This window comes from Phyllostomus discolor, chromosome 6 (genome assembly GCF_004126475.2).
Source record: "Phyllostomus discolor isolate MPI-MPIP mPhyDis1 chromosome 6, mPhyDis1.pri.v3, whole genome shotgun sequence".
In the NCBI taxonomy this organism is placed as follows: Eukaryota; Metazoa; Chordata; class Mammalia; order Chiroptera; family Phyllostomidae; genus Phyllostomus; species Phyllostomus discolor.
In genome coordinates this window covers 74228262-74352578 of record NC_040908.2, presented here as the reverse complement: position 1 = coordinate 74352578, position 124317 = coordinate 74228262, and the positions used below count along the sequence as shown (strand labels likewise).

Genomic DNA, 124317 nt, shown 5'->3' with positions numbered 1-124317 from the left:
CAGCCCTGTGCCAAGACACAAGTCTTGGGTAGTGGAGTAGGGATATTTTAAGCTTCTCCTTGTCCCCTGGGTTTTTATGCAGAACCTGAAGTACAAAACCTTGCTCTGGGCCAATTGAGCTAGGGACCCTCTAGGCAAAAATGAGAACCAATGAAAGGCAGTGGCAAGAGTTACCTGCCAAGATAAGAGACTGGGAAACAAGTTTGCACACTGGTTAAAAGATAGCAATAATGTAACTTTAACAGAGCTTCTGTCTGAGCCCTTTGCTGGTTGAAGTTGATACTTCTTATATATGCTTCCTGAACTATGATCTCAGTTGAAGTTCTCTTAGGTAATGGATTATTTGCTGGAAGACCAAGTGGTTGTTCCTGATAGACAAGAATTTCATTCTCATAAATTTGTTTTCTTACTGAGGGTTCAAATAGTGTTCTAGTCACATATGAATATAAAATCTTTATGTTTTCTCATCCCTGATGGAATGGGATGATTCATCTGAGTGATAAAGAAAAGCAGCTTCTGGACTCATTCACATGTAATGTGTCACATCCACTGTATAAATGTGACCCAGGTTTGGAGTGGCTAAAATTCATTGTCATCTGGCCACTGATTGGAGCCTGTGTGAAATGCTCTGAAGTTCTTTTTTTCACAGAGGAGCCCACATCATAAAAACCACTGTGGCTTTGGCACCAAGTAGCATCCTTGTTGGGAATACCAGTGATAAAGTTAAAGATGAGTTGAAGGGTATACATTATTCCTGCAGGAAGTTTCTTGTGGGAAGGCTCATTGTAGGGTCTCGGTGGGGAAAAACCCATACTGTCATTGTGACTTTGTGTTATGGGGAAGGCCAGAGTGCCTATTTTTCCTACCAAAAACTCTCTGGGATCTAAGACTCAGATACCTCTAATGGTTAGTCTATCTAGATTTATTTTATCCTAAAATAAATATTGGTCTAGAGTTCTGTTCTGAGCTTAACAGAAACCCAAACTGAGTCACTGGTTTGTATGTACAGACACACACAAAGAATTATCTTGGTCTAACATTACAGAATACACTCTTTCCAAGTTAGTAGGCACACTGAAGATGACAAATTCAGGACAAAGGTTTATTTACATTTTTTACATGTAAATGAATCAATACAAAGTGGACAACCAAAACAAATTTTCTTTATATAGAATGATGGTAATTAAACATTTAAATTCAGTGAATACAACGTGAAGGGAGTATTATTTTGCACAAGCCCTTCCAAATAGGTGGTGCTATTATCTGGTTCACACTTATTTTCCAAATATAATTTTCATAGACCAAGTGAATTTCTCACTCTGACAATGTGTTCTAGTTTGGATGATAGTCACCCTACTTCTAACACAGTAGAATACTCCTTACTGGCCCTGGATAATATTTCACAGAAAGCAGATATCACAGTTCTCTTGGTCTTTTCTGAGCTTTAATACCTATATTTACTATCTGTATTATTTTCAGGTCACAGTTGGAATAAGCATACACTACCTTAACTTTTCTACTCATTCTAGCTATAAAACCTAGAAAAATGCATAGAAAATCAGTGTGAGCATTATAAAAATAAGTAGAAGCAGGAAGATTGGAGAAGCCAAGAATTCAAAGTCACAGAGTTTTAATTTTCTCCAATACTCCCTGGTTTAGACTCAGTGCAGTCTGAAACCCAGAAATGAACATTAATGGTAATAGAAAGAGTTCCAGAAGTTCTCTAATTCTGCATTGAAGGACGGGGAAAAAAGTTTCTTACCACTCCCACATTTTTTCCTCTCTCTTTTGCTTGCCAGCCCCTGTGCAATTCTTGATGGTGGTAGTTGTACCAGCAAAAACTCAAGAGCCTAAATCTGTGAGGAAAGCAAATTGTCCACTGTGATAAAAGGACCTGTGGCCCCAAATGAGTGTTACAAATTTCTAATATTTTTTTTCCCTCTTTGTCTTCTTATGATTTGGCTGTGGAGATGGAAGAAGTTGTGGAAAGTGCACTTCATAGTGGGGTATATAAAACACCAATGTACTGGCCAGAATGGAAGTATAGGAAGCTTATGAGTCCAGAAAGTACCATGGAGATTGCAGGCAAAGGGGAGCCCAGGAAAGTAAACCAATAATGTTGTTTCCAAACTCCCAAGCTCATCCCTCTATTGCATATGCATGAATCTAACATTAAATAGAATACCATAAGCTTTGAGGATAACACAGACTACTTCTTAAGTTCCAGACTGACTAAAGTAAGGTACATATATGGAGCCAGTCTAAGTAGAATGGAAAGATAGTGAAACAAGACTGACTTTGAAACCACAGGGCTAGTGAGAACTTGGGGCTTGAATCAACTGGGTCAACTGCCTGCTAAAATTTTTTTAAAAATAGCATTGGTCATAGTATGTCAACAAGATCTAGCATTGCATAACCAAATATTTAAAGTATTCAGAATACAACCTATTGAAAGCAAAAATTATAACATTTTTGTGATAAGATTCTCAATGTAGGTAGATGTGATATTAGTCAACTACAATACAAAGGAAGGAGTGTAAGGATATATATACCACTTGAAGTAGTGAAACACTAATTCTAAGTAGAAAGTGAAAACATATAATTATATTTTAATCCCTTGTGCAACCATTAAAACAAATAAAATATATTAATATAACATGATAGATAAATTAAAATGGAATAATACAAATGGTCAAATATCCCAAAAGTAGGAGAGAATGAAAATAAGGGAACAAAAAACTGAGAAATAAACAGAAATCAAATAATAAAGTGGTAGATTTAAATCCAAACATATCAACAATTACAGTAAATGTAACATGTATTAGTATAGTATTCAGAACACCAAGAGTATTAGAATAGATTTTTAAAAACTGACCCACTCAATTAATCCCTCTACAGTAACCACATTTCAAATATGATGATATAGGTAGGTTAAAGGAAAAGTTTACTTACAAATATATTATGTGAACATGAATTTAAAGGAAAGTTAGAGTACCTATGTTAACATCAGCTTAACCAAACTTTAGGGTAAAGAAAATTACCAGGGATGAAGATGATATCACATGAAACAAACATTTGCCAAGAAGACATACAATCATAATTGTGTATGCACAAAACAACAGAGATTCAAACCACATAAAGAAAAAACTGACAGAACTAAATTAGAAATAGACAAGCCCACACTTGTAGATAGAAATGTTAATATTCTTCTCTCAGATACTGATAAAATTAGTAAACAGAAATTCAGCAATGATTTAAATGAACTGAAAAGTACTACTTAATTCTTAATCATTGCGTCTACCAGATGATATAGAACATACTACCCAACAACAGAAGAATACACACAGGAAATTATCTAAGAATTTTCTTACCAACATCCTAAGTCATAAAACAAACATTAACAAAATAAAATAATTATATGAAGTAGGTTCTCTATTTATAACATTTACAATAGAAATTAATACAAGAAAGATGACAAAAAAACCCTCAAAATACTTGAAAACTAAAGAGCATATTACTAAGTAATCCCTGAGTAAAAGAGGGAGTCTTAAGGGAAATTAAATAATATTTTGAACTTAAAAAAATACACCATATCAAAATTTGCAAGATGAGGTATATAGGAGACCATTCTGTGTGGCATGGGCCCAGCTCCCACATGGAAGGCCAGTGGAAAGCAAGGTCCAATGCACAGGACACATGCCCATGAGTAGGTTCTCCTGTGGGGAATCAGGCCTGCGTTGTACCTAGACTGCTATGAGACTTGCTTGTGCTAAAACTTCCTCACCCTGAATTGAGGCAGCAGGTGCTTACTATAACTTCCTAAAGTCTGTGCTAAACCTCCCCAGTATGGAGTGTAACTGATTCAACCACTTCTGCCCTTGGTCTTCAACATCCTTCTCTTCGAAGTAGTTAGCATCATTCTTTCCTTTGTTTTCTGTAAAAGGTAACCACCTAAAAGTGAACCTGTGCATAGTAAATGAGGACCCTTCTGAATGTAATGTGCCCAGAAAAACAATGAAAGCTTGTCAAGGGTAAGGGTCAGGGTGCTCTCCTCTTGAGAGAGTGACCACGCCATCCCTTTTCCTCTACAAGACCCTGTAGTCCCTTTTCCTCCACAGGACTCTGTACTCCCTTTTCCTCCACAGGACTCAGTAGTCCATGTGAATTTGTTATGTCTCATACCCAATGCCGTAGACACTGCTTGCCAGTGACTGCATCAGAAGTGAAAGTTATATGGGAAACTATATAATGTTAAGTGCTTATATTAGGAAATAAAAATATCTCAATAATCTAAACTCCCACGTTAGCAAGTAGAAATAAAAATTAATAAAGATAAGAGCAGAAACTGATTATGTTAAACACAGGAAAATGATAGAGAAAATTAACACCAAAAGTTAGTTTTTCTAAAAGCAATAAAATTGATAAATAGTATAGTAGTTCTCTTTAGCTATGCAGAAGCCTGTTATATTTGTTTCTTTATTTTTTGCTTAATGTATTCTTTCTTTTTTTTTATTACTGTTCCACTATAGTTGTCTCTGTTTTTGAACTACCAATCTGCCTTGCCCCACCTACCCCCACCTCCCACCCTCAAACCTTCCTTCCTTTGGCTTTGTCCATGGACCTTTTATACATGTTCCTTGACTTGATCCTCTCCCTTCTCCCCCATTATTCCCCACACAAATCCCCTCTGGTTATTATCAGTTTGTTCTTTGTTTCCATGTCTCTGCTTCTGTTTGGCTTGCTTGTTTGTTTTGTTGATTAGGATCCACTGATAGGTAAGATCATATGGTATTTGTCTTTCACCATCTGGCTAATTTCACTTAGCATAATGCTCTCCAGTTTCATCCACGCTCTCAAGAAGAGTAGATGCTCTTTCTTTCTTTCTGCTCCATAGTATTCCATTGTGTAAATATACGAGTGTTCTGATTCACTTATTTACTGATAGGCACCTAGGTTGCTTCTTGCACTTGGCTATTGTAAATTGTGCTGCTGTGAACATTGGGGTGCATAGGATCTTTTGAATTTGTGTTTCAGGGTTCTTAGGGTATAATTTTAGCAGTAGGCTCACTGGTCAAAAGGCAGGTCCATATTTAGTTTTTTGAGGAAATTTCATACCATTTTCCAGAGTGGCTGCTGTAGGCTGCATTCCCACCAACAGTGTACTTGGGTTCCCTTTCCTCCACAACTTCACCATCACTTATTGTTTGTTGACTTGTTTATGATGGCCATTATGACTGGTGTGTAGTGGTATCTCATTGTGGTTTTAATTTGCATTTCTCTGATGACTAGCGATGCTCACCATCCTTTCATTTGTCTCTGTATGTCTCTTTGAAGAAAGGTCTGTTCAGGCCCTGTGACCATTTTTAATTGGATTGTTTGTCTTCCTAGAGTGGAGATGTGTGATTTTTTAAATATATTTGGCAGATCAAGCACTTGTCTGAGGTATTATTTGCAAATACATTTTCCCACACAGTCGGTTCCCTTTTCATTATGCTATTTTCTTTAGCCCTGCAGGAGCTTTTTATTTTGATGAGATACCACTTGTTTCTTCTTTCCTTTATGTCCTTTGCTCTAGTGGACATATAGGCGAAAATATTGCTGCATGAAGTATCTGAGATTTTCCTGCCTATGTTCTCCTCTAGGAATTCTATGGTAGCATGGAATATATTTAAGTCTTTTAACTACCTTAATTTTATTGTTTTGTATGATGTAATTTGGTGGTCGAACTTCTTGTTTTTAATGTAGCTATCCAGATCTCCCAACACCATTTGCTGAAGATGCTATTTTTATTCCATTTTATGCTTCTGTCCCCTTTGTCCAATATTAATTGACCATAGAGACTGGGGTTAATTTCTGGGCTCTCTTTTCTGTTCCATTGATCTATGTGTGTCTTCTTATACCACTACCAGACTGTTTTGTTTACATGGCCTTGTAATCTAGTTTGAAGTCAGGTATGGTGATTCCCTCCTACTTTGTTCTTTTTTTCTTAAAATTGATGCAGCTGTTTGGGGTCATTGATGGTTCCATATAAATTTTGAAATGCTTATTCTATATCTGTGAAGTATGTCATAGGTATTTTAACAAGAATTGTGTTGAATCTAAAAATTGCTTTGGATAGTATGGACATTTTGATAATGTTAACTCTTTAATTCTATGAACATAGTATATGCTACCATTTATTTGTGTCTTCCTTAATTTCTTTCTTTAATGTTGTGCAGTTTTCTGAGTATAGGTCTTTTACCTCATTGGTTAAGGTTTATCCATGTACATTATTTTTCATGCTGCTATAGCTAATGGGATTTGTTTCTGATTTGTGTTTCTGATATTTTGTTGGTGTACAAAAATGCTTTCAATTTCTGAATATTGACTTTGTATCCTGTTCTTTTGCCAAATTCACTTATTAGGTTGAGCGGTTTTTGGTGGCATCTATAGGGTTTTCTATGTACACTATTATGTCATCTCCGAATAGTATCAGTTTTACTTCCACCTTTCCAATTTGGATGCCTTTTATTTCTTTTTCTTTTCTGACCACTGTGGCTAGGACTTCCAATACTATGTTGAATAGAAGTGATAGAAGGGGACATCCTTGTCTAATTCCTGTTCTTAGTGGGAAAGCTTTTAGTTTTTGCCCATTGAGTATGATGCTGGCTGTAGGTTTTTCATATATGGCCTTTATTATGTTGAGGTATGCTCCTTCTACTACCACTTTGCTGGTATTTTAGTCACAAATGGGTGCTGTACCTTGTTAAATGCTTTATTAGCATTTATTGAAATAATCATGTGCTTTTAGTCTTTTCCTTTTTTTTCTTTTTTGTCTTTTTTTTCCCCTGGACTCTTTATTCTGTTCCATTGATCTATGTGGCTTTTCTTACTAACCAAATGGGAAAATATATTTTCCGGTGATACCTTGGAGAAGGGTTTGATCTCCAAAATATATAAAGAACTTACATTACTCCAATTCAGGAAGACAAACAATCCAACTAAAAAGTGGACAAAGGACATAAGCTGACACTTCTCCTAGGAAGGCATACACACAAAAGTATGCTCAGGATCACTAGCCATCAGAGAGATACAAATTAAAACCATAATGATATGCCACTTTGCATTGGTCAGAATGGTCATCATAACCAAATCAACAAACAAGGAATGCTGTTGAGGTTGTGGAGAAAAGGGAACCCAAGTACACTGTTGGTGGGAACTCAGACTAATAAAGTCACTGTGGAAAACAGTATGGAATTTCCTCAAAAAACTAAATATGGACCTGCCTTTTGACCAGTGATTCCCCTGTTGAGATTATACCCTAAAAATCCTGAAACACAAATTCAAAAGATCCTATGCACCCCAATGTTCACAGCAGCACAATTTACAATAGCCAAGTGCAAGAAGCAACCTAGGTGCCTATCAGTAAATAAGTGAATCAGAACACTCGTATATTTACACAATGGAATACTATGGAGCAGAAAGAAAGAAAGAGCATCTACTCTTCTTGAGAGCATGGATGAAACTGGAGAGCATTATGCTAAGTGAAATTAGCCAGATGGTGAAAGACAAATACCATATGATCTTACCTATCAGTGGATCCTAATCAACAAAACAAACAAGCAAGCCAAACAGAAGCAGAGACATGGAAACAAAGAACAAACTGATAATAACCAGAGGGGATTTGTGTGGGGAATAATGGGGGAGAAGGGAGAGGATCAAGTCAAGGAACATGTATAAAAGGTCCATGGACAAAGCCAAAGGAAGGAAGGTTTGAGGGTGGGAGGTGGGGGTAGGTGGAGCAAGGGATAGTGGTGTGGGAAAAATAGAGACAAGTGTACTTGAACAATAAAAACATAAGAAAGAAAAAAATGGGTAAATTTCTAGCAAATCTCACTAAGAAAATAAGTGGGAAGACACAAATCACAAATATTAAGAATGAGAAAAATTGATAACACTACAGACCCTGCATTTCCTTAAAAAGATAATAAGGGAATGCTATGGATAACTGTATGAACACATATTTGGCAACTTAAGTAAAATAAACAAATTATCAAAAATCATAATGTATCAAAGCACACACAAAATAAAATAGATAATCTGAGTTGTGCATAACTAACAAAAAAGTTGAACTTATGGTTTAAAATTTTCAAAAACAATCTTTACACCCAGCTGTTTCTCTGGCTATTTCTACCAAACATTTAAATTTAAAAAAATTAACACTGATTCTACAAAAAAATTTTCAGAAATAGAAGATAAGGAAACATTTCCAAAGTTATTTAATGTGACCAGAAATTTTCTTATACCAAAATCAAAGTATAAGAAAAGAAAAATACAGACCAACGTTCTTTATAAACATTATAAAGACAAAAATATTAACAAATTGAACCCAACACTATTCAAATATAATAATACACTATAACCAAGTGGAATTTATCCTAGGTATGCGGGACTGGTTTAATAGTACATTCTTTTTCAGTGTAGTGCTCTATATTAACAGAGTGAGGAAGAAAAATCACATGATCTTATCAACCAACTCTAGAAATAACTGCCAATTTTTTTGACTTTTTTAAAATATATTTTATTGATTATGCTATTACAGTTGTCCCACTTCCCCCCTTCACTCCCCTTCATCCTGCACATCTTCTCCCACCCATATCCCCCCCTTTACTTCATGTCCATGTGTCATAAGTTCTTTAGTTTCTACATTTCCCATACTATTCTTGCCCCCCCCTTTGTCTATTTTCTACCTACCATCTATGTTACTTATTCTCTGTACATTTTCCCCCTCTCTCCTCTTCCCACACCCCTGTTGCTAACCTTCCATGTGATCTCCATTTCTATGATTCTGTTCCTGTTCTAGTTGTTTGCTTAGTTTGCTTTCTTTTTAGGTGTGATTGTTAATAACTGTGAGTTTGGTGTGTTTTTACTGCTCATATTTTTATCTTCTTTTTCTTATATGTGTCCCTTTGACATTTCATATAATAAGGGCTTGGTGATGATGAACTCCTTTAACTTGACCTTATCTGAGAAGCACTTTGTCTGCCCTTCCATTCTAAATGAAAGCTTTGCTGGATAGAGCAATCTTGGATGTAGGTCCTTGCTTTTCATGACTTGGAATACTTCTTTCCAGCCCCTTCTTGCCTGCAAGGTCCCTTTTGAGAAATCAGCTGACAGTCTTATGGGAACTCCTTTGTAGGTCACTGTATCCTTATCTCTTGCTGCTTCTAGAATTCTCTCCTTCATTTTAATCTTGGGCAATGTAATTATGATGTGCTTTGGTGTGTTTCTCCTTGCAACCAACTTCTTTGGGACTCTCTGAGCTTCCTGGACTTCCTGGAAGTCTATTTCCTTTATCAGCTTGGGGAAGTTCTCCTTTATTATTTGTTCACATAACTTTCCCGCTTGTTGCTCTTCCTCTTCTCCTTCTGGTACCCCTATAATTTGGATTTTGGAACGTTTAAAGATGTTCTGGAGGTTCCTAAGCCTCTCCTTATTTTTTTTGAGTTCTTGTTTCTTCATTCATTTCTGATTGTATGTTTTTTTCTTCCTTCTGGTCCACTCCATTGATGTGAGACCCAGTTTTCTTTCCATCACTATTGGTTCCCTTTGCATTTTTCTTCATTTCATTTAGTGTAGTCTTCATTTTTTCATCTTACTTGTGACCAAAATCATCCAATGCTGTGAGCATACTGATCACCAGCGCTTTGAACTGTGCATCTGACAGGTTCGCTATCTCTTGGTTGCTTAAAAGTATTGGCTCTGGAGCTTTGATATGCTCTTCCTTTGGGCCATTTTTTTTGTGGGGGGTCTAGTCGTGCCTGTTACATATGAGGGGCGTAGACTTAAGAGTTCACCAGGGTGGGGCAACTCGGTCGCTGGGTTGTGATGCTTATGTGGGGGTGGGGTCAGAGAGTGAATAATGGTGCTTGCTCCACTCTCTGTTGGATTTCAGTCCCCTCTGCTGCCCTCCACAAGCAAATTGGTCCTTTCTGATGCTGGTTCCCAGGTGTGTGGGCTTGTGTACATTCTAGGACCCTGTGGGTCTCTCCAGCGAACTCTCCTGTGAGGCTGGGAGTCTCTCCAGGCACCTCAACCTCCACAAGTGTTTTCAATCAGTGCTTTTAGGCTTTATTTCCGGGCACTGAGGCCCTGGGTTGTGCGGTCTTTCTCGCTGCCCATTGTCACCTGGTTTATCTGTGCATGACTGTGTGACTGAGGACAGCCAGCTTCCTTGTGCACCTCACTGGGTCTGCTCGTTGCCTCCCCATGACCGTGCCCGGGGTCTGCCACCCGGTTATGCTAGCCACCACCTGCACCCTGTGCGCCTGGGTCTGCTAGTCACCGCTTTTTCCTGCTGTGACCCCTCGCTGCTGGCCGCTGACTCCGCCCCTCTTACTGGTCTGGATGAATGTTTGTTGGGACTTCCATGCAGTTCAATTTTCTGTCTGTTCTGGTTGTTTTTTTGTTTCTAAACTTTTGTTGTCCTTAATTTTGGTTGTGAGAGGAGACACAGTGTGTCCACCTATGCCTCCATCTTGGCCAGAAGTCCCGTGTCCATTCATTTTTAGCATTCTCAGCAATCTAGGAACAGAAGGCAACTTACCACAACAAAGGGTTCTACTAAACAAACAAACAAAACTTACAGCTAAAATCACATTGATGGTGAAAAACTATACATTTCAAATAAGATTTGGAACAAAGCAAGAATGTTTGCTCTCACAATCCTATTCAAACTTGTACTAAAAGTCTTCACCAGTGCAATAAGGCAATAAAAATAAATTAAATGCATGCAACTTGGAAAGGAAGAAATAAAACATTCCTTCTTCCTGACATGATTTTCTAAATAGAAAACTTGAGAAAGCCATAAAAAAATTCCTAGGACTACTAAGTAACTTTAGCTAGATCTCAGAATATAAGATTAACATGCAAAAAACAAATATATCTATCTCTAGCAATTAGCAGCTGAAAGCCAAACATTGAAAAGCATTTCCAATAGCTGCAAAAAAGGAAAAAAAGTGTTACTGAGGTATAAGTCAACAGAACATAAGAATGTTTTATATGCTGAAGACTACAAAGTATCTATAAAATAAATCAAAGAACAATTAAATTAATGGAGAGGTATAGATATCCATTGACACAAGGTTCAATGTAATCTGAAATCTATAATTCTTAAAAAATTGATATAGAAGTTTAACATAATTCCAGTCAGTATTCCAGTATCCAAGAAGAATTTTTTGTAGAGATAGGCAAACCAATTCTAAAATATATATGAAAATGTAAGAGTCACAAGTGAAAAAATATATGTACACAAATATGACCTATTGATTATTAATAAACTTTCAAACACAACTCAATAAAGAAAGGATAAAATTATAAGCAAATATTGTTGGATATACATGGGTAATAACATGAACTTTATACCTTCTACAAACATTAACTCAAAATGGACCATAGATCTAAATGTAAAAATTCTAAACTTATAAAACTTTTGTAAGAAAACATGACCTAATATTGGGCAAAGAGTTCTTAGATATGACATCAAGAGCATGACATAATAAACAGATTGATAAATTGGACTTTATCAAAATTAAAAACTTTTATTCTGAGAAATATTATTAAAAATAAAATAAATCTGTAGAAAATATTTGCAAATCACATATACAACAAAAGTCTTGTATCTAGAAAATATAAAGATCTTTCTAAACTTGATAATAAAAAGCAAACTACCTGATTAAAAAAGGAGAAAAAGCTTGGATAATCCAGTGATTAGAATATATATAAATAAGCACATGACAAAATGTGAAACATTATTGTTCATAGAAAATGTAAATTAAAACCACAAACTGAAGTGATCAAAAAATCAAACAAAAACAAACAGAAAACAACAGAAGGAAAAGGAAACTGAAGAAAAGGAAACTGACAATACCAAATGCTGATGATGATATGGAGAAACTAGAATACTCATGCACTTCTAGTGGGAATGCAAATGGCACAGCAATCTGCAAAACAGCTGAAAAATTCATTATAAAATGAAATATTCACTTACAATATATATCCCAGTAATCCCATTTCTAGATACTTAACCCAGAGAAATGAAAACTTACATATGTACACACGCTTACAACTAGTATGTGCATACTTATACCAACTCTATTTATAATCATCAATATTTAAAAAATAACTCAATGACCTTCACCTGGTATATGTCAGTTTGGGTCCAGTCAGGAGTCAAAACCACTAATTTTAAAACTTTAATAGAGATAATTATTTGGCTATAAGAGAGTGACTATAAATATATGAATAGAACTTCAAAGAGTACATTCAGGCTGAAGGAGAGTATGAAGGGAAACGGTTTTCTCGTCAATCTGGGCTGCAGATGTTGGAGAATGTGTGGCGCGGCCCAATGAGTGGCAAGATCTGGTTGCCAAGGACAGAACTAGTCTCCAGCTGCTGGAAAGCAGCTTGCAAAGCTCCAGAACATGGCAAAACATGGCTGACGCATAGACTTGAAGCATGAACTAGGGGATGGCTGTGGAGAGGGCTCTGGAGGACAGGGCATCTACATCATGAGAGCTTCAGGACACAAAATTTTGGTGTGCAAGTGAGCTGCAGTTGATGTGGAGGTGTGTGGGGGCAGGTGGAGTGCCACTGTGGGTAGGAAGCTTGGAGTTCAGTGTCCATGTCAAGAGGTTGCGGTAAGGTGATAACCTGGCTCAAGCCAGGACTGCAAAAGTTGCTGAAAGTCTGCTTCCTTTAAGTACACAACTTGGGCAGGGCACCATGAGATATCTTCACACACCCATGTGGCTGATTGACAATGCCACAGGAATGAGAAAAAATAAAAAGGGAGCAGCAATTCCCTTACAGTTTCCTTTACTGATGAAGCTTAACATTACAGTCACTGTAAAGAATAACTGCTTCAAAAATCCAGTTCATTATTTGGAGCAGTTACTGGATAGTGAATTCTGGGCTTATAGGTAATAAAATAACTAGCAGAGGCTAAATCAATCAATAACATAGCTATACATAAAAAAATTAAACACGAGCCCTGTCTGGTATAGTTCAGTGGATTGAGCACTGGCTGCGAACCAAAGCATCGCAGGTTTGATTCCCAGTCAGTGCACATGCCTGGGTTTCGGGCCAGGTCTCCAGTGGGGCCAGGTAAGAGGCAACCACACACTGATGTTTCTCTCTTTCTCTCTTCCTTCCCCTCTCTAGAAATAAATAAATAAAATCTTTAAAAAAATTAAACACTTCTCAGTATTCAATAAAGAATACACTACTCACATACACAATGTGGATAAATCTTGATGAGTTATGCTGAGTAAAAAATAATCTCAAAGGGTTACATTTTTCTGCTTATATACATTTTTTTAGAGGCAAAACTGTGGCAGAGGAAAAATATGTGGTTTCTGTGGGTTATGAGGAGGGTGTGACAAATGGGCACACAAAGGGAGAACACTAACCTGATTGTCTTGGTGATTATGTGAACCAATAGTAGGCTTACAGTTGTTTGTATGGAAAATAATATAATAATTAATAAATAATAATACAAGAATAAACTTGGTATTTCACATACAACTGTAAATGTACTTTTGCCCCACTCTGTATATATGTGTTAAAATTTGTACAACCAGCTTTGACTGGTATGGCTTCATTGGCTGGGTGTCATCCTGCAAAGCAAAAGGTCTCCGGTTTAAGTTCTGATCAGGGCACATGCCTGTGTTACAGGTTAAGTCCCTGGACCGGGCGCAAAGTAGAGGCAACGACTTGATGTTTCTCACTCACTTCAGTGTGTCTCTCTCTGTGTCTTTCTCTCTCCCTTCTCCTCTCTCTAAAAACAAATAAATAACATCTTAAAAAATTCATACAGCCATGCACCAAAAAGGCCAATTTTATTATATGCTAATTAAAAAATAAACATTTAAAGTCAGTCCAATCTACTATCAAAACTTCAATCTCTAATTCAGTTGAAACTTCTCCCCTTACCCTAGTGGAGACCCATTGTGCAATTCTGCAGATCAGCAATGGAACAGGGGTATGTGGTTCACTTTTTTCTCCTGTCTGGCTCTGCCTTTTCTTTGTTGAGTTTAGAAGGAGGAGAGACTAGTGGAGAAGAAGGAAAGAGCTTTTAATTCAGATGGTGCTGTATGAAATGATCTGTCTCTTTTTTTTAATCTTGCCCCACGGACATGCTTACAAGTGGGAATGTCCCCTAAAAGAGTATTTATTAAAAATTGTGTATTTATTTTTTTATATTTAAACTTCAGTCACCTTCAAAGTACTCCCCATTTGATGCAATAAACCTATCAAGATGTTTTTCCAACTGCTCAAAGCAGTTTTTGCACTCATCAATTTTGGTGTCTTTTAGTGCTTCTGCCATTTTTGTTTGTTTCACTTCTTTCACATCGGCAAAACTTTTCCTTCTGAGGACTTTTTTCATCATGGAAACCAAAACAAAACAAAAGCTGCTTGGGGCAAGACTGGGCGAATAGGAAGGGTGGAGCACAAGGGTCATGAAATTTTTGTCAAAAACCTCAGTGCAGTGTGGGCAGGTGGGACTGTAAATCACCCATTATGAAATGGGCAAATGCATTTAAAGAGTCTTCAGAAAAATTCACTGAAGCTGGCCGCAGCTTCTTACCATAACATCAGCTAGTACACTGATACAGATGGGTTTCTAGAACACTCAGCTATCAGGGGAAGCTTGTACTACAAGGGGCCCACTCTCCAGATGATAATTCCAGTTTTTTGGTGGGTTTCCCCTGTATTGATTTCAGAGAGAGGAGAAGGGAGGGAGACAAAGAGGAAGAGAAACATTGATGTAAGAGAGAAATGTGGACTGGTAGCCTTTCATACATGGTAGAACCGGGAAATGAACCCACAACCCAGGCATGTGCCCTGACCGGGAATCAAATCTGTAACCTCTGGTTTTCAGGACAATGCCCAACCAATGGAGCCACACCAGGTAGGGCTGAAATGATCTCTTAATGGTGGAATGCTCTTTCTTCTACCTGACGTCAAACTGCTAGCACCTTCTGTTTGAAGCATTCTGGCTGGTTGTTTGGACAACTTCCCTCCCAATCCCTTTACTTCTGTTGCAGGTGATGCCTTCTCTGGATGCTTTCTTTGGATGTCTCTCATCTCTTGCACCATGCTGTAAAGCCATTATGGTCCATTCTTTCCATGTGACTCATCTGGCTCATGGGGAATCAGATGACCATTTCTCTACCACTTTGCCCATTGTTGTTTCTCTTTTGTCCTTGCTTTCCCATTGCAGTTCTTCTGGCTCTCTCCCACTGTCAGTGATATTAGGCTCCAGAATGATCTTTGAATCCTAAATGAAAAATGTCAAACTCTCCCAAGATTTTTTTTTAAATCTTTACATCCCAACTCTATGGGTACTGTGGGGGATGATAAATCTTCACCTCTGTAAACCTTCAGCCAGAGAATGAAACAGCTGTCTTCCACTGGGAGACAAACCCCATCGCTATGATTTATTCTTGGAGCTCTCTTACTGGTGATAATGGCTGGATTGCCTCCTATATAGGCTGTTAGGGGATGTGACGTGACAGTTTGGCTACCCTTAGCAAGTCCTGCAACGGTTTTGTCTAACATCTCTTTTTGGACTAAGAGAGCTTTTGTCACTCACAGTCTTTAAATTTGTGGCCTGCTAAAATTCAGAGTCAACTGGAAAAGCTCCATTTAACATCTTGTACCTACCCCCAGATGAGTTTTTGTGTCATTTTAAAAACCAACAACGTAAAGGCAAATATCTGGTGAGATTTTTGCATATTTAAATATAATATACAAGGATGGACCCCCCAAAAGACTAAATTATTGTTTGGAGAGCAGGCCCCTTGTAGTACAAGCTTCCCCCACTGGGTGAGTATTCTAGGAACCCATCTGTATCAGTGTACCAGCTGACTCTGTGATGAGGGGCTGTGGTTAGGCTTCAGTGAATTTTTTTGTGAGATCCTTTAAAAGTTTTTGCCCATTTCATGACCAGTTATTTAGAAGTATACCTACCACACCACACTGAGTATTCAACAGTTTTTGGCCAAAAATGGCATGACCCCTCTGCTCCATCCTCCCTATTTACCAAATTTTGCCCAGAGTGACTTTTTTTTTATTTTCCCAGATAAAAAAGCCCTCAGAGGGAAATGTTTTGCGAGTGTGGAAGAGGTGAAACAAAAAGAAATATGAAGAGGCATGAAAATCAAGTTCAAAAACTATTTTGAGCAGTGGAAAAATGTCTTGATAGGTTTACTGCATCTAATGGAGAGTTCTTTGAAGGTACCTAAAGTTTAAACATCTAAGAATAAATACACAATTTAGTATAAGTAAATTTTGCGGGTTTTTGAGCCACCCCCCGCCCCCCGCCACTAAACTGGCTATTTTTACCTTTCTAATCTGGCTAATTTCATGTCTAGGAGTTTTTCATAAACCTCTACAACTGTAACTGGATTATTGAACATGTTGAATTTACTGAGATATCTGCAGGAAATGTCTTTATTATTCTCCCACCATTGCCTCATCACATTTTCTATGGTTTCCTTTATATCTCCAGACCTGATCCCATAGAAAGATATTTAAAAATCAACCATTCAGCCCTGGCTGGTATAGCTCAGTGGACTGAGCATGAGCTGAGAAACAAAGGGTTGTTGGTTTGATTCCCAGTCAGAGCACATGCCTGGATTGCAGGCCAGGTCCCTGGTGGGGGCCGTGTGAGAAGCAACCACATATTGATGTTTCTCCCTCTCTTTCTCCATCCTTTCCCCCTCTCTAAAAATAAATAAATAAAATCTTTTAAAAAATCAACTATTCAACCAAGAATGGGTGACCACTCATGCAATTGTACCTGGAGTCTAATTAGAGCTTATTGCAGAGGTGTAGTAGAGAAAATACTATGGTTCACCAAAAATTATTTTATCTTTCTGAACTTTTTTTCCTAGCCTCCTTTGTAGCTAAATTGATTAGGATATGTGACAATTTTTTTTTTTCTAAAAGGTTAATGGAAGTGATACATGATTTCTAGAGTGAGGCAATTAAGTGCAAGTATAACATTTCTATTCTCTTCCCCTGCCATTGTGATCTTGGAGGCCACATGCTTGAGATGGCTTTGCTATGTGATAAAGTAGGGCTTCCTGACTAATAAAAGACAGACACCTTTTCTGTTCTTTTTAACATGCAGAGCACTCAGAGAGTTTTGCCACCTGAAATTGTCATGATTTTCAGAGTTAAGGTGAATTATATTCTGTTGTATTTTTTTGTGGGAAGAGATTTCTTTAAGTTAAGTCATATGGCTGGGACCCTAATTCAATAGGATTAGTGCCCTTCTAGGAGGAAACATTAGTGATATCACTCTCTTTCCTGTGTGTGTGCACAGAAGAAAGAATGTGTGAGGTCACAGCAAAGGCAGCCACCTAGAAGCCATAAAGAGAGTTCTCACTATAAATTTAATTATCTATCACCATGATCTTGGACTTCCCAGCCTCCAAATCTGTGGAATAATGTATTTCTGTTGTTTAATTGACCTGATCTGTGGCACTTAGTTATGGGAGTCCAAGCTGACTAATACAGTGTCCAAGCTCAGGTATTTAGTGTTGGAGATGATATGAAACAGGAAGAAATCTTGAAGGGGGTAAAGATTTACCTGGATTGAATCACAGAAAATGGAAGTTGGTTTACTGCCATGCAAGTGGTTTCCTTGACAATGAACTATTGAAAACAGATCACAGTTGTGCTTTCTTCACACCATCCATGTTCTTGAAGTCCAATTAGAAGGAAAAGTTGGAAATTTCCTCTGGCCCACAATATTTTTCTACACTTCACTATCGTATACCTGTCACTTACATTTAACTAAATTGCTTTAGTAGCTGCCAGCAATTCTCCTACACCGAAAGAAGCAACCTTCCCTGTGGCAACACATGTTCTCTACCCAGGGAAGTGAGAACCAGTGTTCCTCCAAATGCAATATCAAAATCGCCAGAAGGGAATAGGAATTTTGTTGATGAAGGAAAGAAAAGAAGAATTTCAGAGAGAGGAAATGGATAACAGGTCTACTAAGTATTCCTAGAACAAGTGATGGTAGTGAAAGGGGGACAAGAATGTCATTCCCTGGGAGGGACAGGAAAGAATATGGAAGTTACAATTGCTAACCCAATCACATAAGTCTGGGCTTGACTAGCCTTGTGACTCATTTTCAGAGTGGTGACTGGTGATAATATGAGTAAGTAGGATAAGATTATATATTTCATTTTAATTGGCTAATTATATTACTTCAGCCACCCAATTCATTAATGTAGGATGCATTACGGACAAGAACTTTCTTAGGCATTAGGTTAATTACAAAGGAATTCTACCTATATGAAGTTTATGATATTTTTGAAATAAAATGAATCTAACATTTGTCTAGTGTCTACTATGTATTAAGCATTTTCCTTTTTGTTACATATGGTGCCACTTAATCTTCTAACAATTTTTTATATAGACATCATCCTTATCATCATCATATTCATAATCTTGATAGATAAGGCAGCTAAGACTTGGAGTTGTTTAAGACATGCCCAAGATCACAGAACTTGAAGTTTATCCCCTATACAAAACTCTTATTTCCCTATGGAAGTTATCACATTAGACTTGTAAGATCATAACATTAAACATGATCTTGTTTGGAGATTTGTCCCACTCCAAAGCTCACATTCATGTCCATCATACCATCATGGTACTTATCTTCTCCTTCCTGCACTAGGCAATATCCCAGAGTTAATTATACCCTCCAGTAACCTCCTGTTTCTCTCTGAGAAGTAGAAGACTTTGGGAGCGAGAATGGAACTCAGCTTTTCTGTCCTGAAAAATAGGGTCAAAGCTCTTGATTTCACTCCAGCTTGGGATGCATGCTTTCAATTTAAGGGCATGATGTGCCAGAACTCAATCCAAGACCATCCAGCTTAATTGCTAGCTATGGGCTTGGAAAGCAAACCATGTTTCTGGACAGCACTGACCAATTCTCTCTCACTGTTTTCTTCTTTCTAAAAAAAGCATAGGAATTTGAGTCTCTACAAGGTAATGGAGTTCAGGTCAAGCAACAGATACTTGATTCCCAGAAGTGCTACTCAAACACTTTCTGATAAAGTCAATTATTGCCACATACTGTGAGAAGGAAGAAAATACGTGCTGATAATTTTGTTTAAAACTCTTGTGAGAGAGTTGACTTTCTAATTCATCGTGTGCAGGCACAGAAGAGCCAGCTTTGCTCTTGTTATCTGGAGCTTTCTAAGGCAAAAATTGCCTTTGAGAAACTGAAGGTAGGGAGGGAAGAAAACCAAACCCCCAAACTCTGCTTCCAACTGTGCACAGCTGAAGCCCCAGATGATGGGAGATCCCTCTACTGGGTGTACCCCCTTCAATTAGTCTCGTGAGGGTGGACTGGGTATGGTTCACTGGAAATTGTAAGGGATGCACTCAGCAGAGAATGTTGGTCCTTCCTTCCCATCACTGGACTCTATGAGTAGATGGGTTTCCAAGATCAGATGACAAGGATCACAGGATTTTGAGGATCTGACACCAAAAAGGGTCAGAACAAACCAGGCTTTATAGCCAATATAATTTCCTGGATAATTAGACCAAAGCTTCAGGTTAATCAGTAGTTTTACTACTGACCTAAAATTCACAGTAACTCCTTTAATTATCTGCTATGCAAGCAAAAATTGGCTTTTACTTTTCCTTAACATTGCAAATCTCTTTTTCTATGTTCAACTATAGACAGGTAAGTGTCCAGCATCTTTTGGTACCATCATGCCCCATCAATCATCTTCTCAAGGAATTAACTAACCAATAACTATAATTGGATCTTATTACAATGTAAGAGCATCAGGAAGAATTTGTTTTGATTAAACTATGAGGATCTAACTCCTCATATCAACTCTGTCTTATCAATTGCTCTAAATGTCTGCATCTTCTTGGTTCTAGTCAGGGAAACCTGCACAACCCAAAATACATCCTTGAAACATCATATTCTCTTCCTGGAACATCTTTTCCTTCCTGTTATGCCCAGAACATATGACACAAAAGTCTTCATGTTTGTTGAATGAATGAAGAAAGGCCCTCCTCTTCATCATTCTATCTTCTTCCCCATTTCTTAAACAAATTCTTACTTAGTGCTTATGTGCCAGAAACTGTTCTAAGTACTTTATACATATAAAGTCATTTAATATTCAAGACAATTTTATGTTTATTTTCCTTACATTATAGGTAAAGAAATAAAAGCATAGATAGTTAAGTACATTCCCAAGGTCACATAGCCAGTAAATAGTAGAGCTGGATTTAAACCCAGGCCTCCTGCCTCTAGAACCTGTGTTCTTAACCTTGTGGTATTGTCTCACCAAAAATCTTTCTCAAGATACAGCTTTTCCAACAGGACTTATGAGCTTGTCTTCCTTATTTTGACCTTTAGGAAAAAATGGGTTTCCTGTGAGACTTTGAAAAAGGAATTAATGTCCTCATTGAGAAATCAAATTGTGGAAAAACTGAAGCTGGTGGTAAAACTTTTCATTTCAACATCTATAAATCCAGGACAACCACTTTGTGCCAGGCACTGTGCTGGTCACAGCAAACTCAAAAATGGTCATGACCACCCCTGCTTTGATATCTGGTGGGAGGAGACAGTTTACATAAGTCCAAGGAGAAATCCTCTTCCAAGTAGAAGAAAATGAAATGTTTCTTTCCTGAGTCCCAAAGAACCAGGATGCATACTCAGATCAAGGGCAAGTGGTAGATAGAATTGAGCTATTCCAATCAAAGGGAGCTGCATTTACAATTATTCAGGTTTGAAAGAGAGAGAAAGGCTTCTCCTAGGAAATGTAAGTGGTTTTGAATAAGTGGAGCTGGAGATATAATAAGTGGTTAGAACCTATAGGCCACTTGAATTGTGCTGATGAATCAAAAAGAGAGGCAGTTTTTTGTTTTTTGCTTTTTCTTTTTCTAGAACTGGTTTGTGTCCATCACCTCTCTTGGCCCCAGGGTTCACATGGCTTCATCTGCATGGGCTTTGACCACATGCTCTGGCTACTATAACCTTGCTTTTCCCACATCAGATTGGTCTTCTTAGGCAGATGTTCAGGAGGCAGTTTATAAATATCTATTGTTGGAACACGGCTTCTCCTCCAGGAGACGGACAACAGTTCTAGGAAGCTAGAATGCTCAGGACTTCTCCATGTGCATGATGCGTGATCACCGGCTGGCAGTAATCACTCAATGCCGCGGATGGCTTGTTGAAACACGAGAAATGAATATACACAGAAACAGGTAATTTCTGTGGAGAAGTAGGGACTGAGTGGCCCACTCTCCCAAATGGAAAGTGCCCCACCTCCCTGCACAAGCAGGGTTTTATTCTTGAATACCAATACAGTTTGCAAATTACAAGTAGTTAGCTTTTGAAAGGTACTGGCAGATTTCCTACTGGGATCCCAAGCCAGAGATTTTGGAGTTTTATCATTTAAAAAGACTACAGGACTTAAAGCTTAGTTCTGTTTCCTGCCTGTGACTTCATATTCTAATTAAAGAGCATCCTCCAGCAAGCAGATTTCACAGGGTCTTTCATATTCTATGCCTTAGGCCTGATTACCGTGGGAGTCCCCTGTTTCTGGTCTGGACTGTACCACCCCTGTTACTTCCAATGGGCCTGAGTTGGGCAGAGGAGACAAAGGCAGCTGGGAGACTTGGATTTCTCAAGGACTCAGGCATTGGCAAAGCTGAGGGGGCAGGGGATGATGTTGATCACCCCATTATTTCCACAGCCCTGCGAGTTGTGTCCCTGTCATTCCTTCGTGAACACATCTGTCTTAGATTCATTCTCTATCCAAGAGAATTGTTACCCATCATTGACTGCCATTCAAGCATGGAAAAGAATGAGGCATATGAACAGGCAGCGTTCATGCCAGGGAAATAAGTTTTGTCTCTGTAGTGTCTCCTGGTTCAGAGGCCTCTTACTCAGCCATAGTTATAAGCAGTTACAGGTTCCTGAGACCAGGCAGGGTGGTCCCCAACATGTGCACTAAGGTCATTTTTCATACAAAGCCTATAGCTCATTCTCCACTTCTGGCCCTATGGGCTATAGTGTACTAGGAAGCTGCCAAATTAAACCATCATTTTCCCCTACATCTCTAGCTCTGGCTTTTAAACAATTATTTCATGATGAATTGTAGTTTCTCTATTGTCTTCTGATCTAGCATTATCAATGGCTCTTGCAGGCTGCTGGACCTCAAAAGGCTGTGGCTCTTCTTTCTACTTCCAGGCCATTATGAAGCTCTGCAGTACAAGGTGTGAGATCTGGTTTCCCAGGAGGTATCTTGTTAATATATCTGGAAGTATAAGGGAGTCAGTATCCTGTGAGGCAAATGTGGATGGACCAACAAGAGATAGGAGAGGGGAAGAACGCTTTCTCTTTCTTCTCATCAACCTTCTAAAGCATGGTGATTCCACATGGTTTTCTGGAAGATATCCTATGTAACAAACAAACAACCAATTGTATTTTCTTGTGAAGATATGGTTAGTCATAACCAATTTGTTCCCTGCCCTGACTACACTTCTTAATTTTTTAAAATAATTAATTTATTTTTAGACAGAGAGGTAGGGAGGGAGAAAGAGAGGGATAGAAACATCAATGTTGTAGTTGTTTCTTGAGCACCCCCTACTGGGGACCTGTTCTACAGCCCAGGCATGTGCCCTGACTGGAAATCGAATCAGCGAACTTTTTGTTCACAGGTGGGCACTCATCTGCTGAGTCACACGAGCCGGGGCTCCACATCTTAGTTTTTAAACAGCTTTATTAACATATGATGCCATATGATTCACCCATTTAAATACCATATAATTCGCCCATTTAAGGTGCAAAATCAGTGGTTTTTGCTATGCTCACAGAACCATGCAATCATAACCATGAATTTAGAATAGTTCATCACCCGGATCTAAGATGTCATCAGAGTAGGAAGGAGCAGATTCAGCTTCCCTCTGCTCAGGGGAGAACATCCTGACTTATCTATGGAGTATAGAAGCAAGCAACCAACATACTTCAGCATATGTGAAAATAAGGGACCAAGGAAGGTGGCGGAACCGAAAAAAAAACGGACACTAAGAAGAGTGCTGCAACAAGGTAGGGTCCCGGGGACCAAGCGTGTGGTCCAGGGGCTGCAGTCCCAGGCCCAGTGCCCGCTGTTGGGTTTGCCACAGAGTCCTTGGGAGAGAGCCAGGACAACTGCCCCCTCCCCAGCCAAACAGGGTTCTGAGTGGCACTGGGAGGAATCCAGGTGCTAGCTAACCACACAAGGGCTGTGAGCACTTTGGAGGCTGTGGACATCGGAGGGTCTGGGTCGCTCAGCAGGTCCTGATCCCCACAGTCACTGGTCCGGCTGGAGAGTTTGGTGGCGGGAAGAGCCAGGCCACTGTGTGGAGCAGCAGGCTTGAATGGGAGGAATCTCTCAAGAGGAAGGAGTGAATAGACAGGCACTGTTTGGGGAATTCTCCTAAAGTGATCAATCACTCCAGTCTCCCCTGACACCGAGCCAAGGGCACACAGGCATGGGTGCATGAGGAGAGCAAGCCCCACACCCGCACCCCAATCCACAGCAGTAACCCTGGGGAAAGGCCTGGTTTCCACACCCAGGGCGCAGGGCTGAGAAGCCATGTTAGCTTTCCAGGCAGTGCGCACTGCTGACCCAGGAAGAAAAGCCATACCAATCACCCTCAGTCTGCCTCAGCCAGCAAGAGCAGAAAAACAGGTTTGGCCACTTTGAAACCAAGAGACTTTTTAAATTGATTCTATTTTTTAAAACAATTCTTAATTTTTTAATTTTTATTATATTTATTCTCTTTTGATTTGTTTTTTCCTCTCTTTCCTGCTTCTTGTTTTATTCCTTCCTCCTTTTTTTTCCTCCAATTTTATCTCTTCTTCCTTCCTTTGTCTGCCTTTTTTATTTTTTATTTTTTTAAATACCTACAAGTGAGACAAAATCTCTGAATCTGTGAAAAGACCAAAGTTGAACCCAAAGAAGGGGCATTACAACAGCTGGGACACTGAGACAAATTTCACTCTGCTATTACAGAGAACCTGCAAGTTATTGCAATTGTATTATGATATTATTTTTCCAGTATTCTTACATCTTTTTTAATAGTATTTTTTGTATCCCCCTTCTTTTTGTATAGTCTGCTTTGACAGGCTGGTTATTTTGTATGACTTGACAGCTTTCCCCTGATATCACTTTCATAGTGTATTGCTAATCTACTGTCCTTTAACTCACCTGTGTCCCATTAGCACCCTACTTGAGGTTCTGTACTCTCTATTCTTGTCACCTAGATCTCATAGATTCTGTCATATGATTGTTGACCTAATATTATTGTAAATAATTGCTGTTCCATGCAATTGTAATTACCTCACAACACCCCTCCCAGAACTTAGCCCATTTCTAAGTCTCCTGAACTCTAATGCTGTAGTGGTTAACTATATTCTCTCACACACTACACCTATTTACTATCTTTTACTCTCACCTTACCTTAGAATCTGACCTCCCACAACCTCACTGCTTTATAGATCCAACTCACAATCCTTCCTTCCCCAACAAGAGACTTATCTTCTTTCCATCCTTTCTAAAAATCAGCTAGCTGGGTGGAAGATCACGGTTAACACTATATATAGTCAAAGGATCTCCTATCTCTTCTCTACTGGCTGCTACTGTAGATATCACAGAATACTGTCTTGCTGTCTTAAACCATTTTGCCTCCCTCTCCAACTGATCACAAAAAGGAGTAGGTGGAAGTGGTGAACACCAGGATAACCCACTGGAAGAGGAAACCCAAAAACAAAGGAACCATTACAGATAACAGAAGAAGGTGGAGGAGGGAGTGGAACCACACAAACCTCAATCCAGGGACCATATCTGGAAATACAACTAAACAGTAGAGACAGTACCCAATACAAACAACGAACTAGAGCAAGAGAGAATCCTTAAAACCTTTTACACACAGAAGAACCAGCTTCAACCCTACCTGTCCTCACCAGAACAACAAAACACAAGAGATGTTGAACAGAGTGACCCTCATTTAACTAGCTGGTGGGAAGGAACCACCAAAGAAAGACCCAACAACAACAACAAAAAACCCAAAGGCAAACGCAAAGCCCACTTAAATGACAGCCCAAGACCAGTGAGCTTGGGAGATTAAGGAAACTGTACCACTGAAACTCATTGCTATTCTACTAAAGAAGTTCACACCAAAAACCCAGGGAGCCAGAACAGATCAAGTTAAGAAGCTGAGGCTAAGAAGAAGAGTCTCACAAACAGTGGGAAGACAAAGAAACAATCCCCTAATGAAAGGAAAGGAGAAAGCCTCAGAAAGAATGCTAAATGAAATAGAGGAAATTCAACTATCAGATATTGAATTCAAAGCAATGACCGTCAGGCAGATCAATGAACTCTCAATGAGCTACCAGAAACTACAGGAAAGCTACAATGAACTCACTGAAAACTACATCAACATGAAAAAGGAAATAGAAACTCTCAACAAGGCCAAGAGGAATGAAGAATACAATTTCTGAACTGACAAACACAGTAGAGGAATGAAATGCAGGATCAATGAAGCAGAAGATCGGATCAGTGAACTAGAGGACAAAGTAGAGAAAACACCCAGAAAGAGCAAGAAAAGGAAAAGGGGCTCAGAAAGAATGAAGAGGGATTAATAGAAATGCAACACAATATGAAACGTAATAATATCCGTATAATAGGGATGGATACTAGAAGGAGAAGAAGAAGAGCAAGGGGTAGAAAACCTATTTGAAAAAGTAATGATGGAAAACTTCCCTAATCTGATGAGAGAAAAAGTCACGCAGATCCAGGAAACACAGAGAGTCCCAAACAAGAGGAACCCAAAGAGGCCCACCTCAAGACACATCATAATTAAAATGGCAAAATTTCAAGATAGAGAGAGAATCTTAAAGGCAGCAAGGGAGAAACAGGAAGTAACATACAAGGGAGCCCCAGTAAGGCTAACAGCTGACTTCACTCAACGCCAGAAGAGACTTGCAAGAAATATTCCAAGTAATGAGAACCAGAGGTCTGCAACCAAGGCTACTTTACCCAGCCAGACTCTCAATCAAGATAGAAGGCCAAATAAGAAGCTTCTCAGACAAAAGAATTCTAAAAGAATACACCTCCAACAAAACCAGCTCTGCAAGAGATACTAAAGGGACTGCTTTAAGGAAGGAAAGGAAAAGAGAGAGAGAGAGAAAGGAACACACATACATAAAAGGCAAAGAATAATTACCTATCAATAATAACCTTAAATGTAAACAGGTTAAATGCTCCAATCAAAAGACATAGAATAGCTGAATGGATAAGAAAACATGACCCACACATATGCTGCCTACAACAGACCCACCTCAGGATAAAAGACCTGAACAGGCTGAAAGTGAAGGGTTGGAAACAAATCTTCCAAGCAAATGTACAGGAAAAAAAAAGCTGGGGTAACAATACTCATATCAGACAAAATAGACTTCCAAAAAGGTCCATAAGAGAGACCCAGAAGGACATTTCTAATACTCAAGGAAAGAATCCACCAAAAAGAATAAATATTGTAAATATATGTGCACCCAACATAGGAGCACCAAAATACATAAAGAAAATCCTACAGGACTTCAACAAAGATACTGACAGCAACACAATTATTGTAGGGGATTTTAATACCCCACTATCAAAAATAGGACAGATCTTCTAACAAAATATCATCAAAGATATTGTGGCATTGAACAATACCCCTAGATGAAATGGGCTTTACTGATATATAAAGAGCCCTCCATCCAAAGAAGCTAAATACACATTCTTTCAAATGTACATGGAATATATTCAAAGATAGGCCACATGACAGGACACAAAACAAGCCTCAGAATTTCAAAGCAATTGAAATCATACCAAGCATTTTCTCAGATCACAAGGGACTGAAGCTAGAAACCAACCCCAAGGAAAAAAAACCCCAAACACTCAAAATCATGGAGATTAAATAACAATCTATTAAACAAAGAATGGGTCAAGAATGATATTAGGGAAGTAATCAAAATGTTTCTGGAAACAAATGAAAACGAACTCACAACAACTCAAAACTTATGGGACACAGCCAAGGCAGTCCTGAGAGGGAAGTTCATAGTGATACAGGCCCACCTAAAAAACTTAGAAACACTCCAAACAAACAACCTAACCCTACATCTACAAGAACTTGAGGAACAGCAAAGGCAGCCCAGAGCAAGCAGGCATGGAAGGAAATACCAAGATCAGAGCAGAATTAAATGACATAGAGACTAAAAGCACATTCTTAAGGATCATGAATCCAAGAGCTGGTCTTTGAAAAGATAAACAAAATCGACAAGCCTTAAGCAGACTGATCAAGAAAAAAAAGAGAGAAAACACAATAAACACAATCAGAAATGAAAGAGGAGAGATTACAATAGATACCACAGAAATACAAAGCATTGTAAGAAATTACTACGAAGAACTGTATGCCAAGAAATGTGAAAACCTAGATGAAATGGACAAATTTCTAGAAAAATATAATCTTCCAAAACTCAATGGAAAAGAAGCAGAAAGCTTGAACAAACCAATAACAGCAAAAGAAATTGAAGCAGTAATCAAAAAACTCCCAACACACAAAGGCCCTGGACCAGATGGTTTAACAGAATTTTACAACCATTTAAAGAAGAGCTAACTCTTATCCTTCCCAGACTATTCCAAAAATCCAAGAAGATGGGCGACTCCCAAACTCTTTTTATGAGGCCAACATCATCCTAAATCCAAAACCAGGTAAAGACAGAACAAAGAAAGAAAACTTCAGGCCAATATCACTGATGAAAATTGATTGCTAAAATCCTCAACAAAATACTGGGCCAAACCACATCCAACAATACTTAAAAAGATCATACACCATGACCAAGTGGGATCATTCAAGGGATGCGAGGATGGTACAATATTCGCAAACCAGTAAACGTAATACATCACATAAACAACAGCAAAGACAAAAACCACATGATCATATCAATAAATGCAGAAAAAGCATTTGATAAGGTACAGCACCCATTTATGATAAAAACACTCAGCAAAGTGGGAATAGAGGGAGCATTCCTCAACATAATAAAGGCCATATATGAGAGACCTACAGCCAACATCATGTTCAATGGGCAAAAATTAAAATCTTTTCCAGTAAGATCAGGAACAAGACAAGGCTGTCCAATTTCACCACTTCTATTCAATATAGTACTGGAAGTTTTAGCCACAGCGATCAGACAAGAAAAAGAAATAAAAGGCATTCAAATTGGAAAGGAGGAAACAAAACTGTCACTTTTTGCAGATGACATGATAGTGTACGTAGAAAATCCTCTAGACTCCACCAAAAAACTGCTTGACCAAAAAATGAATTTGGCAAAACAGTGGGATACAAAGTCAATATCCAGAAATCAAAGGCATTTCTGTACACCAACAATGAAACAGTAGAAGCAGAAATCAAGGAAAAAATCCCATTTGAAATAGCAAAAAGAAAAATAAAATACCTAGGAATAAACCTAACCAAAGAGGTAAAAGACCTGTATTCAGAAAACTACATAACACTCAGGAAAGAAATCAAGGAAGATACAAATAAATGGAAACATATACTGTGTTCATGGATTGGAAGAATTAATATCATCAAAATGTCCATACTACCCAAAGCAATTTATGCATTCAGTGCAATACCTATTAAAGTACCAATGGCTTATTTCACAGACATAGAACTAACACTTCAACAATTTATATGGAACCATGAATGACCCTGAATAGCTGCTGCAATTTTGAGAAAGAAGAGTAAAGTAGGAGGGATCACAATACCTGACACTAAACTACACTACAAGGCCACTGTAATCAAAACAGCCTGGTACAGCATAAAAAAAGGCACATGGACCAATGGAACAGAACAGAGAGCCCAGAAATAAACCCAAGCCTCTACGGTCAATTAATATTTGACAAAGGAAGCAGCAACATAAAATGGAATAAAAATAGCCTCTTCAAGAATTGGTGTTGGGAGAAGTGGAAAGCTACATGGAAAAAAATGAAACTCGAGCACCAACTTACACCTTATACAAAAATGAATTCAAGGTGGATAAAAGACTTAAATATAAACCATGACACCATTAAAGTCCTAGAAGAGAAGGTAGGTAGGAAAATCTCAGATATTTCATGCAGAAACTTTTTTACTGACATGTCTCCTAGAGCAAGGGACATAAAGGAAAGAATAAACAAATGGGACCTCATCAAAATAAAAAGCTTTTGCAGAGCTAAAGAAAACAGTATCAAAATAAAAAGAGAACCAACTGTATGGGAAAACATATTTGCCAAGGATACCTCAGACAAGGGTTTACTGTCCAAAATATATAAAGAACTTACACGACTTCACTCTAAAAAGACAAGTAACCCAATTAAAAAGTGGGCAAAGGACTTGAACAGACACTTCTCCAAGGAGGACATACAGAGGACCTGGAGAAACATGAAAAGATGCTCAGTATTGCTAGCTATCAGAGAGATGGAAATTAAAACCACAATGAGATACTACTTCACACCTGTGAGAATGGCCATCATAAACAAAGCAACACACAGCAAGTATTGGAGAGTTTGTGGAGAAAGGAGAACCCTAGTGCCCTGTTGGTGGGATTGCAGACTGGTGCTATGATTATGGAAAATGGTATGGAATTGCCTCACAAAACCAAAATGTCCTTGCCTTTGACCTAGCAATTCCATTGCTGGGACTATATCCTAAGAACCCTGAAACACCAATCCAAAGAACCTATGCACCCTGATGTCATAGCAGCACAGTTTACAATAGCTAAGCACTGGAAGCAACCTAGATGCCCATCAGTAAATGAGTGGATCAAAGAAGTATGGGTCATTTACACAATGGAATTCTATGCAGTAGAAAGAAGGAAGGAGCTCTTGCCCTTTGCAACAGTTGGATGGAGCTGGAAAGCATTATGATAAGCAAAATAAGCTAGGCAGTGAAAGACAAATACCATATGATCTCATCTTTAACAGGAACCTAAACAACAAAACAAGGAAAAAGCAAAATATAAACAAAGTCAGTGAAATACAGGACAGACTGACAGTGACCAGAGGGGAGAGAAGAGGGAATTCAGGGGAGAATGGGTAGGGTTTACAGGAACAAATTTAAAGGACACATCTACAAAAACTAGGGGGAGGGTGGTAATGGGAGGGAAGTGGGGAGGGTTGGGTGGATGGGCTGGAATGGCAGTAAAAGGGAGAAAACTGTACTTGAACAAAGATTAAAATAAATAAATAAATAAAAAATAATGCAACTGAAATGCAAAGAAAGATTGTGCAGTGTGTGGAGAAGGTGCTGTGACTGATCGAAGGTGTCAAAGTGGTTTGCAAAGTTTTCGTGCTGGAGATTTCTCACTGACGATGCTCCCTTGTTGGTTAGACCAGCTGAAGTTGACAGCAATCAAATCCAGACATTAGCTGATAACAGTCAACGTTATTCCACTTGGGACAGATAGCTGGCATACTCAAAATATCCAAATCAATAAAGTTATTGGTAAAAATGAAAAAAATAATGCTTACTTGATGAACAGAAATTTTTAATTTTAATGGAGTCTAATTTATCTTATGTGGTTAGCATTTTTTTACAATCAAGTATAAGACCTCCTTTGCTATCCTAAATCATGGAACTATCCTCTCTAAGTTTGTTGTTTATCTGTCACATTTAGAAAATGATTCTGCTCAAATAAATTTTGTGTTTCATGTCAGGGAGGAAAAAAAAAAGAATAGTTCATCAACCGAAAGAAAACCTCATAGTTATAGTGACTCTCTACCTCCTCCCCTCACTTTCCTCATCCTCCAGATCTAGACAACTTATCTACTTTCTGTTGTTACAGATTTGATATTCTGAACATGTAATATAAGTTGAGTCTTATAATATGTGGTCTTTTGTGACTTCTTTCACTGAGCATAACGCACCATGGTTTTTCAAGTACATTCACATTGTGGCACATGTCAGCACTTCCTTTCATGTATGGCTATTTCATGTTCTATTTGTTCAATGAAAAAGTGATGGACATTTGGATTGTTTTTACTTTTTTGGCTACTAGGAATGATTCTGCTAAAAATATTCATGTACAAGTTTCTGAGTGAAGTTCTTTTCATTTCTCTTGGGTGCGTATATATCTAGGAGTGGAATTGCTGGTTTGTGTGTAATTCTTTGTTTAATATTTGGAGAAACAGCCAAACTGTTCCATTTTAGATTTTCACTAACATTTTAGAACCACACTATATTCTTGCCATTATTTTTAAGTATTTTGATTGATTATGCTATTACAATTGTCCCATTTTTTCTCCCTTTTCTCCCCCTCTACCCTGCAACCCCTCTCTCCAACATAACCCCCTTAGTTCACGTCCATGGGTCATTCATAGAAGTTCTTTGGCTTCTCCATTTCCTATACTATTCTTAACTCCCCCCTGCCTATTTTGTGCCTACCAATTATGCTTCTTATTGCTGATACCTTTTTTCCCCATTTGCCTCCAAACCCTCCCCACTGATAATCCTCCACGTAATTGCCATTTCTATGATTCTGTTCCTTTTCTAGTTATTTGCTTAGCTTGTTTTTTTTTTTTTAGGTTCAGTTGTTGCTAGTTGTGAGTTTGTTGTCATTTTACTGTTCATAGTTTTGATATTTTCTTTTTCTTAGATAAGTTCCTTTAACATTTAATATAATAAGGGTGTGGTGATAATGAATTGCTTTACCTTGACCTTATCTGGGAAGCACTTTATCTGCCCTTCCATTTTAAATGATAGCTTTGCTGGATAGAGTAATCTAAATTGTAAGTCCTGGCTTTTCATGACTTTAAATACTTCTTTCCAACCCCTTCTTGCCTGTAAGTTTTCTTTTGAGAAGTCAGCTGATAGTTTTATGGGAACTCTTTTGTAGATAAGTGTCTCCTTTTCTCTTGCTGCTCTCAAGATTCTCCCCTTATTTTTAATCTTAGGTAATTTAATTATGAAGTGTCTTGGTGTGTTTCTCCTTGGATCTGACTTCTATGGGATTCTCTGAGCTTGCTGGACTTGCGTGTCTAGTTCATTCACCAGACTGGAGAAGTTTTCCTTCATTGTTTTTCAAATAAGTATTCAATTTCTTGTTCTCCCTCTTCTCCTTCTGGCACTCTTATGATTTGGATGTTGGAACATTTAAAGTTGTCCCAGAGGTTCCTGAGCCTCTCCTCATTTTTTGAATTCTAGTTTCTTCATTCTGTTCTGGTTGAATGTTTATTTCTTCCTTCTGCTCCAAACTATTGATTTGAACCCTGGTTTCTTTCCATTGCTGTTGATTTCCTGTATATTATTCTTCATTTCATCTGCATAGCCATCACTTCTTCCTCTGTTTTGGGACCATACTCAATCATTTCTATGAACACCCTGATTACCAGTGTTTTGAACTCTGCATCTGAGATGTTGGTCATCTCCTCATCACTTAGTTCTTTTTCTGGAGTTTTGATCCATTCTTTCATTTGAGCCATATTGCTTTGTCTCAGCAGACCTGTTACATTGTAAGGGGCAGAGCCAGGGGTGGGAAGAAATCCACCTAGGTGTTCGCCAGGGGTGAGGGGGGGCAACCCACTTTGTTGGATTGTGGCACTGTATGTGGGGGAGGGGTCAGAGAAGGAACAATGCTGCTTTGCTGGGCTCTTGCCCCACTTTTCAGTCACTTGCCCCTGCTCCCCACAAAGTGGGCTATGTCTTTTCAGGTGCTGATTCCCAGATGGGTGGATTTGTGTAGGTTCTAAGATCCCATGGGTCTCTTCAACAGGCTCTCCTGTGAGACTGGGAGTTTCTCCTGCTGCTGCAACCCCCACTAGTTTTTACAGAGGTTTTGAGGTTTTAGTTTCCCTTGCTGGAACACTGGGTTGCAAAGTCTGTCTTGCTCCCCAGTTGTTCCTCCCAGCTTATCCGCATGAAAATGTGTGATATCCTAATCTTCCAGCCACTGTCTTGTCACATGTACTGGCTTCCTCATCTTCCCCTCTCTGCCCCTCCTACTAATCTGAATGAATGTTTCTTTAACTCCTTGGTTTTCAGACTTCCATACAGTTTGATTTTCTGGCAGTTATGGTTGTTTTTTGTTTTTAAATTAGTTGTTATCCTTCTTTTAGCTGTGTGAGGATTTGAAACATATCTACCTACACCTCCATCTTGGCTGGAAGCCTTGGATTATATTCTGCCATTATTGATAATATTTCTTATTACCTGTATTTTTGTTTGTTTTGTTTGCTGCTTTAGCATTTTTGTGAGAGTGATGTGATAACTCACTATCGTTTTGATTTGCATTTCTCTAATGACTAATGATGGTTTTTTTGTGTATTTTTTTGAGAAATGTCTTTTTAGATGTTTTGCCCATTTTTAATTGGGCTATTTATCTTTTGATTATTGAGTAGTAAGAGTTCTTTATATATCCAATAAGTAAATCCCTTATTAGATATATGATTTACAAATATTTTTTCCATTCTGTGGGTTTTTTTCTTTTTTTTTACTTCCTTAATAAGATAGTTTGGATCAAAAAGTTTTTAATTTTAATAACGTCCAACTAATTGATTTTTCCTTTTATTGGTTGTGGTTTTGGTGCATATGAGAGGAGGTTTTGCCTAATTCATATATGAGCTTTAATTTGATTATCTTGCTAAGAAATTGCAGATAGATGCTAGCCCTCCCTAACTCTTCCTGCCTCAACTCTCTAATGATCTTTGTCAAATTTGTTGAAGTGGAATTATTTACACTCACTAATATTGACAGAAAAATTTACAAATCTTCCTGCAGTTTGACATGAAGTGATGCTGAGAGTGAATGTGAATAATAATTCTCATTTTCTATTGAGCACTATTTGTCATTGCAATAGAGCTTTTATTTCTCATACAGAATAAGAAATGTGATTAAAATAATACAAATTAATATTTAGTAAGTGCCAAATAGTACACGTGTTTCGCTGATACTCCTAGTCACTCGATGAGGTAGCCATTATCTTCCCCCTTTTCATGTAAGGCCACTTTGAAAAGTAAGTGATAGGCCAAGTTCATCTGGCTAGATGTATACCTAGGAGTAGAACCACAGGATCCATCTCAATATGCTTTCATAAGCTGTTTTGTACTGCTTCTTTGGAACAAATAGACCTTAATAACAAAATCTTTTAAACACAAAATTTTGGATGTGCCATGGAGCTTTTCAAAACTGGGTTTTTACATGTATTTATGGAGCTTGTTCTGTTTATTAGTTTTTAATACTGTGTAAAGTTTACAAATAACTGGAACTTCATTCTGTCTTTGAATTATTGCTCAAGGAGTCCAGTCAGGTGTTATATTTCCTCCTTCTCCTCTTCCTCCACCTTCCTCATTAATAGAAACTATGTGACATAGTGTACCTGGAAATTCCTGGTATATACCAGTGGTCTGTCATATATTGTTTGCTTTACTTTACTCTCAAAAATGCCCTGGTTTTATATGATGAGACATAATCGTTTGTTATTGAACATGCCAAGTTGTCCTATTGTGGGCTGCCCACTAGGTGTCAGCAGTGTAACCCACCCAGAGAACACCAGGGAAAGTCAAATCAGAGCGAATAATTAAGTGTAGTTCAAGAGTTACCTGCAGCCTTGGCCATTCAGAACCAGTGAGAGAGCAGGGGGAGGGAAAGAAAGGAGAAGGTGCAAGACAGGTAGTGCTTTCCCAGGATCTGGTAGAGAGGTGAGGATTCCCTTCCTGCTAAAAGGACTCCAATGATACCTGAAATGAGCACCGTGGTGGTGGTGTAATTTTCACTCACAAGACCAAACCAGTGTGCACTGAAATGAGAGACAACTTTGAATGAAGAGATATTTTTCTCCTTCATAAACTGCTCTTCAAATCACAACCAGGTAAAGGCCCACAGATAGCTCCCTGGACTTTAACAAATCTACCGAATGACTGCATTTAAGCCAGAAGCTGAATTGCCCGAATATGAATCTTTTAAAGAATATTTGAAAACGTCTACACTCACAACTCAGTGACACACTCAAACTCTTATTGGGATGACCCACGGACTGTACGTGTATTACTTTTGAGCAAGTGGAGGTTGCTGCTCTCCAGAACCTACTCACTTCAGAGGTATGGCACACAAGGCAGAAGATCCCTCAGCATGGTTTTCAGGTGTTTGTGCCTTTTTGCCATTGGAATTGTTGCTGTTGCTAGTGGTCCTCAAGAGTTCTGAAGCAACTTCTGATCTGAACAAATCCACAAATTCTACTGAATATTCAGTTTGCTGCTGCCAGCACAGAGCTAGATGAGAAGATAAGTGTTTTTACATTGGATTATGACTACGTGCAAATTCCTTATGAGGTCACCCTCTGGATACTTCTAGCATCCTCGCAAAAATAGGTAAGTCCTCAAACACTGGCTTGCGCAAGTTGTTTTCCATCTGAGATATTGTATGTAAAAATGCCTTGTAGATGGGGAGCTAAGTGGATTGTAACTGTTCACTGCTATTACATCAAAAATTATGTTCCCTGACACAAGGAAAAGTCTTACAGCTTTTATAATCCATTTATGCTTAAGAATTGTGTTTTGAAAATTTAAATCATACTTTTTGCATCCTGGTTTTTTTTTAATGTATTATTTCAGGATGACAACCATGTGACATTATTTGACATGCAAAAATCTCAAGATTGCATGCTTTAAAAAATCCTACAGGGTAAGGCATGTAGACCTCAGAATAATGGCCATTGGGAATTTTAGGAACCACACAATGATTCTTCTGGAATATTCTTCGTTTATTCTTGGCCATGCCAGCCAGGGCTTCATCAATGGCTCCCATTGTTGATTCTTTAACAGTGGCGTGTGCTCCTTGCAAATTGAGAGAAAGCAAGAAACAAGACATCACAGGAGACTCTATATCCCTCAGTGATGGGAGATGGGGCATAGGAAATGATATGTGTCAGTAATATATTGAGTTACAACTGAGCCAAGTGAATCCAGTGGGCACCTATTCCTTTTCTTTGTAAAATAAAATGAAGTCAGCTTAATGGATTAAATTCTAATCAAGGTTCTTTGTGCCAAAAACCAATGTGATGGTTTACACTCTGTGACTATCTAATTCCTAAGTCTACCCCCTTGTCTCCTTAAAACCAGCTTATTTGAATGTGAAAAATTGATATAATTGTCTCAATTATCAGGTATAACATATCATTTGCCCCAGTTGTAAATTTGATAGTTGAGTAAATAAAGTGCTTTACTATAAATCCATGGTACTCATTTCTACTTTACCTCTAGGATGGTGCGAAGTGTGATGAGACCTGGCAGTTAATTGCTTGGCATCAGTACTGGGGGCTCTGCCTATTCATCTGACACCCCATGAATGTTGGAGTACTGACTCCTTCATAACTGCTATTCATTTTGACCTAGTAAGGTATAATGATTAAATTGAAATTGTTAGCTTGAAGAACTCTTGTGCGATTTGTCAAATGATTAAATTATGCAAAAGACCTCATATTATTTCTAAGAAGTGATCAAGTATAAATGGCTTTCTCAAGGGTTTATATTCTTAGTTCAGAGCTAAGGGTCTAACACTTTTCAGCCAACCACATGGACTCTGAAACCATTCAAGGTGATCTTGTAAATAATGTTAGAGATTCCCCCTACCCTGACCTCCCTTTCCTCTTCACAGTAATGGGTACAGCTGTCCTGGGGGTCAGGAACTGGATCTGCCACTGCCTAGCTAGTCACTTTGTCTTTCTAAGTCTTAGTTTTTTCATCAGTGAAATTATTTTTAAGACTTCTCTTTGGTGCAAATATGGATTTTCTAATTGAAAAGAGGCTTATGTTCGGTGTCAATAAACATCTCAATGCAGAAAAGGTATATTTTACCTTGGTTTTATATTAGCATAAAACATAGATTGTTCTTTAGAGGTATCATATATGCCCAGACTCACTATGTCTAGAAGTTTAGCATGTTGTAATGGTTTAAATGTTCTTGATTTTCATGTTGATATAATTCAACATTCTTTAGAAAAAGAAAATAAGTAGATTATCAGATGGATCATGTGTACTCAAGTACAATTTTATTTTTGCTAGTCTTTAGGAATTAAGATGATTTTTACATTGCACATGAAAAGAAGGCCATATTTATTGAATGTATACTAGGTGCCAGGTACTAACCTTGTAGTTTTACATATGGTGGCTCATTCACCTGGGGGTGGGGGAAGACATAAAAACTTTAAGACAAGAAATGTATATAGATTTTTTTAGATACTATATTATGAAACTTGAGTCAAAAGGTGATTAATACTCATTATTATTATTCATTCTTGTATTCAGCCATTCTATCAAGCCACATTTACTGAGCACCTATACAACGTGTGGAAATGACCATGGTCCCTGGCCTCAAGGGACTTAGTTTAATGGGGAAGACAGGTGAATCTAGCACTGCCTATTAGGCACTCTGACAGAAAAACATCACAACTCTCTATAATCATTTTAAAACACCCAACTATGCATGTTGTAAAAGAATAATATTTGAGAACAAAGACAGTACAAAGTCACATCAGGCTTTTTTGTTTATCTTTTATTTTGGTTCCATTCTTTGTACCTTTATAGAAAGATGTTCCTGAATTATTAGGCAGAATGAAAAGGAAGGCTGTCTTTGACTTATAGGTAGGACTTTGCTATTTGTGGCTATTTAAGTTTCAGGCATTGGAACTATAATGTCTCAAAGTGACTGGATTCTGTTGGCCACCATAAAAGGGGAGAATAATTGTGAAATATGAAGCACAGGTATCATTGTTCTTTACTGTGCTTGCTCTATTTGTAAGTAGGCATGAGGCCTCTATCTCTATTACTGTGTTAAAGTTGCACCTTAAGTTAATACTCATTATTAACTATACTCATTAAATTAAGGTGCAACTTAGCTTAAGGCAAGGACATGTTGGATTCATTTCAGGAAACTAGATTCTGGGGAGCAGGACCTAGATTATGGGAAGACACAGGGCCTGATAAAATTACACTATATTATCTTCCACTTCTTTTACATTTTGAAAAGTTCAGTGTGGTTAAAATAAGCACCACAAGATGAAGATGAAAAGGAGGGAGAGGGAAGGAAGAAAAGGAGAAAGTTCTTATGTAAATAGAGAGTGCAGGAGTCTAGAAGGAGGTTTAAACTGATCTTGAAGCCTGTGGTCTAGGTGTACAGTCTGCAATAATGTCTCTTGATACTAGCAATATGCCATTGTATTAACCTGCCTACTATAGTGCATGGAGAAATTAAAAGCTGTAGTAGGGAAACCCATATGTTCTATGGATGGCTGAACCTAGAAAATTTCTAAGGAGACATTCAATGGCTCTCCATGGTCTATGGGAGAAAACCTATACTTCTTGCATTTGAATCCAAGGCTTTACTGTTTGGCTTAAAAATCATCTTCTAACTCTCCTCCCAATACTCTTCCAATTCAAAATTCACTCCAGCCAGGTGGATCTCCTCAATGAATATCAAACATATCCATGTGGACCATTCTTGTCTCTATTTTTCTCTGGAGTTCTCCCTACCTAAAATGTCTCACATTCTGTTGTCTAACCACATAAGTCATAACCATTCTCCAACAACCAGTTCCACTTCTACTTCCCATGTAAAATCTATGATGAATATTTAGCCTGTTTATTCATTCATTTATACACTTATACACTCTTCCAGCAAATAAAGTGCCTGTTATGCTTTGGGAGATATAAAGATATCTATCATTCTGCTTGAGCTCGAGAAGTTTAAGATTTAGTGGGGAACAAATTCATGCACAAAAAATGGTAGGGAAAGATCATTATCATTACACAGGTACAGATAAAATGTTATAATAATTCAAAGGAAGACATATTATGTCCTTTTGGGAAAGATCAGGAAAAGTTTAACTTCAAAGATTGAGCAGGACCAAAAGAGTTTGAACAAAAGAACAGTTCAGGCATCAGTAATAGCATATGAAGATAAGAAAGGGTGTCTTCAGGGTGAAAAAGTGTGTGGTTGGCTATAATGTAGGATTTATAAAGATAAAGCAGGTGGGGGATGTTGACTTGGAGAGAGCTCTATGGAGACCTGTTACATTCTGACTGCTTTTCATATTTGCTGGTATATTCAATATGCATTTTATTGTATACTTATACATTGTATTATTATTGTTTTCTTATTTGTTAATACCATGTTTATAAAATTTCATCAATGGTTGGAATTGTAGAAAACATGTTTGGCCCTCCACCTCACAGTACTTCCCAGCAGGTTGATTAGCAGGGATGCTTAAGAAATACTCTCAGTTTAAAATCCACAAGAAGCACTGTGTACCTTCACAGTCAAAGGTGGGAAATTAGACCATCAGATATATGTTGTGTAAGAAAGTCATCTGGCAGCAAGAATTGGTGTGAACTGGAAGGGTTGAGGGTGAGACAGGAGATCAAGAAGACAATGTAGTAATTAGGAGAAGAAATGAGGGGTCCTAAGTAAAGGTAGTACCTATAGAATTGGAGAGGAGGGGATGGACTTTAGGGGCAGCAAGTGAGAAATATTACTGATGAAATGGAAAGCTGATTGCATAAAGGGACAAAGGTGATAAAAGAGGGTTCATGAGAATGTGACTTTATTTCTCTCTTAAGTGATTGTCTGGATGGCAATCTTGTTGATTAACTAAGGGAAACAAAATAAAGGACTTTTTATTTTTGTTTATTTGTTTGGTGGAGATGGAAGTGAGGTAAGGTAAGTTTGGAACAAGCTGAGGTTCAGGTAGATATGGAAACGCTGTATGAGCTTTAAATGTGAGTTTTGCGTGAAAGCAGGCAGTCCCACCCTCTTGTCTCAAGTGCCTCAGATACTGTAAAATGGGGACAGCAGGAAGGAGGAAGAGGGCAAGGACTGCTGGCTGGGAACACTGATTCTGTGGCATGTGCTGGAGCTGACATGTTAAGTACTTGTTCTTGGGTAAAGCCCTTATAACACTTCCAGTTCTTGCTACACATAGGAGCTGATGCTCAGAGAGGACAGCCAGCTTGCCCAAGGTTCTATCTGTTTGACTTTAAAAAAATTCTTGTGCATCCCTCTTCTGGTATCTTAGTGGCCAGAAGGGTATTATTAGCAGACAGCTAAATGTGGTTTTCTTCTCTACTCAGGATTCCACCTTTACCACAGACTGCCAGGCCTCATGCCAGAAAGCTGCCTTCTCATCATTGTTGGGGCTCTGGTGGGTGCCATCATTTTTGGCACCAACCACAGATCACCTCCAGTCATGGATTCGAGCATCTACTTCTTGTATCTCCTTCCACCCATTGTCCTGGAAGGCGGTTACTTCCTGCCCACCCGGCCCTTCTTTGAGAACATTGGCTCCATTCTCTGGTGGGCAGGCCTGGGTGCCCTGATCAATGCCTTTGGCATTGGCCTCTCCCTCTACCTCATCTGCCAGATCAAGGTTTTCGGCCTCAGTGACATCAACCTGCTTCAGAACCTGCTGTTTGGCAGCCTGATCTCAGCCGTGGACCCAGTGGCTGTGCTGGCTGTGTTTGAGGAGGCACGAGTGAATGAGGCACTATACATGATGATCTTCGGGGAGGCTCTTCTCAATGACGGCATTAGTGTGGTGAGATGTCAATGACACATCCCCAGGGACCTGAGAGGCCTAATTAGGCTGGAATCAGTAGCTGAGACAGTAGGCTGTTTTCAAGGCTAATGGAGAAGGCTGAGCAAGACTGAGCCACAGCAGGACAGAGATTGGCTTCAGTCAATGCAGTATGGCCCAAGTGTAGGTGATTTCCCTTGAGACAATTGTTCCCAGCACAGCTTGTAATTCAATACTCAACTAGCTTCTTTAAAGTGTGAGAAAGCAGAGAGCAAATCATTCCATAGTTATATTCAGTTTTTCACTTAGCAAACAGGAAATGTCTCTAAAGGTTCTTCTGGGTTTGCACACTGAAACAAGAAATGGCTTATGTGTTTATTATCTCTCCTTCACAGGACCTCACCCTCATTCCCTTTGTATGTTTATTAATTTTTTAAAAGATTTTATTTATTTATTTTTTAGAGAGGGAAGGGGGGAAGGGAGAGAGAGAGAGAGAAACATCAATGTGCTGTTGCTGGGGGTCATGGCCTGCAACCCAGGCATATACCCTGACTGGGAATCGGACCTGCGACACTTTGGTTTGCAGCCCACACTCAATCCACTGAGCTATGCCAGCCAGGGCTTGTTTATTAATTTTTAAAAAGATTTTATTTATTTATTTTTAGAGAAAGGGGGAGGAAAGAGAAAGACAGGGAGAGAAACACCAATGTGTGATTGCCTCTTGCATGCACCCTACTGGGTACCTGGCTCACGTGCGACCCAGGCATGTGCCCTTACTGGGAATTGAACCCATGACCCTTTGCTTCACAGGCCCATGCTCAATCCACTTAGCTACACCAACCAGGGCTTATTAATCTTTTTTAACATGATGCATTAGATCATGATGTTAAATCAAAGATAGGGTTAGGGAGAGAGATGGCAGAGGATTTGTAAAAGTGTGTTAGCTATATACCAGTTTTGTTTGCATGACTCATATGGAAAATATGAAAGAGGACTTTTTTCTTAGAAGTCCTTCTGAAGAGGAGCTGAGAAGGACTTAAAGGCTAACTCACATAGCATTAGGGCCCAGAAGATGTCTGTGGATAGGGGTGCTAAAATATTCTAGATTAGCTGTCCCATTGCTCAGGTTCATTATGTTACTACAAACCTTCACCAGTTAGTCTGCATTTATATATATATATATATATATATATATATATATATATATTGATATATTTTTCTTATTTTAAAATTTATGTCACATTACATAAGTAGAACTAGAATGCATTTTCAGTGTAAAAGACTCAAACTGTGCAAAATTATACAACAAAAGACTACAAAAGCCTCCACCTGTCCCCTCTCTTCTCACCCTCTATGAAAGAGACAACACAATATGTATTTAGATATGTTATCATACATAAATTGGGTGGGATTATATTACATATATTGGTTAGAGGTAACGAGTCTTGGAATTCTCTTTAAGCCTTTTAACTGCTGTATAGTATTCTATAGTTTGTTTAGCTATAATTTATTTAACCATTTCCCTATAGATAAATATTCAGGCAGTTGTCAACTTTTTGCTTTTAAAAACAATGTCACAATGTATATTTCTGTTTCTACAGTTTCTAGGAAATGAAATTTCTCGGTTAAAAAGCAGGCACATTTAAAATTGGAAAGGTGCTGATATTTTAATCGCTACTTTTTCATCCAAGTGATGAGGGAGGAATCTCTACTCCAGAATTAGGGAGTGACATGTGATACTGGACAGTTGAGATTAATGACAGTTTGTCAGTCAAAGCCTGGGGGAAGAGGACATTCCACACTATGCAAGGCCACATGGGGGTGCACTCAGGAACTGAGTGAGTAATTAGGGGTATGAAAAGCAGGCTGCCTAATATTGAGAAGATGGGGTACCTCCTGGTTCCCACAGGATAATGAGTTCAGTTTGTTTGAATAAGCTCACGGGCTGGCAGGGGTCTGAAACTCACTACACAGGGATGACCAAGAACTGTGCCTGGTCGCCTTGATAAGGAGGTTGTTTGGCTAGGGGACTTTATCCATGGGGTCAGATTGGGGAAAGGACTTGCAGTTAGTCCACTCAAGACTCTCCTCATTTTACCAAATATCAAGGTAGAACATAATATTGGACCTTAATTTAAGATTTCACACCATGGCTGCAAATATTTTCTAGGAAGTCTCTGTGAGCTTGCATTCCCACAGATAGTGTATTGAGTGCATATTTCTTGGTATTGCTTCAATGAAGGCTGTTGTTTTCTTAATGTTTTCCAATTTAATGAGCAAAGAAGGATTAATTTGTTTTAATTTGTTTTAATTTGTATGGGGATATCAAACATCTTTTCAATGATCATGGATCATTAATGCTTTTTTGTGCTGTAAATGGAAAGTTTGTATCCTTTTAGGGTTACCAGGCTTAAAAATATACAGGACACACAGTTAAATTTGAATTTCATCTAAACTACATATACTTTTTTATAAGTATGTCCCAGTTATTTCAGGCAAATATTCAGTCTCATAAATTTTTCTTAGGAATGACTTATTTTTATTTTTAATTGGTTTGTAGGAACTCATTCAATTATTCACATTTTAAACTTCTAAATATTGGATAAAAATCAAATATTTTCTTCTACTATGTCACATATTTTTTTAGATTGTGGTATCTATTATTCTATATGTTTTAAATTTTTATGAAGTCAAACCTAACTCAAGCACTCTTTTATTGCCTCTAGTTTTCTTACTTTGCTTTTGGAGATTGTTCCTAGCCAAAAGATATGCAACCATTATGTTTTCTATTTTTCCCCTTTTACAATTAATAATATAAATTCACCAGGGACATAATATTCTATGGTCAGGACTTTATGCAAAAATAAATAGTGTAGAGGGAATAAGAGCTTTTGAAAAATAATCTGAGATTCCTGGGGTATATTCACCAAGTGAAGGAGGCTGGTATATGAACTAAGTCAATTTATTTTTGCATAGTAAGAATCTTTTGCAGAGTAAGAATCCTCATGGACAAGATGCTAGAGTCACCAGACCTGCACTCACTTTCCCTCTGGGTGAAAGTCACCAAAAGTCAAATTGTCAGAAAGTTCTCAGGGAAGCATGGACTTCAGACTGCCAGAGGATTCATATATTTAGTTTTTCAGAGTGTGTCTCTTGAGCCCTGTGCCTCAACAGGGCCCTGGTAGGCCTGATGACTCCTCAGATGTTCAGGCCCATCTGAGACCTACTGACCCAGATTCTGTAGGAGAGAAGCTTGAGGATCTATGTTTCTAACCAGCACCTAAAATGATTGCTAGTCTTTGAGAAATACTCTTTTTGTTTTGTTTTGCATTTAGGTTGAGAGAAGTCAGTGCATCTTGATCTAAAATGAAGATATATCTACAACAAGGGCTGTACATCTCTCCTCAGACTGGGCTAGATTAGTCTCTGAGGTCCCTTTTCCCCTGCTCATTGTTTCCTTAGATATTTTCAAATTTTTGACCTTGTTACAATGGAGTAAGTGTTCTTGGCTGGGAATCTATTCTACCTCCTACAATGGCTTCTCTGAGCTATGAAGTATTTACTTCATAATCTCCCAGACATAATCTTATTTCACTTATATTTGAGTTCTCTGGGAGGACTTGTTTACTGAAACCCCTACAACTGGCAATGCCACTGAGAGTGATCATCCGTGATAATAAGCCACCTCTTGGCTGCTCATTTTCAGATAATTACTCAAACTTTCTTTTGTAAATTATTAGAGAAGTCTAGAAATGACTGTCTTAATACTAACTCTTTAGTTTTCACAGAACACAGTATTTCTTTTATTTTAATTAAATCTTCACCTGAGGGTACATTTATTGATTTGAGAGAGCAAGAAAGATCAATTGGTTGCTTCCCATATGTGCCCCAACTGGGGATCAAATCTGCAACCTATGTATGTGCCCTGACCAGGGATCAAACCTGCAACCTTTTGGTGTACAGGATGATGCTCCAACCAACTGAGTCACCTGGCCAGGGTGACACACTATTTCTTCATTGAGAACTCTATGATATGAAAATTTTTGCAGAGAAATAGTCTTTATTAATTACCAATGAAAACATTTGACTCTGCTGCTTCTTTGATGCTGCCCTGAACTTGAGAAACTAACCTCACCCTGGACTTTTATTTAGATTTTACATGTAAAACCAGTTGCAGATTGGCTGGGTTTTTTGTTTATTTGTTTGTTTTGTTTGTTTGCTAGCAACATTTGTCTGACTTTCCCAAAGTTTAATTGCTACCACTTGGACAATTTTTAAAATGATAATTTCAAAATAAAATTATAATTATCAAATGACCAAAGTATCTGCTGAGGGCACTACTCTGACCTCCAGTGGGCGGGGCTCCAGCAGGGTTGCCCACATGTCACTCTTTAGCCACTCTGTGGTTTCCCGTAGCACAGTGAGCATTAAGCGTGCTGGGGGACTTCTGCATTCCTATGTGAAACCAGAGAAGCCCCAGGGCCAGATTTAGAAAGTAGTTTGAAAGCAACTGGTATTTAATGCAGTCCAATTGTATTTTGAGCTAAAGGCCTTGAACTCACCCTTTCATTGAAGAAGGAACTTCTCAAGGGCAGCAGTCATAAGCATGCTCTTTCAGTAGAAAGTCTGAGTCATTTAGAAAGTAACCTGTGATTTGTGGGTCACATGTGACAACTCCACAGATGGTTATGGACTAAAGAGTTGCCTTCCCACTAAGGACAAGGAACTCCTCCAGTACTGTCACAATATTAATATATCTGATTCTCCAGGCTTCTTGTCTTATTTCCTTCTCTTTCTTGCTTAATAATTTAAGTCATGACTCTTATCACCAGAACATATTCTTAATGGTTGGCAAAGGGAGTAGAGAGAAAACCCAATAGCTTTAAAATGATTACTAGTATCTCCAGGTGAATCTTATGACCAAAATCACAGTGGGAAGAAAGGTGCTACTACTATTCCTGGCCTTCTGTAGGGTCACCTTTACATTTATTATTTTATTAAATCCTTACATCTCACTATGAGGAATGAATTAATATCCATATTTCACAGAGAAAATAAAGCAAAGGAAGTTCAAATACTGGAAACTGAATGAGGACATACTTCCTAGCTGATGATAGACTGAGCATGGGTACTTTGGTCTGTCTTGTTCCAATCTCTTTCCCTTTTGAATTGCAACTTATGGAGCTGGGAAGGATGGCAAAGAACCCAAATTGCTGATACGAAGACTAGGCTCATTTCCAGTTAGTAGTGAAATCAGTGTTCTTTCTATAAATCAAAACTGACTGGCTTGGAGAGATTCTGATCGTCTCTGTGCCTCATTTCTGTAAAATCAAAATAATTATATTGTCACAGGTGGGCACAGGTAACCAGGTTCTTGGTGACTGCGTACAAAGAATTGAAGTGAACACACAGAGAGTTTATAGCAGAAAGAGAGAGAGCAGATTTATTAAATGATAGCACACTCCACAGAACATGGGAGTGGGCCAACTTTGAGCAGAGATGACCTCAGAGGCTGGAGGGATTCTATTCTTATTGGGTGGATATTTCCTGGCTAGTTTTGGAGGGTTTTTATTATGCATGTACAAGTGGTAACATTACTTTAAAGCTACTGTGCACGTGGTCTTCCATGATTTACCTTGATTGGACGTTGAGGAAGGGAGTCCCACAATTTATTATAATGCTATTATAATGAAGCAGGGATCATGTAACATCTTCTGTGCAGGTGCATTCATGATTCACCATGATTCAGCGCTTTCCCAGAAAGCAAGAATAACCAGTCTTAGAACAGGTTCTCTGTCCTGTCTCAGTGACCTTTATTTTAGCCCTGGGGCACCTCTCAAGTTTCCTCCTTCCTAACTATCTCCTGCTTCAAAATTACTTAGCTCATAGTGTCACTGGAAAGTTCATTTTAAGCACTTAGTATAGTGAGATAGTGGGTGCCCAGAATGTAGTGTGTATTCTATGTAAGATGGCTATTATCTTTCTGTCACATCAGCTCATAGATATGGCATGGTGGTTGGCTTTCTCTTAATAGGCATTTGCTGTTAAATATGGAACTGTGTCCTTTATTGTGGGTAAGTTGTTTTAATATTCCTTCTTGGTTTTTCTGGATCACTTTGCTGACTAAACAACAAGGCAATGCCAACAAACTTTCTATGACCCCAATCCCTCCTCACTCCCCCTCCTCCCACTCATCTGAGAGGTCCAAGAGACCAGGATGGGCCAGGGCTGAGATTTAAACCCTGGCATCCTGGCTCCAGTGACTCTCTGCTTCTATCTTCTACCCTCTATTGTCACCTCTCCCTCTCCCTTTGCCAACTTCTTTTTCTCTGGTTTTCTCTCCCTCCCTAATATTCTCATTTGGCATCTTGCTGCTTCTGCTGCAGCCTATTCTTTAGGAATGGAGTGAATGAGAGAGTTATGGAGGGGTGCAAACTAAAATTTTGGAGCACATACCTTGGGCAATCACATGGATGGGTGTTTTTTATGTATGTTTCCTATTTGAGCCTCCTAATGACCTATTGTGCTTGGGATTTTTATCCTCATTTTGTGAAGAAACAGTAAGTAATGGTTAAGAGCAGAGATCCTCTGGATCCAGCCATCAGGGTTCACATTTCTATACTGGCCCATTTTGGTCCTTGGGACCCCTCAGGTGCATTATCAACTCTCTACATGCTTAAGTTTCCTCACTCTTGTTTTTATTAAAAAGAAACAGACTGTTAAAGAAGTTACTTATTTATAGAATGTAATTTTCCCATGTAGTTCAATATCCTAGAGATATACAGAAGAACTGTCTTCTAACTGCTTTTCCCAGCCAGCAATCGATAGCAACAGTTTCCTAGCAGAGACTTCACCTTTCATTTGACTTACCTTTCTATGATGTATTCTTGTTGCTGGCATTAGATCAAATCCTAAATTTCCCAATCCTTTATGCTATAATTTTTCCCTCTTCTCATCTTTCCATCCCTTTATTAGCCTAACTTTGCTACCTAGTTGCCTATTAAGCCTTGTGATTTCTCTCTTAGCAGCTCCTGCCATCACCATAGGGCCCAGTGTGTAGCACTGGGCATTGCAAGAGGTGCTAAGTAATCACTATAGTGTGGCAATGAATGCTACATAAAGAGTGAACAAATGAATGAAACACAAAGTAATAGAAACTGGCAGAGGCTCCCACTTTCCTTCATCCATACCCTCAAGAGTGACACTCCATTTGAATCTGAATTTGTCAGAGAAACTGTGAGAAACTGGGATATTTTCCTTCTGAGAAAGTGTCACCACCGAACACAGAGTTGTTCCTTGAGCCTAATGCCAGGGGTGGGATGAAAGCAGGAGCAGGCATAGGGAGACAGAAGAGTGTGGTGCCCTTTCTTCTCACTCCCCTGTGGAGCACATGTCCACACTGGTGCTGTCCTGGCACATAGGCCATCACTGGATGGAGAGATAGTCATGGACCCTCCCACTGCTGGTTGTGAGGACAAGATGACAAGTTCAAACTAAGCTGGGACAATAGGGAGCAACTTTCCAAGAAAGCTGCCTTTGAAAGCTGCAAAAATTATTAAGTAAGTTCATTTAAAGATGAATTTTTATTCAAAATTTTCTGTGGTTTATTTTTTCCTGCTTTAAAGGGTCCTAGCTCCAGTAGCTTCCCATTCAAGAGGCAGTGAGGTATGTCTAAGAGCATAGGCAGAGCAGCTTCAGTTCATATTCTGGCTCCACAACTCAAAAGCTGTGTGACTTTAGGGAATTTACTTAACTCCTCTGTGCCTCAGTTTCCTTTCTGTGGAATGGATATTTGGTTGTATGAGGGTTGAAGTGAGTTTCTATACATAAAGCATTTAAAATAGCACCTGGCACAGAATGGGCACAGATTTAAGTGTCTGGTATTATTAATTTAAGTCTACCATAATTGAAGTCCATCTACTGTGAGCCCTTCTGAGCCACAGAGCTCTAAGTCCTAAGTGATGTTACATTCTCTTATCTATCTGCCTGGACTTCGTAGTCTCAGCTTTTTCTGGAGAAGAGCTATATACAAACTTTACCAGACTCTTGAAGGAAGAATGGTAGGCAACTTTTTCTTGTCTTCTTTTTATCTTATTTCTTTTCATTTTATTCAGGCTCCTGGGGTAGAAGGTTAGAGGCTCCAGAATCCTTCATAAGTGAACAGTTTCTTCTGGCCAAGAATGTAGGGAGCTCAGAGTATAAGGGGGTCTTGTACCTATAAGCTGTGTGATCTTGAGGAAGAACCTTTTGTGCTTCAGTTTCTAATGGTTAATCTAACCTCAAAGAGTGGTTTTGAAGAAGGTATGAAATAAGACACATCGGTGCTTGGCACAGAGCAGGTTGCTCTTCTTGTGTGTGAGAGGAAATTCCACAGAAGAAAGCAATCTAGTTGGTGTCCGTCTAAGAAGAAATGGGGATAAGGCCAATAACTCAGACAAACAGGGACATGCAGCCTTGCTGGGTTAGCTGCAGGTAAAGGACCCACAAGAGCACCTGAGATATAGGACATCTCCCCTGGGCTGCTTCTGACTCACTGTGAGGTCAGGCGGGTATCTGGTGCCCACCTAGCCCAGGACCCAGACATTTTCCTTTAGACATGTACTCAGACAAAACTTTTGGAGGTTTATCTAGTGACTTTTCTGCTCACAACTGCCATTGACAGTGAGATATGGTGGTGGCTACACAGGTCTGTGGCTGGGAGGGGGAGTGTAATGAGTGGATGGATATGAGTGTGTATATGTGTGTGTATGAGATACAGCACACAAATAGCTTGTGATGATGTTGAACCAGTTTGGGAAGGTGGGAGGAGTTGGGAGAAGAGAGGGCCAGAGGGCAGCCAGTGCCAATAGGTCCCTACAAGCAAGGGTGTTGGAGGTGATGGAGGCTCACCTTCCTAGAGGATGCTGCATTTAACTCCTAAACTTCTTCAGCTGAATGACACATTTACCTTCTGCATTGTCTAGGGTATGAGCTGTAGAATCCTACTAACCAGTAGCCCTATAGATCCATTGCTCAGGTGAATGTTAATAACTCAGAGGCATGGTGAGACAATGAGAGTCAGAGAGGGACACATCAACCATTATTACTTGGAATTCCTCAAATTTGATTCATAAACATGTGTTTGGTTCATATTCTTCTGGTTGATGAAACAGAATGACCAAAGTTTGAATTATACAGATCAGTTTTCAACCAGCCTATGCTGTGAGGCACTTTGTGATGATGAAAGTTTGCAGGTGTCAGAAAAAAGGACAACGTCTTGCTGGTATCCAGTCATCCCTTATTCAGGAAGTAGGGGTGAGCAGCTATGGAAATGGATTTGAAAAAACAGAACTTAAGGAGAAAAGCAAACCCTCCTAAAGCTTTAGGGAATAATCAAACTGAACACAGCCATGCAGAGGTAAGTAGACATCATTCCCGTCTTTGAGGAGCTACACCTTAGAACACTTGTCTCTTTCCATCTTTATATTCTTTGTATCCTACAACCACAGAAGAACTCATTCTTCATATCCTACACCCACAGAAGAACCTATTCTTCCATATTTTCATTTAGCCCTTTCAAGCCATAGAAATTTCCTAGGAGATTATATAATACATTAATAGAAATTATCGATGTGGAAGAAAAACTAAGAACTACAAACACAGCCAAGTGCTTCCTAGTTCAGTGGTCTTCAACAGCTCCCCCACCACCAACCACATGTGTGCATACATTCCCAAGGTGTGGTGGGCCTTGCTATGGGAAAAATATGCTCAAAATTATGTGGAAAACCCCATAATCTGGATATTTGGGAAGAGCTGGTTGACAAATAGTTTCCCTATAGTTTCCTCAATGATGATGTAAAATGAACAGTATCCAGTAGAACCTGTTATACAGGCTCCCTCTGCAACATCACATCTAGGTTATGTGTCAGAGACAAAGCCATTCATTCTGGCTCCAGGCTGTAGTTATCTATACATCACTCCTTACCATCCAAGATCAGTTTTGGTCATTAGTGAGTATTAAACTAACAGCATGGGAGGAAACAGAGAGATCATGAAATCTCTTTTTTTGATAAAAATAAAGTTTAGTTCAGTTTGATTGATCCTGAGCCAAAGTCATTCATTTATTTATTCTTCATTTATTCATTTATAAAAAATATTACTGTGAACTACTTTCTATTGGAAACTGCTCTTTTCTCTGTGCCAGAGTTACCATCTCAAAAGAACCAAATCGCCAAGCTAGTCTTCAGTGAAATTGAGTCTACTGGTGACAAATGATCTATGCTTTTATAACTTAAAAAGTGTCAAGATTAAATAGCCTCTCCTGTTCATAGATGTTCTAACACCAATAATGAAAGAGAGTCCTCTGGGCATTTGCTCCAGGTTGGTGTGAAGGGGAAAGACTCAACATCTGGTAAAGAACCAGTGTTGGGGTGTAGGCAATTATTGTTAGGCTAGTTTTAAGCTGACAAATTTGAAATCTACAGGCCATTGAAGAGAATTTTCCAATAGTTTTAGAAATATGAGCCTAGAGCCTGGGGGAAAGATAGAATAGAGGTGCATATTTGGCAGTCATTGACAAGTAGGTGGTAATTACTACAACTATGAAATAGGGCATTCATCCACCCTACCATTCACAAGCTGAGAAAAATTTTCCAACCTTTTAAATTGAAAATGAGTTCTTAAAAGGAATGCCTTTGCCTTTCTCTTAAGTCAATAAAATTCAGCCACTGACACATTGTATCTTTATTAAATTTTCTGATGTCTGTTTAGTTCATCTTCCTAGACTCTGTTCTTTGAGGTTCTAATCAACAAATGTTCAGGGGACAGTTGAAAAATCCCATGTGTAATCAACCTTTTGTCCTAGGTTGCAGATATTCTGTTTCCTTCCTTTAAAAGCTTTATCCCCTTCTCTGCTTTTACATCATTTTGCAATGCCTGTAGGGTATTTGCTGGTATCTAAGGTGATTTTCTTTAATGGTCAGAGCAAATAGTTGTCAAGGATCTGCTCTACAACTGCATTTAATGTGCCAGTGCCCCTTCATACAAAATAGAGAATTAACTGGATTCATTATTTAATTTCCTGTGCAATATTGATAAATACAGTCCTTAATGGTATTCTCTATATCTTTATAGTATCTGACATACAGTGAAGATTATTTTACTATACTCTGTTGTAACTCTGATCTTCCAATGCTTTGTACATGTGTGTAGACTCAATATTTACTTATTTTTTTAAACTGAGTTCATGGCAAGCTCAAGTAATGAGCACTAATTAAAAGATACACAAGGCAATCAGGAAGATATAGATCCATTGTTAGTCTACTAGGGCTGCCATTTAAAATGCCACATACTGGGAGACTTCAATAACAGCAGTGTATTTCTCACAGTTCTGGATGCTGACAGTTTAAAATCAAGGCGCCACTAGGGTTGGTTTCTGGTGAGATCTCTCCTCCTGGCTTTCACCTGGCTGCCTTCTAGCTGGGTGAATTCTTGGTGTCTCTTCCTTTGCTTATAAGGACACAGTCCTATTGGATTAGGGTCCCACCATTATGATCTAATTTTAACTTAATTACCTCTTTACACTATCTCCAAATCCACTCACATTCTGCAGTACTGGAGGCTAAGACTTCAACATATGAATTTTGGGAGCACACAATTCACCCCATAAAAGACCACTCAAGAGCCCAGGAATAGGAAATGTTTTACAAAGAAGCCTCACAAAGGCTGTAACTAGAAACAAGTTAGTTTTAAGGATTTCAGAAGCAAGACTTTATAGATCTTTTTGATAGTCTGGATGAACCAAGCAGTACAGGGTTAATAAACATTCCTCAAAACTAAAACAACAAAGGGGTATTTTTTTTTGTTTTAAACCGCTTATTTTTTGCTGGCTATCAGGGTGCTGTATTCACCATGGTTACTCAGGATCCTGGGCTCATAGTGCTCAGACTGAGCACTGGTGGTCTCTGTGCCTGAGGGAAAGAGAAGTTTGGTGGACTCTCATCTTGGCAAGCAAGTCCCCATCCCACAACTTACATACACCACTCTGCTCAGAACTCATTGAGACTCAAATCTTGGCCAGATGTACTCACCTGGTAGAGGCTGGAGATACAGTCCTACCAGTTGCTAAGAAAAAAAAATGGGTAAACAGTGCTAATATCTATTACATCATCACTGCAGAGCTCATTATAGATGAGACTTAGTCAGTTGTTCAGAATCTGCTTCTTTTTATAGATCTTTACATGTCTCTTCCTCTTCCAATTAACTTCCACATAATTTATGCAATTTTCTTTCCCCTACTCCTCAGTTTTTATTATTCACAGTTTTAGTGTCATAATAACTCATAATTCCATGTGGCTCCTCATCATCTCTACATCTGTCTCATAGCATTTCCCTATTCATCCACACATAATAAATTCTCTGTACTTCTCAGAAAACATAGTTACTATAGCTCACAACTAGGCAGAAGGTTTTACCTCAGGATACTTCATAGTCCCCAGTCTATAGACAGGCTTCTTTAGGGTACATCTACTTTTGTTCTTCAATGGGAGATCTCATGTTGAAAGTAATGGAGCCACACGATGCTAACTCTTCCTCAGATGCTATCCCATAGAAGTTACTCTTGCAAGAATCCCTGAGCAGGGTAGGGAGTATGGTTATGTGTATAGGAGGGATGGTAGTCACAGAATATGCAGTAAATTAATACTAAGGTCTGAGTTACTAATGTCAAAGAATCTAGGAAATTTAATATTTTGAAGACAACTAGCTTTCTCCCTTTGTCTCTTAAGGATGATCAAAATCAGTACATTTAATGGACCTACCTGGTTATATAGGGGTTCAGAACAGGCCTCCTCAAAAAGTATCACTTTAGTATTTAAATTTTTTTAAAGATTTTATTTATGTATTTTTAGAGAGGGAAGGGAGGGAGATAGAGAGAGAGAGAAACATCAATGTGCAGTTGCTGGGGGTCATGGCCTGCAACTCAGGCATGTACCCTGACTGGGAATAGAACCTGCGACACCTTGGTTCACAGCCCACGCTCAATCCACTGAGCTATGCCAGCCAGGAGCATTTAAATTTTTTGAGCTGAATGCAATCAAGCCCTGAAGGCATGAGAAATTTTCACTTCTCCTTTAAAGAATTTAAATTAAGCGCTTTGCCCATAATAAGAGTTAGCACTAGAAATAACTTCTTGTACCCTGTCTTGTAGTGTAGGTCAGCATTTAAATTACTGAATATCTCTCTGTTCTTCTTACTGTCCTGCAATGAACTTCTTCCCTTCTAAAGCCCCAAGGTGATCCTTACCTCAGAATGTCATAAATAACCTCATTTTTCCTTTCTGTCCCTGAAACGTTTTTAAGTATGTGGGTTCTCTGACTTTCCCATACTTGGGGTTCCCATACATATATATGCAATTAAATTTGGTTACCTTCCCTTACCTATATATTTTATGTTTATTTAATTATTAGACCAGCCAAAAGATCCTTAAGAGTAGACAAAAGTTTCTTTCAACTCCACAGTTATAAAGTTTCTTTACTTTATGTAAAGTGGTATGTTTACCCAAAGTATTCTGTAAAAAGTTCAAAATGTTATATTGTAAAATACTAGTGAACAGTATGCAAAAAGGTAGTACAGGAAACATATAATTCTAAAATGTATTCAAATAATCAAAATGAATTTAAGAAACAAAAAACAGAAATAAAAAACAAGTAAGAAATAGTAGATCTAAATCCAATTATAACAATAATTATATTGAATGTTAATAGACTAAGTGCTCCAATTAAAAGCCAGAGATTCCCAGCACTGATATAAAACAAGACCCAAATATATTCTGTATACAAGAAACACATCAATGGATAAAAGACTTAAATATAAATCATGACATCATAAATGTTAGAGGAAAACATAGGCAAGAAAATTTCAGATATTACATGCAGCAATATTTTCACAGATATATACCCTAGAGCAAGGGATATAAAAGAAAGAAAAAACAAATGGGACTACATCAAATTAAAAGGCTTCTGCATGGCTAAAGAAAACAGCAAAATGAAAAGGGAACCAACCATGTGGGAAAACATATTTGCCAATGATACCTCAGACAAGGGTTTGATTTCCAAAATATATAAAACACTCACATTAAATCCATACCAGTAAGACAAACAACACAATTCAAAAAATGGGTAAAAGACCTGAACAGACACTTCTCCAAGGACATACGGAGGGCCCACAGATATATGAATGAATGCTCAACATCACTAGCCATCAGAAAGATGGAAATTAAAAGTGCAGTGAGATACCACTTCGTACCAGTCAGAATGACCATCATTAACAAATCAACAAACAAGTGCTGGTGACTTTGTGGAGAAAAGGGAACCCTAGTGCACTGTTAGTGGGATTGCAGACTGGTGACTGGTGCAGCCGCTGTTGAAAACAGTATGGAATTTCCTCAAAAACTAAAGATGGAACTGCCTTTTTATCCAGTGATTCCATTGCTGGAATTATATCCTAAGAATCCTGAAATATCAATTCAAAAGAACAGTATACCCCAATGTTCATAGCAGTGTTATTTACAATAGCCAAGTGCTGGAAGGAGCCTAAGTGACCACCAGTAAAGGAGTGTATCAATACTTGTGGTACATTTACACAATGGAATACTATGGAGCAGAAAGAAAGAACTCCTACCCTTCATGACAGCGTGGATGGAATTGGAGAGTACTATGCTAAATGAAACAAGCCAGGTGGTTAAAGACAAATACTACATGATTTCACTTATAAGTGGAACCTAATCAACAAAACAAAGAAGCGAGCAAAACAGAACCAGAGGTATGAGAATAAAAAACAAACTGACAGTGACCAGAGGGGTTGGCATTGGGGATAACGGGGGATAGAAGGGAAAGGGTCAAGCCAAGGAATAAGTATGAAGGACCCATTGACAAGAACAAATGGGGGAGGTGGAGAATTGAATGTAGGAGAGGGGGCTGGGTGGGCAGAGGAGAGTAATGGAGGAAAATGAGGACAACTATAATTGAACAACAATAAAATTTTTTTAAAAAAGAAACACAACAATTGTGAAGATGCAGGTAAGTTGAAAGTAAATAGATACAAAAATATCCACCAAGCAAACAGTACGTATAAGAATGCTGGTGTAATTATATTAATATCAGTTAAAATAGATATAAAGATAGAAGTGTTACAGAAATAAAGAGAGGTGTTTCATAATGACAAAAAAGTCAGTTCATTAAGGATACCTAACAATTATGCATGTGTATATACCTAAGGATAGAGCCACTAAATATATGAAAGAAAAACTGACAAATTTAAAGAAAGAAAATGACAATTCCACAATCAGAAGGGTTTTAATAGCCTAATCTTAGGAAATGATAAAGTAAGTAGGCAAAATATTAGCAAGACGTTAAGGATCTGAACACTCTCAAATACCACTCTGTCCTAATTGACATTTATAGAATACTGTGTCCAACAACTGTCAAATATGCATTCCTTTCAAGTGCATATTGGTATGTTCATCATCAAAAATGACCACATATTTTACCATAAAAAACCTCAATAAATTTAGAAGCCTGGTGACAAAATTATGTTCTTTGACCACACAAAATTAAATTAAAATAAATCACATTAAGATATCTAAGAAAATTCCAATATTTGGAAAATAAACAGCACAATGCTAAATACTTCATGAATCAAACAAGACATTACAAAAGAAATTAGAAAATATTTTCTTTTTCATTAAATATTTTATTGTTGTTCTATTACAGTTGTCCCAATTTTCTCCCTTTGCTCTTCTCTGCCCAGCCCACCACCCTGCTCCCACACCATGGTCCATGTCCATGGGTCATTTTTACATGCTCTTTAACTAATCCCTTCCCCTTCTTTCCACTATTTTCCCCTTTCACCCTCCGTATTGGTTGCTGTCTGTTCCTTTTTTCCATACCCCTGGTTCTATGTTGCCTGTTTGTTTTGTTTATTAGGTTCCTCTTACAGGCGAGATCATATGGTATTTGTCTTGATTGTGCTTTTAATTAGCATCTTTCTGATGGCTAGTGATATTGAGCATTCTCTCAAATGCTTATGGACCACCTGTATGTCCTCTGTGGAGAAGTGTCTATTGAGGTCCTTTGCCTATTTTTTAACTGGGTTTTTTGTCTTCCTGGTGTTGAGTCATGTGAGTGAGTTCTTTATATATTTTGGAGATCAAACCCTTGTGTGAGGCATCATTGAAAACTATGTTTTCCCATATGGTCAGTTCTGTTTTCATTTTGATGATGGTTTCTGTAACCATGCAGAAGCTTTTTGGTTTGATGTAGTCCCATTTGTTTATTCTTTGCTGTCTTTCCTTTGCCCTAGTACATATATTGGCAAAAATGTTGCTGCATGGGATATCTGAAATTTTCCTGCTTATGTTTTCCTCTAGGACTTTTATGGTGTCATGACTTATATTTAGGTCTTTTATCTATCTTGAATTAATTCTAGTGTGTGGTATAAGTTGGTGTTCTTGTTTCACTTTTTTGCATATACCTGTACAGATCTCCTAACACCATTTATTATTATTAACAAAGATAATAAATAATTACTACATAAGGTACATCTTAGGAGCACAAGTTTCTTTAACATTGAAAAATCTATGAATGTAATTCACAATGTAAATAAAATAATTGATTGTATCAATAGATGCAGAAAACCATTTGACAATATTCAATACCCATTTATGATAAAAAATTCCAGCAAAATAGGAAGAGTAAATAACTTCTTTAACCTGATAAAAGATATTTATGAAAAATTTACAGCAAACCTTGGAGAAGGCAAAAGACAGAAAAAGCATAAGCATTGAAAGATAAAAGGTACTATACTGGATTTTAAAAATAGAAAAAAAAAAGCCTTTCAAAATACACTATTTTTAAAATATTTTATTTGTTATTAGAAAAAGGGTAAGGGAAAGAGAAAAAGAGGGAAGAAACATAGATGTTCAAGAGAAACACTAGTCAGTTGCCTCTTCTATACCCTCAACCAGGGTCCTGGCCCACAACCCAGGCATATGTCCTGACTGGGAATTTAACTGGCAACCTTTTCATCTGTGGAACAATGCCCAACTCATTGAGCTACACTATCCAGGGCCAAAATACACTATTAAATAACTAAAGTAACAAACAAACAAAGCCAGCCAAAATGGGAGAAAGTAGTCACTATGTGTATATCTTACAAAATATGTACATCCAAGATATAAAAAAATTATAACTCAATAATAAAAACACAAACAACTCAAAAATGGGTAAAATATTTGAACATAAAAGATGGTATACAAGAGATCAATAATCACATAAATATATGCTCAACATCTAGTAATCAGGGAAATGCAGGTTGAAATTACAATGAAATATCCCCACACACTTTTTAGAGTGACTAGAATGAAAAAGACTGACAACATAAAGTGTTGACAAGGATAAGGTACAACTTAAAGTCTTATGCATTTTTGGTGGGAATGGAAAATGATCCAACAACTTTGGAAAACAATCTGGCAGTTAGTATGGACTGACTATTTGTGTTCCCCAAAATTCATGTATTGACACTTAACCCCCAACCTGATAGTATTTGGGAGTGGGGCCTTTGGAAGGTGATTAGATTGTATGAGTGGAGCCATCATGGATGGATTAGTGCTCTTATAAAAGAGACCACAGAGAGCTCCCTTGCTCATTCAGCCATGTGAGGATGCAGTGAGAAGGCAGCTGTCTAAGAAGCAGGAAATGGGCTTTTAACAGTACACTGAATCTATGGGTGACTTGATCTTGGACTCATCAACTTTTAGAATTGTGAGAAATAAATTTCTGTTGTTTATAGCCAACCTAGTTAATGATATTCTACTATAGCCATCTGAATGTACTAAGAGAGCAGCTTCTTAAAATTTTAGCTTGTATCTGTCATATTCCTTAGCAATTCTACTCAAAGGTATATATCAAAGAGAAATGAGAACATGAGTCAGCATAAAATACTTATGAATGTTTATAGCAGCAATATCTCAATAGCAGAAACTGGATGGTGGAAGGAAGCAGGGAACAAATGTCCTTCAAAATGTTAATAGGTAAACAATACTATAGCCATATAATGGAATATTACTCAGTGATAAAAAGCATGAATCACTAATATCTGTCACAATATGGATAAGTCCCCAAAACATTATACTCAGTTAAAGAAGCCAGACACAAAAGAGCACATACTTTATTACTCAATTATATAAAATACAAATTGATCTATAGTAACAATAATAGATCAATGGCTTTCTGATGTCAGGGTTTAAGAAAGGAATAGAAGAACTTTTCAGGGTTCATAAAATTGTTCTAGATCATAACTGTGATCCTGATTTTAAAGGTAGGTACAACGGTCAGTATTCTTCATTTTAGATGCAGCTTATCATATGTAAATTATTCCTCAATAAAGTTGATCAAGAAAAAATATCACATTTAAATCAACTCTGCTAAGTCTTGGTTGGTGGGCTGGCATCCTTAGTCATTATACTTGTTGAAAAGGCTTTGCAAACTTCTACAGTGTTATCTGTTAAAGGGTTGCCATTATTATTATTACCTTGGGAGACTTGATGTACTCATTAAAGGTAACACAAAAGGACAATTTCCTGAGAGATGTCCCTCTGAACTGTGTTTTGTTTACAATACCATTTCTGACACCAAATGTGTGGGTGTTTTCCCCTATAACAACCAATTCTCCATAAACCAATTTGATGTCCTCCAATTCAATTCATTTCTGAAAATAACTACCTGGAAGTAGCATAGACATTGCAAATTAAAATTTCAGTCGCACAAGACTGCCTCCACTTCAGACACAAATCAAACATCCATGCCACCCATACTTCTAACTGACCGGCCATAAAACCAGGGGTTCCCACAGCACCCTCCTCTTGCTGATAATTTGCTAGAATAGCTAGCAGAACTCAGGAATACAGTTCACCTCCCATTACTGTTTTTTTTTTAAAGATTTTATTTATTTATTTTTAGAGAGGGAAGGGAAGGAGAAAGAGAGAGAGAGAGAAACATCAATGTGTGGTTGCTGGGGGCCATGGCCTGCAACCCAAGCATGTGCCCTGACTGGGAACTGAACTGCGATACTTTTGGTTCACAGCCCGTGCTCAACCTATTACTGTTTTTTATAAAGGTTTCAACTCAGGAACAGCCTGAGATGCACAGGGCAAGGTATGAGGGGAAAGGGTATAAGAAGTGAATTGTTCTTCTGTCTGTGTCAGGAAACAAAGACAAACAATATAGAGAGGGTGTGGCAAAAGTAGGTTTACAGTTGTACTAACTTTTCTCTACCCTGTATATATATTTACACACACACACACACACACACACATACCTTATATCATAATATCACACTTCCACATTGAATGAAGAGGGTAAATCTAAGTTGGTTTTCCATTAGTGCTATGGACTTGTTTGAGATGTAGCATTGAAAATACATGCACATTATTGTGATTTAAAATAAGTCCAAAGAAAAACTTTTACAACTATAATGACATGCACAGCCTGGTAATTTGAAAGATAAGAATTGTTTTCTATGTAGTCAATATGAATTGTGCCTATAAATGTGGTCTTTTTAATTAGATACACTGTTTGAGCTTCTTAAACTGCTATGGCATCTTCCAGGCAGGGCACCTGGGCACCTAGCATCAGGACTTTCCTGAATGACTTTCCCAGGCCCTTGGAACAAGCTGGATAACTACTTATAATCTGGAGAGCTATGCAAAGAGATTTTGTTTGTGGAAACATGAAAATCTCTGAGTCTCAATGGAATTCCCTGAGTTTTCTCTGAGTTTGAGAGTCAAATAAACTCCCAGGTCCCATCTGAATGCATTCAAACTGCCTTTTCAGGCTCTTGAGGAAGTGTCTGGCTCCTCATCTTGGCTTAACTTATTGGAACGGCTTCTGAGACCCATGAATGGGTTGCTGTGAGGTCAGGCCAAAGGTGAAATTGTACTAAAAAAGCTCATTGACTTGGGATACAGCCACTGAGTTTCTTTTGGATTCATTTTGAATCCAGAGATCACAATTTTCTATTATGCAGCCAAGATTTTTCTTAAAACATGGCTTCATTTTACTTAAGTAAGAGATTAGTGTTATACCAGTTTTGTAAAAGATGGCTGATACATAAACAGAAAAATCATTGACCCTATATCTTTGAGCTTTAGCTTCTGTTCATCTGATTTTTTTTTTCATTTCTCTTAACATAGGGAACAAAGGCTAATAAGTGTTTGATTTTCCAGGACTCTTTAAGGACTATTATTCTCAAAGGTCTTCATTTTCTGCAGAGATCTCTCTGCACCTCTTTAATGTGTCTCATTACCTGTTACTTTGCAGAAGTTCAGTTGAAGTTCTGAGCTTGCCAAATGACATGAATTAGTAATAAGCAGATCACTGCAATTTCATAGAAATGTTTAAATAAATAGAGAAATAGTAGTAACATTAGAAGTGTGCATCACAAGGACTACAGTTTTTGGGGGGGTTGGTCATTGAGATGATGTATGTGGAAAGCACAGCCAGTGGGGTCCAATCCAGAAAGAGAAACCACAAGTAGGTTAAACAGTGGTTCCTTTTTCCTGATTGGAACCCACCAGCACATGTGGAATCTAATGAACAAAATAAACTAATAAACAAAATAAAAAGACTCACAGATACAGAGAATAGACTGACAGCTGTGAGAAGTGAGGAGGGTTAAGAAGCTGGGTAAAAAAAGTGAAGGGTTAAGAAAAGAAAAACCAACAACCTTCATAGACACAGACAACAGTACGGTGATTACCAGAGAGAAAGGAAGAGGGTGGTGGTGGACAGAGGTAGAAGAGGGTAAAGATGAGATAAATGGTGATGGAAAGAGACTTGACTTTGGGTGGTGAACACACAATATAATATATAAATGACATATTATAGAATTGGTACACTTGAAAACTATATAATTTTATTAACCAATGTCACACCAATAAGTTCAATGAAAATTTAAAAAATATTAACTATAATAAAGAAACAGCTATAAGATATAAGGAATTCTCTATGGTAACCGAGGGCTGAGGGATGGCCTGCAAAAAGGACAAACTTAGAAGGAGTTTAGATATCACTGGAGAAGGTGTGGATGGCCACTGTACAGGAGCTGGTTTGGAGTTACTGGGCAAACAACAGACCACCCTCCATTAGGCAAGCAGGGAGCAGTCAGTGGGGCACTAGAGGGGCAGTGGGATCCTGGTCTCAGGAGTGGGCAAAGGGGAGCAGTTTGCAAACTGTAAGCAGTTTCTACCAGTTACAGAAGGTGGGCTGTTCAGGTAGACCCCTGGGCTATAGGCATGTTGCACATGGACTATGCTGGGGACTTTTCCCCCATGTATCACCAGGCTAAAGATGGACAGTTGCAGAGAGAAAATGTTTAGGGCCTATGGTCCTGGCAAGATCTGTAGGAAGTCCTCAGTCCCACATGGCTGACTTCTCCCAGGCCATGCCGAAGTTTCAGGAAGCCTGTTTCTCCTACAATGTCCCTCTGCTGAGAGAGCTTAGCATGGAGCTCACAGTAAAGGAAAAATATGTATAGGAATTTCATTATTATAGAGTCCATATTGAATGGTGAATGTGGGGCTGAGAGGAAACAAGTTGATAATGACAGAGAGTTTAGCGAGAGATGAGCACACAGTAGGTGCTCAGTGATTGAAAGCTGTGAATATAATACTTATTTAGAAAAACTTAATAAATTTAAATTAGTTGGAAAATTAGGCAGCTGTGTTAATTTTAATTATAATGTAATTTATTGTATATTATTTAAGTAGATGCAAAGTTATGAATCTGTGTATAAAATATTTCTCCTTTCTAATTAATGTTTCTGTGTTTTTTTTTTGTCCAGGTCTTATACAATATATTAATTGCCTTCACAAAGATGCATAAGTTTGAAAACATAGAAACTGTTGACATTTTGGCTGGATGTGCCCGATTCATTATTGTGGGGGTTGGGGGTGTACTTTTTGGCATTATTTTTGGATTCATTTCTGCATTTATCACACGTTTCACTCAGAATATCTCTGCAATTGAACCACTCATTGTCTTCATGTTCAGCTATTTGTCTTATTTAGCTGCTGAGACCCTCTATCTCTCCGGCATTCTGGCGTGAGTACAAACCAAGGACCAACTCTAGTAGCAATAAAAGAGAATTTAGGACCACATCTTATGGACGAGTATCTGGAAAAATCTTGACTATTGATGCTAATTCTCAAATGTATTGCAGGGTTCAGGTTTCTTAAACATTTGTAAAATCTGATTCAGGCCCTTTGCCAAACAAATGCTCTTTCCACCATTTGTGTTTATTCTCTTTTCCTGATTTGCCTGTGGAGAGCATAGCAAGTATAAGATCATTTTAGAATGACCAGAAATGCTACTGTGGAGAAAAATCTAGGGGAAGTTCAAGGTTAAAGTCTAATGTCAGTAATTTTTTCTTTCTTTGAAAAATTCATTATCTTGAAGTTGAGGAGAAGCATGCCATGAAAACCTGCCTCTGCTATTTCCTTCAGACTTCATTGCAGCGTAGCATTCTGCAGGGAGAATGAAACTAGAATAGATGGGATAAGACTAGAAATCCAGGTTTCTTTTTTTCTTAATTAAAATGGTTTTCAATGTTTATTTTTGTATAGATCTTGGAATGAGTCTTCTCACTTGGCTTATTCTATCAGGTTATGTTATTTTCTCTGACATTATTCTCACACTCAGCTACTCAGGTAGAAATAGTTAATTTTATTGTACAGTGATAACTGTTTTAATTAATTATAATAATATAAAATCTAGACACATTATTTTTTCCACCTTAAAAATGACCAAAGCTACCAATACAAGGCAAAGTTCTTTCTCTACCCACCCACTTCCTAAATCAGTATAGACCAAAAATATTTTAAATGAAAAATTGCTTACTAAATTATTGCAAGAAATATTGCTGAGGTAAAGAAAATGAGGGACCTTACTGAATTATTCCTAGGTACTACAATGGATTTATTTTGCTTTAAAAGGCAGAGTGATGTAGAGAGTGAGAAGGAGATCAACAAAGCTCTTGATTAGGGAGGGCAAGATAGAAACAGTTGAGCTACCAATTTGTGCATGAACTACCTGCTGTTTTATTGTGGGAAAGGCTTAGTGTCCTCCTTCCCCATCATACTCAACTTCCCCACCACACTCACTCACCTTGCACAAACCCCTTGGGGAGGGAGAAGAGGAAGAAACAAAATCTGTAGGAAAGCTGCAGCCAAAGAATGAATGGAGAAGATGTTCTCTCTGGATTAAAACAGGATTTTGTATCTGTGGCATCACCAGTAGGGTGGCTTTTGTGGGAGAGGCAAAATCATACGTTTCTTTCTGAGACTCAACTTCTTTTGCAGAATCACGGCCTGTGCAGTGACGATGAAAAAGTATGTAGAGGAAAATGTGACCCAGACATCCTACACGACTATCAAGTATTTTATGAAGATGCTAAGCAGTGTCAGTGAGACACTGATATTCATCTTCATGGGCGTGTCCACTGTTGGGAAGAACCATGAGTGGAACTGGGCCTTTGTCTGCTTCACTCTGGCCTTTTGCCAGATCTGGAGAGCCATCAGTAAGGACAGCAGGGCCCCCAAGAGTTCTTGCATACTGCTTTTTGAATTTTGTCTTACTCCTTCCTGCTGTGTACAAGTATAAGCAGTGAGGTTATAATAAATGGTTTTACTGGTTAGGGGAGTATGGGCACCTTCTAGTGAAGAGGAATGTTCTGTTTAATCTTTCAATTAGTTCACAGTCATTAGTGACTGATCAGGTTCTATTCCTGAGAAAGTGTTATTTTTTTTTTAATTGAAGAGAGAACTTTCACATCTACATGTTTAGATATAACCAAACTTCTTTCTTGCTCTTCACCTCTGGTGACAGCTTGTCCCCTTTTTGCACCTGAAATCAGATATAGATTATAAACTGTGGGCATTTACACTTTTGTTACAGGAAAAGTGAGATGTCACAAATTCTATTCTATATAAGGCAATTACTTTAGAAAACATTTTCCTGAATATATTATTCAGTTGAGGATTGAATGTGATGTGTAGAAATCAAGGACCAGAAAGTGAATTTCTACTTTTAAGAAGTGTTTAGCATTATTTAGTAAAGCTGACTCTGTAATATAACTGGCATCACCCCTATAAAATATGCCTAATTTAAAAACTGAGATGTCTTGACTAATGCCTGATGATTTATCCTATTTTATATTTCTAGAGCTAAAAGAAAACATTAAGTACTGAACTACAATATATATGTTGCCTTTTTACTAGAAACAATTATATTTTTAAATGATTTGACTAATATTTGAAGCATTTTAAATGACTTTGATTAATATTGGCAAGGCAATTATTCAAGGAGAAATTATGAAAAGTGGCAGAGAATTTACTGAGTATATCAATTTAAAGTTAATTTAGGGTGGATTTTAGGATCTAGAAAAGAATAAGAAATATTAAAATATTCATAAAACTTACTCTGAATATGGCTGTTGGGTCTCAAGGGGAAAAAAGACTTAAGAAAACTGTGATAGAAATTTATAATCTCACATCAAATCTTGGCACTATTACTAACTAGTTATTCAACCTTGGACAGATATTTAACTACTCAAAATATTTGTCTTCAACCACAAAATGGTGGGTGTGGACAAATTTCTAAGATCGTTTTCAGTTCTAACACTGTAGGAATCCACAGAGTGAGTAAAGCTAATGTCAGAGCTTCAGCCCAGCCAACAAGAATAGATGCTATCTAGGAAAAGATTAATATTGTGGCTCCTTCCACACTGTTGAGTCTTGGTGACTATGCAGTCTATCTTCATCGTCTTCTGCTTGAGGGACCTGAGGGAACAGTTACCAAAAGCATGGCTGACTGGTCCACATCACAGTGAGAGACAGAGCTCAGTGTCAGAATCCAGTTCTCCCACTCCCAACCTGTTCTCATTCTAACCTGACTCATTATAGGTAATAATAATTCACACCCATAAACTCATGTAACATATAAGGGCCTGCTTTATAATTATTTGTAGCTATGAAATTAACGTCAACCTTATATTGACCTTCTGATGGAAATACTATCATTACTTCTATTAAGCAGATGAGGACTTTGGGTACATGACAAACATTTTTTTAAGGATTTTATTTATTTCTTTTAAGAAAGAGGGAAAGGGAAGGAGAAAGAGAAGGAGAGAAACATCAATGTGTGGTTGTCTCTCACATGTCCCATGCTAGGGACCTGGCCTGCAATCTAGGCATGTGCCCTGACTGGGAACTGAGCCAGTGACCCTTTGGTTCCCAGGCCAGCACTCAATACACTAAGCCACACCAGTCAGGCATGACAAAATTTAAAGCCTTGCCTGAGGTCAAGTCACATGACTAGTAAGTATGTAGAGAACCCAGGACAAACAACACAAAATTAAAAATATTTAAATGTAACTGTGTCTTGTGCTGTCAATATGCCTGTCATCAAAGGCTGCTTTCTGTGAAGCCTGTGTGATTAGAAGTCACATGGTGCTGCTGAAAGATTTGTTATTCTGCAGTGAAACCTCTTGTTTGTCCAGAGTTTTAGTGAAGGGACATTCCCCACTAGGAACCACTACAGGATGGTAGTAGGTCATGTGTGCCAGTTGGGGATGGAAAAGTACTATAGAAGAGTGTATCTCTGTATTTTAAACAAGCTCTCTCACCCTTTACCCTCCACTTACTGACAGCAAGAAGGCCTCCTCTTGAATTCTTGCCAACATCCTTTTTTGTTTGCATTGACTCTCAAGAAGAACCTGATCAACCACACCATATTTGTTCACCCCACAGATACCACAGTCCCCAAGAGGGCCCCTTTTATGTTGAAAATTACACACCTTCTTTGGTTACTGAATGAGAACATGAGTGATAAAAATGTTTTTATTCTTCAGGCAATATTGTTGCTTTACTGTGTTTTAAAAGGCAGAGCAAAAATTATGAGTTAGATTAGAAAATATTAAAAAAATATATTTTTTATATTTCTCATATAAAAAAAGTATCAAGATTTTATTACTTTAAATACACACACACACACAGAGGACTCTAGAAAGCTACCAATCTGAAGCACTACTATCTGGATGGGAGATAATGGATGTGATGAAATTCAAGTGCCAAGTTTTCAAGGCACATGTGCACAACCTGGGTTCATTAGCATTGTATCTCTACTAGTTCATGACCCTTTCCTCTAATATATATCTCCCTCTTTCTAGGTGTGTTTGCTCTCTTCTATGTCAGTAACCAGTTTCGGACTTTCCCCTTCTCCATCAAGGACCAGTGTATAGTTTTCTACAGTGGTGTTCGAGGAGCTGGAAGTTTTTCACTTGCATTTTTGCTTCCTCTGTCTCTTTTTCCTAGGAAAAAAATGTTTATCACAGCTACTCTAGTAGTTATATATTTTACTGTATTTATTCAGGTTGGTAGCTTTCTTTCATATTTGGAAGAAGTATATTAATTAAAAATTATGTATTAAACTACTATAATAACAAAAAGTACACTTTATTTGATTTCCAGATATGATTTTCTATTTTTATATCCTCTATTTATTATTTTGAAGAATTAGATAATATACTCAAACTAAATTCTCAAATATTTCCAGATAATGTTTGTGGTCATTCCTCAAACTCTAAAATATGTTGGCTTTTAATCAGTAAAATATATTAATCAAAATATTCCTGATTAACAGTTGAATTAAAGCTACTCTACTGTGTATTGCTAAAAATAAGATTCCAATTAGTACTGAGTAGCACAAATTTTTATTTTAGCTCAAGCTACCTTTTAACAAACTGATGAGGGGTTATTTTAAGGGGTGAAATGAAACTCTTGCTTTAAAATATAGACAAAATGTCTATTTTTATTGCAAAATTTAGAAGAATTAAAAAGAACTAAAGTAAACACTGAAGCATTTATCTAGTAAAAGCTAGTACAAAACAAAGACATAAAAATTGGAACTTGTAATAATTTTGTTAATAGATTTGTTCTCTGTAATGACAATCTTAAATACAACAAAGCCCTTTGTTTTGTTATTTATAATCTAGGGAATCACAATTGGCCCTCTGGTCAGGTACCTGGATGTTAAAAAAACCAATAAAAAAGAATCCATAAATGAAGAGCTTCACATTCGTGTAAGTTATCTCTTTTTCATAATTTGATAAATTAATAAAAAGTTTTCCATTTGCCACCTATGGGAGTCATTTAGGCTTTGATGAAGCTATATCCCTAGACATAGCCTCTTCCCAGCTCCACCAGGAATGATTGTACTAGTTCCCTATTGCTGCTGTAGGAAGTTACTACAAACTTGGTGGTTTAAAAAAAAAAGCAAGTTATTACCCTATATTTCTGGAAGTCATAACTTTAAAATGTGTCTCTCTGGACTAAAATTAAGATGTTGTAGGGCTGTTTTACTTTCTGGAGGTTTTAAGAAGGAATCTATTTCCTTGCCTCTTCCAGCTTTTGGAAACTTCTGGCATTCCTTGGCTCTTGGACACCTTCCATCCGCATAGCTAACACTGGCTGGTCAGTTCTTTCTTGTGCTGCATCACTTTGATACTGATTCTTCTGCCTTCCTCTTCCATTTTAAAGACCTGTATGATTATATTGGGCCCAATTTAAGATAAGTATCTGAAAGTCAGCTGATTAGCAACCCTAAGCCCATCAGCTATCTTAATTCATCTTTGCATATAAATGAACATGTTTACAGGTTCTGGTGATTGGGGCATGGACATCTCTGTAGACCATTATTCTGCCTCTACCTCAGTCTTCCCTCTGCCCCTCAAAGATACATGTCTGTTCCACATAACTCTATGTTAATGTATTTTGAAATTGAAAGTGTCTACTGAAAGTGTCTACTCATTATAGTATCAATTCAAAGACCAAAAATCTCATCTAAACCATATCTGTTCAAAAGGTCCAAATATCACCATCTCAGTGATCTAAATCAGTCATGGATGAAGCCCTGGGTATAATCCATTCTGAGACAAAAATCCTCTTCAGTTCTGAACACGTGACACTCAAGAAATAATTTATCAGTTCCCAAAATATACTGGTAGGCAGTCATGAGATAACAGCTATAGATACTCGTTTTTAAGAGGGAGGGGGAAATGGAAGGAAAAAATAAGTCATCTATCCCAAACAAATTTCTCAGTTCACCTGGGAAAACTATTTGGTTTCAAGGCCTACGAATAATCTTCTGTGGTTCTTTTCACCAACTTCTTGGTTCTAAACTCCCTGCTCTGAGTCATACTTCCTTATTCATGAAAGGTGGCATGTTTGAAGTTCATTAATGTGATCAGCTTTTTCTTGCTTGTAGAATTTTAAGGATCTAAAGAATTTTGAGGATGTGGGCCTTATTTTATTACGTCTTCTTCTCTTCCTTTTGGTCTAAACTGGCAGTATTTCTGAGAAAGAAAGCAAAATCAGTAGGAAATATGTACTAATAGCTTTGTTGCAAGAAATTGGCTTACCTGTTAAGGGAACTGGCTAGGCAAGTCCACAATCTGGAGACTAATTCATTAAGAAGGTGGACTGAGACTCTTAGGCATGAGCTACAGCCTCTGTGCACATGTGGAGACCTCAGCTCCACTCTTTAGACCTTTCAATTGATCAAATCAGGCCCACCAAAATTATCTGGAATAGTCTCCTTTACTTAAAGTAACCGATTCTGAACTTTATTCATATCTAAAAAATGCCTTTACTGCAATAGCTAGACTACTATGAATAATAACTGAAGACTAGCTTAGATAATTTGACACCTCAAGAAACTATGACTGTACATTGAGAATTTTTCTACTAGATTCTAAAATCAGAGTTCAAATATAACATGGGATCCTCTGCTCTTTCTGAACTTTTAATTAGAAAGGGGTAAAGACTTCTGCTACTTCTACAGACAAGATCTAGCAGTAGTTTTCAGTGAAAATATGCAAGCCTGACAAAGATGAGAATGAAACTGAGCATGGTTTCTACCTGTTTGTTTTGTTTAAGTTCAATACATTCAATACAATATTGAGGGAAGTCATTCTGTATGGCTCCAGGGAATAGAATGAGAACTAATATATGGAAGATATAGGGAGACAGACTTCAGCTCAGTTAATGAAGAACATTCTGACTTGTTTTTTCTATAGCATATCCAAAGCTGAAATGGATGTGGGCAAGCAATGATTGGGAACACTTGGCATAGGTATAGAAGATTGAAGATTTGGGAGGATGTTTGACTCACAATTTTTAGGTTTCTTCATCCCTGGGAATTCAGGGTTCTAAAGCTAGAGAAACTGCTAAAATCATTCAAAATGAGCACTGAATTTCATGGCCAAAATTACCTGAGAAAATAAATTAAGTAAATTCCAGGACACCCAAACCAAAATTTTTCTTTTTTTAATCTATATCTCACCTTTTCAGAGATGAATCTCTGTTCATCTTTTTAAAAAATTATTTTTATTGTTGTGTGAACAGAGTTGTCTCCATTTTCCCACCACCACCTTATCCTGCCAAACCAACCCTCAATCTTCCCCTCTTTGGCTTTGTCCATGGGTCCTTTATACATGTTCCTTGATGACCCTTTCCCTTCTTTCCCCTTTATCTCCTTCCTTCCCCTATAGTTGCTGTCAGTTTTTTCTTTATTTCAATGTTTCTGATTATTTTTTTTTTTTTGCTTGCTTGGATGTTTTCTTGATTAGGTTCCACTTATAGATCAGACCATGTGGTTGGTATTCGTCTTTCACCACCTGACTTACTTCACTTAGCATAATGCTCTCCAGTTCCATCCTTGCTGTCATGAAAGACAGGAGCTCCTTCTTTTTCCTGCTTCATAGTATTCCATTGTGTAAGTGTACCACAGCTTTTTGATCCACTAATTTACTGATGGGCATCTAGGTTGCTTCCAGTACTTGAGCATCGTAAATTGTGCTGCTATGAACATTGGGGTATGTAGGTTCTTTTGAATTAGGGTTTCAGGATTCTTAGGATAGAATCCTAGCAGTGGAATTGCTGGGTCAAAAGGCACTTTCATTTGTAGTACTTTGAGGAAATTCCATACTGTTTTCTACAGTGGCTGCACCATACTGCATTCCCACCAACAATTTACTAGGGTTCCCTTTTCTCCATACCCTCCCCAGCATTTATTGTTTGTTTATTCATTTATGATGGCCATTCTGACCACTGTGAAGTGGTATCACATTGTGGTTTTAATGTGCGTCTCTCTGATGGCTAGTGATGTTAAAAATAGTTTCATAATGTCTGTGGGCCCTCTGTATGTCCTTCTTGGAGAAGTGTCTGTTCAGGTCCTTTCCCCATTTTTCAATTGGATTGTTTGTCTTCCTTGAGTGGAGTTATGTGAGATCTTCATACATTTTGGAAATCAAATCCTTGTCCAAGATATCATTGACAAATATATTTTCCTATACGGTTGGCTCCCTGTTCATTTTGCTGATGTTTTCTTTATCCATGCAGAAGCTTTGTATTTTGATGACGTCCCATTTGTTTATTCTTTCCTTTATGTCCCTTGCTCTAGGGGACATATTGGTGAAAATATTGCTGCATGGAATATCTGAGATTTTCCTGCCTATGTTCTCCTCTAGGGCTTTTATGGTATCATGAATTATGTTTAAGTCTTTAATCCATCTTAGGTTTATTTTTGTGTATGTTGTAAGTTGGTGGTCAAGTTACATTTTTTGCATGTAGCTGTCCAGATCTTCTAACGCCATTTGTTGAAGGGGCTACTTTTACTCCATGTTATGCTTTTTCTCCCTTTGTCAAATATTAATTGACCGTAGAGACTTGAATTTACTTCTGGGTTCTGTATTTTGTTCCATTGATCTATATGTCTATTCTGATGCCAGTACCAGACTGTTTTGATTACCATGGTGCCTTGTTATATAATTTGAAGTCAGGTATGGTGATCCCTCCTACTTTGTTCTTTCTCAGAATTGCTTTTTTCTTTCTCAGAATTCAGGGTCATTTATGGTTTGATATAAATTTTCAAAATGTTTATTCTCTGTGGAATATATCGTTGGTATTTTGATAGGGATTGCATTGAATCTATAAATTTCTCTGGATAGTATGGACATTTTGATGATGTTGATTTTTCTTATCCGTGAACATGGTATATGCTTCCATTTATTTGTGTCTTTCCTAATTTCTTCTTCAGTATTGTGTAGTTTTCTGAGTACAGATCTTTTACTTCCTTGGTTAAGTTTATTCCTAGGTATGTTTTGTGTTGTTATAGCAAACGGGATTTTTTTCCTTGATTTCTTTTTCTGATATTTCATTGTTGGTGTACAAAAATGCCTTTGATTTCTGAATATTGACTTGGTATCTGGCTGTTTTGCCAAATTCACATATTAGGTCGAATAGTTTTGGGGTGGAGTCTGTAGAGATTTCTATGTACACTATCATGTCATCTGCAAATAATGACAGTTTTACTTCCTCCTTCCCAATTTGGATGCCTGTTATTTCTTCTTCTCTGATTGCTGTGGCTAAGACTTCCAATATCATGTTGAATAGAAGTGGGGAGAGTAGACATCCTTGTCTTGTCCCTGATCTTAAGGGGAAAACTTTTAGTTTTTGCCCATTGAGTATGATGTTGGCTGTAGGTATCTCATATATGGCCACTATTATGTTGAGGTATGCTCCCTCAACTCTCACTTTGCTGAGTGTTTTTGTCATTAATGGGTGCTGTATCTTATGAAATGTTTTTTTCTGCATCTATTGATATGATCATGTGATTTTTGCCTTTTCTTTTGTTTGTATGATGTATTACATTTATTGATTTGTGAATATTTTACCATCTTGCATCCCTGGGATAACTTGCACATAATCTGGGTGTATGACCTTTTTGATGTATTGGCAGATTGCCAATATTTTGTTGAGGATTTTGCATCTACATTCACCAGTGATACTGAACTGTAGCTTTTCTCTTTTTTGTGTCTTTTTCTGGTTTTGGGATTAGGATGATGCTGGACTCATTAAAAGAGTTTGGTACTTTTCCCTCTTCTTGGAGTTTTTGGAATAGTCTGAGACAGATGGGGGTTAACTCCACCTTAAATATTCTGTAAATTATTCTGTGAAACTGTTCAGTCCAGGGGTTTTGTATGATGGGAGTTTTTTCATTACTTCTTCAATTTCACCAACTGTTATTGGTCTGTAATTGGACTCTTATTGAACTTGTTCATAATAATTTGTTACAATCCTTTTTATTTCTGTGGTATCAGTTCTAATTTCTCATCTTTCATTTCTGATTTTATTTATCTGAGTCCTCTTTTTTTCCTGATGAGTCTATTTGAAGATCCGTCACTTTTGTTTATCTTTACAAAGAACCAGTTCCTGGATTTATTAATCCTTTGAATTGTTCTTTTATCTTCTATGTCATTTAATTCCACACTGATCTTGATTATTTCTTTCCTTTTACTCACTCTGGGTTTTGTTTGTTGTTGTTCTTCCAGTTCTTGTAGATGTAGAGTTAGGTTGTTTATTGGAAATGTTTCTATCTTTTTTAGGTGGGCCTGTATTGCTATGAACTTCCCTCTCCAGACTGCCTTCATTGTGTCCCATAAGTTTTGGATTGTTGTGTGTTCTTTTTAATTTATTTCCAGAAACATTTTATTTCTTCCTTGATCTCATTTTTAACCCATTCATTGTTTAACAGCATGTTATTCAATCTCCATTAATTTGAGTATTTTTGAATTTTTCCCATGAGGTTCATTTTTAGTTTCAAGCTTTTGTGGTTGGAGAAAATGCTTGATATGTTTTCAATTTTCTTGAATTTGTTGAAGCTTGTTTTGTGTTCTCTCATGTGGTCTATATTTGAAAATGTTTCATGTGCATTTGAAAAGAATGTATATTTTGCTTTTTGGGGATTAAAGGTTCTTTCTGTATATATCCATTAAGTCTATTTGATTTAATGTGTCATTCAGTTCCACAATATCATTTCTGATATTTTTTTGGAAGATGTATCCATTGATAACAGTGGTGTGTTAAAGTTCCCAACTATAAGTGTGATGCTGCCAATACCTTTCTTGAAGTGCTCCAAGATTTTCCTAATATTTTTGGCTGCATATATGTTTACAATATTTATTCTCCTTGATTGATTCTTCCCTTGAGTATTATGAAGTGTCCTATTTTCCTCCATGTAAATATTTCTACCAGACTTCAGGGCAAGGTAGAGGCATAAGTAGACACACTGTGCCTCCTCACACAACAAGAAGAAGGACAACAAATTTAAAAGCAACCAAAACTTATGGAAAATTAAAATGTATGGAAGTCTGACAACCAAGGAGTTAAAGAAGAAACACTCATCCAGACCAGTAGGAAGTATGGAGATGGGCAGCTGGCTGGAGAGAACTCACAGTAAGATGGAAGCTTGGGGACTGGGCAGTCCCACATTCACATGCAAATAAACTGGGGGGAACAGCTGGAGAGTGAAATAAACAAAGCAGCCTAGGGTTCCAGTACAGAGAAATAAAACCTCAAAACCTTGACTGAAAAATCTGTGGGTGTTGTGGCAGCAGAAGAAACTCCCAGCCTCACAGGAGAGTTCATTGGAGAGACCCACAGGGTTCTAGAACATACAGAAACCCACCCACACAGGTATCAGAAGGGACTAAATTGATTGTGGGTAGTGGGGGAAGTGACTGAAAATCAGCAGAGAGCTGAGCAAGCAGCATTGTTCCCTTTCAGACCCCTCACCCACATACAGAGTCACAACTGTGATCTGTGTTGCCCCACCCTAGTGAAAACTTAAGGTTCTACCCCTTACTTAATAACAGGCATGCTGAGACAAAAAAATATGGCCCAAATGAAAGAACAGATCAAAGCTCCAGAAAAAATACAACTGAGCAACAAAGAGATTGACAGCCTATCAGATGCACAGTTCAAAACATTGGTAATCAAGATGCTCATGGAATTGTTTGAACATGGTTACAAATTAGAGATAAAAATGAAGTCTATGCTAAGTGAAATAAAGGAAAATGTACAGGGAACCAACAGTGACAGGAAGGAAACTGGGACTCAAATCAATGGATTGGACCAGAAAGAAGAAGGAAATATTTAACCAGAAAATAATGAAGAAACAAGAATCCAAAAAAATGAGGAGAGGCTTAGGAACCTCTGGGACAACTTGAAACATTCCAACATCCAAATCATAGAGGTGGCAGAAGGAGAGGAGGAAAAGAAAGAAATTGAAAACCTATTTGAACAAATAATGAAGGAAAACTTCCCTAATCTGGCAAAAGAAATAGACTTCCAGGAATCCAGGAAGCTCAGAGAGTCCCAAAGAAGTTGGACCCATAGAGGAACATACTAGGGCACATCATAATTACATTAGCCAAGATTAAAGATAAGGAGAGTATCTTAAAAGCAGCAAGAGAAAATGAGGCAGTTTCCTACAGAGGACTGCCCATAAGATTGTAAACTGATTTCTCAAAAGAATCCTTGCAGGCGAGAAGGGCTGAAAAGTATTCCAAGTCATGAAAGGCAAGGACCTACATTGAAGATTGCTCAATCCAGCAAAGCTATCATTTAGAATAGAAGGGCAGATAAAGTGCTTCCCAGATAAGGTCAAGTTAAAGGAGTTCATCATCACCAATCCCTTATTATATAAAATGTTAAAGGACTTATCTAAGAAAAAGAAGATAAAAAAATATGAACACTAAAATGACAATAAACTCACAGCTTTTAACTGAACCTAAAAAAACAAAAACAAACTAAACAAACAACTAGAACAGGAACAGAATCACAGAAATGGAGATCATATGGTGGGTTGTCAGTGGGGGAGTGGGATGGGGAGACAGGGAGAAAAGGTACAGAGAATAAGTAGCATAAATGGTAGATAGAAAATAGACAGAGGAAGTTTAAGAATAGTACAGGAAATGTAGAAGTCAAAGAACTTATATGTACAACCCATGGACATGAAGTAAAGCAGGGGAATGCGGGTGGGAGGGAGTGTGCAGCGTGGAAGGGAATAAAGGGGGGAAATGGGACAACTGTAATAGCATAATCAATAAAATATATTTAAAAAGTATTGCTACCCCAGCTTTTTTTCCCCCCTGAATGTTTGCTTGGAATATTTTTTTCCAACCCTTCACTTTTAGCCTGTGGAGGTCTTTTGTTTTGAGATCGTCTCTTGTAGGTAGCATATGTGTGGGTCATGTTTTCTTATCCATTCAGCTACCCTATGTCTTTTCATTGGAGTATTTAATCCATTTATATTTCAGGGTATTATTGATTGGTACTTATTTACTTCCATTTTACTCGCTTTGTACCTGTGTTCCTATCTCTCTCTCTCTCTCACTGTTTTTCTTCCTCTTCTTGAAGCAGTTTTTTTAGCATATCTTTCAATGCTGGTTTGGTGGAATTGTATTCTTTTAGCTTCTTTTGTTTGGGAAGTTCTTTATTTCACCTTCCACTTTAATTGAGAGCCTTACTAAATAGAGTAGTCTTGTTTGCAGGCCTTTGCTTTTCATTACTTGGAATATTTCTTGCCATTCCCTTCTGGCTTGTAATGTTTCTGTTGAGAGGTCAGCTGCTAGCCTTATTGGGACTCCTTGTATGTTACTTCCTGTTTCTTTCTTGCTGCCTTTAAGATTCTCTCTTTGTCTTTGAATTTTTCCATTTTAATTATGATGTATCTTGGAGTGGGTCTTTTTGAGTCACTCTTGATTGGGACTCTGTATGCTCCCTGGGCTTGCGTGGCTTTTTCTCTCATCAAGTTAGGGAAGTTTTCCATCATTACTCTTTCAAACAGCTTTTCTCTTCCTTGCTCCTCTTCTTCTCCTTCTGGTATCCCTATTATATAGATATTATTCCATTTCATGTTGTCATGTATTTCCCTGAACCCCTCTTCATTCTTCTTGATTATTTTTCCCTTTTCTTGCTCTTTTTTGGGAATTTTTTTCTACCTTGTCCTCCAGCTCACTGATTCAATTCTCTGTTTCATCTAGCCTTCTTTGGATTCCTTATACTGTGTTATTCAATTTAGAAATTGTATTCTTCATTTCCTCTTTGACTATGTTGATTGTTTCTATGTCCTTTTTTATACTGATATAGTTTGCAGTAAGTTCCTCATAGTTTCCCTCTTGTTTTTGGTAATTCTCAGGGAGCTCATTGAGCTTTTTTTACAACCATTTCTTTTTTGAACCCAGTATCTGTTAGTTGACTTGTCTCTATTTTATTTAGTGCTCTCTGAGGATTCCTCCTTTCCTTTCAATTGAGAGTTGTCTCTTTGTCTTCCCAGTATTTGTGAAACTCTTTTTGTTTTGTTTTTGCTTCTTATATTGATCTGTTTTGACTTCCTGACTTTTTGATGTGACCTTCTATGGTGGGAGGCCTGTCAGATTCAGTGGTACAGTTCCCTTGATCACCTGAACTAGATGCTCTTGGGATGCTTTTTATGCTACCAAACCAAAATCGTTCAAAGTCATTTGTAAATATTCCACATACAAGGACAGGGAGTAAGTGCTTTAAAATAAGTAATGTTTAACCTAGCTAAAAATTTAGCTTCTATAACCTCTGCTCATTATTTTCAGAAATAAGAAATTACATATCTAAAATAATAAAAATTGGTTATTTACTTCTTTCCTATTTTTTAAAAAGTTATAATTATTGGTAAAATGCATACCAGTTAGTTACTTTAGAAATTTAGTATTTTAATATATTCTGCAAAAAATTTAGAAGCTATTATAAACTTTAGTGATTATAAATTTAAATAGTATGAATACTAATTCATAAATTTTGTGCCTTTTCCTAAGCTCCTATAAACAATTTGGATAAGTCAAATGTACTATATTTGGCCTGGATCATGAAAAAATGTCAAAAAAAAAACTAGGCATATAGCTAAATTTTGTTGTTTTTGTTATAATAGAACATCTGTAGACTATATTTTTAGAAGCTGTATAAATTGGATACTGGAATTTTCTCTTTTTTGCAATTAAATTAATAGTAAGTTAATTAATAGACTTTATATCCACATGATTTCAATAATGAGATATTTCCTAGATATTTCTAGAAATATAATATTCAAAGGAAATGTCAGGTACCCTGTATTCACTGCAAGTTATGTGCCTTATTAAGGAACTTTTTTCTACAATCATTGAATCATGAAATGAAGTTAAATTACTATGAAAATGAATATAACTTTTTAGTTATATGAACAGAATGATAGAAAATAGGATATGCTCCAGGGAATAACAGAATCCTTTGTTTTCCAAAGTGTATCCAATTTCATTGTGTGTCTTTTATCATTAATGTTTCACCAGAAATCATTTTCTTGTGTTTGGTTTGCCAGCTGCTGGATCACCTGAAAGCTGGAATTGAAGATGTGTGTGGGCAATGGAGCCACTACCAAGTGAGAGACAAGTAAGGAAACTGAAGCTTTCACTATTTAGGAAGGATGTTTATGGCATGGAGGACCTCAAAAGGTTGCATTGGAAGCTGATTGTAAAACTAGAAAAAAATCTAGAAGAAGGGGACTGGGAAGATCAAGGGTCTGGGGGCCATTCCATACAAGAAGCATGTGGAAAACTTCTGGGCAAGATGGAGGTGTAGGTGGATAGACTTTCCCTCTTCACACAGCTGAAAAAGGACAAGAAATTTAAAAACAAAAAAATAACCAGAACTGCCAGAAAATCAAACTGTATGAAAAGTCCAACAACCATGGAGTTGAAGAAACAGTCACCCATACCCATAGGAGGGGTGGAGATGGGCAGCGGGGGTGGAGAGGACCTGTGGCAAGGCAGTGGCTAAAGGACTGGGAGAGGCGGCACCTGGTGGAGCAGGTGTTCCTACATTTGCATGTGGGTAAACCAGGAGCAACTACTGTGAAGTGAGACAGATCTCAATCCGGGGTTCCAGCATGGGCAAATAAAGCCTCAAAACCTCTGACTGAAAAAATCTGTAGGGATTGTGGCAGTGAGAGAAACTCCCAGCTTCACAGGAGAGGTCATTGGAGAGACCCATAGGGTCTTAGACTAGTTCACAAAACCACTCACTTGGAAATAAGCACCAGAAGTGCCCAATTTTCTTGTGGACAAGCAGAGGAGGTGACTGAAAGCCAATTGAGAGCAGAGCAAGTGGCATTGTTCCCTCTTGGACCCCTCCTCCACATATAGTGCCACAATGCAGCCACATGGGTTGCCCTGCCCTGGCGAACACTTAAGGCTCTACCCCTTACTACATAACAGGTGCACTGAGACCAAAAAAAATGTCACCCAAATGAAAGAACAGATCAAAGCTCCAGAAAAAATTACAACTAAGTGATAAAGAGGTAGCCAACTTATCAGATGCAGAGTTCAAAACACTGGTAAATCAGGATGCTTACAGAAATGATTAAGTATGGTTGCAAAATAGAAGAAGAAGTGAAGGATATGCAAAGTGAAATAAAGGAAAATGTATAGGAAACCAACAGCGATGGGAAGGAAAGTAGGACTCAAATCAATGGATTGGACCAGAAGGAAGAAAGAAATATTTAACCAGAAAAGAATGAAGAAACAAGAATTCAAAAAAAAATGAGGAGAGGCTTAGGAACCTTTGGGACAACTTTAAACGTTCCAACATCCAAATCATAAGGGTGCAAGAAGGAGGAGAGGAAGAGCAAGAAATTGAAAATTTATTTGAACAAATAATGAAGGAAAACTTCCCTAATCTGGCAAAAGAAATAGACTTCCAGGAAGTCCAGGGCAGTTAGAGAGTCCCCAAAAATTTGGACACAAGGGAACACACACCAAGGAACATCGTAATTACATCAGCCAAGATTAAAGATAAGAAGAGTATCTTAAATGCAGCAAGAGAAAATGAGACAGTTACCTACAACAGAGTTCCCATAAGACTATAAGCTGATTTCTCATGAGAAATCTTGCAGGCAAGAAGGGGCTGGAAAGAAGTATTTGAATTCAGGAAAGGCAAAAACCAACATTCAAGATTACTCTATCCAGGACAGCTTTCATTTGGAATAGAAGCACCAATATAGTGCTTCCCAGCCAAGGTTAAGTTAAAGAGTTTATCATCACCCAATCCCTTATTATATGAAATGTTAAAGGGACTTATCCAAGAAGAGATTAAGATAAAAAATATGAACACTAAAATGACAACAAACTCACAACTACCAGGAATTGAACCTAAAAAAATACAAAACCAAAAATGAACTAAGCAAACAATTAGAACAGGAACAAATCCACAGAAATGGAGATCACAGTGGAGGGTTATCTGAAGGGAGAGGGAGGAAGGAGAATAGGGGAAAAGGTACAGGAAATAAGAAGCATAAATGGTAGATATAAAATAGACAGGGGGAGGTTAAGAATAGTATGGGAAATGGAGAAGCCAAAAAACATACACATGACCCATGGACATGAACTAAGGTGGGGAAATGCTGGTGGGAGGGAGGGTACAGAGCAGAGGGGAATAAAAAGGAGAAAAAAATGGGACAACTGTAATAGCATAATCAGTAAAATATATATTTAAAAATTACTGAATCATATACTTAAATTATACTTCAATAAATCTTTAAAGATAAAAATAAAAAAAGAAGCCAGTGGAAAATAAGAATGACTCTTAGATTTCCAGGCAAGAGTCTAGGGAGATAATATCATGGTTATATTTATACACAGTAGACAAATATTTAGAGTTAAACAATAGATTATGTTTCGTAATCTTTTATGAAGATTAGGCTGAGATTAAGGTTGTGGTTGTCAGGGAGTGTCTGATAACCAAAGCCTTGGGCATGGGTGAAGTCACTGACTGAGGACAGGATTCTGAGAAGCCTCCATTTCCTTTGGGCAGGTAAGGAAAAGAAACGGTGGAGGAGACTCAGAAGTCATTAGGAAAGCTAAAGGGGAAGCCTGTATCAATCAGGATGTGGTGGGCATGGAGAAAATAACCCAGTGGTGTATCAGGGGAAGCCACATGGCATGTAGGGAAAGGGGAATGGCAACAAAGTAGGCAGACAATTACTTCTTGAATGTAAAATGATTGGAAGTGTTGAAAATTTCTACCCAAACAAATGGCCAACTTTTGATGAAGGCATCAACACATCCATGCAGCTCAGTCTGATGGATCAGTGAGAGGTTCACTACAATAATTGGCAACCATCTGCATCTAGCCTATTCAGATTCTCCATCATTCAGACTGTCAAGGTATATGGGTTCTTGCAACCACCCCTTAACTGGCAAAACAGAAGATGATCTGCAGCATAGAGGAGGGGGGACTACTGTAACCACAGGGCCATTTAAACTTCCTGGTTTTGTTTGGATAGCCAGTATCACTGTAAGTATATCTGCCACTGTTAGGAGTTATTAGAATGAAATACCTGTTCAGAAGTCTCAGCCCTCTCATTTCTTCTCTTACAATTGGAAATGAGCTAGGCTGGGCCTTTCCTGCTCCCTACTTATGACACTTTTTTTATCCTAATTGCAGCTTGTCCCTTCCTTTTGTGTAATTGATTTTCACTATATTCAGGGTAATAAGCCATTCTTTCTTTCTTTAAAAAATATTAATTCCATGATTTCAAAAAAATTTTCAACAGCTATGAATTCCAGACACTGTCCTAATGTTTCTTAGACTAAAGTTAAGTAGTAATTTGTTTTAAGAAAAGGACATAGTTACATATCACGTACAGAGATTAAACCTTTCCCAAATGTTGGTTTTCATTTTTAGGTTTAAGAAGTTTGATCATAGATATTTACGGAAAATCCTAATCCGAAAGAACCTGCCAAAATCAAGCATTGTTTCTTTGTACAAGAAGCTGGAAATAAAACAAGCTCTTGAGATGGTAGAGACTGGTATCCTAAGTTCTGCAGCCTTTTCCATACCCCATCAGTAAGTCATATTTGCTCTTTGATCTAGATTATTTTTCATTAAAATGTTTTTCAATTACAGTTTACTTTTGTTACTATTCTGTAGTAGTTTCAGGTATACAGCATAGTGGATAGACAATCGTATAATTTACATAGTGATCCCCCAATATTTCAAGTACCCGCCTGGATCGATGCGTAGATATTACAACATTATTGACTATATTCCCTATGCTGTACTTTACATCCCTGTGACTATTCTATAACTATAATTTGTACTTCTTAATCCCTTTACTTTTTTCACCCAGTGCTCCAACATCCCTCCTTTCTGGCAACCACTGATTTAGATGTTCAACATCAGGATTCCCAAGGGCACTGACTCATTAATTCTTACTTAAAGATAATACTGGGGGTGAAGAAACATAAATATGAGCTAAAAATATTGAAAAAATATATAATCTTGCCCTGGCTGGTGTGGCTCAGTGGGTTGAGTACTGACCTGTGAACCAAACGGTCACAGGTTTGATTCCCAGTCAGGGCACATGCCTGTGTTGCAGGCCAGTTCCCCTGTGGGGGGCTCATGGGAGGCATCAACACATTGATGTTTCTCTCCCTCTCTTTCTCCCTCCCTTCCCCTCTCTCTAAAAATAAATAAACAAAATATTTCCTTTTTAAAAAGATGATCTAAGTCTTGGCATTTAGTAGCTTAGCCATGCGCAACCTGTTTCACCTAGTTTCTGCAAATTACTTTCTTTGGGAGAGAGAGGCAAGTGAATTTATCAAATTATAGCATGTTTTATAAGAATTATCTTTCTCTTTCTGATTAGAAATCTCCACCCTTTAACCCTTGTTTGTTTGATTCTGTTAATCCTACCATTGCATTCTTCCCATGAGTCATTTCTCTTCCTCTCTTGCACAAGAGAAACTGAGTCAGCATTCTGAGGTGCTAACTTGGATTTAGAGATGAGTGGTGGTAGATAGACGTATGGTGGTTGGTGGGCTATTTAAAAAGAAAAGTGTGTTTGTCATTGTGTCTAAGGCCAAAAGATCAGTGTGAGATTTGCCTTGAGCCTGTGTGAGACTAGCTTGTAATAGAATCAGAGAGGCGACTGACTCCTGTGGAGCAGAAGGCCTCAAAGAGTTGGTGTAGTGGCCGGTGTAGGTAGGAGCAAGACCTGTGTACAAGTCCGTCATTACGAGATGATTCCCTTTGAAGTATGGCACTTCTATTGGAGCATTGGAAACCAATTATCTTAACATGTGGGTAGATATTTTCTAAGCTGCTTTAACTCTCTGACATTTAACAAGAGTCCTTTCAATATCACATGAATTAATTTATACCTGCCCCCACCCATGGATGCCCAGTTTTCTCCCAAGAAATGATTTATGAAATGAGAAAATAAATCAGAGCATATATTTAGGATAAGGAACTGCAGCCCTTCCATCCTGTTCTGTTCAGGTGGTAAGAACACTTGATCATAAGCTTTAATAATGTCCTCATGTTTCAAAACCTAGTTGAGAGAGGAGCTAAGAATATATAGCAATAAAATTGTCACTAATGCTTGAGTGTGTGTTTCTTCTTATCCCTTACTTACTAATAAATCAGAAACACCATTGTCTCTCTTCCACAGCCTAGGAAAAATCTAAGTTAGTGGTGTCCCTGAGTGCATCCCAGTGTAAGTAAAAAGCAGTCTGCCTTACTTTTTAGTGAAACTGTTTTGAAGTTGATTTGTTTATTTTGGTGCTGCCCATGAAATGCCTATAAGGAAACTTGTTTATAGATTTTTATTGGCAGTTCCATGGTAAGCCATATTAGAGCCTGAAGCAGAAGGAAAAATCAGTAATATTGAGCTTGTACTTACTTAAAATGTTAATATTTTATTCATCATGGATTTTTTGCATTGACCTTTATTTTCATAAAATATTGCATTCAAATCCAACTTAACTTGATTACTTAACTTTGGTGTAGCGGCTGGGTTCATGGAGGGGTAAGAACCATATACAATTTTTTTGATGTCCTCTTACCAGAGGCAAGTACTGCACTAGACTCACCGTAGGCCCAATCTTGTTCTTTGGGCACCTACTATGTGAAAGCAGACATAGTCCTTGTCTTCATTGAGTTGAGTCATGACATTAATACAAAAGGTTATATTAATTAAAAAAGGTTATAAACATATAATTCTAAAGTCCAGGGAGCTGTGAGAGTATAAGAGGTGAAACTCACCTGTACTCCAGACATTTGACTTGCTCACTGAAGGGTGAATGGGAGTTAACTCAACGCAGGGCAGGAGGGCTGGACAAGTTCAGGCAAGTTAGACTATTAGAAACTTCCTCAATTGGTTTGCTTACTAGTTATGTTAGCACTTGGTCTAGGAATGTGTGATCACTTATCTCTAGTAAGAATCAGTCTATTCTGTGCTAAAACATAATTTGAATCTCTGAATTACATTACATTGGTCATAAACAGTTGTCCCTGTTTCTGACCTCAGGTAATTTTTAAGCCAGCTTTATTTGGAGGGTGTTGGAGGATTCTGTTTAGTCAATTATATTTTCATACAGTTTAAAGGCATTGATTCAAGATTAGTAAGAGAACCTTATAGGTAAGAGACAAATATTTTCCTACCTATAGCCCAAACAGAGGTGGAGAGGAGAATTTTTAAACACATTAATTCAAATTCAGTAGTTAAATTATATTTATTTGATCTCATCAAAAATATGTAGAACATCAAGCAAAAAGGAATTCCTCTCCTAAGATCAAAGTAGCTAATTTCTTAATAAACAAACCTTCATACAATAATAGGAAAAAGAAGTGTGTATTCAGCTCACTTTTTATTATTCTGTATGAAATGAAAACAGAAAAATGCACATGTTTTTTTTTCTTTAGAAGTTTAGCAATTGTTCTACAAGAGATTTAGATTTGCAAACTCTGTGACCTTTAGGAGAACCTCCCACCAAACGTTGTCTGTAGCACAGTGCAGATGTTGCTGATTCCATGGAATTTTGTTACTTTTACATGCGTTATTTCATTTGAACCTCAAAACAACTCTATGGAATAAGTAGAGTATGTATTTGAAATATTATTTTAAATATGAGGCATCTTATTTTACTGGTGAGTAGTAAGCTTTTAAAAAATCAGAGGATAGAAGCTTAGATTGATTAAAACTGTGAAAGCTTTAAAAATTTTTGGTTAATATTAAAAAGATATTGAAATATTTATAAATTCATAGGTATAGCAAACTACAACATACAGCTTTAAAATATTATATTTAAAAACTCCCAAATAATTTCAACCTGTCATTTATAAAAAGTGTACATTTATTTTACTTTAAGGAATTTTTATTTGATCACAGATTGACTGGTGTAAGTTTACCTCATGCATTTTTATACCAAAGACTCTGGAATGAAGACTGATGTAATTTTCATTCCATAATGGAATATGGTGTTATGGGAAGTTGGGCCTTCTTCTCTGCCACTCTTCACTCATTCTAAATTTTAGTCATCTTTGTGACCTTCCTAAAAAGTAATTCCAATAAATTTATTAGGGAAAAGAAGACACTAGGCAACCAGAGTCACAGAAGAGTAGTTGGGCACCATTGTTTACTCAGTGGGCATGTCCTTCAGTCATCTTATGTATTTCCTATGGATTTCATGAATAAAGCTATTCAAAGTGGTTGGATTCTTCTAAATGAATGAGGGTATAGTATTTGATGTTTTGTAAATTAATATTATGGCATGAATATAACATCTACCAGATTTTATATCTATATTGTTTGGAATTGAAGCCTCTTTTTACACTATCATAGCATCTCTTTTTTAAAAAAAAAGTTAAAAGAAATGTGAAACTTTTATTCAAATACATTTAGATTCAGATTTTTCTATTTGATTTTAAGAGTCATGAAATTACCATAGGACTTTTATTTATGGTGACAGACATTTCTTTTATGGATAATGAATGAAGACTCAAGTGGCAAAGATCTTTCAGTTTATAATTTTAGTTTTTTGACTAACAAATTATTAATATTCCATTTCTCTAAGGACTGTATCTTTCCTGTGCTCATGATATAATTATTTTCAGGATAGTTCTGCTAATCAAGTAGCAGGTAGAAAACTCCAGGTGTCACCTTGCCAAGTTAATGATTCAATTTATGACTTTATAGCTGCAGCTTCTCAGTGTGGATCAGTGAAAGATGATGCCCTTGGGATATCTGTATTACACATCCAGCCAGCAGCCTGAATGGACTTTTAATTAAGTTTGGTCTTTTCCAAAGTGGCCAATTGTAAACCAAAGAGTGTGCCAAGTTCAATCTCCTGCTACCTGAAGTTTAACTTTAACATTGTCTTTTCAAATGGGTTTTCCTATTTTTGATAGGCATACAGAAAATGAAACTTTTTCGTTAGCCATTGTTTCTACTTAGCAATAGATTGCTTCCACCATTATAAGGGAATGTGTTAAAATTGTTAGAATGTGTGGGTGTATCTAAATCAGAGGAATACATTTTGTTTGAAGAACATTTGAACAGTTAAGTTGAAAAGCCCTTATAATAATGTTCAGTTCACCAAGGATGGGAGCAATGTCAATAGTGTTGACATTCATAGCTCTAAGATATGGAAACTCTGGTTTCAAAGATTATATAGAAAGAGTACTAGTCAGTGTACATGTAGAATTGCTAAATAAATCTGACACACTGTGATATCAGGCACTCGGGTCCTTAAAAATCCTTTACCAGTTGTACATTGCTTACACAATGTCCTTGCCAGATATGATTACATTGCTACCAATGCTTGGGGGAAATATTTTAAAAGTGACCTGTATGGAAACTAATAACTACTTATCTCTTTGATCAATTATCCTAAGCCCTTTGTAAGCAGATATGAGCACAACAGTGCCCTTATGAATTCAGAAGAGTTACAGCTAGAGAAGAAAAAAAATCAAAACTCTGTAAGGGTTAATATCAAGATGTTAAGGGAGATGATAGTATAAAAAATGGTTTTCCTTTAGTTCTCTTTTTTAGTTCTTATGTTCTACAGTGAATATATATTACTTACAAAATAATAATAGAAATTACCTCCACTAAATTGAAATCATTGAAATCAAATATATATTGTCAATGCAAATTCTGCACATAGCAATGTCATGACTTTGAAATCCTCAGAAGAAAATTGTACATTGATAGATAATCTGGGCATGACTTGGTTTTTGAACCTTTTTGGGGGGTTTGTGGGGGGCTCATGGTGAAGGACAATGTGGGGAGCTGATCCATGTGGAGGCAGTGCGCAGTCAACTGTTTCTAGAATCTCACAGAGTTCTTAGTGTCTCAAAACTAGGCTGGGTTTTTCATGATAAAACTGTTCTGATTCTCCTTGTAAAATATGATACTAGTTTCTTAGAATGTTCTTTAACTTTCTAGAAGATAAAACCCCTAAAGGAACAATCCCAAGGTAGATGTACTCATAAAGGTACTCATAACATTTTAATACACTTAGCTTAATGCCACTCAAAATGTGGTGTATGGATAAAGCATTGTCCATGAGCTGTTTGTCACTTGTCTACCATAATTACAAAGCGAATTAAGAATCAGCCTTTTAAATATATTTTATTAATTATGCTATTACAGTTGTCCCATTTTCTCCCCTTCATTCCCCTCCACCCTGCACACCCTCTCCCACCCACATTCCCCCCTTTAGTTTATGTTCATGTGTCATAAGTTCTTTAGCTTCTACATTTCCCATACTATTCTCGCCCCCCCCAACTGTCTATTTTCTACCTACCATCTATGCTACTTATTCTCCTTACCTTTTCCTCCTCTCTCCCCCTCCCACTCCCCTGTTGATAACCCTCCATGTGATCTCCATATCTGTGGTTCTGTTCCTGTTAGTTGTTTGCTTAGTTTCTTTTTGTTCTGTTTTAGGTGTGGTTGTTAATAATTATGAGTTGGCTGTCATTTTACTATACATGTTTTTTTATCTTCTTTTTCTTAGATAAGTCCCTTTAACACTTCATAAAATAAGGGCTTGGTGATGATGAACTCCTTTAACTTGACATTATCTGAAACGCACTGTATCTGTGCTTCCATGCTAAATGAAAGCTTTGCTGGATAGAGCGATTTTGATTGTAGGTCCTTGTTTTTCATGACTTGGAATACTTCTTTCCAGCCTCTTCTTGCTGCTACCGAACAAAGAGGGGGGGCCTAGGACAATATACTATTACTGAAAGGAACCCCCAGGTTCAATATGTCCACCGCCAGAGGAAAGACATCTCTCAACACCAGAGATTCATGAAAAGGAAAGGAAATGTTTATTTAATGCTATACAAACTTCATCAAAATCCCAAAGTCCCTTAAAACACTCACAAACACACACAGTCCTTCCTTCCCCCTTTTTGCATTCTGCGGTACCATATCTCAGGAAAAGAAATAGAAGTCTGTGGCTCAGGCAGCCCCCAGTTCTTCCCAGTAATCCATGCTTGGCTGGTAGGCCTCCCTCAGTTCCCAGCACAAACAGCTGTGTCTCCAGGATCTCTGCTAAAGCCAGGTGGTGGTTCCCCCTTCTAAAGCTATGGGGGTCCCCACTCTGGCAAAACCTCAAGGTTCTTTCTCCACTGCCCCAGCCATGCGGTCCTCTCTGTACAAGGGCCTTGGGAGTCTCTACTCTGCCAAAGCTGCATGCTTCTCCCTGCACAATGGCTGCAGGAGTCTCCACTCTGCCAAAGCTGCATACTCCTCCTTCCAATAGCCACCGCGTCTGGGTTTAAATCCCCGCTCCAATCTTCCTCTGCAGCCCCATTTCCGACTCCTCCCACAGTCAGTTACACCTGCCAGTACTCTCAAAGCCTTCCAGCTTTACTGGGCTGCCATCATGAATCTGGGCAGGTGTGGCCCCATGTCATGGAGCCAATCTTCTCCAAGCTCCCACATAGGTGCTGTAACTTGGGGGACTTGCCTGCCAGTTACACCTGGGTGGGGAAGTTACTTCCATTCCCCTGGCTCAGAGCACGGCCACAGCTATTTCACATATCTATGTAACCAGTTAAAGGTTATAGATATGTTAAGTGACCCCAAAGGTTAGCTGCAAAGCTGTTGCTATGTAAAACAGCTCTCAATGGCCCTGCTCCATTTGCCCCTTCCCCCAACCCACACCTGGGGGTGGGGGAGCGGTGAGGACATCCTAATATTTCCTGGACACCCTGAGTTCTATACCCCATTCCAAATCCCTATTTGGGGACCCCATCTTGGCTGCACCCTGTTAACATTGCCTGTAAGTTCTCTTTTGAGAAATCAGCTGACAGTCTTATGGGAACTCTTTTGTAGGTTACTGTCTCCTTGTCTCTTGCTGCTTCTAGGATTCTCTCCTTCATTTTTACCTTGGTTAATGTAATTATGATGTACCTTGGTGTGTTCCTTCTTGGGTCTAATTTCTTTGGGACTCTCTAAGCTTCCTGGACTTCCTAGAAGTCTATTTCCTTTGCTGGATTGGGCAAGCTCTCCTTTATTATTTGTTCAGATAAGTTTTCCACTGGTTACTCTTCCTCCTCTCCTTCTGGTACCCCTATAATTCAGATGTTGGATCATTTAAATGTCCTGGAGGCTGCTAAGCCTCTCCTCATTTTTTTAAATTCTTATTTCTTCATTCTTTCCTGGTTGTATGTTTTTTTCTTCCTTCTGGTGCACTCCATTGATGTGAGACCCAGCTTTCATTCCATCACTATTGGTTCCCTGTGCATTTTTTTCATTTCATTTATTGTAGCCTTCATTTTTTCATCTAATTTGAGAGAAAAATAAACCAATTCTGTCAGCATCCCGATCACCAGTGCTTTGAACTGTGCATCTGATAGGTTGGCTATCTCTTGGTCGCTTAAAAAAAAAAAAAACTGGTTGTGAGGCTTTTAATTCTGTTTGAGCTATCTTTTCTTTTTTTCCCTTTTTTTAGGTCATGCCTGTTATGTATGAGGGGCGGAGCCTTAGGTGTTCACCAGGGTGGGGCACCACAGTCGCTGGGTTTTGATGTTGTTTGTGGGGGCGGGGTCCAAGAGAGAACCATGGTGCTTGCTCCGCTCTCTGTCAGACCTCAGTCCCTTCTGCCACTTCCCCCAAGCAAACTGGACCTTCCTGGTGCCAATTCCCATGTGGGTGGGCTTGTGCACCCTGTGGGTCTTTCCAAGGACCTCTCCTGTGAGGCTGGAAGTCTCTCCGCGCACCTCAGCCCCCACAGGTGTTTTCAATCAGTGCCCCAAGGCTCCATTTCCCAGTGCTGGGATTCTGGGTTGCCCGCAATGCTTTGCTTCACAATCACTGCCTTGCTGGGTCTGCCTGTTGCCACCCCCGGGCCAGGGTCTTCCAACTGTGGCATGCATGCTCAGGGTCCACCCGCTGTGGTCTTGTGTGCCCCGGATGCTCTCTGTGCCACAACCCGCGCCCAGCTGCCCGACTCCACCCGTCCTACCGGTCTGGAAGAATGTGTCTATTTTAATTTCTTGGTTGTCCGACTTCCATTCAGATCAATTTTCTGTCAGTTCTGGTTCTTATTCTGTTTCTAAATTGTTATTGGTCTCTACCTTGGTTGTGCAAGAAGGCACAGTGTGTCTTCTGTGCCTCCATCTTGGCCGGAAGTCCAAGAATCAGCCTTAAAAAAAAAAAAAGGATCAGTTTTAACTGGGTAACCTTATTTCTGTTGAATCTAATAGTAAAAACATTTGGTTTGCATCTTATGGTAGCCTTGAAAATTTTATTTTCTAATAATTGACTTTTATTATGTTTTACAAACATGTTTGTTTATAGGAAATATGGAGGGGAAAGAAACTGATTTGTTACCATCTTGAGCCCCTTTTTAAAAATGAATTATAATATTTTCCATACAAAAGCTAAAGTTAAAGAAACTATATTTTTAAAATGTAAGTCAAGACTCTTGTATTGCTATTTCACTGGAGCTTACCAAAAATGACAGGAAAGATTATGTAAAAACAGGGGCCTAAAACTTAGAACTCCCACAAGTACTCTGATACTTTTCAGGCACTCTCTTCCCAAGATGGAAAATTAACACTTGCCTTCCTCCAATGATGTTTGCAGAACCCAACGGATACAAGGAGTCAAAAAGCTTTCCCTGGAAGATGTGGAGGCCATGAGGGACATTCTGACGCACAATATGTACCAAGTTCGACAGAGGGTGTGTATAAGTGATCTTACTTGTCCCTGTGGCCTGTCCTGGAAACCAACCCTCAAGAATCAGGTCTTGGTCACATTGTCCTCTCTAAAGCAGCCTTTTTGCTGAACAGTTTCTCCCTGCTTAGTTTGGAGAACAGAAAGTTCATTGTTATATTTTTGCTATAATTGGCACCTGTGGGATAAAAAGAAATGCAAATCTAGTTGCTGTCCCCAGGGGTCAGGCTGTACTAGCCCTGCAAAAAAAATGATGGCTCCTAGTCACAGATAGTTGTTTCAATCTGTTGACTGTAGTAGAGCTCAGAAAATTGAGATGGTTTTTACTAGAACACTGAAACTGTAATGGTAAAAGCCTTTTTAAAAGAGGAGATATATTAGGTATCTTATTTCTCAATTTTGGAAAATGGTACAGAGTCTATACTAGCATTTGGGAACTGGTCCAAAGTGTAGAGTAGGAACATTTCTTGAATCAGTGGGTGAGTGCCTCTGAAACTTTGATTTAGTCCAGTGATACATAAACTTGTGAACTCTAATTAGGAGTTGTTTTTCTTTTAAGTTTGAGGAGTCAATCAAACTTCACAGTTCTTCAGTATGATTGTAAGTGAATTCTTTATGAAGGCTTTGGTTTTTTTGACTATGTCATAAATTACAGTCTTGATGGGACCAAAAAAAAATCTTCTAGTTGAAGCTCTTGATTTTCGAGTAGAAAATGCTAAGGTTAGGGGAAGTTTGTTATCTGACTTTTTTAAGGTCACAGAACAAAAAGAAGAACCCAGGTTTTCCAGCTGCCTACCTAGTGCTCTTTCTATGGCTCCATATTTACAGGATGCAGTGAAAGTAAATGCTTAGCTTCCTGTTTTAAAAAGGTCAGTGATTAAGGGGAACATGCCATGGAAAGTCTCCGTATCTGCTTGAAGGAATATAGGTCAGCAGCAATCATAGCATGCTTTCAGTAAATGCAACAGCTTTCAAATCATTCCAAGTGAAACTGTTTCAGTAAGACTATCATGTTCTGCCTTAGCTAAATAGTTAGGAACTTCCTGGTTTAAACAATGTAGGCTAGCTTAGTGAGAGCCAGAGCTCAAAATGTGCCTGGTACTTAGCCTTTTCCCTATGTTGATGAAGGCTGAATTTAAGGAAAGGTCCAGAAATGGAGATAGAGATCCTGGGTCTCCAGTCCAGTCTAAAATGAAGTTAGCTGCTCATTTTCTCTTTTTTACTTTTATGCAATTTCCCATATAGCCACCTTTCTTCTTCTATCCACATGCCTATTTGGTCTCTCCTCTAGGCTACTCTCTAGTAAACTATGTGGTAGTCCCCTGCCTTGTTGTCCCCAAATAAGCAAACAGGTTATGGAAAGTCACATGGGGAGAACATAAATAATAAACAGAGGATAGTGACAAGCCTCTGGGATGACTTTTGCCTACACTTTTGTTACATTGAGAGAGTGAAACTTACTAGTTCTCTGCCTTCCTGTCTTTTCTTTCTCTGTCTTCTGCGTATGTCAAGAGGACCTCCACCATGGTCCTCTTGCTTTCTTGAAGGAAAAAAAGCTCTCAAAATGCCACCCAAGACAGTTATTTGACTGCTTTGTTTCTAGTGGGCCATCTACAATTTTGAGGATTGTCACAAAAGGTGACATCTATAGTCAACTAGGCTGGGTTACTAGGTCTCACACTGTAGTTGGGATATTTTTCACAGTCCACATTTCCGAAGAGGCCATCTTGGGAGTGAGGAGTCACTTCAAAGCAAGGTTAGAATGAGTGCAGCAGGGTTTGACTCGGGAGAATCCTAACATGTAATTGGCCTGAAACTGAGCTGGTTCTGCTGGGTCCATTCTAACTGAGAGGGCTCTGTTGCCATCCCTTAGCACATCTAATACAAGATCTTCACTGGTGGGGAAGTTGAAGGACTCACCTCTGAAGAGTCTCAATAGGACAATGACATCAGAAGTGCTTTGGAATGCAATCGGGATGGAGATTGAGAAACACTCTAAATTTACAAGGGAAGACTAGCCTCAGCCTTGATCATAAGGATAAGTCAAGAGACTGATGGGCAGTCCCTGGTGTGGCCCTATTGATCAGCTCACATTCAAAACTTTGTATGTCCAAAGGAGAAAAATAATTTGTTTAACTTCAGCTCCCTTTAGCAAAGATTTAATGCACATCTAAAATGTACATCTTTATCCCAAAAAGCTCAAATTTTAGTACAAAATACAGGTTTTAAACAGTCACCAACTCCTTCATTAAAAGGCAAAAAGGGAGGAAGGAGAGGGAAAAAACTTAAATATACATTATATACATAGGACCTACTGTGCTCCCTGCATATAGGCAAATTAGACAAGCACATGGGTGAAGTGATATGAGGCAAATTAGAAAAAAAAACATCCAAATTTTTCTTAAAGTAAAACCTTCCCTCAAATCAGGTTGTAGGGCATTTCTACTAGCAACATATGTACATACACATATGTATACACACATGTATATGTGTGTAAACATGCACTGACTTCAGTTTTGCATGAATTTAACATTGATGAAAAGTTATAAAAGTTTTTCTCAGTATTCTAGATGTTTATTTTAAAAATATTTTTATGACAGTGTTATATGTATCCTTTAATATCTCAGTGTACAAAGTACTTAGGTTAAGGTCCATCATTACTGATGGTAGATAAAAATCCATATTTTAACATGTCTTCAAAATTCAATTTTTCTGGACAAGTTCTTGTCAGATTGGTTAATTTAGCAAGAGTGTCTGGTAAAGATTTCTCAACAGCTAAAAGAGAAATTTGGCTTTGCTAAATCATCTTTATTTCCTTGATCCCCAACCTATGCCTTCTTTATGGAACTACTTTTAGACAGTTGCCCTTTTGTGAGCATTAGTTAACTATTAATAAGCTTATAGATAACAAAGGCCACCAATGTACTTAACTGGATGTGTATACACTAAAACACACAAAAATAGCTGACTGATTGAGTGCCTTTTGCCTGTATGCCATAACTCCTACAAACCCCAACATCTTATCACTTCCCTGAGCACATAATAGCATGTGTTTATTTGTAAAACTGCCCCAGTAGAGTATGAGCCTTTTGAAGATCATACTTTTAACTTATCCATTTTTTTAAAATTTCATGTCTCCCATGGCACCTGGCACATAAAACATTTGCTTTTCTGCTGTTGAACTGAATATCCTTGTTAAAGCATCCATTAACCAGGATGGAAAGTGCCTGCACTCCTGATTCTATTACCCAAGAGAACTGCTGGCTCATGGGAAACAGGATATTTACTGGTAAACCCTGAATGAAAAGAAGAGAGAGAAGTTCCAGTTAAGCACTTTGTAAACATCTGAGAACTAATGTTGGTCTGTCGTTGAACACAGGTTTTCACTGGCCTTGGTAAAAACAAGGAAGAAATTTTTCATTAAGCTAAGCTGATTCAATATGAAGGACTATTCTTTATCTGAGATGATATATGTGGTTATTTTTTAAATGTGTCTTTAGTAGGTAAAACTAAACAATAGCAACCTTGTGGGAATTCCCAAGGTAGTTCTGACATTGTCCTGATTCACTGAATTCAGTAACCACTGAGTTAGCATAAAAACACAACCCAGGCGAAAAAGTGTTTATATTGGAGAGCCCAAGTCTGTGGGTATTTGAGTGAGGGGAGTGCTTCAAGGATAATAGAGGGAGAGTAAGATGGAGAGCACTGCTGTGTGAGCCCGGAGGCAACAGCTCCAACCACAGATATGTTCTGGTGGGGGTGGCCTCAGTCACAGACCCTTCTTTGTGGGGCCACAGCTTGTGCCCCTTTAATTAAAGAAAATGTTCAGATGACTTCCATGGTGTCTTCTTGCTGTAGAGGTTGTAACTCGTGATATTTTGATGGCCCCTGAAGTTGGCAGCTATCCTGGAGATGTCCTTTCATATTTAACATTTTGTCTTTCTGCAGACATTGTCCTATAACAAATACAACCTCAGACCTGAAACGATTGAGAACCAGGCTAAAGAGATCCTACTCCGCCACCAGAATACCTTCCAGGAGAGCATGAGGAAAGGCCACAGCCTGCCATGGGGAAAGCCGGTGAGGTGGGGGCTGTGGACACACCCGAGAACTAGGCCTGTCTCTGTACAGGGCCTTCTCAGGTGACTACCACTGGTATTTAAAAAAGCAAACAAAACAAAACAAAAACCACTGCCTTGTTGACAGAGAAATACAAAAGGAATGGAGTGCAGAAAACCATATTTGGGTATCCCTCTTGGCGTGCAGGGCCTTAGGAAATCCATGGGATCTGTCCTCCAGTATGGGTCAGTGACTATATTGCACTCTCTGGACTATGAGTCTAGACCAGACACCAAGGTGGCTAGGTACTGAACATGCAAGGGGACCTCCTTGGACCAGGGCCCCTGGCTCTAGAAAGCTTACATCTCTCCCAGGGAGGAAGTTGTTTTTGCCAAGATGCTTGGGTCTTATTTCCCTATCCCTTGTACACCTGACCTATTCTATCTTAGTCCATAGCAAATCAATCTTACTGGTTAGAATTTGAGCCTGAAGTAGTTCCTCCTCTTTACCCTAATCTAAGAAGGTGGGAGTAACTCAGAGAGGTTTATAATGGTCTATTTTACATGCGAAGGAAAGAAAATACATATTAAAGGCTGAGGCATTTTGGTTTTCTTTTTAAGCAAAAGTAACCAAAAGCCAGTAATCTAAGTAAGATGACACAGCTCAGTGTCATCTAAGCAATGAGACCTTTGCTTTTCTTGCCACATGAAACTGCAACCTGCAGTAGCTAACTGTACTTTTTTTTATTTTTACTTGTTTCTTACAGGCTTGTGCCAAAAACATCCGATACCTATCTTTTCCCTATAGCAATTCTCAGCCTGAAAGAAGAGGCAGGAGGGCTGCTGATTTTAGAGGTAACTGGCTCGCTTGGTTGCTCTTTTTCTTGTCTGTAAAGAGCCACATGATAGGGCTTGGGGGCCAAAATATAAAAACGAGAATATTATATAGGTACTTCTATGACTAAAAGAGAAAAGAAAATACTTTTTTATTGATCTAATTCAGATATTTATTGATGGAAACTGAAATTTAAATTTCATTATCATTTCACTTACAAAATATTCTTCTTTTATTTTTTTCAGCCATTCAAAAATATAACAACAATTCTAAGTTTATAGGCTATACAAAAGAGAGAGCAGGCCAAATATAGCCCAAGGGTCATAATTTGTTGAGCCCTGTCTTAGAGAAACAAAAAAAAAAATGGGCACATTTGTCACAGAATTCATCCATGGTTTAAAAATTACCAGGCTTCTTCCAAGTTGGTTACATTTTACTAAAATAATTTCAACATATTTACTGATGAAATGTTTTCCTTTTATTATCTCTCTCTCTCTCTCTCTCTCTCTCTATATATATATATATATATAAAATCAACTTAAATTTTCCATAAGATTTCAAGACTTTGAATTGGAAATTCAAATAAACAGATTGGATTTTAGAACGAGATCTTTGAAAAGTGAATATAATTATTTCTTAAAAGTTTTATTTAAAAATATGCTTGATATAAACAAAATTGACCAGTATAGACAATCATAAAAAGAAAATTAGAAGTATTTGACACCCTAAATCCGTATATAATCACTATAGAATACTTTGGCAGAAATTCTTCTATAATTCTCTCTACAGCATCTTAATCCCTCCCCTACCCATACTAGATACAAAAAAAAATCATAAACACACCAACATCATATTATACATTAAATCATAGTATAATCATTATTTTGTAACTTTTAAAAATCATTTTTTAAAAGATTTTATTATTTTTTTTAAATTTATTTTTAGAGAGGGAAGGGAGGGAAAAAGAGAGAGAGAGAAAAACATCAATGTGCAGTTGCTGGGGGCCGTGGCCTGCAACCCAGGCATGTGCCCTGACTGGGAATCGAACCTGCAATGCTTTGGTTCATAGCCCGCACTCAATCTACTGAGCTATGCCAGCCAGGGCAATTATTTTGTAACTTTTAAAAATTGTTTAGTTTGCTAAACCATATGTTGTGGACATATTTCCATGTCAATAGATATGCAACTTTTGATAATTTTAATGACTTAAGAATCAATTCTGTAAATGCTCTATTGCTTATTTAGCTAAATCCTTATTGACAAATATTTAAGGTATTTCCAATTTTCAATGATATATAATAAGTGACTTGGATCACTTGTGACTGATTTTTGCATAAATAAGCAATTATTTCCTTAGCTCATTTTCCTGGAAATAAAATTTTTAGGTAAAAAAATCACATGTATCACATGTATTTAAAATGACCCTTGTACCACAATCTGTGAGAAAGGTCATTTCTGAACACTTTTACTATCACCGGATTATTTTCAAACTTCTGAGTAATCTATAGGATAAAATTTAAATTTCACATAAGTATTCTTAGTCTGGTTGAACATCTTTTCATAATTTTAGAGCCAACTGTATTTTTGGGGGGGGAAGTTTCTGTTTTTGCCTTGGCCACTTGTTTCCATTTGGTTTTTTGTTTTCTTAAATTGAATTTGAAGAACATTATATAATAAGGGCATCATCTATTGTTTTATATTTGTTGCTAATGATTTTTCCTCAAGTTTCACATTTATCTTTTATCTTTTAGACATACTTGCCATTCAGATTCTGATTAATGAAATCTGCTTGATCTTCTACAGAAAAATTAGAAAATGATTTGGCTAATATTTTTCATCTGGAACTTTAGTGATTTGACTTTCTCATATAAATTTTAAACCATCTGAGATTGATCTTTGTGTAGATTAATATAGAGATTTTTTTAAATGGTATTTTTCCTGTCTCAACACTATTTTTTCCTCTTAGATGACATGCCATCTTTGTTGTACTGAAGTCATTTACTTTGAGAGAATTTTGGACTCAATTCTGTCTCATTGGTCTAGTCATCTATTCTCAGATCACGGTCTCATGACTAGTATTACATTGTGTTTTAAATGAGCTATTTCACAAACAAAAGCAAACTAACAAAAGAACACTAGTTACAGAGTGGACAGCAGATTAATTTAAAAAATCTTCTGGGTATGAATCATCTGAAACTATGTATTGTTAGAGTGAATAGAAAACATGAAAGTCTCACAATCATTTCTTATGAAATGAACATCAGTATCACATTCTATGGTAATAGAGAATAACTCTCCTGAGCATTAACATATAAATATTAAGTAAAAATTATAAAAATGCAGCAGAACATTAGAGGAATACTACACTATACAAAGTGGAACTTATTCCAGAGGTGGGGTTGTTTAACATTTGGAAATGTGTTTACATTATTCACCAGATTATCAGCTCAAAAGATCCTATCCTTTTAATAGATTCCCTAAAAGGCTTCTCACTCATACTTTTAGTAAAAATCATAAAATCCCAGGAAAAAAATATCTAAAAGTTACATGAAGAAAACATACAACTCTACTTCTCTATGCTGTCATTTCCCCTCTGTAAAAGAGAGAATACTGGTATGTCCCTCACACATAAGTGTTGACCTAGCATGAAGCCAATCATTGCACAGAAAGCTCTTAGAACAATACCTGGAACCAAGTAAATATGCAATAAATATTAGCCATTATTATTATTATTATTATTATTATTATTATTGAGGGATATCAAAGAAGACTTTACATAGGTAGATAGAGATGTTTCTGGAAAAGAAGACAACACATCAGAAATGTCAGTTCTACATACATTGATCTAGAAATGCAATGAAATCTTCATCCCAATGATTTTATTTCAAATGTACTCAACTGGTTTTAAATTTCATTATGTGAGTGAAAATAGTGGTAAACCTAGAAATCTAAAAGGGAAAGTAATGAAGTAGTGTTTTAAAGAATTATCATAATCATCATAGGCAGAATCAGATAGTCCTCGAAGTATATTTGGGCATAATTACTTAAATCCTTGCAGCCCATCTGTACCAGAACAAGTCCAAGGAATGGCCAGAGGGGCTCTAGGGAGAACAAAGAGGGAGGTATCCAGCCAGCAGGCAATCCCTGGTTAACTGGTTTATGACTTGGAAAGAACTTTCCTTCCTCCCTCCCTTTCCCCTCCAGTGGTAGAACATTCCTTACTCTAGATGTCTGGGAGCTCCCTGCTGGTTTGGGGTCTCCACACACGCTTCCAATTCTTCTTGCCCTTGGGGTTAAGTTGATGTTACAAATACACAGGCCTGCCTGGATACCCCTCCTATGCCCTGAAACTGCTTAAAACCCATGTGGGTTGGGGAAGATGAACAGTTCTGTAGCTGGAGAGTGGTGATGTTGTACAAGTGTGAATGTACTTAGTGCTACAGAACTGTACACTTAAATATTGTTAATATAAAAAACGTGGTTAAGGTGTTATATTTTATGTTATGTGTACTTTACCACAATTGAAGCAAAATGAAATCATGATGAGGGGGTGGCATCAGAGGTCTGGGTATGTATTAGGTAGTCCACTTTCATCCTGTTATTAGGCTCTGCTTTGCCTCAAGCAGATGCACTTTCCCTGTTTCTCCTTCATTTTGCCCTAGGGTGCATGTCCAGGAGTTAAGGTTCTTAGTTAGGTGGCAGATACAATAACTGATCTCTCTCTGGAACTGTGCTGCCTGGGTGCTGACTTGGATTGTGTCAGGGGGACAAAGAACAGTCCTCACTCTTCCTCCTTCCTCCTTCTGCTTTCCAGTGAGCCACTCTCTCCCACTGTGGACAGATCTAAAGACTTGAGTTTTAAGTACTGGCCCAAAGCATATACTCTTTCTAGTGCATGGAACCCACTTTCAACAACCAGGAAGTGGTCAGGACTCTGTCTGCTGATGGAAGCATATGCTCAGAAGGAATGGTTGGAAACTAGGAGGGGGAAAGGGGAAGTGCAAGGAAGGATCAGCTCCTGGGGCAAGACACATCCAGGGCATTGTCTTCTCAGATAATGCTTAGGTAGTGCACCAAAGGATAAAGAGGAACGCAGGTCCCAGGCCAGATTGTAGAGCACAAATTAGAAGGAAGTCATGAAATAACAGACAAATAATACACTAATGTTTCCTTTATTCAAAGCATTGATTCCAGCCTTCTGCCCCCTTTAACTCACAGGCTACCTTCTCAGGATAATTTGGTCACATTTTGGAAAAATCTTATTGAACAGGATATTTTAAGATTTTCTGATGTCCCACATCCTTAAACACATTTCGTCAAGTATAAACTTGTGTGCATATTAGTTCTAGCTCTGGGGATTTTATTTTGTGTTTTTTGTTTTGCTTTTTTAGGAAGGAGAAGAAGATGGGAGAAAGAACCCCACTTTCAGATTTGAATGAAATGTCTTAAAATGCCTACATTCTCAGGAGAATATTTAAAGGGGAAATAAATTTATAAGTTTAAAACTTTGAGGAAATGAGAATTAAGGAGGCTATGTAAAGGATGTGTGCACAATGAAGGGCAAGGCAATGTCCTGAGAATGGCTTAGGTATTTGGAAGAACACCCAAGAGGGACAATGGTTTTTCTGCTCTCATGATGCAGTTCTCCTGATCCACACATGACATATGTAAAGGAGACTGTTACAGTCTGGTTGAGAGTGGATGAGCAGCTGGACAGGCTCTGCTCAAACTTCAGTCCTGTCTTCATTGTATAGTTCTGAAAGTCACCTCATGAAACCTTCACCTATGAAATGAGCACCATAACTTTTCTCATCACAAAGGGTTATAATGAGGACTAAGTGGCATAATAGATGTGAAATGATTAGCACAGTGACAGACACATAGTAAATTCCCAATAAACTGACTTTATCCTCATCATCATTGCCATTGTGTACCAGCCACAATGAGTTCATAAGATGAACTCTGTTTATCTTCTCTCTTTTGAAATGAGAGCATCTAGTTACAGTTGCTGTGCCACATATGCATAGCTCTGTACTGCAGGGGTCCCCAACCCCTGAATCACGAACCTGTATCAGTCCCTGGCCTGTTAAGAACAAGGCTGCACAGCAGGAGGTGAGCAGTGGGCTAGCAAGCAATGTTGCCTGAGCTCCACCTTCTGTTCCCCTGACCCTCAGTCCAAGGAAAAATTGTCTTCCACAAAACCAATCCCTGGTGCCAAAAACGTTGGTGACCACAGCTCTACTGTGCCCAAACCCTATCCCTGTTTCTCCAAAATTGGCTAGTTCAAGGTTAAAAGGGAAGAAATTCAGATTTAATGCTTTCTGGTAACCGTTGATTAAAAAACAAACCTAGATAAAAACAGCCATTTTCATATACAGTAGCATATAAACTTCAGTTTAGCATTGGTCCTTGACAGCACAAAGAATTTTTGTGCTTTAGCACCAATTATTCCGACTTTGTAAAAAACACTCCCTATTTACCTTGAGGAGACAAGCTTGATACACACATTTTCATTAATTTCTATTTATTTAGAACACTGCACATACAGCTTCTATAGCTGATCCTTGAACAATGCAAGTTTGAACTCTTTGGGTCCAATTATATGTAGATTTTTAAAATAAATACTAGCACAGTGCTATAAATGTATTTTCTCTTCCTTATGTTCTTGTTTTTAAATATATTTCATTGATTATCTATTACAGTGGTCCCATTTTCCCCTCTTCACTCCCTTCTGCCCTGCACACCTCCTCCCACTCACATTCCCTCCCCCTTTAGTTCATGTCCATGGGTTGTACATATAAGTTCTTTGGCTTCTATGTTTCCTATACTGTTCTTACCCTCTCCCTGTCTATTTTCTACCTACCATCTATGCTATTTATTCTCTGTACCTTTTCCTCCTCTCTCCCCCTCCCACTCCCCTGTTGATAACCCTCCATGTGATCTCCATTTCTGTGGTTCTGTTCCTGTTCTAGTTCCTTGCTTAGTTTGCTTTTGTTTTTGTCTTAGGTGTGGTTTTAATAATTGTAAGTTTTCTGCCATTTTACTGTTCATATTTTTATCTTTTTTCTCCTAGAAAAGTCCCTTAAACATTTCATACATTAAGGGCTTGGTGATGATGAACTCCTTTAATTTGACCTTGTCTGGGAAGCACTTTATCTGCCCTTCCATTCTAAAAGATAGCTTTGCTGGATAGAGCAATCTTGGATGTAGGTCCTTGCCTTTCATGAATTGGAATACTTCTTTCCAGCCCCTTCTTGCCTGTAAGATTTTTTTTTGAGAAATCAGCTGACAATCTTATAGGAACTCCTTTGTAGGTAATTGTCTCCTTTTCTCTTGCTGATTTTAGGATTCTCTCCTTCATTTTAATCTTGGGTAATGTAATTACGATGTGCCTTGGTGTGTTCCTCCTTGTGTCCAACTTCTTTGGGACTCTCTGAGCTTACTGGACTTCCCGGAAGTCTGTTTCCTTTGCCAGATTGGAGTTCTCCTTTATTATTTGGTCACATAACTTTCCCACTTGTTGCTCTTCCTCTTCTCCTTCTGGCACCCCTATAATTCAGATGTTGGAACATTTAAAGATGTCCTTGAGGTTCTTAAGCCTCTCCTCATTTTTCTGAATTCTTGTTTCTTCATTCTTTTCTGGTTAGATGTTTCTTTCTTCCTTCTTGTCCACTCCATTGATGTGAGACCCAGCTTTCATTCCATCACTATTGGTTCCCTGTACATTTTCCTTTATTTCACTTAGCATAGCCTTCATTTTTTCATCTAATTTGCAATCATACTTAATAATTTCTGTGAGCATCCTGATTACCAGTGTTTTGAACTCTGCATCTGATAGGTTGGCTACCTCTTTGTCGCTTAGTTGTATTTTTTTCTGGAGCTTTGATCTGTTCTTTCATTTGGGCTGTTTTTTTTTTGTCTTGATGAGCCTGTTACATAGTGAGGGGCAGAGCCTTAGGTGTTCACCTAGGAGGGGTAATCCAGGTTGCTTAGTTGTGATGCTGTTTTGGGGGGGAGGGGTCTGAGAGGGAACAATGGCATTTGCTCCACTCTCTGCTGGCTTTTGGTCATTTATCCTGCTTCCCACAAGCAAACTGGGCCCTTCTGGTGCTGATTCCCAGGTGGGTTGGCTTGTGTACATTCTAGGACCCTGTGGGTCTCTCCAACAAACTCTTCTGTGCAGGTGGGAATTTCTCCCACTGCCACCTCAACCCCCACAGGTATTTTCAATATGATGTTTGAGGCTTTATTTCCCCTCACTGGAGCTCTGGGTTACGCAGTCTGTCTTGTTCCCTAATTGTTCCTCTTGTTTTATCTGTGGCGAATGTGGGATCACCAGTTTCACCAGCTGCCACCACAGTCTTGCTAGCCAGCTGCAGTCTTGCCCACCCTGGTCCTCCAGCCACTGCCTTGCGTGGTCCTTTCCACGTGCCTGTCTCTGCCCCTCCTACCGATCTGGATGAGTAAGTCTTTTATAACTTCTTGGTTATTGGACTTCCATACAGTTTGATTTTCTGTCAGTTCTGGTTGTTTTTTGTTTTTAAATTGTTGTCCTTCTTTTGGTTGTGCAAGGAGGCACAGTGTGTCTACCTATGCCTCCATCTTGGCTGTAAGTCCTTCTTTTCCTTATGTTCTTCATGACATTTTCTTTTCCTTAATTTATTATGAGACTATAGTTCTAGAAATATATCTAAAATACAAATAAGTGTTAATCAACTGTTTATGTTATCTGTAAGGCTTCCAGTCAACAGAGCTATACATGGATTTTCAAATGCACAGAGAATTGGTACCCATAACCCCATGTTGTTTAAGGGCCAACTGTATTCTACTCCCTTTCTGTGGTAGCAAACTTGAAGAGACAATTATGCTGATAAGAAAAGTGAGTTTTTGAGCTGGGCCCTCAGAAAGGACTCTGTTTTACTCTGATGTCTGACCATCTAGTTGTTGTCTTCTCTCAGATCTTAGGCCTTGTTCTGACCTCTTCTTGTCATAATTCCCTAGATAAGGAAAGCAGTGATTCAGAACTCTCCTTCGACATGTTCACTGCACACTCTCAAGCAAGGTTGCTTCAAGAAAGACAACCAACAAAAAAAATAATGCCAGTGAAAAGTTCAAAAAGAAGAGGGAAGCCATCCAACTTTCGTGATCAAAGAAGAGACCCAGAAGAGCATGTTGGCGGAGGCAGAAGGGCAACTTTAAGACCCAAACCACTGTTTCATGCAGTGGATGAGGAATATGAATCTGGAGAGGAGAGTGGAGAAGAGGCCTCCACAACTGGGTCCAGATGGTCATCTGAGCACAGACACAGAAGAGAACACCACAGATCCCACAGTCCGTTGCTCCAAAGAAAATAGTTTTATTGTGCACAAGATTGTTTTAGTGCTTCTCAAGAGTCCATTTTCCTACTGTTGTGAAAGAAGGATTTTTAGAATTCTAAAGAAAACTATTGAGTTTACTTTTCTTTTTGATACTGCTAGACATGCACCTATAAGAAGCAAGGGGATTTTTTGAAAGACTAGGAGCACTAATTTTCAGGTTGTGCCATATTCTTAGCTGGTTCACTTTGTAGATAATTCCCTGAGTGAGAGATATTCATTACCCCAGAAATGATTCACTAAGTATTTCTAAGTCTGTGTGATTAATTTACTTTATTGAGGTACAATGTGATTGGTAATTTATCTTAACAATATGCATATGCAACTTATAACAAAGTAGTCCTAAGAGGAGTCTAGAAATATCCTGATCCCACCCCATGAGGTTACAGATGAGGACATCTTGCCCAAGGTCAAGTGGTGAGTTACTGGATTCACAAGCTAATTAACCTCCATCCAACAGAATGATTTTGATTTTGATATGCACTATTCAATAAAATTATATGTTTGGGAAGAGATAAAATTTGTCATAACATTGCTACATTTAATCAGTAGCAACAATAGATGCATGTGATACAGACTAAAGAATTAATCTGCAAACAATGGGCTTGTCTATTTTGTAATTAGAGTATTTATTTAAAAATAAATATTAGAAACAAAATAGCCATAAACAGACTTTAAATAGCAATGACATAAATAACATGTACTTACGAGCATTTATAGGGTGTGATATTTTCTCCTAAGGATTGAAACTATTTTTCAATTTAATTTTCCATTTTCATTGTCCCCAAACTTGACCTTTAACTTCACACTCCAGCTCATCAACTTTGCTAGATGACTTTATCTTTCCCTTCTCTTCCTCTTCTCTTTCTTCTGACCACCTATAGATTTAACATTTGTTAAATATAATTTATTGTGCCAAAAGGCTAATCTATAATAATCTATTAACCATAGTGTCCTTTATTGTTGCTATTTTTACATCTCTAAACATCCCCAGCAGATTTAATAGTATACATCTTTAAAGGTCATGATCCAATATAACCAGCTCCTAGACCTGCCTTGATTTTCTTACTTAAAAGTGATCAAGTGATCCTCCTCCTTGTGCCCCACACCACTTTGGGTGTGTTGTGGGACTTATCTGGGAATTACACTTATACGTATGTAAGTGTAGGAGGGTGCAGCCAGGGGCCCCCCAAAAGAAGGATTTGGAATGGGGTCCAGAACTCAAGGTGTCCAGGAAATATTAGAAATATATATAGGATGTCCTCACCTTCCACCACAGGTGTGAGCTGGGGGAAGGGACACATGGAGCAGGGCCACTGAGAGCTGTTTTGCATAGCAACAGCTTTGCAGCTAACCTCTGGTGTGTTCATGTAACACATCTATAACCTTTAACTGGTTGCATAGATATGTTAAATAGCTTTGGCCATGCTCTGAGTCAGGGGGATGGAAGGAACTTCCCCCCAGGATGTAACTGGGAGGCAACTCCCCTGAGTTACAGCGCCTGTGTGAGAGCTTGGAGATGATTGGCTACACGACATGGGGCCAGCTCTGCCCAGACTCATGATGGCAGTCCAGTAAAGCTGGAAGGATATTTAAACCCAGACTTGGCAGCCATTGAAGAGGGAGCCACGCGGCTGCGGCAGTGGACAGAGAAGCACGCAACTGCAGCCATATAAGGAGAACCATGAGCCTTTGGCAGAGTAGGGACCCCCCCCCCCCACAGCCATGAGAAGAATCACCACCATGCGGCTTTAGCAGAGAACCACCATGCGGCTTCAGGTGGAGATCCCGGCAATACAACTAATGGTGCTGGGAACCAAGGGAGGCCTACCAGCTGAGCACGGACTACTGGGAAGAACCAGGGGCTGCCTGAGCCATGGACTTCTATTTCTTTTCCTGAGATATGGTACCCCAAACTGGGCAAAGGGGGGAAGGAAGGATTGTGTACGTTTGTGGGTGTTTTAAGGGACTTTGGGATTTTGACGAAGACATTAAGTCATTACTCTTGAGTCTGTATAACTTGAATAAATAATTCCTTTCCTTTTCACCAATCTCTAACATGGAGAGCTATAATTCTCTGGTGAAGGGAAAGGTAAACCTAGTACAGGGGGACCCCAGGAGAAACGGGGGTCAGTTCAGTAGTATTGTGGGATCTTCTTCCCTGGTGGCCAGTCGGGGAGGACCATGGGAGACCACATGTGCAGTAGCTTTAAAGTAATAAAACTACTTGTACATGCTCAGTAAAAGCCCACCAAAACTAGCCAGGAAGGATCCGCCCTATAAGAATAGAATCCCTCCAGCCCATGAGGTCAGTCTCTGCTTGGAGTTGGCCTGCTCCCATGTCTCTCTGCTATAAACTCTGGGTGTTTGGTTCAATTCTTTGTCTTGATCACCAAGAACCTGGTCACCTGTGCCCACCTGTGACATAAGTGTGTGTCCACTTCTATGGTCCAAGAATGGAAAGGATAGTTTATTCATTTTTAATTTTATCCATTTATCACTTGTGACTTTTATATCCCACATTTGCTTCCTATTTGCTTCAGCTTTTGTTGTTGTTATAATGCCTTATATATGGCAGATTGTCTATAAATGACGTGATGATGACATTTTAGAGCTGAAAATATATTAGAGAAGATATCAAGTGTTCTTATTTTCTAGGTGACGAAAATGAAGTCTTGGGAAACTATCTGATGCCAGTTCAGGGTCTGCTTCCCCTTGAAGAACATGGGCTTGTCCTCTAGTTTAACCCATGGGTACCAGTGACTGCTGAAAAATGTATGACTTTCCACAGATTTATAATTTGTGAGTGACATTCACTCAGGTTCCTGCTGCAGTGGTAGAAATGACAATCAAAGTGTTACAGGGTGCAGCCAAGATGGGGGGCCCCAAAAAGGGATTTGGAATGGGGTCCAGAACTCAAGGTGTTCAGGAAATATTAGAAAGACATACAAGATGTTCTTACCCCTTCCCCTTCTGGTGTGAGTTGGAGGAAGGGACAAATGGAGCAGGGCCATTGAAAGCTGTTTTACATAGCAACAGCTTTGCAGCTAACCTCTGGTGTGGTCATGTAACACATCTATAACCTTTAACTGGTTACATAGATATGTTAAATAGCTTTGACCATGCTCTGAGCCAGGGGAATGGAAGTAACTTCTGTACCCAGATGTAACTGGGGGGCAAGTTCCCCAAGTTACGGCACCTATGTGGGAGCTTGGAGAAGATTGGCTCCATGACATGGGGCCATACCTGCCCAGACTCATGATGGCAGCCCAATAAAGCTAGAAGGATATGTGAGTGCTGGCAAGTGTAGCCAGTTGTGGGCAGAGTCAGACATGGGGCTGCAGAGGAAGATTGGCATGGGGATTTAAACCCAGATGTGGCAGCCATTGGAGGGAGAACCATGCGGCTTTGCCAGAGTTGACTCCTGCGGCCTCTGTGCAGAGAGGACCACTCGACTGTGGCAATAGAAAGGAGAGCCATGTGGTATTAGTAGGGGGGAACCACCACCCGGCTTTAGGAGAGATCCTGGTGACACAGCTGATGGTGCCAGCAACCAAGGGAGGCCTACCAGTCGAGCATGGATTACTGGGAAGAACTGGAGGCTCCCTGAGCCATGACTTCTATTTCTTTTTCTGAAATACAGTACTCCAGACTGGGCAGAGGGGGAAGGAAGGACTATGTGTGTTTGTGGGTGTTTTAAGGGACTTTGGGATTTTGATGAAGACATTAGGTCACTATTTTAAGTCCATATAGAATTAAATAAACATTTCATTTCCTTTTCATGAATCTCTGGCATTGTCAGATGTCTTTCCTATAAGGGGGCGGACATAATGAACCTAGGGGGTTCCTTTCGTTAATAGTATATCGCCCTTGGGCCCCTTTTCATTCTGTAACGAAAAGAGCCATTTGTCTTTCTTTTGAATCTGAAATGTAAGACTGCTTCTAAGTTGTCTAAATATTTGGATTTTAATGATACTGTATACTACCAAGTAATAATAATTAGTGCAAAGAGATGGAAGCACATATAAAACCTAGGGATCTTTGGTTATTTATTTATTTATTTATTTATTTATTTTCATTTAAATGAACCAACAATCAAAGCCACAGAAAATGCCTATATATCCTGAGAGAGTCAGTGAGTCATTATCCTTAAACTATGAATGAAGATACAGAGACAGAGAGACGTCGTGAGAAATCATCTTTCCGAATCTAAATGCAAAGCTGATTCTTGAGAGATGTAGAATTCCTGTGTCACTTACTGGACACAGGAATACCACACAATACCAGAAACCCAAACTGTAAAAGCCCCTTCTCAGAGTAGCCATCAAAGTCTAAGGATTAATGGGAGTCATCTAACTCTACTGTTTTTGTTTGAGATGTTGGTTTCATTTTGGAGAGGGGTAGTTGGATTTAGTGAGTAGATTGGAAACTTCTCCTTTAACTAATAAAAGCCATAATGGTGTTGTTCTATCTGAGGCCTTTGCTCACCTAGACACTGTCTCACCAGGACTACCCAAGTCTGGGAAGTAGCCCTGGAGTTCTCTTAAAAGGTAAGGCATGGTGGGGGGAGCTCTGACAGACTTAGAGAGCTCATAGTGGAAATGGCCTCTTTTGTTTATCATTTAAGATTGTTTCAAAATGCAGTGTTATATGATCTTCATTTCATTAGTTACTCTGGGGATCAGTTGAGGGTGTAACAGGTACCTGAGGGAATGCTCTAGGGTATTAGTCTTCCATGATGATTTTTTTCCCCCAGCAGGCAATACACAGTTCAGCAGAGAAAGTTTCCTGTTGAGTGTTGAGGAAGATCTGGTTCTTCTTCCTAGTGCATCTCAGGAAAGAAATGGAATCGCACAAAAGGTGTTCTCCTAGACCTGGCTTCTGGTGCACTGAGCAGTCCACCTTCTCTACCTTTTCTGTCAGTGGCAAAATTTGCCCTTTTATCTCAAACCTCAAAATATCAGACACAACCCCCACAAAATCTTAATTTTCCTCTGTAAGGTTTTTTTCTTTGCTTGTTTTTCTTCTTTTTTTTCTCAAGCTTATATATATTGCTAAGTTGATTGCTTTTGGGTTTCTGTGAATTCTGAACTTGGGTAAAGTAGCATTTCATTTTATTTATCACATACAGACAGAGACTTTCCACCTTAAGGGTTTCCACATGTTTTCTGGTGTTTGGGATGTGGCAAGTTTTCTTATTCATCTTTTCTGGCTTTGATATGATGCCATGGGCACCTCCTTGTCTCTTTACTCAATCTGCTTAAAGAGAAACCTTGGCCATTGGTTGTGGAAAGAGGTCTGCTGTGACAAAGTGGAGATGAGATTCTGGCCACTTTATTATGCTTCTTTTATGGTTTTCTCTTGCTCATGGAGGTCATATATTTCTGTGTTTCTCTTGGGAAAGTTAAAGGGTCATGGGAGGTAGGGCTTGAATTATTGCCTGAATTCAGTGATACATTGCTAAATTACAGATAAACTAACTACTATGGCAGGTGTGTGGCAGAATTCAGGTCTTAAGCTTAAAGTGTTAGTTTCAGCCTTCAGGGAAACCCCCAGAAGACTTCCTTACCTGTTTAGATGGCTACCACTCAGATCAATTAGATTTTTAAATCAATATAATTAATTCAGAGCTCAGGCTGTATAGTCAGATCACTTGTAGCTGTAGGATCTTGGGCAACTTAATTATTAACCCTAAGCTGAAATTTACCAATTAATATTTTAATGTATTAATTTTGTCTATATCATAAAATGATAATAAAGATTAAATAAGATAATATATGTAAAATTCTTATATATAGCTTAGGGTTTATTTTATGGTTGGAGAGGGATCATTAACAGTTATAAATATTTAGGCTAAAAATATATATACATGAGAAAAGATATACATTGTTTAATATGAAGAGGCATAAATAATAGAAATATGAGATTTTTCTGAGAGGCCATTTGGTTGTCATAAGAGGATAGTGGGGCCCTGGTGAGAGGATATGACAGCAATAGAGAGCACTGAAAAACACGATCATACCTCTACCTGGCTATGTATCTGTTTGGCAGCCATCAGTCAATAGAAAAACCAGACATAAAATCTGAATATGGATTCATGTTTTTCAATCACTGCTTGTTTATTTTTGTGCCATTCCCTCAAAATCATTATATTCTCCTACTTTGGGGATAATTACTCTGGTGTTTAATTCTAATCATAGTATATTTTCAAAGAGACAACAAACTTAGAAACCCTGTCTGCATATCTTGATAGGTGCCTAGTGAAGAATGAAGACATTTTTTGTTGAGGAAACTTTCAGTAGGGTTTCATTTCTCAGCTTCAAATCTTTTCTATAGGAGATCTTCCCTCCAAAACAGTGACTCTTTCAAGACGAATATTTACTAGAGAGATAAGTATTCAAGAATTTCTAGCATTTGAAGAAATAGTTTCTAGTTATGTTTCATAACTTTCTAACATTAGGAGAAGACATTTTTTATAAAGTTGATAAATATGTGTTGATGTTATCTAAGGTTTTTGCATGTATACTGCATCCACAGATAAGATGGGTGGTTTTCTCAGATTTAATTTTTTCCTGACTAAACTGTCAAGAATCTTCTTTCTAACTCCTCCTGAGAAAACCCAGGGGGGAAGACAGAAAGCTTCTTTTTAGGACATCAGTCATTGTTAATTGTTAATGGAGCCATAAACCAAGGGGAATGAAAGAGATGCCTGCATTGGTGCTAGTCTTTCCTTTAATTAGTAAGAGACATGTTGTTTCATCTGTGCACAATATTTGATTAATAAATTATTTTTCTTTCTGAGACTCTAATCAGCTTCCAAGCCAGGGGTGCTCAAGTAAGTGTGACACATTAGAAAAAAAAATTTCCATTGCCTGGCCTTCTTCAAGTTACAGTTCATTGAACAAAGGAGCTGGAACCATGTTGTAAACTGAACAAGGTGATCACTATTTGGTTTCCAGGTGCAGTATGCAGATCTCCAATTGAATTGAGGAGTCCTGAAATCAAGGTACATATTCTGTGTTCTAGGAAATCAGTCTTAAGTAGAACAGTAATAATAGGCAACACTTATATAGTGCTTACTATATGCCAGACATTATTTAAAATGCTTTACATACATAATGCCATCTCACCCCATCTTAAATGAAAAAAGTCAGGTTTAGAGAGATTAAGTAACAGGACCAAGGTCACCCTGCTTCCAAGGAACACCTTAGAAATCAGGTTTGTCTGGTACATAAACACTGACCTCAACTTTCTTCCTGAGAAGAATTTGGAATTTTGTAAGTGACTGAAATCCACATGGTTATCTTTCTCACTTGAAAAAACCAGTGGGGAGAAACAGAGAAGCTCCATCCTACTGATAAAGAACTTTGCTTTAGAATCAACAAATAAATACAGTGCATGAGGATGTGACTTTAAAAATGTTTTACAAACACAGTGGATGACCTAAAATGTAGATGATGATTAGGACTGATCATTTCTGTCATTAGTACTATTTTTTGAAGATAAATAAAATGTTTTGTGTCTGATTTCATTTATTTATTTTATTAAATTTATTGGGGTAACATTGATGAATAAAATTATATAGGATTTAAATGTACAGTTCTTTAATACATCATCTGTATATTTCATTGTGTCAATTATATGTTGTTTCCAAAGAACTTTGTTCTTGGTTTCCAAATGGGGTCTCCAAACAGACAATCTCAACACTCCTGGGCAGTGCTGGAACACTGCCCTATGCAATTTACTTATGAAGAAAATATAAACTACAACCCACTAACTGGGTGAAATAGAGTAAACAAATGACTTTGACTACTGAAGCATCCATATAATGATGAATTCAAATTCTTGATAAGCACTGTACTATTAATTGAAAACATACTATGTGCCTTCCTTTTTACTTAGAACTTTACATATATGTTTTTAAAATTGTAATTCTTATAATAATCTTATGAAGTGATTATTATAGATGAAGAAACCAAACCTCAGAAAAACTTTTACCAAGGACACACAGCCATCCAAGTTTTCATCAAGGACACGCAAATGGCAGTATATTTATTTACATTTAGAGCTGCCTGTCTCCAAAGCCCCTACTGTATCCACTAAGCTATAGTGACACCCTCATAGCTACTGGAAAGAATATACTGAGTAATCTAACAAAATGAATATGCTTTGCATCACCATCATTTGAATTTTTAAAATCCTTCATTAAATCAAGTGCTAGTTTTCGTCTTAGACACCACTGCCACAGTTTTCTTTATGTTTCACTTGATGTTCCAGTGCTATTTAAGGCTAACAGTGACTGATTTGGAGTCTGCATCTTGGAATAAGTATAATGAAGTGAGAACATTAACTACAATTGATTTGTTTAAATGTCAATATTTTTATTGCTATTGGATCTTATCTTTAAACATGGAGATACTATCAAGTCAGAAACTTTCAGAATAAGGGGTCACCTAGCACCATGACCCTGGAGCAGTTTAAAAGGAAGGAAGGCCCAACGGTGTTTGATTTATTTTGTTTCCTTACAGGACTTTTTCTGGGTACCTAGAGCAAGTGAAACTCAGACTCTAGGTTTCGCTGGTGTACTGTTTCACCTGTGGAGTCTGCCCTTGTTTGGAGTTTGTGCTTGTCCTGGACATGGTTCAGGAGGCAGCTCAGTTATCTAACTATGCCATCTTTGAAAGGGGTTGTGTGTGTAAGGAGAAGGGAATGCCCCAAAAGTTATAAATGCAGAAGTCAGAAAAACAACTATTCAGAAAGAAGAAAAGAGAATCAACGTATTGTCTCCCTAAAAGGGGATATTCTTAAACAATGGGACAAAAGGACAGGTCGTCACCCAGAAAAACGCCCACGGAAAAGTCATGCAGAGCAGAGAAGTATAAACCAGCAGATTTAAGAGTATGTGCTTCGGCAGACAATGGTTGCTATACTCCACCCACACCCCTGGAGCTGAATTTCAAGATGTGAATTGAGACAATAGAACTGAAATTTCTGCAGTTTTACTCCATCAACACAGGGAGCATCAGGCAGCTCTCTGCAAAAGATATCTGGACAAATACTGAAAGAATGAAAATATTTGAAAAGTAGAATGCATCCATGGTGAGTTCTTCAATGTCAAATGAGAGAAAATAAGTTATTTAGAGAGTACCTCACAAGCAGGTTTGTGATTTTGTTGTGACTTGAGGTAGGATGAATTCCTTTCAGCAGAAAGGGTATGCTTATATCACACCATTAGATCTTGCCTGGTTTAGGATAGACTCAGGAAAATTAATACACAGTTACATTTGACAAATTATTTATAAGGCTTGGGGTACACCCAGTGTTTCCTTGTAGACTATAAACTCTTTAAATGCCAGATACAGAGAAAGCCCTGGGGAAATGCTCCTGCTTTGGATTGTCCTTGTAAATTCTAAGATCTGACTGTCTCAGAGCAGTGTTCAAACCTTGGTTGAGCATGCCAGGCTCAATTCTTCAAGAGCTTCTGACCTCTCTTTAGGATACAGTGAATGTGATCATCTGGCAGTAGAATCCTTCCCGTTGGGCATTAACTACCTGTCTGGGGATGATCCAACAGCCTTCAACTCCAGCAAAGCAATAAAGGGGAATTCAGAATCAGAAGGTTTGGGCTGGAGTACCAGCTCCATTACTTAGTGTTTGTGGTGTTGACCAAGCCCTTTGACCTCTTAAGTTAGTTCCATGTCACTGTCTTGAGGGGAATGATGTCTATTCTACTTACCTCATGAAGTGGTTGTGATCCTGGAATGAGGTCAAGAGTTGAGCAAATTCTGAAGTTGAGAGTACTACTTTAGTCTTGAACAAGCAGAAAATTTTTGTGGCTGTGAAAGAACTTAGGAAATATAACACAAGGGTTAAGACCTTGTTTAACTTCTTCAAGCTGTTAGAACAACAATTTTCAATTTTTTTTTTATCTCATGGCACACATAAACTAATTAGTAAAGGTCTGTGGTACATTAAAAATTATATTTGTTGCTGATCTGATAAAAATAAGTATAAATTTTGATTCTTTCGCATTGGACTTTATTGACCATTGTCATTTTTTTTTTTTATTTGACAGGCTAAGAGAAAAGAGGTCAGTTCCCCTGACTAAATTGTTGGGTATTGCATATTTTAGAAAATCTTGTGGCACACTTGTTTAAAATCACTGTGTGAGATTGTTTGTGATACAGTTAGCACAAAATAAACTTTACCTATTACCATAGTAAAGGTGTTAGTATAGTTTGTTATTAAGATGTGGGCTCTGGAGTCAAACTGATTATATCCTGTGAAAGCATATTTTTTAGCTTCTGGGATCAGGCAAGATTGGGCTGGTTCAGGTTGGTATGGCTATAGATTGAAAGCATATTTTTTAAAGATTTTATTTATTTATTTTTAGAGAGAGGGGAAGGTGGTGAGAAAGAGGGGGAGAGAAACACCAATGTGTGGTTGCTTTTCATGTGTTTCATACTGGGAACCTCGCCCACAACCCAAGCATGTGCCCTGACTAGGAATTGAACCAGCAGCCTCTGCTCAATCCACTGAGCTATACTAACCAGGTGAAAGGAGATTTTTTAAATAAAAGTAAAGTCATAATTGTTAAAAATAAAATACTTATTAAAGATTATATTTAACTCATTAATTAATGAGGAAACCAATACAATGTTTCAAAGGAGAATTTTATAGGCAGCCAGAAATGTTAAAATGACATTATACTGATAGATGCAAGCAAGCTTTTAACATACTGGGAAGAGAAATCAATTGTCTTCCCCTTCTGACAGAATCCATTTGCTTATCTATGAACAAAAATTATTTGCAATACTATGTTTTCTCAATTTGCAGAGTTGTGATTGAAACAAAATAATTCAAAGACATTTCCATTTATCCCCCTTAAACACTTCTCCACCTCGACCCACCACCACTCCACCCCCAGAAGCATCACACTGTTGTCCATGTCCATGAGTCCTTTTTCCTTTTTGTTCCATCCCTCTACCCCCTAACCACACCCCCCTAGATTTGTCAGTCTGCTTTTGTCTATTAGTCTGTGTCTATTTTGTGTGAGTTCAGTTTGTTCATTTCACATGATGAATTTTCACATGACAGTGAAATTATATGGTATTTATCTTTCCCTGACTGGCTTATTTAATTTAGCATTATTTTCTCTAGGTCCATCCATGATGTTGCAAAGGGTACATTTTTTTTTTTATTTTTTATGGCTGTATAGTATCCCATCATGTAAATGTATCACAGTTGTTTTCTCCACTCATTTACCAATGGACACTTAGACTGCTTCCAAATCTTGGCTATCATAAATAATGCTGCTATGAATATAGGGGTGCTCATATTCTTTCAGTTAGTATTTCAGATTTCTTCACATAAATTCCCAAAAGTGGAATCACTGGGTCATAAGGCAGTTCCATTTTTAGTTTTTTGAGGTAACTCCATACTGTTTTCCACAGTGGCTTCTCCAATCTGCATTCCTAGTGTACCAACAGTACACTAGGGTTCACTTTTCTCTACATCCTTGTCAGCACTTGCTGTTTGTTGATTTATTGATGATAGCCATTCTGAAAGTGTGAGGTGATATCTCATTATGGTTTTATTTTGCATTTCTCTGATTAGTGGCGTTGAGAATATTTTCATATGTGTATTGGCCATCCATATATCCTCTTTGGAGAGGTGTCTATTCAGGTCCTTTGCCCATTTTTCATTTGGATTGTTTAATTTTGTAATGTTCAGTTTTATAAATTCTTTATAAGTTTTGGATATTAACCCCTCATCAGATATATTGGTGAATATTTTCTCCCATTCTGCAGGTTGTCTTATGAAAGCCTAAAACAGAGTGCTTAGAAAAGATTAAAATTAATATAGAAATGAGAGAGAATGGCATTGTTTTGACCCTAATGCTATGAACCAAAATTCCCATTTGCTAAAAACTGGTGAGAAGTACTACAATGCACAAACCTCCTGTTTCTCTGGCAAAGGGGACTAGCCTGATCCAGATTATAGCCTACTGCTCAAGTTTGCATCAAATTCACATTTGATTCCTTGGTCCAGTGCTTTCGATAGATTTGCCCCTTTAAGAAGCCATGTACTGTACTGATCTAGTTGGTTGTCATGAGTGAAATTGGTAGTGACCTTCATTTCATTATCACTGACTTTTTTGGCAAACATCTTAGTATACAGTTCATTTTAATTATATGTTTAAAACTCTAACCCCATGGATTATCTTTCTGTTTGCTTTTAAGCTAAGTTCAATTTTTGAAAAAACTGTTCTAAAAATACAAGGACTTCTTCTATTCCATTATTCAGATTATTTCATTTAATGTGTTGGATGTAGTATTGATTTAGGGGTGCAATTGATGTGGTATCAAATTACAGCTGTGTAACATTCAAACTATGAGAATTTAGACAAGCTACCAATAACTCTTTGGACCTTGTTTATTAATATATAAAATGAGAACAATAATATAAGCACTGATATGACAAATAAATAAATAATGCATGTAAAATCCCAGGCAATGCTGCATGTAAAATGTATCAGGCTCAGTGAAAAACATGGCTACCCTTATCTTTTATTTATCCTGGAATGTGTGTGTGTGTGTGTGTGTGTGTGTGTGTGTATGTGTTTGTGTTTGAGAGACAATAAGAGAGAGAAGGAGAGAAACTAAGTTACTAACAATATTTTCTTTGTGTAGCTAGTTCAGGGAGCTCTGAGCTACTCTTTGAATGAGATTTATGTACAGGCCCTTCTGCCTGGTAGGGTTAGGTATGAGATAGGAAAGGTAGCAAATACGGACAATTTTCCTCATACTTCCTAAAGAGAGGAAGCTCTTTAATTTTTGACAGCATTCTTAAAACTGAACCAGCAATTTCCATTAGTTTTTTCTATTTTTCAGGACTAAAAACAAATAAAATAAAATAAATAAAAAATAAAGTCTTTGGTGTAAGACAACACATGACAACACTTAACTAAAGCCATCATCACTGGCCTGGTGGTCTGCCTGCCCAGGCAGGCTTTTCCTCTCATGGTCACATAGGTTCCAATTTCTGTATCATTTGCTTCAGTTGATCTATATATTTTTTTCCATTGGTTAATTTTCTTGTGGGTGCTGGGATTAAGAGTAAAACATTCTAATATCATAAAATGTAATGTACTCAAAGTAATAAGAGTAAAATCAATGCCTTTGCACCCATCACCAGCTTCAATAAATAATAACTTAGGGCCAACTTTATTTCAGCTGTACCCACAGCACTTTGGCATCACACCCACCAGATTATTGTATGAAAATTCTCATGTTTATGAGAGCACATCAACTTATCTGTAAATATTTCAATATTTATCACTAAAAACAATAATAGTGATATTTTGAGAACCAAATTTTAAAGAAACCTGCTAGTACTTTACATAACGATTGAGTAGATTTTGGTCAGATTTAAGAAAAGTTTAAAGATTAAATTAATAATAATTTTTATTCTTTCTACATAATAGGTATACATAAAATAATATATGTAACCAAATATAATTAAATCAAATTATTAAGCAAGAGTAAAATAAACAAAAATGAATCTACAGCCTATTTTTAAAAACTAGAACAATTTTGATATCATTGAATGTGCTCTTTCTTTATCCCAGTCCCTGCTTCTCCACTGTGATGACTAATGTTCCAAATTTTTCACTTATTTGTCAATGTTTATGGTTTTACTTCAAATGTATGCATTGTTATGTGCTATATTGTTCCATTTTGTTCATTTTAAAACTTTATAAATGTTAACTATGCCATATATAGTATTTTAAAAGTGACTTTTATTTACTAAATATTATTCCTAAGGTTCCTCTATATTATTATGTTTATATGTAGTTCATTAATTTTTACCTCTGCATAATATTCTATTGTAAAAATACACCACAATTTGTTCACCATATATGAAAACTATCCAATATTCTCTAGGAAAATACAAATGCTAAATTATAGAGTATGTGAATAGTAAAATTTAATACCAAATAATACATCAATTTACATCAGCACTAGATGTATATTAGTGTTCTTGCTATTTCATATTTATACCACTACTTAGAATTATTGGACATTTTCTCCTCTAAAAAGTAGTGTACTAAATCATTTTGAAGAAAATTATAAAAATTGTTGTGACAAAATTAATAAGAACTCAAAGTTAGAGGAAAGATAGGAAGACTCAACATAATAAATATAATAATTCTCCCTAAGTTATCTATATGTTTAATAAAATTTAAACAAGAATCTGAACATACTCAATAAGGAATTTATCCAGGTTTAAAACTTCTATATTTAAAAAAATATTTTAAAATTCATGAAAGTGCAAAAGCTCGAGAATAGACAAGCCACTGAAGAGGAAAAAGAAATAGGAGGGGAAGAAAGGCCTTGATCAGTGAGTAAATCTCTATCCACAGCTTGTTTGTCAAAAACAATCAGCAGCAATTGAGTAGTGTCATGCCTGCCCAAGGCTATGAAATATTAGTTGTCACAGACAAGCATTAGCCAAAAGTTTAAAAGGAAGATCTTGGAAATAAGATATTAAAAGGGACTTTAAAGAGCTATAATGTTTTGGGGGATTTAGAAGTCCTCTTACAAGTGCACAGTAGACCTGAGAGGGCCCCTGTTGCTTCTGGCCATCTTAAAATTCTTTCACAAGCTGGAAATAAAGGCTAAGACAGACAATTAAACTGCTTGAGCACTGAAAGCATGAGTCAAGAAATGTAGAAAGTGTGTTTGAAAAGAATAAACTCTCAACCAAGAATCTTAATATCCATCAAAACTTTTAAAAATGAAAAGAAGATGTTCGCAGATAAACAAAATTGGTAGAATTCACCATTAGACCTGCCCACAAATAATACTAAAGGGAGTCCTTCAGGCTGAAATGAAAGGACCTACACAAAAACTCAAACCCACGTGAAGAAATATACAATAAAATTCCATCCAGTGACAGCAAATCATTGCGCCCTTCACAATAAAAGAGGTTCAATTTATAAAGTGGGTGATCCCATGAGATTGAATACTATGGATAAGTCACAACCCATTCTGAACAATTTAAGCCCCCAGGTCCTTCAGCCAGTTTTAGTGAAGATATTTCCTGTTATTAAGCGTATACCCAGTTTCTGTTTTCATGAACATTTTCTCATAAAATCACAAAGTAAGAATAAGGGAAATGAGGATTGCTGATATCCTGAACTATTCTTTATCCAGTTACTGAGAGCCTCTGTAGTAGATTTTTGCTGAGCATTAACATGGAATTTGAATATTCTTTCAGCCTAAAAGTTTTATACATATTCCTTTTCTTTACACCTCCTTGTCATTTGTCAACAGTCCTCTAGTCTTCAAAGTCCCTGTGTCTTCTAAGACCCTAACCACCTGACCAAAATATAGGAAATTGTCCATGTTTGCGGCCCAAGGGAAGATATGCAGGTCAAAATTTTAGCCACTGGAACAGTTTCCATCCTCTACTGTAAAAACAGGATCCTCTCCATTTGCAGTTGTAGTACTAAAGGAGTTCATTCCTTACACATGCTAGCATATGGGGCAGAGCTACCTGTGAGGCTGGATCAACTAGCCACAGGGAACTCCCATGGTATTCATAAACATATATATTAATTCATACTCATATATACACAAATGATGAGATTTATTATAAGGAATTTATTATAAGGAATTATGATTATGGAGGCTAAGGAGCCTCACAATTTTCTGTTGCAAACTTGATACTCAGGAAAGGCAGTGGTGTGATACAAAGGCCTGAGACTCAGGAATGCTGATGGTTTAAGGTCTGGTCTAAGGGCAGAAAAGATTGATATCTCATACCAAGCTGTCAGACACAGAGAGAAAATTCAACCTTTTCATTCATACCAAACCATCAATGAATTGGATGATACCCACCCATTGGGGGAGGGAAATCCATCTTATTCAGTCCACCAATTTAAATGCTAATATCTTTCAGAAACACCCTCACAGATACATCCAGAAATATTATTTAAGCATATACCTGGGCATCCCATTGTCTAGTCAAGATCACACATAAAATTAATCATAATACTTCTGACCTCAGAAACTATGAGATAATAAGTTTTTGTTTTAAACTACTGTATTTGTGGTAATTTGTTATTCAACAATTAAAAACCAACACACTATATAAGTCACTTCTGTTTGAAGGTTGGATGCTGTTTAGGTTTAAGGCTCAGGTCAAACCCAGTTTATGTTGGCAAAACACAGACAGCATAGGCACCTGGTGTTCCTAAATCAGGAACTCTTGAAAGAAGGGAAGTTACTTACATAATGTTCTTTGCATATTCTTAGTAGTATTTTCTATAATTTTGGCGCTGGGACTTGCCACAGACTTTAAAGGGCTTCTAATCTTTCACAACATTTTAAGCAGCACTGTGTCTCTGATAACATAATTATCAGAAGAGCTGCTTGTTTTATAGCTTTAATTATCTCTTTAATTATAACCTTAATTATTCCTTTTCATTGTACCTCTCTCAAATTTGGCAATCTTGTGAATCAGCAGATAAATCTATCAGAGAAGCACTTCCAAATGCAGCATATGTGGCCTCCAACATCCAGGGCCAATATTGTGATTTGGCCTGATTGTAATAGTTGTAGAGTTGCATCTCTGATTTAATATCAATTCTATACCATCAGGTCACTTATGCTAAACACAGGGCAAGTGTAGAAACTTGAGATCTGAGATGGCAATACCTGAGAAGAAAAATGACTGTGATAACTTGGAAGCTACAAAGCATCCTCAGCATCCTTCAGTAGGAGAAGCAGACCCTGTCTTCTTATTAGGATGAACCAAATTTCCCCTTTATGAAAATATTTCAATGACATTACCTGTGAGAGTTGCTTCTCCAGGGGATAATAATTCTTGTCCAGATCTACAACATCTCCCCTCAATACCTCTAGGATCATAATTACACTTAGATACTGTTACAGAACAATGGGGGGGGGGGCGGCTGGGACGATATACTATTACTGAAAGGAAACCCCCCAGGTTCGTTATGTCCACCGCCAGGGGAAAGATGTCTCTCAATGCCAGAGATTTGTGAAAAGGAAAGGAAATGTTTATTTAATGCTATACAAACTTAAAGTAGTGACCTAATGTCTTCATCAAAATCCCAAAGTCCCTTAAAACACCCACAAACACACACAGTCCTTCCTTCCCCCTTTTGCCCAGTCTGGGGTACTGTATCTCAGGAAAAGAAATAGAAGTCCATGGCTCAGGCAGCCCCCAGCTCTTCTCAGTAATCCGTGCTCCGCTGGTAGGCCCCCTCAGTTCCCAGAACCATCAGCTGTGTCGCCAGGATCTCTGCTAAAGCCGGGTGGTGGTTCCCCCTTCTAAAGCTATGGGGGTCCCCACTCTGGCAAAGCTGCATGGTTCTCTCTCCCAGGGCCAAGGGAGTCCCCACTCAGCCAAAACTGTGTGGTTCTCCCCACTCAATGGCTGCAAGGAGGGGGGTTGCCACTCTGCCAAAGCTGAGTGTCAGTTCTCTGCTAAAGCCACATGGTGATTCTCTTGCAGGGCTGCGGGAGTCCCCACTCTGCTAAAGACTGAGTGGTTCTCTCTCCACTGCCTGAGCTGCATGGTCCTCTCTGCACAATGGCTGCGGGAGTCTCCACTCTGCCAAAGCTGCATATTTCTCCCCTCAATTGCTGCCACGTCTGGGTTTAAATCCCTGCACCAGTCTTCCTCTGCAGCCCCATTTCCGACTCCTCCCACAATCAGTTACACCTGCCAGCACTCTCAAAGCCTTCCAGCTTTATTGGGCTGCCATCGTGAATCTGGGCAGGCATAGCCCCATGTCATGGAGCCAATCATCTCCAAGCTCCCACACAGGTGCTATAACTCGGGGACCTGCCTCCCAGTTACACCTGGGTGGGGAAGTTACTTCCATTCCCCTGGCTCAGGGCATGGCCATAGCTATTTAACGTATCTATGCAACCAATTAAATGTTATAGATATGTTAAAAGACCACACCAGAGGTTAGCTGCAAAGCTGTTGCTATGCAAAACAGCTCTCAAATGCCCTGCTCCATTTGTCCCTTCCCCCAACCCACACCTGTGGGGTGGGGTGGGGGCGGTGAGGACATCCTAATATTTCCTGAACACCTTGAGTTCTGGACCCCATTCCAAATCCCTATTTGGGGTCACCCCTCTTGGCTGCATCCTGTTACAATACCAGTACATCCCAGAAAGAAAAGTAAAAGCCCTAATTCAAGGAAAAATATCCTATAATGAAGAGTGTCAGGTCTTTGCTAATTTGTTTCAACAGCAATCTAGAGACCACAATAGGAGTGAATTCTAAAAGTATTTCATCACAAAGGATAAATAAAACTAAATCTTTATAAATTATTATGAGAAAACTTCACATGGAACTGATAGAAGACCTAATGCAGTAGTTAGGGAGTAGTTAGGGAGTAGTGGACAATTTATTCCACTAAACTTTCTTTCCAAAGATTCCCTGAGAATCCTGGAATAAATGTTCCCAGATAGGGTCACCTTATTATGTACGTTAAGTGGATTCAAGGGATGCAAAGGTGAACTATATCAAATCCTGTAGTAAAGTACCTAGATTTTCCTTGAGAATTTTGATATTCATTCTTCCAATATTCAAGAGTGTTGCCTCTTGAGGGCTGAGATTTTCCCCCAGAAATTACTCTTAGGTGAAGAGAGCTGCCTTGGCAAGGTTTTATCCCCTTCCTTGGAGACTGACTGGGTCCAGTGACCCATCCATGTGGAGACAAAAAGGCCCACCCTTCCTGCTTACTTCAGAACATATGTGACTCATTCTGTGTCTGAACACCCTGCGCAATTGACTGAGGCCTTTTTTGCAAATGCATTACAATTCAACTCTCTGTGCCCAAAATTGCTTACAGGTGTTGCTTCTGATACCACTATCTAATAAACTTTCTATACATAAATACCTGTCTTAGAGATTGTTTCCTAGTAACCTCACCTAAAAAATAGACCTAGAAAAGTAACAGTACATTATAAAGAGCCATTATATTATTTCTTAGGTTGCGGCTACTGTTCCAGATTTAGTAAATTTACTAAAACAGTTTAAAATAACCCCTTGTATTTGGTATGCAGCCATGTAATTAGAACATGTTTCCCCTCTATTCCAATATGCAGGGAATAGCAATGGCAGTTTTCTTTTACTTGGAAAGGATAGTACTATACTATCACCATTTTGTTTTAAACCATGACAACCTCAGTTTTATTCCATAAATTAGAGTACAAAGACTTTGGCTATTTTATTATCCCACAGGGCATGCTGGTTCATCGCATTGATGATATGCTGATAAGGCTAACTGGCCAGGAAATAGCATGGACCATTGATGTCTTGTGAAGACATACATGTGTAAGAGAATGGGTGATCCATCAGATGAAAATTTAAGGGTTATCCAAGTCAGGGAGGTTTCTAGAGGTCACTAATCTGAGACGGGTTGTTTTTCTTTGTATTTATCATGGTTCCGTCACGAAACCATGAAACCCTCAAATATTTGTAATTAAGGATTGTTTAATGAAGAATCTATTTAGAAAGGTGAGGATGAAGTTAGAAATATCAACAAGGGCTGGTGATATACCCTTGGGCTAGCAAAGTTGGGAAGTCATTTCCATCCCTAGACTGAAAGAACCTACAGGTGTAGGGTGCACACCACGTGCTTGTACAGTTTGCTTGTATCCTTAGACCTTATCATGTATGATTCCAGATATACCAATTTCATATCTTTGATTGTTTGCTTGGCATACCTAAACTTCAGGTTCAGTGGAGGTCTGACAGAACTCAGCTCACCATGGATATGTTGGCAGCATGGTCATTTGATATCCTGCTCAAATTTGGCACCCTTCTGTTTGGCTTGACGATTGTATCAGAGAAATATTCCTCACTTGAAAATGCTAGCTCTAAAGCCCAAAGATTCCTGTATCCCAGAACTTTTGCTTGCTTCTTAGTAATGAGAGATATAAAACATATTTTGTCCTTTATGTTGGAGTGAATTATCTCAGGATGTCCCAGATTTGGGGCCATAAAAATTTCACTAATGTGGCAGGTCCCTGAATCTTTATATTGTTTATCTCCCAACTTCTGTTCTCTGTCCATCTTATTAAGGCCTCCAAAATATTTGCCACTTTTTGCTCACCACACCAATTAGAATGGTTTATGATGTTATATATGAAGTTTATAAAGTTCAGATATCTTCAGATTATGTCAGAGGGTTGGAGAATTAACCCAGCCCTGGGGCAAGGCCATAGAGGTATAATGCTGTTCTTTCCATGAGAATGCAAAACTTTTTTGCTTCTCCTTTTGGATAAGAATAAAAAATAGTGCATTCAGGCTTCCAGTGAAGATGGAAGCATAGGTAAACATAACTTGCCTCATTGCACAACTCTAAGATGGA

At 38.0% G+C, this 124317-nt stretch overlaps 1 protein-coding gene and 1 long non-coding RNA gene across 2 annotated transcripts; both read left to right on the top strand.

The window, feature by feature from the left end:
- The first annotated feature begins 35202 nt into the window (after positions 1-35202).
- SLC9A4 (solute carrier family 9 member A4) lies at positions 35203-104524 on the top strand. The gene is made up of 12 exons (XM_036028344.1): positions 35203-35456; positions 40212-40675; positions 62531-62790; positions 64047-64264; positions 66914-67116; positions 67739-67825; positions 77974-78044; positions 81336-81497; positions 90535-90631; positions 94573-94704; positions 95450-95537; positions 103519-104524. The coding sequence occupies exons 2-12, from the start codon at positions 40244-40246 to the stop codon at positions 103869-103871; spliced, it is 2103 nt and encodes a 700-aa protein (XP_035884237.1). The 5' UTR covers positions 35203-35456; positions 40212-40243; the 3' UTR covers positions 103872-104524.
- Positions 104525-106324: 1800 nt separating this feature from the next.
- LOC118501171 lies at positions 106325-111418 on the top strand. Its single transcript, XR_004903778.1, has 2 exons — positions 106325-106748; positions 107793-111418. It is a non-coding gene; the product is annotated as an uncharacterized LOC118501171 (long non-coding RNA).
- The last annotated feature ends 12899 nt before the right edge of the window (positions 111419-124317 follow it).

Bases quoted from the DNA above. Each gene is read 5' to 3' on its own strand.
- SLC9A4 (XM_036028344.1), top strand. From the start codon at position 40,244: ATGCCAGAAAGCTGCCTTCTCATCATTGTTGGGGCTCTGGTGGGTGCC. The intron at 67,117-67,738 runs GTTGGTAGCTTT...TTTATAATCTAG, and splicing joins ATTTTACTGTATTTATTCAG to GGAATCACAATTGGCCCTCT. The intron at 90,632-94,572 runs GTGTGTATAAGT...GTCTTTCTGCAG, and splicing joins TGTACCAAGTTCGACAGAGG to ACATTGTCCTATAACAAATA.